Here is a 136,390-nt window from a genome sequence, read left to right on the forward strand (position 1 = left end):
CAGATACCGATAACAATCGTGCTGGCATGCTTCCCTTTGTTTTTGATGACTCCTTTGGGTAAGTTCAGTTCTTCTTATGTATTGCACGTATTATTGCTCCCATCTAATTTTGTGCTCATTTAACTTGGAAACTGTCCTAACCTCTCTTGCAGGAAAAGTAGTTTTTTTATATCTTTTAAAGTCAAATATTATCTCTTACTCTGCTTTGCTTTTTCCTTTTTTCTTTTGATACAGGTTTGAGCAATATGTTGATTACGCCCTTGATGTTCCAATGTATTTTGTTTATCGCAAAAAGAAGTATATTGATTGTGCTGGGATGTCATTCAGGGTTTTCATCTATCCTTAATAGTCTTTTAATTGAAGGCTTCTTATATAATCATTCTCTTTGATCCATTGTCCGGTTTATGTTGAACGTTTTTCTTCCCCTATAAGTTAATCTTGACCATGACATTGTATCTCACGCTATTAATTTTTGTACAAAAACTCTCGTCGTTTTTCAGGACTTCTTGGCTGGAAAACTTCCGTGCCTTCCTGGTGAATTGCCAACTCTTAATGATTGGGAAAATCATCTGACAACAATATTTCCCGAGGTCTGTTTTATGTGTTTTTGATCAATTTGCTGCAAATTTATGCTCACAATGCCTATGCCAACTTTGAGCCACATTTTAATCTTACATTCAGGTTAGGTTGAAGAGATACTTGGAGATGAGAGGCGCTGATGGAGGGCCTTGGAGGAGGTTATGTGCTTTGCCTGCATTTTGGGTAGTGGCATCCTTATTCTGTTTCTGTATAATCTCTATATTGTGCATGGTTTGGTGGTAGTCAGTTGGATAGCATGTTCTAGTAACGCTAGAGAATAAATATGCTTAAGAAAGAAGGATGGGGGAATTAAAAGGATATATTTTTGAACTTTTTGAATAATGATACATGATGTTACTAATCTCTGTGCATTTGATAGCCAATGGGGAACTCTTGGACACATGTCCCTGCTTCTTTATATGAAGTCTTAATGATAAAATAAACCTCCTCACAAAACTTTTTTTTATGTACATATCAATGGCCTCTAGCTTATAGTTTTGTGACGTTCTGTCAGAAATATCAGTTGCACGTTTCCCTCTTGTCACTTTTTGTCTAGCCCTTGCAGATTATGTAGCTTCTTGTTTTTTTCTTTTATGTATATTTTTAAAAAATAGAGGGGTGGCCAATGCCCAATTCAATTCTTTAGCCCCATACCTTCTCTAAGATTCGAACTTGGGTGGCCAGCCAAATAAAGCTGCTTAAAAACCACCCTGTCAGGCGCTTTGGGACATTACGGTAGACTAATTTAAGCAACATTTGCTCATTTATATTTTCTTGTAATTTCAGGTAGGTTTGTTATATGACGAGGACTCTCTCCAGAATGTTCTAGACATGACAGCAGATTGGACTACAGGTGAAAGACAAATGTTGAGGAATAAGGTAAAAGAAAGAGTCAACAGCTCAGGCTGGAAAAAAGCTATTCAAAATGTAGTTTGAATTACCACATTACTGGTTGATATCCATAGCACAAAACATTGAGGTACTGCCAACTTTTCATCTTTCTGTTATGGTCAAGCTAGCAAATCTAATCTTGATAATCTACTTATTAGGTCCCAAAGACTGGTCTAAAGACGCCATTTCGGGATGGTTTGCTAAGGCATGTTGCCCAAGATGTTTTAAAGTTGTCAAAGGTAACTTGGAGTTGTCTCTTCTACTGTCCTTTATCTTGTTGATATTGGAAGTAAACATCTATTCTTCTATAGGATGGTTTGGAACGGAGAGGCTTCAAAGAGACAGGGTTCTTGAATGAGGTGGCTGAGGTAGTCAGAACAGGTAAATAATTCTAGAGCTTATTTGTTCAATTATATATCTATGAAGTAGTTAAATTTCGATCTCTAAAACTTGTTGGAGCTTGTGAGGCATTAACACGGCTCTCTATCTTTTTTAATCTAAAGATTCATAATGAATAAAGAAAACATAAAGACTTAAACTTGGAAATTAAATATATTTGGACATATCAATGAATTCAATCTGCACGACCATTTTGTACAGGGGTGACACCGGCGGAAAAACTATTGGACATGTATCATGGGAAGTGGCGAGAGTCAGTAGATCCTGTTTTTGAGGAGCTACTTTATTAAGATGAGTTAAGATTATTTCGACACGCTTCTGTTTGCAATTGTTGCTTAAGGTTTTGGGGAGTAATCCTTTTGTTCGGTCCCTACTGTTTTTAATTTATGATCATTAGGAATAAAAGTATGATGTAAATTCTCAGCATGAGGATCCTCATGCAAGCAACTCTGATTGAATGTAACTGGATCTGAAACTTGGGGCAGCTCGACCAAGAATTGAGTAGGCCATGTGACTTGGGACGTAAATCATGTGCACGTCACATTGATCATTGAAGCCCCATCATAGCATAGCTTTAATATTACGATTTCAAGTTTGTTCAAATTATAGGTGTGTGCAGTTTGCTATAGAGGAGACATTTTAACATCATTGGTGGATTTAGATTGAGACTTCTGATCCTATCCTTCTCCCATTCCTCTCGGCGGTGGCCTAGAGTGTCATGAAAACAATGCTCGAGCTAACCACTTTGATGATTCACCTCATTTCATCGACATCCTACTCTCTTTTGTCTATTGATATCAAGTGGACTGGGAACATATAATTTAATACGTTTTGTTGTTTCCACAGCCGTTTGTGTATGCATGCTTGTGGACTCTGGTAGATTGATTGAGACTAAAATCATCCAAACGTAAAGCACTAAAGCATACTTGGGACATTGGATTCCAACAAGTAGCTGGCTGGAGGGGCCAAAACAATACTCAATGCTCGTATGGTCATGGAGGACAGACTGACACTCAATAATATGAATCTTCCTGCTGAGCCAACTAATCTGATTCATAAACTATACATGCAATCTTTTATTGATTTAGGTGCTGTAACCACCTGATCTGCATCGACATGTCCAAATTATCCTTTTAATGTCTTATTATCTAAATTGATCATGGTTTACTAACTTGTCCAAAGAAAGTATCAAATAACACGCAGCTTTTACTTATCTTAGGCATCATAAACTAATCGTATTGAACAATTACTGCTCGTTACATGGGAAACAATTAATCTTTATATTTTGTATTAAAAAAAATTAATCTTTATATTTTAACTTACATATCCCTTTAGTCTTTATAGTTTAAAAAAATACTTCAAAATATCATACAATTAAACATATGATATTTTACCTTTGTTTTTTGTTGCTTGTGCACTAATACCCTTATAACAATATTCTTAGTGACACTAATGAAAAAAAAAGTTAATTTATCAAACTAATACTAAAATTAAAAAATAAAGTAATTTTTTTATTATTTAACATTAAAATAAAAATAAAAATTCAAGTAATCTTTTATTATTATTTTACTTTTAGGCTTAATTATGTAAGTTAATTCTTTATTGATAATTACCAGCAAGACAGCACGGTATTAGATGTAGTTTTAAGTTGGCTGAAATTAATTTATTTAATTATTAGAAAGATTGTTGTAAGAGTACAAAAAATATTAGTCAATTTGTTAATTAACTTTTTTTGGATAATTTAATTAATGATGTCAAGATTGAGTAGATTATTATTATTGTAATGACAAATAAAAAAAAGAATAAAAGTGTCAAATATTTAATAGTATAGGTGTCTTGAGGTATTTTTTTAAAATATAAGGAATAAACCAGTACTTAATTCAAAATAAAAAGAAATAAGCAACAATTACGCGAAAAAGTTATAGTATGAGAGTGGGCGGTAAGTGGTAACGGAGAAAAAGTAGCGAGCATTTTTGGAGTGCCGATGACAGATGAGAAATCGCAATGTGGGGGAATTGTTGGTCTTTTAAGAAAGAATAAGGCCAAAGGAACTAAGGAAGTAGCATGCATCTCGCTGTCTCACTTGAAATCCAGCTCACAACTCTTATTGGAGTTTGACAAATCTTCCTTCCAGCAGAGAGACATGACATGCTTGTAGTATTATATACTCTATTATTCATATTTCTCACATCTGTAGCCAAAAAAGAAAAAAAAAAAAAAAGTATCACTGTCACAATCTTCAAATCCATCCCTCCAGCACCTACAAAAAGACCATCATATTTCGTCATCCTCGCTATCATCCCCTTCTATCACTATATCCCACTCTCCAATTTTTAATTAGTACCAGCCTCTTCTTGATTACCTCAAATCAAAATGAGAGAGATTCTCCACATTCAAGCTGGCCAATGTGGTAATCAAATTGGTGGCAAGTTCTGGGAAGTTGTATGTGATGAACATGGCATTGATCCCACTGGGAATTATGTCGGCAATTCTCAAGTTCAACTTGAGAGGGTTAACGTTTACTTCAATGAAGCAAGTGGTGGCCGTCATGTGCCTAGAGCTGTGTTAATGGATCTTGAGCCAGGCACCATGGACAGCCTGCGTACTGGTCCTTATGGCCAAATATTTCGTCCAGATAATTTTGTCTTTGGCCAAAATGGTGCTGGAAACAATTGGGCCAAGGGGCACTACACCGAAGGAGCTGAATTGATTGATTCAGTTCTTGATGTTGTTCGTAAAGAAGCTGAGAATTGTGACTGCCTACAAGGTAAGTACATATTAATTGTATATATGAGCGTGACGCTGTGTTCTGACATTTGATGTAAGAAACAACAATGTTAATCTGTTTGTGAAACTTCAGGCTTTCAGATTTGCCACTCACTTGGAGGGGGGACTGGATCAGGAATGGGAACTCTACTGATATCAAAGATTAGAGAAGAATATCCTGATCGTATGATGATGACCTTTTCGGTTTTCCCATCACCTAAAGTCTCTGACACAGTTGTTGAGCCTTACAACGCCACACTCTCTGTGCACCAGCTTGTTGAAAATGCCGATGAGTGTATGGTCCTTGACAATGAAGCTCTCTACGATATCTGCTTTCGAACTCTCAAGCTCACAAATCCCAGCTGTAAGTCCATAGAACTTCTTTTATCTTCATTAACCAATAAATTTAAAACGGTTATGACATGTATATATTGTTCATGTATGTGCGGTAGTTGGTGATCTGAACCATTTGATCTCAACAACAATGAGTGGAGTAACATGCTGCCTTCGTTTCCCCGGCCAACTCAACTCTGATCTTCGGAAATTAGCAGTAAACTTGATCCCATTCCCACGCCTGCACTTTTTCATGGTTGGTTTTGCGCCCTTAACAGCTCGCGGGTCACAGCAGTACCGCGCTCTGACAATTCCTGAGCTTACTCAACAAATGTGGGATTCTAAAAACATGATGTGCGCTGCTGATCCTCGCCATGGAAGGTATTTAACTGCCTCAGCAATGTTCCGAGGCAAAATGAGTACAAAGGAGGTTGACGAACAAATGATCAATGTACAAAACAAAAATTCTTCATACTTTGTTGAGTGGATTCCGCATAATGTTAAGTCAAGTGTTTGTGACATTCCCCCAACTGGGTTATCAATGTCGTCAACGTTTATGGGGAATTCTACGTCCATTCAAGAAATGTTCAGGCGTGTCTCAGAGCAATTCACAGTCATGTTTAAGAGAAAGGCATTTTTGCATTGGTATACGGGGGAGGGCATGGATGAGATGGAGTTTACAGAGGCCGAGAGTAACATGAATGATTTGGTATCAGAATATCAGCAATATCAGGAGGCTGCTGCAGAGGAAGAGGAGGAGTATGATGAAGAGGCCGACGAGAATTAAAGAGGAATTTTATTTAATTTCTTGGCTATGAACGTGACCTGCAGGTGAATTTGTTATTCGGGTTTCTTTTGTTTTTGTCTTGGGTGCTGAATAAGGATTCTGCCTTGAACCATTGTGGTGAACTTTTTGATGCATTTATGCTGTAAATTCAGAATTGTGTGTATGTATAAATTATGCATTTACTTGTTATAGCTGTTCTCTGGCCTTTTCTTTTTTTCCCCTGTTTTTCTAAATTTGATTTTCTCGTTGTTTTTCATCTTCATGGGACGCAATTGCATTGAGAAAGATTAAAGCTGCAACAAGCGTTTTGGTTCACAAAAGAAGATTAATTTTTAGTCTCACTTGTATACATGCCAATTTTATGTACATAAACTCTTAAGGATTTAGAGGAAAACTAGATTTGCACACATTACAACAAACAATCAAGCCAAAGAAGAGAAGTAACCAAATTAAATCCTGAAGAAACTTTCTTTATCCTGTTCTTTAATCATTTTTAGCCAAAGCAAGAGAGGAACTTCCTTGGTATAAACCCAGCTGCCCGGAACTTCCCTGCAGTCTCCTCCACTTTTAGAAAATCTTCACCTCGCTGTGCTTCAATTATTGCTCTCTTCTCTTCAGCTTTCATATTGATATCAGCTACTTTATTTTTAATTCTCTCTTCATATTCAGCCTTCTTCTTTTCCCATTTTTCCTATCCCAAATTTTAAGTAATTTTTCAGATCAAGAAATAAAGAAAGCAATATGAATGCAGCATTCATATATATATGATTGTTACCTCAAATTTCTTCAGTTGCAACTCTACTGCTGCTTTCTTGCTTTTCTCCCACGATCCAACGGCTGAGAGCCTTTTGTATGCCCTGTTCAGTGGTTAACACTTGGTTAAATTGATCAAATCCACTATGGAGGCTCATCACGCATGGAGAAGGAAAATGATATCACCATTGAATCGCATAATGATGATTGATCAAAGATCACGCACATCTATACGTTGTAAGTCTCAAGATACACTATCTCACCTGTTATCTGCTTTGGCCTTTTCGTTTTCTTCCCAAGCTTTAATTAAAGCCAACTTTTTCTCCTTCTCGAGCTGTTCAAGCGCAGCACCTGAAATCATAATATCAGAAATCAAGCTTATTCTATCAACCTCTCAAATAGTTTTATAAAATTCCAAAGAAAAAAAATTAGTAATTAATATCACCCTGAATATACAAACCTTTGTCAATAGAATCCCATGAACTTTTCTCAACAGAGGGATCTCGAACTTCTGCTACTTCAAAATTCGAAATTGTTAGTTTAGAAACAAATTTCTATTTTCTAATATGCTAGCTGCTTTAGCAAGTTATAAAAACACACACAGTACATGGAATAAACTAAAGCAATTCCTTTACAAACTCTGCTTGAAACTTGAAAGGATCGGCTTGGAGCCCATTTTGTTCTTTTTTTTTTTCAATTTATGCCCCTAGCTGAAATTATAAGTTAGCCATGCAATCATGAATTCCAACGTATGCTAGATAACGTTAGGTGTAAAAAAAATGAAACAAAGAAAAATTAGTTAAGCTAAAGCATCAATATAATATTCACATCCTAATTAATTTATCAATTGTTCGTAATCATAAATATAGACAAAAACAACATAAAACATAGATGATAAAAACTTATACGAGGAGGTTGGGCAAATGGGTTCAGAAATGTCCGCTGAGCATTGCCATTGGGAACTGATTCTTTATCTTCTTTAACAGGATCATCATGTTCCTCAATTGTTTTTGCCGTAGTTGATGGACCCGCAGGTTCGGGTTTCTTGGGATCCTCCTCTCCCATAAACGATGTCGGAATCTTGTTGCTTAGCCAGAAAAATAACACAAGATTATCAATTAATGTGTCACCAAATGTAGCAACAGTTACAAATGGAAGCTGAGGCTTAGCGAGAGAGAGAGAGAAATAAAGAAAGTCTTGTGTCGCAGGAAAAAAATTAAAATTAAACTCCTCTAATCTCTTGGCAAATGGCAATCAATGGTGGTAGGTAAAATTAAAAATAATCAAGAAAGTAACAGTTGGAGTTGGGTAAATGGTTGAGGTTCATACAATGTATGTATATATTATTAGTTTATATTTGTTTACTTTGGACTTTCCATATGAGATGAAAGTGACTGCTTTCCATTTTTCATTCTAATGCGTTGATCATGGAGTTGAATAAAGAAGAATGGTTATGTTTGCTCAAATCTTATCCAGAAAAATCATCAATGAAAGACTGGAAGACTGGTGAATGTGAAAATTTGATTTGAATTGTCAAGAGAATTCTTCATTATGGTTTTTATTATTTCGACCATTAAGCTGGTGCAAATTGATCACAGGACCATTGGTTATCTCTAAAATAAAAATAGGTTTGTGGGTATATAATATTGATCCCATCTTACTGTTTGTTAGTTTGGAAAGTGTATGTTTGCGCAGGCTCAGGAAATTTCCCCTCAGGAAAAGATTTGCCTGAAGCCAACCCAAAAAGGCACCGCCTTAAAGTACCAGGAATTGGGTGCTTTTGTTGTCCAATTTTCCAGTTTAATTAGTGGACTAATTACCATCGAGTTCACATTTCTCCCTTACAGTATGGTTGGGAGCATGAATATGTTGTGGGATTAGATTAGACTCTGAGATAAAACAATTGATTTCATTTTCTGTTATATTTACCTGTCAAGATTAGTAAATTAGTCTAAAATTACTGCAATTATTAATCCTTATTTTCATGTGGGTTTAAGCAAGATTAAACTGATAAGATTAAATGAAATGTTTTTGTCCTCTTTATCACTCTTTTTTTTTCATTTAAGTTAATATTTACTTTCAATTAAATAAAAAAAATTAATTTCATGATTTATTTACTTGGAATTTTATATTATATTCAGTATCAAAATTTTATTCAATAATATATTTTAAATTGTATTTAATTTAAGATTAAAAATCAAAATTTAATAATAATTTAGTTAAACTAGTGTTGAATATTGGACATAAAAGTTATTCAATTATTCGCTTGCAATAAAATTGAATGTTAAATATAATTATTAATAAGAAGCATGACATTCATTATTTGAGTCTTATATAAAATACCAATTTAAATATTATTTAAAGATATTTAAATTTAATTTAATATAATCCAATCTAATATTATAACAAACATGCATAACTCTGCCTAACCCAAGAGAATTTCATCCATGCGCCTTGAATTTTTATAATTTTTAATTTAATAATAGAGTTTTATTTTATTTTTAAATATGTTCTCAAATTATATATATATTTTCAATTAAAGTTAGAGACTTATAAAATAAATAAATTATATATTTATTGAAAAATTGAAATCAATAGGGACTAAAATGTTAGTATTGTTTTCAATTTTTTATATAAATTGAAATAATTTGACACACTATATATTGATGTAAAATAAATCATTTTCAAATGTTTAAAAAAAGCTAATTAAAGCCCTAATCTTTACGTTAGGTTAAAATAATTTTTCACCACTTGAGAGGTGGATAACGCCCAACTGTCACCTCACCTGTACCATCACAATGTGACTTGTCCTTGTTTGTTCTTCAATTTTTCTTTATATTTTGAACTTTTAATTTTTTTCTGGATAATTCGTGAAAGGGGGTGGGCAGAGGTTAGGTGTGGTACGGAATGGAATAGAACCGATTGCTATTGGTTTTTTATGAAAAAATTAAAACCGAAAAAAATAGTAGGTTTGATTTGGTTCGATTATGTTAGTTTTTGGGCCCATTGTGCTTTTTGAATTTCGAAACCCATTTCAACTTCATTTAATTTCTTTTTTCCTAATTTTAAACTTGTCACAGTGTCACCTGCTGAATTAAGATCAGGAAAGCATAGCAAATACATCACAAATACAATAATTAACCCAAAAAAATTTCAAATTCATCACTACCTAGTAGCTACTACCGCTATAACATTATATGAAAAATTAGGGATATAAATCCGAAATTCCCATGTCTCATCTATCTAAATAAATATAATGATGTAAAGAAAATAAGAGTAACACCATAATGCATGAACAAACATCATCAACATTCAACATTTGGACTTTGCCATATGCTCCTCATTCAACTGCCATTTTGCTCCTCAGCTTCTCGTTTTTGTTGAGCTAGCATTAGGCCTCAAAAATTATACAAGTAATTAAAATAATCATATCAAAATCAATGTTGAAAGTGAGCTTACCAAAAATAACACAACAAATAACATTATTACATGCGTCAATTAATTTATAGAATTCAATTTCCTCCTGACTTGGTTGTATTATGTGCTCTCTTACTAGAGTTGAGTAAAGTCAATTTTGAGTGTAAATGAAGGACTCAATTGTTTTATGAGTTAAAGAATTATTAAAGGAATGAAGAATACACTCTTGTGCTAAATGCTGACTCGGAAGCCACGGCAGACATTAGAATCACCAAAACATTTTTGACAATTTGAGATAAAATAGATACATAAACTCATTCAACTTCTACCAAAAGAGAGGAAATTAGGACAAACATGTTTTTATGTACAATTTTTTTTTTAATAGTTCTAGGTTTTCCATTTCCTACACAACAATTAGGATTTTTAATGCCTACTTGTGTGACGGAGGCTATTGAAGATGGCTACTGAAGATAGCAGAGAAGATTGCAACCTTCTTCTACTTCATCAAAAATTCAAGGTATGTTTATACCCCCTATGCATATATATCATAACTAAGAAAAGTTCATGGCTTTCGTTGTATGAAAAATTATTCTTTTTTAGGTTTGATTTCTAACATATGATTCATTGAACTTATGGTGTGTTTACTTCTTTGAATAAGGAAAGAGAATAGAGGAATGAGAATTACAGGTATGTTTACTTAACAAAATTGAATTTGGGAATGTGAATAAATTATGTGGGACCCATATAATTTGGGAATAAAGAATGAGAATCTCATTCCCATGGGGGGTTGGGAATGAAAATGTGGGAATGAGAATGAAACATAATTTTACTTTTCTATCCTTCTAATTTTTTCATATTTCCTAAATTACCCTTGTTCAAACCACAAATAATTTTATTATTTTAAATGTCATTAATAATAATAATTATTATTATTATTAAATTTTATTAACTTTATTATTTTAGTTATTATTAATTATTTTTATTTTTATTAATATTATCATTATTAACAATAAAAATAATGACAAAAATAATTCATTTATCATTATTAACAATATTATCATTATTATTGTTGTTGTTATTATTATTATTATTATTATTATTATATTATTATTATTATTATTAATAAAAATAAAAATAACAATAATTAATAATAACTAAAATAATGAAGTTAATAAAATTTAATAATAATAATGTAATTTTCATTATCTACATACATGTATAAATATTATTATAAAAATGATATTAATTAAAATCATAATAATAATAAAGAAGGTTAATAATGATAATATTAATAGTAATTAATAATAACTAAAATAATAAAGTTAATAAAATATAATACTAATAATAATAATAATAATAAATGTTAATAATGATAATATTAATAAAAAAATAATAACAATAATCAATAGTAAATAAAATAATAAAATAATAAAATAAATAAAATTTAATAATAATAATAATAAATGTTAATAATGATAATATTAATAAAAATAATAATAACAATAATTAATAATAACTAAAATAATAAAGTTAATAAAAATCAATAATAATAATAATAAATGTTAATAATGATAATATTAATAAAAATAATAATAACAATAATTAATAATAACTAAAATAATAAATTTCAATAAAATTTAATAATATTATTATTATTAAATTTTATTAACTTTAATATTTTAGTTATTATTAATTATTGTTAATATTATTTTTATTAATAACAACAACAACAACAACAACAACAATAATGATAATATTGTTAATAATGATAAATTAATTATTAATACTATGGACATTTTGATAAATTGATTCTCATTCTCGTTTATTTTGTCGAGTAAATACATCAATGACATTCCAGCACATTCTCATTCCCATTTATTTTTGCTAAGTAAACATTGAAATCTCATTCCTATTCCTCATTCTCATTCCAGCCCATTCTCATTTCCAGCTCATTCTCATTCCAGCCCATTCTCATTTCCAGCTCATTCTCATTCCACCCCATTCCCATTCACATGAAGTAAACGCACCATTAGATAAACACTTTTTAAATATTTGTATACATCTTAGATTCAGTAATAAAATTTCGGATGAATTTATAACATTGCAACTTGTCTTTTTCATTGTTTTATAATGTTGTCAAATAGTTTATATTGTTGTAAAAGTTATTAACAATATTTTTCAACTTGTCCCAAATTTTAAGTTCAAATATAAATTTTTTTAACATACATACATACATACATACATACATACATACATATGTATGATACATATGTGTGTGTGTGTTATAAATAAATTATTGCTTAAAACCATGTTCCACCATGATGGGTTGGCATTGGCAAGCCAATGTTGCCATGATTTTTTTTTCTAACCCCAATATTGGAATGGCATTTTAACATTAATTAAAGTTTATTGCCTTAATCTGTAACTCTTTTTTTTTTTTTTAACTTTACAAGTCTCCTTTAATATACATACATACATACATACATATATATATATATTCACTTTACTAGTCTCTTTTAATCTTACATTAAATGTTTGAGTATATATATATATATATATATATATATATATATATATATATTCACTTTACTAGTCTCTTTTAATCTTACATTAAATGTTTGACAGTAATAACTTACTAACTCAATATCTTATCCAAAAGTCTAACAATCAAGTAGTATCAAAGTATCTCAAAAAAAAAAAGAAAAAAAAATGAAAGTAGTATCAAAGTAACCGACCATTCAATTTGAGTGTTTGCTTTTGATATCACTCGTTGAGGTCATTGTTCATCATGTGCTCTAATATTAAGGTTAGATTTTAACGTGTTATGTGTCATGCATAATTCATTGAGCTATTATTATGTTTTTAGAAGATTAGGTAAAAAAAAAAGAAGCAATGCTGCTGTGCTTAGTTTATTGAATATTTAATTTGTATTTAACTGATGTGTAATTAATAAAATTTTATCATTTGAATGAAAAATGGTAAGAGTACTCAATAATTAATCATCACGTGAGTCAATCAAGTAATTTCACATCATTTATTATATTGAGATATAAATCGAGACTTAAAAGAACACGCACGATTAGCTATAATTTACACTTGTCTTAATGAAGGCTCGTTTGTCTTTACAAACATGCGTAATCTCTCTCTTGATATCTACGAGAAATTCTATAATACCTCTGATGTATTACAATTAATTAATGTATATATGACATGTGTAGTTGAGTTTAATATAATCACCGCTTATATGATGATTTTTCAAAATAAATACACACATATCTTATTATGTGATAGCAGCTCAAATGTATACTAAAATTTCTCGACATCCACGTACGTTACACAAGAGGCAAAGAGTCAAAAACTTTCCGGAAACCAATTTGTCTCTTGGTATTGATAACCCCATATACCCACAAAACGATTACAGCTTCTTGTTTGAAATAAAACATGGGACCAGCGCCCCTGGTATCCCATTTCTACTTACTCCTGATCATATAAATATATGTGTCATCATTACTAGAACTAGATGCTCAGCAGGCAGCGCTCATATTTTAGGCCAAGAGTAATATTTCGCTTCACTTTTCCATTCACCAAATCTAGCGCTCGCTTAGGTTAGCTGAGATTAGCTTCTCAATTAATTATTGCCACATTTTCTCTTCTCCCCTTGTATATATACGGGCATAGAAACAGTAATGGATGTGTTCATCCCAGAAGAGTATGTTGCACGGCGGAGAACTGAAAAGAAGGCGGCTGCAATGGCCAGAAAAGGGTCAAATACGGTGTCGGAATCAGGTAAGAGATCAATGGAGAAGTCCGGTCCCCCGCCGTTCCGGCGCCTAGACAACAATGAGTTCTTGGTCTCCGGAGGTCTCAGCGAAAATGTTGTATTTAGTTGCTTCTCAGCCTGATCTAAAAGGCTTTGGTATACTAATTTCATCTTAATTAGTAATGTGTTACTACAGTTATAAAAGTTAATATACGTAGAACTTCTGTCTTGAATACATAGTGCCTTTTCCTCATTAGAGGTGTCTACTGAGCTTGTGCGGCGATAAATCCTTTAATTAATTAATTAGCTTCATTTTCCATGTACTAGTTCAATTATATACTCTTCATATTGCCAATTTCGATGAGAATATTATAAATTTGTTTATTTGGTTAAAGTCATGGAAGGCTTGTCACGAAGCCGACATGCAGATGAAGAATGAGAAAAAGAAGTGAGAATGTATACGTATATGCAACATACACCAGCTGCAGCCGCGGGCCGGCGACCAGAGCTATATCTTAGACGTCATTATGAGAAAGAAGAGCAACATTACTCTCATTCACACTAATTTGGACTTGGATCTAAAGTGCTCTTGTTGTAGAAGAGGCTAATAGGTAGGTCCATATCATCGTCGTTGTACGCATATATATGCATTTGGCCTTCTCACGCAACATACACAGGTCTATGTATCTTTACTTCTGTGAATCTTTAAACATGCAATTTATTAATTACATTATCTTATTTTATTTATGGTGAGGTGTTTTGCATTCTAATCGGCATAATTTTCTACTCAAGACACTCCTTCGATAGTTTTTGAAAATAAAAATTTTACTCAACACACCCTCAAAGCATATATCAAAACAATCCTCAATTCTATCTATTTTCCGTTATGGATTTTGATTTTCTTTTTACACCCATAACAATATTTTCTTATTGGACAAGTGATTAATGATTATTAACTTTGCTCATATCAATGAATGATAGATTTGTAAAGATTTGTTTTCCTCATACCTCATTCTGTTATCGGAAGTCATTTTAGCTAACAATTTTTTTTTCTCAAAGAATATTCTACAATCATGAACTTAATGGCTTGTACAGTTGTACCGATTTATATATGATAGTTTTTATTTTTATTTTTTGGAAGTGCATGTACATTTGAGAATTAGTAAGCAAAGAGCATCAATAAAAAAATCTTCACACTCTAATCAAGAAATCATGTTAGATTAATTTAACGTTTATTGAAACCAAGAAAGTGGAATGAGGGAAAAAAAATTATTAGAGCTTGGATGTATCTCTTAGTCAAAAATTAATTGTAATATAAAAATTTAAAATCTAAATTTATAGTATGGATTAATTTCATATCATGAGAGGATTCTAATCCTAGAGAAAAAGGAGTTCACAAAATAACTTTTGAAAGATTTATTTGGTTTATAAATAGGATGTACTCCTCTACTCAATAGAATAATCTTTTAGGTTAGATATCTGAAATTTTTAAGTCTATTCCAACAATAACTGTACATGTTGATAACAAAAATAAATAAATAATTAAATAAAAGGCTTGAAATTAATCTTTAATCCATTAGAGTTAGATGTGGTATGTATCAATATCTTCTCCTCTATCTTCAAATGAATATTACTATATGTTAATTTTGCAAATAAAAATTTGTTGGGATCATCTTGTTTGGGGTTCAAAAGTTCAATGTTCAAAGACTTACTTGATGTGCAATAATTATTAAGTTTTGGACTTGTATGAAATTTACCATTAAAATAGGTTTTGAAAAGCGCATAATATAAGGAATAAAAGGAAGTGGCGGTGACATGAAGAAATAGCAGAAAAAGACGAGAGAGGGAGAAAAAGACAGTGGCGTGAAATTGTTTGGGGGTAAGGTTTCAATTTTTTATTGGACAATCGAATGATAAATTTAAATTTATCTTCTTTTTTTTTAATTTAAAGGATAAGTTTTTCGACATCGCATTCTAAAATTCTACTTGTTTTGATTTTTATTTTATTCTCTCGTTGTTTATTATTTGAAATATCACTTCTCTCGTTGATTATTATTTGAGATATCACTTGTTAGAGAAACATATATTAAACTCTTACTATAAGCCAAAATTGTTAAGATTTTTAATGTTGCTAATCTTTAATTTTTCTTTGAGAAGAATTTATCATGTAATCTCATTATTAATATAGTGAAAGGTTATACCGAACTACAATTCTATGATTTTTTCAATTTGAATTTTTTACTTAAAAATATATGTCTCTTTTGGTTGATTTATTATTTGAATTGTGCTGATTTTTTTTCTACTTATTTATTTATAGTACACATCTTATTTTAATCACAAAAAAAAATTATTTCCGCTTAATTTATAATTACTTGCGTAGCTTCCTTTCCCAACAAAATTTTGTTGCGTCAAATACGAAGAACATTGAGAAACAACTAGATTAAATATTTTTCTTGATATTAAGGCCGTGAAATAGATAAAATTGAGAAGTAACCACGTTGTTTTGAACAGAGATATTTATAATAAAACCGGGAAATAATAGCTAAATGCTTACGGTACTTATAGCTAGCTTCTGTTGCAGACCAGTGTACGTATGTAAGTACATATAATTAAAGGAAGAGAGCTTTGATTCAATAAATTTCTCCTGATCGTGATCCCATTGTACTTTCCATATCATCTAGGGTTAACTTGTCCAGCATCAGCGTTAAAATTATTACCAGACTCAGAAACCAAAGTTAGAAGAAAGTCAAAGATATCAGTAGCGATAACAGCAGATGCGACATCGTCTTTGAGTAGGGTCCTTCTCTTGCCTTGCATGGTCATCGTCCATGACCTTTTCGTTAGCTCTTCGATAAAAAGCTCACATGCTTTTGAGAACACAATCGGTGCCTCCCCAGATATCATCTTCACGTCGTCCCCGGATTTCTTCATTATCTTCTTGATCCTTGCCAACGGCAACGAGTGAGTCCCCGCTCGGCCCGACATTTTAGAGAGCAACCCCGAATATGTCCCCGCTTGCCTCATTTCTCATCAATCCTTAATTCTTAGGGCTGGTAAGTGAATTGAAGTACTTAGGGATATATATAGGTTACAATTGTGAATTTTTTTTTTTTAAAGACATATAAAGAGTAGTGGCCGGCCAGCCTGCCTGCTAACGTTAGGCCGGCTTAAACCTATTTTTTTAATCATTGACTTATTGTTAAACAGTAATGCATTTGCAGAATTGCACTCTGTTTCGAAAAATTGATACTTACTAATTGATTTGTGTTATCATTACGTTTTTTATGTTTTACAATTACATTCGGTTATATTGAAACTATTCTAAGATAGAATACGTTTTCATAATCATATAATTAAAGTTATATATATTTTTTATTATTTATTATTTTACGTGTGTGGTTGTGTATCATTTTACGTGTGTAGTTGTGATTTGTTTTCTACTTTAGAACAACAATTACGTTTACAATTTTGCTTTGTTTTTATAAAGAAAAAGAGATCCCTCGTGATTGTTGGTCAACGTGCTTCATTTTCGTATCGTCATCTTCATTTTCGTACAACAGTGTCCAACAGTCTTTATTGTTCATTGGAAGATCCCCATTAAGAAATAACTTCTTTTTGGCATACGTATTCAAGTAAACAAATGCAAACTAACTTAAATTCTTGTTTAATGGGCTGGTTTTAAATTAAAGGGTTGTTTTCTTTAGCTTCTAATACAGAAATTTAAACGTTCGGTTGAGATTTGGTCCAACCCTACGGCAATATAAATTTTGGCTAGATCAATTACAAATTATATTTTAAAGTCCACACTTGTCGCACAAACACTAACGGTCAACATTTTATGCAATTGGTTAGAAATAATATTCCGTATATTTGATTGGATGCTTTTACAAGCAATCTGATGAGCCGTCTACATTGTTTGTTGCATCAATGAATCAAAGGGAAAACATTGTGGAATCCCCTAAAATTAGAGACAACTTGAGGTGAAAGAAAAATAGTACACTGACTATTTTATTTTAAATTTAGGGGGGAAAAAAAGCATTTGGGGACATATATAAATGCTTTATTTGTCACCTTAAATGAACAATTGAGGAATAGTCAGCAGGTGATTAATAGTTGATGATAATGAGTGATAGAAAAATAAATATTTGACTATCGATTAATAGACATTTCACATGTTGATTGCTTATCTTACTCGAAAGATTACTTAGATCAATTTTTTTTTCAAAATACTTATTTTTGGAAATTGAAGCAATAAAAGTGGAAAGTGATTTTTCAAAAAACAGCAATAACAATAAATGAATTAAAGTTAATTTCAAAAAGATATAAAAAAATGAATTAAAGTTGGAGAATGCGCTGGTTTGATTGGCCCAAAAGATTGTTGGCTTGAGCCCAAGAAATCGGTCTTCTACCCCTTTTTTTCTTTGATCACGTGAGAGCAGTAGGCTTTACGGCTGTCCATGCATGTGAAATCTTGTTTCTTGTCATTTGCAGATACGAACACATCTTTGCATCTAGTTCTATTCTTCTATTCGTGCCTCAACTTTAGTAAGCTAAAGATGATCATGAGCTGCCTGGAAGGAAGAAAACAAGCAAATAAATAAATAAATAAAACAATTGATGGAGGCAAAACAAATCGTGGGGAGTGAAATCATGTGTTTGTAACTTGTGATATCAATGGGGTCGACCGGCTTTCACGTGAGCACCTTCTGTTGTCTCTCGTCTCTCCACATTTCTTCATCATTAAATTCCCCCTATGCTTTCTTCTTTTTTTATTTTTTGCTTTCCTTTCCTTTCCTTTCCTTTATTGAATAATCTGTAAATGCATTTATTTGTACATATATGTATCTTCTCTTATCTTCCCTGCTTTAATCTTTGTGATTTTTCAGCTACTGCTTAATCACACTCTCAACTTTGTTTGTCATGCGGTGTAATCATGTTGAAAAAAAGGTAAAGTTTTGAAAGATACAAGCAACCTATCTTCACGTGAATAAAAGATATATACATATTAAAGGATCGATTGGTCAAGTCTAGCCACCTAAATATCTGCATCCTAACAATATTTGGTCGCTCTTAAAATTTAAATTTGATATTTGTTGTGGTTACCATTTTTTTTTTAAATTTCCATAAATATGTTTTATTGAGCTGAAAAGATATAATGGCTCTTACTTTCCAACGTATGATGACATAATTATAAGCTCTAAAAGGCATTCCACTGTGGTTTGAGTGACATAAACGTACACAAATAAGGAAGTGATCACCCAATAAGAAAAATTTTATGTAAATTTTTGTTTATGGCGTAAAGCTTCACGAGGAATGAAATGATGTGGAAGTGGATTAAGGGTCCCTCTCAAAAGTGAGTACAAGTTGGAAGATCGATGATGCCAGAGAGGACCAATTCTTTGATCATCACCAACTCCTTTAACCTGCACACACCACACACAGTATCCCAAGCATATCAACATCTTTACAGTTCACACTTTTGCTTCTGTGAAGGAGGCTTGTCTCCAACTCTTAATTTCCATGATCGACAAGAATTTTCATGCCAATTACATAGTACATAACCCAATTTTTCATTTCATCATCACATATTGGAGAAAAGAAATCATAGTTTTTGTGCTTTTGATCAACGAATGCCCATTATTTCAGGCTAGACTACGAGACTGTTGATCAATCAAATGCCATTAAAAAAAGAACATCGAAATTAAATATCCTATTATGTTATCTATAATAATAGTAACAGTGATAGGGAATGTGAATGAAGCTGGAAATGGCAGAGTTATGGCCCTCACCATTGAAGGCGTTTATTGGCCCCCCTAAAAACACTCATATTTGTGGGACTTATTATGAGACAGAAACAGACATACACATATATATTAGCTGGTAATTAATGTAGCCGGTTGGACACCAATAGAGGCCCTGAGCACTCACATGATTTTGCTAGTATTTTACAAGCATGCATGTGCCATGGACCATTGTTCAGTCTGCTGTACTAAGGGAAAAATACATGGAAGAGAACAACTGAAGAAGACACAACTCAAAAAGAGAGTGATGTGGGCACGTGGCCACATTTTGCAAAGGATATTTATAGTTAGGTTGGCACGGCAGTTGTGAATTTTATTGTGACTTTGCAAATATGTATTAATTGCTGTGATTTTGAATTTTTGATGGTCCTACTGGCTTTGGCTTGCCAATTAAATACGTACATGAGAATGGTAATACAAAACTTGGTGGAATTGGTGGTGTGGTATGGTGATTGGTGAGTGTGGTCGCTGTGACTTGACTGCAGAAGCACGCCTTGACTATTTTGGACTCTTTATTGAATTGTGGTTAAGGCTCACTCTCACCTCACGCCCAGCATATGACCAGCTTTAAAGCCAAGTAAAGATCGAAGAAATAAAACATAAACACAAAGCAACCCCAGCTCTCTCTCTCTCTTTACTCGTTATTTATTTTCAAACACAATGTAATATTGAGGCTCCATCTCTTGACATGTCCACGTACCGCCCTCTTACCATACCAGCAGTATGCTTCAATCTTTGCCTAAACTTACGGCACCACCCCGCTTTAGTTAAACATCCTCACCAAACCTACATTACCAAACGGTAACGGCAGCTATATTTTTTTGGATAACACAAGTACAGATAAACTATACATTATATAACACGAAATCAAAGGGCAGGAAGCTTCTCATTTTCCTATAATTTTTTGGGAAGTCATGAGTGGGTCCTTTGGATTTAGAAAAAGACATTAATTAGATTATTATCATTAATAATGCTTATACACTATTTGTATAGTATTCTTAATATTTATATAAATAAAGCAAACATATTTTGACAAAAAGTTAGAGGCTAATGCGGAATTTTTATGGGTAAAACGTCATTTTCCGAAGATTATGACGATCAAGAAATTATTAATTAGTCGTAGCTAACCGTTGGCGTTCCCTAATTTGCTTCATCCTTTTTCTTAAGTTGTCGGCGTGAATATACTAATAAATGGTTAATAATTTTGTACCTGGCTAATCTGACCCTTCGTTATATCATATTACATGCCAAACCTGAAACCTATATAATCTGTGCGCAAATTTTATGTCAACTCACCGGATAAATGAAAACAAATAAAAATAGTGCCGAAGGAGAAATTGAAATACTTAGTAAATGCATTAATTGTTTCACCTTATCTTGTTATCGTCTCATTCGACGTGCTTCGGTAATTCAATCTTTTGAATTTCTGTGTGACAATGTACACATCGATTGCAACATTCCTCTTTGCACGAATTTGTTGAGAAGATACTGAATTCTTGTCGTTCACTTATTTTCATTTTGGATCCAATAATGCCAACTCTGGGTGAATGAAAATGCTCACAAAAATACATGTGTTCATGGGTCAATTATTTTTGATAATGACAACACAATGCCATTCTCAAAGAGCCTATTTTCTCAATGTTAAAAAATTATTAATCGCCATTTTCAGCCTTTTTGCTTTCATTATGGATTAAGAAATATCAAATGTGAGTCTGAAAAAAGTGGCAGAATTGGTACATTAACCACCCAATGACAACAATGTAAGCTTATTGCTCACCCATCAACAGCAGCAAGCGTAAGCAAAAATGAAAAAAAAAACAAAACAAAATCGTCGTTTTCTTCATGTAAAAAGGATCTAAAAGATGTTATTACCAATGTGTTTCTTTGAATCTATCTTTTATTGATCGGATTGTCGATTTTTGTTTTAACCTTAGTAAATAGTAATTAGCCGTTTCTCGGTAATGCAGCTTCAACAAAATCTTCATCCAATTTTGCCCTTAAATTAGCGGGACTACATGTGAAATTTGCTCCATGCCTCCATATAGAAATTATTTTTAATACTAAATTTTTAGAGTATAGTTTTTTTCTTAACAAATTATTTTAACTGGAACATGCAAGGGCATGTTTGTAAAATCAAAAGCCTGCATTCACTGTTCCCTTGACCTGAAACACTTTGGTTTTCACCAAATACAATTTCTTTAATTAAATTAATTAATCAGAAAAGAAGCTTCTCTTACAATTTTATATCTTTTTTTTAAAAGTAAAATAAATTTAAAAAATAAAAATAAAAACGTCACCTCCCTCTAAAAGTCTGTGTTACAAAAGAGAAGAGAAACACAAGAGCTTCTCTCTTTAGATCTGCTCGTCCGTTATATTCGCAATACTTAGTACAATTCCTGTCCTAAACTCGGCCTCTCAACTCACTGTGTCAAAAACCAAAAAAAGAAAAAAGATCGATTTTTTTTTTTTTCTCTTTTTCCTAATACATTGTAATTTTGGTATTGTGTGTATACTTGTTGTGTGATTGGTGAGCATTGGATCGAGTGATTCTGTAATGCTGGTTTTCCGGCGGGCGTTGCCGGAGCTCCGGTGAGTGTTCGTGTTTCAAGGTGGAGCTCCGGCGAAGATGTTTAAGTCGGCGAGATGGAGGTCCGACAAGAACAAGATCAAAGCTGTGTTCAAGTTGCAGTTTCATGCAACTCAGGTAGCTTACTTCTGCATGTGTGCGTTTTGATTAATTCGGTCTTGATAAAGAAGTGAATGGTATGTGCTTTTGGTGTTGGTTTTGGAGTTTGCTGAGGATGGGACTTATTTATTATTACTTTTCATATGATAATTGAGATCAGTTGAATAGGCAATTGGTGGTTCTGTTTGGTTTCTGAGACAATGTAGCTAAAGAACAAAATTACGGTGCTTGAAGTTCAGGTTTTTTAATCATTTGGGCATTGAAAAATCATGAAACTTAGCTCAATTGAGGAACCATTTGTCCTTTCTGTTGTTTAATCATTGGTTATCCTGGCAATTTAACAGAATGGTAATGGAGAATGTGAATAAGTGATCAAAAAAATGTGTTTCTGAATTTTCAGGTTGCACAGTTAGGGGAAAATGCATTGATGATATCGGTGGTTCCCCTGGATGTGGGAAAGCCAACAGTGAGATTAGAGAAGACTGCAATTGAAGATGGATGCTGTCGGTGGTTGAATTCAGTCTACGAGACTGTGAAATTTGTTAGAGAGCCAAAATCTGGGAAGATCAGTGAGAGAATATACAATTTCATTGTCTCTACTGTAAGAAACATTGCCAAACTTTTATGTTCCATTTTTCTATTTATTTTCATGTGGTTGTTTATGAGATTTGTGTTTGTTTGTTGATGTAGGGATTGTCAAAGGCTGGTTTTGTTGGTGAAGCTTCGATTGATTTTGCTGACTATGCTGAGGCGTCTAAAACTTCTACTGTTTCTCTCCCCTTAAAGTACTCACGCTCCAAAGCAGTTTTGCATGTTAGTGTTTTCTTGCTCTCTCTTTCCTATTTATATTTGTTAGACGAGATACCTCTTGAAACCTTCAAAAGTTCTCATGAGACCTCTGCCTGCCATTATGATTGAAACTTAAAAACTGCGACATTGAGTGAAGTGAAAAACTGAAATCCAGCTTTTGCTTTATGACAGGTTTCAATACAAAGGGTGCAGGAAAATGTTGATCAGAGGTAAAATGAATGAATTTCACTGTTACATTGCTAACTCATTGTAAGTTTCTGGAGTACTTTTTATAGATTATGACGGCAAATGTTATTCTTGCTTGAGAGTATTTTCAGAGAGAAAGAAGAAATTGAAGATGCGATTATTACAGCTCAAGATAGGAGCCTAAGGACTCAGTTAAGCAACAGTGATGTGGAGGAAAGCTACAAGGGCAATGGTGCTGAAGTAAGGTTTCATTCTGTCTTGCCAAAAAACACGATTTTGATTTCTTCTCTTGTTAGTTATTTTTCCACCAAGATTTTTTATTTATTAATGGAGAATGTCTAGGGCATCAGGTAGCTGTTTTGTTGCTGGGAAATTTTGGTTTTATTCTTAATGTTTTAGTAATTGAGGAAATTGAAGAGCTCTTGGATTTGGAATTTTCAACCCATGGGTAGTTTTGAAAATAGGAATTTGACCCTTCTTTTCTTGTTTGGTACTTTGTTATGCATATGATTGATCAGAGTATGTTTCTTTTATCTTTTTCGTGGTTTTACAGGAGAAACAACCAAGTCCAACTGTCAATGCAGAATTGAATGGTAATTGCAGGGCATCTAGTGGATCTGATACTACATTGTCAAGTTCTGAGAGCAGCTCTGGGCTCAACACTCCGCGAGAGCAGGACCCTAATAGCTTTGTGTCATCCCTGAGCCACACCTCAGTGCCCCATAAAACAACAGAAAATACCCCAACAACAATATATGAAGAGCATCCGAAATCACAATGGGAGTGGTCAGCAGGTTCTGATCAGGGAATAAGTACCGATGACTCAACTAATGGCTTTCAGGACACCTTTACAAGAGAAAGGTCCCAGCAGGCTTCTGATATTGAGATTGAAAAACTCAAGTCTGAGCTTGTTGCTTTGGCTAGGCAGGCGGATTTGTCAGAGTTGGAATTACAGACTCTGAGAAAGCAAATTGTAAAAGAAAGCAAAAGGGCGCAAGATCTCTCGAGAGAAGTCATTAGCTTAAAAGAGGAGAAAGATTTACTTAAGTTAGATTGTGAGAAACTCAAGACCTTTCAGAAGCGCATGGATGAGGCTAAAGTCAGAAACAAGTTGCACTTTCAGGGTGGCGATCCATGGGTTCTTCTTGAGGAGATCAGACAAGAACTGAGTTATGAGAAGGACCTAAATGCCAATCTTCGATTGCAGCTGCAGAAGACCCAGGAATCAAACGCTGAGTTGATTCTTGCTGTGCAAGACCTAGATGAAATGTTGGAGCAGAAGAATAGGGAGATATCCAATCATTCCAACAAATCAGGATCCTATGTCAATGCCAAAGAGTTGAGAAGAAACATTTCAAAAAGCCAAACAGACGATGACGAAGATCAAAAGGCACTGGAAGAGCTGGTTAAGGAGCACAGAGATGTCAAGGAGACATACCTGCTGGAACAAAAGATTATGGATCTCTACAGTGAAATAGAGATCTATAGAAGAGATAAAGATGAGCTAGAGACGCAGATGGAGCAGCTTGCACTTGACTATGAGATATTGAAGCAGGAAAATCATGACATCTCTTATAAATTAGAGCAAAGTCAGCTGCAAGAGCAACTGAAGATGCAGTATGAGTGCTCATCTATTGGTAATGGAAGTGAACCCGAAACCCAGGTTGAGAGTCTGGAGAATGAACTGAAGATTAAGTCAAAGGATCTCTCTGATTCTCTGGCCACCATAAATGAACTTGAAACCCACATTGAGGGGCTGGCGAGTGAACTCAAGAAGCAGTCAAGGGAATTCTCCAATTTTCAGGCCACCATAAAAGAACTTGAATCCCAGATTGAGGTTTTGGGGAATGAACTGAAGGAGCAGTCAAAGGGATACTCTGATTCTTTGGCCACCATAAAGGAACTTGAAGCCTACAGCAAGAATCTGGAGGAAGAGTTGGAGAAGCAGGCCCAGGTATATGAAGCTGATCTGGAAGTTGTAACGCGTGCAAAAGTTGAGCAGGAGCAAAGAGCGATCCAAGCCGAGGAAACCTTGCGAAAGACAAGGTTGAAAAATGCTAATACTGCTGAGAGGCTACAGGAGGAATTTAGACGGCTCTCTGTGCAAATGGCCTCTTCTTTTGATGCAAATGAGAAGGTGGCTATGAAAGCCCTGGCGGAAGCAAGTGAACTGCGTATGCAGAAAAGACATCTAGAAGAGATGATCAACAAAGCTAGTGAAGAAGCCCTGTCGCTTAGAGATGATTATGAGACAAAATTGTGCCAGCTTTCCAATCAATTAAATGTGAAAACAGATCAGATAGAACAGATGCTGAAGGAAATCAACAATCTGTCCAACCAGCTTGAAGAGCAGAAGAAGCATGATGAAGAAGATAGTGGGGCTCTTTCCTTGGAGCTCCAGCAACTGAAAGCTGATACTGAAAAGCTGATGATGGATAATAAATCTCTCTCTGAAGAAGCAGAACAGAAAGAAAGTTTGAGAGTTGAATTGGCACAAATGAAGACTACTGTCAAGGAATATGAGCTGCTGATTCAAAGAGCAAACAGGGAAAGAGATGAACTGGAGAGTACAATTGCTTTAGTGAAGAAGGAAGCAGAGAGCTCAGTGGAGGAAGTACAGAGAATACAGCGTATTGAGGATGAAAAGGAAGCTGCAGTTGAACTGTTAAAATCAGAGCTGGAGCTGCTTAAAGTTCAGTGTCATAACTTGAAACAGGCTTTAGTTGAGGATGAGTCAGAGAAAGAAAAACTCAGAAAGCAGGCATTCCAGTTAAAGGGTGACCTTAAGAAGAAGGAAGATGCACTCAACAGTCTTGAAAAGAAGCTGAAGGATATCAATAGACGAGCATCGGTTTCTGACGGGACAAGAACTACACTTAGAAACAATAAATCTGCTCCAGTTTCTCAAGGTTCTAAAGAGATTGCAAACCTCAGAGAGAGAATAAAACTGCTTGAGGTAAATGTTGAACTCGTATGTAACATTGAATCTGATGTAACTTTGTCTATTCACTTTATGTTATGGTTGTGGTGGAGATAATGAGCAAGAATTCATGGCATTGATAATTTCTTTATTTTGCAGGGACAAATTAAATCAAAGGAAATTGCTTTGGAAGCCTCTACGAATTCATTTGTAGAGAAGGAAAAGGATCTTAAGAACAAAATTGAGGAGTTAGAGTGCAGAGTGGAAGAACTCAATCAGAATAGCACAAGTTTATGTGAATTGTCATTTCAAAAGGTTGGCATCATTATAAACATCGTCTAATACTTCAGAAGCATGCACATTTTGGAGAACAGTCATTTTAGGGGCAGCCTAATTTTTGACCAGTCCAGTTTTCTTTTCATGGTTAAGAGGGGCTTGGGGGATACTCTTATTACCCATGCATAGATCAATTTCCTTTCTGACTACTAATGGCATAAGTTAAATAGAATTCTATACTGACTTAAAGGTTGAACTTTCTTTTGTTTATTAATTCCCTAAACGGCTCATCTTGGTGTACAGGTAGCTACAGATACCATTCACCTTACTTCAAATGGATGTGTGCTTGAAGAGGTGAGAAGCCCAGCTGAGTTTCTGAGCAGTTCTTCATGTCTATCCAAAGAAAATGGAAATATCGCGCCACTAGTCAAGAGGTATGAACTGAAGAATAGAATTCCTATATATATATATATATATATATATATATTACTTCTGTTTTGTTTTACCTTTGCCCCCTGCGGAACAGCTGACTTCTGTGGTAAAAAATTACTGATTACTTGTGGTACTTTCTTCTCCTTAGCGATGATGATATTTCAATAGAGAAAGATGTGAAACCATCCACCACAAACAATGAAGAGTGCAGCATTAATGATATGCTGATAGAACTAGATTCTCTCAAGGAAAAAAACCAATGCATGGAAAGCGAGCTAAAGGATATGCAAGAGAGATATTCAGAGATAAGTCTCAAGTTTGCAGAGGTAGAAGGTGAAAGACAAAAGCTTGTGATGACTCTACGCAACCTCAAGAATGCCAAGAAGAGTTGAGTTGATGACGATTTCAAAAATATATATAATTCAAAACCTATATACAATGTAAATATAGTTGCAGCAGCTGGATGCGCCCTCTCTAAAAAATCGATGTGGCAGTTCTGTTGGCGTGAATAATTAGATTGTACAAAGTTCATAGAATTTTACCTTTTAGTTTTCGAGTGTAGGGTAAAAGGTTCTTCACCGTCTGATTCATGTTCTTTCAGTAATCCTTATTTTTTTGGTTTAAACCTTTTCATGATGTATGTGAAGTTTCTCATCAATGTATTCATTCATTTTTCTTGGTAAATATGTAATCTAAACTATCTGTACTGCATATGGGGTATTATTGATAAATCCAACAGCAAATATTTATATGGCGTATTATTGATAAATCCAACAGCTAATATTTATATGGAGTATTATTGACAAATCCAACAGCTAATATTTTACAATGCTAACTAAAGCCAACTTAGGTTCGCTTTTTTAATTTTTAATTCTATTTTATTTTATTGCCTTTGGGTTATGACTAGAGTTGGCAAAATATGTTGTCAGCTTGTGTTTGTGTTGTATCAAATTTAAGTTAATTCAAACATGACATATTTAACAATTATGTCAAAATATTGAGATTGTAACTTGACATGGAAAACAAACGATTTACTTAATTATGCACTTAATGTTTATATATTTAATAAAATTTACATTAAATATTTGCACTTCATTATATATATACAAAAAATAATAATTATAAAACAGACATATCTACCAAAAATATTATATACTTATACTATTGAAGTTCTAATAAATAACATTATATATCAATAATATAAAATATACATGTCTACCAATATTTACACATTTATATTATTTAAGTTATAAATCTATTTAAAATTTGATAAATGGAACATCATGTATATATTTATCCTTCCGCTTCCCGGTCCCCCAACCCAAGAAGAAGAAGAAGAAGAGAGATGTCTAATATTTGAGTTTTAATGATGAGAACTTACAAATGAATTTAAAATAAAAAATATAATCGTATTATTAATCAGATAAATAGGTCAATAACTTTAATTGTAACCCGATATAAAAAAAAATTGTATTAATCTAGATCCGACCCAATTGTGTACAATTTGACAACCTATAACTATTTATTTATATTTATATTAGATAATCGAATCGCGTCAAATTTTACCAACCCTACTTATAAGAACATATATTCACTGAAAATTTTGGGGGGGGGGGGGGGAAGTATAATTTTCACTTTGGTCTGTTCTCTTGTATGTATTTGACTTTGGCCCAAGAAATCTTATCTTTCTTTCATTAGGGCCCTAGCTCGTAGATAAGGCTATGTTCCTCTCGGTTGTTTTCACTTTTCAGTTAGGCCAGTATTACCTAAATGTAGGAGTTGGAATTTGAAGATCAAAAGGAAGAAGATGAAGAAATGTCTTTCGTTTTATTATCACAAATCTCATTCAGAAATGAGCTCAGCTCAGTATTTATAGTAGAATCTAATACTTGCTAAGCACGCTAATTATAACTAAGCAATCTAACTACTAAATAACAAAGTCTAATGTAACTAATTTCAACACAATTGATAAGTGCTGATTTGTTAACTAATTGCTGCATAATCCAGCTGCATGGGAATCTCTTCATAACAGTTTTGCCATCTGGAACTTTCCAACTTCTCACGTGCACCTTTCACTTTTACTCCTAGACTAGCTACTGGATTTACAACTAGCTTGATTCCAGCTGGCACTCCAACGTGTGTTGCATCAGGTTTAGCTTCATCAGCTAATTCAATAGTAGGTGCATTCAAGAATTCGTTTCCTTGTTTGGTATTCCAAACCACCTAAAATGCAGGACACAACCATTTTTTTAACCCTAAAATTAACAGATAAAGATAATTTTGGAATTGCTTCTGATCAACAAGAGACGAAAATATTCAATTGATCATGAAACGAAACATAAAAAAAAGTCAAAAACAATCAGATAATTAATAAATTAGTAGTATTCTTTAATAAAGACATGTCACACGCTTTCTTTTTCGCCTCTACATGCCAAGTCCACCCTTTTCTCATGAAACTTCACTGTTAACAAATGCTAATTGATTTACTCATAACAAAAAAAAAAAGAAGTTGATTGATTACGAACAGTGTAACATCAATGTGAGATCTGGACATAATACAAAGTAAATCAACAGGTACAAATTAGTGGAATAAACTTCCACAAAGAACCAGAGATTTCGGTTTAATTTCTCTGGTTAATTACGTGATGGAGTCATTTGGAAGGCTGTTGTCTAGAGTAAGTGATTCATTAGTCCGTACACAGTCACAAGAGCCATAATGAAAGAGCGATCGACATGAGGCTGCACCGATAATGTTAACACATCGTCTCCTAATAATACTCCCGATCCCGAACGGGACTGCTTCCTCATTCCCTCGGCAACAACAACTCCTCTTCCACACTCTATTATCTTGAATAATGCTGCTGATTTAGTGCGACCCGTAGCCGAGGCTGCTTCTAACTTTAACTTATAGCAGCTGGCTTCATTGTTAGATAAAAGGGTAATTTCACCTTTCTTCGTTACTTCAAAACTTGGTTTCTCTTTATTCAAGTTTGAACCATTATTCTCGCCTTTGTATCCCCTCCATAATCTTCCGAAAACCCGTACTCTCCGAAGTATGGTGAACAAGACGTTGCCTCGGAGATCCATTAGGTAAACTTCATTGCCGCCTTTGTTGTCGTAATTTTCTATACGATAAACAATCTCACCATTTTCGTTGAAAACGGTGCATCCATTGCCTTGCATCACAAGGGATTTCATCCATACGGTGAATGATTCTCTTTTTGAAGCAGCTTCAACACTTATTGGGAGAGGACGAACCTTGGCCATTTGAGTGATCAATAGAGCCTTGAAGACCTGAATAATGAATTGAGTTAATTAATTACTTGTATGTGCAAGAGAGAGATCACCTTGCTGATGTTTAAATACTTCATGCCTTGTGTTACTTTCTGAAGGCCCCATAATTTAATTGGGAATAAAGGAACTTGAACTCTTTTATTGAAGTTTCTTGAGAACAGATTCCATCACGTTTATGGTATGCATTTAAAATATGGCTATATACATAGAATATGTATGTGCGAATTCAGAATAGTTTAGATATCATAAGTATTTATACATATTTAACATATTATTTTCTTTAATTTAAAATTTTTTGGAATACTGTACTTATCTTTCATTAATTAGATGATATTAATGACCAAGGGAATACAAACTTTCATTATTGTGTAGATTTGATTAAGTTACTTGATTATAATCCTTCAACCCGCCTATAAATTAATTATTATATATTATGGTAAAAAGGGTGAACTTCAATTTGTCCCAACTTAAACTTATAATCTTTAATTTATTATAAAAATATGAAAACGACCCCCATTTACTAATAAGAAAACAAAAAGAATTTCATCAACTTGTCCCCCATTTTTCCTTATCTTCTCAATGAAAATTGAGTTAATTAAAATTTTTAAATTTTGAAAAGTAAATTGAAGATTTTTATTGTATCTTGAAAATGAATTGAAATTTACCGTGTTGTAACTAAAATTATTACTTCAATTTCCACGCATTAAAATATTTTATTAATTTAATTATTTATAATTATTTTTTTGAATGATAATTTATAATAATGACTAGTGGCGAGAGTGATGATTTATCATAATGACTAGTGGCAAGTTCTGGATTGATCCAATTAAATTAACTTCTTGATCAATTGACAATATGAAAACTGAAGATATTTGCAGAGTCGTCCTCGTTCCTTTTGTAGGACTAGGATACTTGACTAATACTGATTTAGCTAATGTGTTGAATTGATTTGGCCACTGTGTTGACCAAACATTAAGATATGGGACTTTTATGCTTGTCTTAACTAAGGTGAGTTGTCTTGCCCAAGACGTGGAGACTTCGCAGTCGAATCTGACGCTCAACTTAATTTACCACTGACTATAAATATTATAATATAAATCAAAATTTTTATAATTTTATAATAAGGAAGTCCTTTATTTTAAATAAAATAAAGGATAAATTAAAAAAAAAACACACACATATATATATTATTATACAATGTCTTTTAATGTGTATTGACATGTGTGTATGTTTAGAGAGAGAGAGAGAGAGAGAGAGTTATTCTTTATTGAAAAAATCTTCACTTCATTATAGTAAGGATACTATTAAAATTTAAAAAAATACAGATTTAAATATGTTAGAAATTATATTTTAATTATTTACTAGTCTAATATTTTTTTTATTTTAATGGAATCGATCCACACAAAAATGCCCTTATTAGAAAAGTACTCAGTATATATATGTAAGTAATTGGCCTTTACTAGAATAACATTTGGCCCCTGGTTATTTATCCTTTTTTATTTTTTCAGTCCACGGTTAAGAAATGCTAATTGATTTAAAAAAAAAAAAAAAAAAGAACTTACAGATGTACTTGGTTGATCATGAACATTGTCAGATCAGTGTATGACAGTCACACTGGATTTGGATATAATACAAGTAAAAAATGAAATATAATTCCACGAAGTAAAGACCCCTAAGATTTTGGTTTAGTTTCCTAGTTAAATGGTGTTAAATGAAGGAAAAGAAAATCGCTTCTTGACCATGTTCATGGCCTTCATTTTGTGACAGAGTAGCTTATCGAAATTATAAATACGATCAACTATATTTCTTTGAATACAGTTCATGGTCCACTGCCTTGCGTCACAAGGGATTTCATTTCATCCATATGGGAGAGGATGAGCCTTCGCTAGTTTGAGTGAGTGATCAGGCGATGTTTGCTTTAAGAAGAAAGAGAGAGAGAGAGAGAGAGAGCTCTATTCGCCCTTGAAGACTTGTTTGAACCCAGATGTAAATATACTTGTTGCAACAGAGTTAGAGACCGTGGATATGTGTTTAAATTAGCTAATGATGCTTACTTAGTTTATATACATTGGGAACAACTTCTCAAGTACTCTTTGTGTATATTTTAAGTTATTTTTCAAAAATAAGATTCCATCGCGTTATTTATGGTATTCGTTCATTACATATAAAAGATTGCTTTCTAATTTTACATTTTCTTTTTCTTTTTCTTTCAATTCTGCAGGGTTTTGAAATCTTCTGGTCATCCTAAATCTGTGTTTGTACTGAAAAGTTAAGCTAGCTAACGAATTAAGAATTAACTTGAAATTACAATTACAAAAGCATTTGATATTTCATGAGCATTGTACTAATCGCATCGTTCTATGATTGCAATATATATCTATATATATAGATATATGTATTTAGATATAGATATATATAAGGAATATATGATCAGGTACAAATGGTTTCAGTCCCATAAAAAACCTCTGATTTTCGTATATATTCCTTTGTTAATTAGAAGGTGTTAGATTGGGGGGAAAAGGAAAAAAAAAAGAGAGAGAAAGAAAACAGATCATCATGCTTGAATATGTTCTTGGTCCTCACTTCAAGCTAGCGAGGCAGCTAGCCGAGCATCTATGGAGTCATTTCGAAGGCTGTTTACAATCTGTGACGCATCAACCCATACACAGTTACAAGAGCCATAATGAAAGAATGATCGACTTGGGGCTCTACCACTAAGGTTAACACATCATCTCCTAGTAATACTCCTGAATTAGATGATTGCTTTCTTCTTGCCTCTGCAACGACATCTCCCCTACTGCAGTCTACTATCTTGAATGCTGATTTGCCAGCTTCTAATTTATAGCAACTAGTTTCGGCATTACTAGACGAAGACAAAAGGGTAATCTGACCCTTCTTAGATACTTGAAATCTTGGCCTCTCTTTGTTCAATTTGTCGCCGTTATCCCCTCTATAACCCTTCCATCCTCCGAAAAGCCATACTTTGCGGAGAATTGTGAAGAGAACTTTGCCTCGAAGATCCATTAGATAAACTTCATTACTGCCTCTGTTATCATAATTATCTATTCGATAAGCAATCTCACCATTTTCATTGAAAACGGTGCATCCATTGCCTTGCATCACAAGGGATTTCATCCATATTGTGAATGATTCCCTTTTTGAAGTGACATATTCAGCAACTTCGACTATTGGGAGGGGATGAACCTTAGCCATTTGAATCGTTATAAGATGATTGCTTTGAGAGTAAAGAGAAAGCGACTATTAATATGAGAGTTGGTGGTGTAAGAGTGATCCCTGTTTAAATAGTTAATTTAATGACCATGTGTTTATACTTTAGTAAGGCCAGAAAACGGGAAGAAACTTCAAATCTTTGATACAACTTTGGTATTATAAAGATTCCACATCACGTTTTTCGTATGCGTATGTAGGGCTATGTACACGTATTTCTGCTTTACTTAGATAAGTATGCTGAGATCGATGCTTTTCTACATTTTTTTTTTGGGTTTCAATGAATCAAGTGCAAAATAAAACAAAGTATTGGGTAGTGAGGATATCGTTTGACGGCATCAATGACATATATAGCAACCTGCATTATTGTGTGGATTTGAATAATTGCTTAAATCATTAATCATGTATATTCTTCTACGCTTGAACTTCAACCAATACATTTTTAAATGGAACTTTACAAAACTTCGAGTTTCATGTTTTCAATAATTTAATCGAATGTTTATCGTTCATTTGAATGATACCCAATGGAAGGCCAATAACATAGCCGGTGGCCGTCCTTTGAATAGTGGGTTTGTTTATTAGTAATCTCTAGATATTGCATCACTTTGTGTAAGCTTCTTTTTTCTCCCTTAATTAATTTTGCAGAGTTAATTGGCTTATGTTGACCACAATCAAAAAGGTCAAAAGTGAAAACTCTTCAGCTGGTCGTGACCTAGACAACGTGGGGACTTTAATTTAAAATCTGACACCCAGCTTAGCTGCCATGGATTAAAGAATTATATCAAACTAGTCTTTGAAATATGAAAACGATCTCAATGTTATACACTTGCTTGTACTTGTCTCCTTTCTAATCGTAATATTTTTCTCGGTGAGATGCTCCAGGTGTGTATATATGCAATTTCGGTGCATTTAATCGGTTAAGGGATAATAATTTTAATCCGATCTCATTGATTAAGTAGAGAGCACCTCGTCACACTATTTTTAAGTTCTGATCTAACAATTCGTATTAATTCTTTAAAAGTATATTCAATGGTCAGGTTTTAAGATGAGAATTCTCACATGAGAGTGACAGACTTATAATTAAGAATACATATATGTAATGAAGATATAAAAATGAATAAATATTTTCTACTTTAATTATCAGACTAGCCATAAGGACTAAGGTTGTGGCTTGATTTTTTTTTTCCCATTTATCTGTAATAATCTTTTTTATGGAAAACCTCTTGCTAAAGCTGTACAAAATGCCAAATTGGCCCCAAACTCATGTACTGTATGTTGTGGCAATTTGGGCTGATGGAAGTCTGTTGTGTGGTGTACCATGGTTCTTGCTGCTAACGTGAATCTTGTCAATTAAGAGCTATAACACCCCAACCTTGAAACTACATTTTAATTTTGCAAATAAAAATGCAAACATTCTAACTTTTTTAATTCTTAAAAATTTATAAGTCAAAACATTAATTGTAGTTTCAGGATTGGTGTGGGATTTAAGGGGGATGTATATCATTATTCCACATACGATGCAATCTAGTTTTAAGTTTGTATCATGCATCCGAAACTTTGAATCAAATAAATCATATTCATTAGTAATTTTAAAGAGTAATTGAATACCAATACAAGATAATGGTAACAATGCTTTTGGATCGTTGATTAATTGAAAAAGTACTAAAGCAGGGATCTAGGTAACTAATATGGATAATTAGTCAAATAAAATGATATTTTTGTAAAATATTAGGGGCTTCTCCAAAGTTCCCCACAAGAAAGTAGGGGGAAAAAATCCACTAAGGAAAAAGGAAAATTTGACTGAAATTGGTTGGGTTTGTCAACATATTAATTATCACATGTATAATAAAAACATATGCAGGGTGCGGAAGAATATACATACATAAACTCATTAATTAACGAGTTGCTTAAGAGGTTCAAGTGTGTGAACCTGTGAACTATTCTTGTACTTTTTGACTTATTATCTATAATTTCTGATGTAAGATAAGTAGGTATATATGATCTTAGATGGGCATCATTTCCATTAGTTCAACACCGCTTAGTTTAATTTGTATTCCTTTAAATTAATAATGGTTTTTCTGTCAAGTAAGAAAGTAGCGTTGAATATATATATCTTATTCAAAACACCAAGATAATTTAATTTAATAATTAATTAATTTGAACTATTCTATTTTGTTAAGGTAATCAAGTGATCAATGATTCAAAACTATTTATACAAGCAAAATTTAGTTACCATCACTTATCTGAATAAAAATAAGACGAGTATAATTGTCTCATTATGTATTCTCGTAATAAACATTGATTATCTCCAGTCATATGCTTACGTAGGAAAATATTTTACACCATTTTTTAAGCAAAAAATTATTTTGGTTTCGCAATCAGAATTATGCAATATTTAGTTTTGGGAGGGGGAAGGATTAGTGAATCAAGGTGCACGTGGACCGACCAGGCTTGGTTTTTTCTTGTTTGGGAACCAACTAACATGTAAATGGGGAGGAACGATTTTCATGTGATGCACACATAATACATCTCCTGGAATATATGCTTCTATGGCGGACCAGATTTTGCACATCTCTAGAAGATAAAAGCAGCTTTTTTGGACTGACCATTCTTCATTCTTCAAGTTTGGTGAGCTTCCAGATTATCACACACACACATATATATTAGTAATTTTTTGGTATGAAATTTTAAAATCTGGAAAAATTCTAAAACTATGACAAATATCCCTTCCCATGCTTGTAGTTAGAGAATATGCTAACTTTTTTTTTTTGGAAAAAAATATTTTAGCATAAATCTTGCCTGTATTAAACTTAGCTTAAATTTCTGAGCCGGTACTGTTCTGGAACCCCCAAACTATGTTAAGCAGGTATTTATGCTGTTAATTATTAAGTAGATATTTTCCTATGAGCACTCAACTCTAATAATCAAGGGAAGAGTTTTCAGCGCCGGGCCAATGACCTAGGTTTAATGGCTACGTTTGTATAAAATACCATGAGAATATATGCCTGTGGTATATATTATATGAAGAATGCATGTGCAGAATTTGAGCATCTTCAGTTACTTTAATGAATCATCATCAACCTTCATTAGTTACTGCAAAAATTCATATTCTCAATATATACAAAATCACGAAAACATAAGTAGTAAGCTTAAGCACGCAAAAAATACCTGGTACGTTCTCTAAAGAATTATTCTGCTGCAGTTCAATTCAAGCTGTAGCCCGCAAAAAATGCGAAAGAATTGTAAGCACATGCTAGCGCGATTAATTCTTCTCAATTTATTTATTCTCTCTCTTTTTTTTTTTCTTTTTTTTTTATATACCTACTCTCCATTAGGGCTAAAAAAACTCACTGTAAGATACGAAGAGAAAATATTGCATATAATCAAAAGAAGCCCGAATCTTCCTAGAGAGAATATTATCATTTACAATCGACGGTTGATCAATCCGTAGACAGTCACAAGAGCTACGATGAACGAATGATCGACATGCGGTTCCACTCTCAAAGTCAATACATCTTCTCCGAAAGAAATTCCTGAAGATGATTGCTTTTGATTTACCTGCTTGAAGTTGTTCAAAATCATAAATGAATTAATTTCAATTAATATCAAATGAATTAATTACCCCAAAATGATAGAACATACAAGTTGTTAAACCCAAAGGCTTAATTATTAAATTAATATTACCTCTGCAATAATATCTCCATTGATATTGTTCATGACTATCCTGAATGCCGGTTTACGAGCTGATTTCTTCAGTATCCAATATCTATCACGCGCTACGGTGACTTGACAAGCTAAGTTTCCCATAAGAAACCTGCAACAGTATTTCTTTACTTGAAACCATGGCTTCTCCTTGTTTAAGCTACCAGTACTGCTCCATCTATACCCGTCCCACCTTCCAAATGCTAGTGCGCGTTTCTGCAACAATATTTAAAACAAAAAAAAAAATCAATAATAAATCATCACTGCACTAGATAGGGGAAAAAAAATGAAAGTATATACTGATGATGATCAATTTAATGAATTAATGATTACCCTTCTTCGTATGGTGAAGAGAACTTTGCCGCGGAGATCCATGAGATATACTTCTTTAGTGCACTTGTTGTCATAATTTTCGACGCGATAAACGATCTCACCATTCGAATTGAAGACAGTGCAACCATTTGAATGGCACACGAGAGATTTCATCCATACTGTGAATGTTTCTTGTTTTGAAGTCATATAACCAGGAGAACAGATGGGAACTTAATTTGTAATTAGGATAAATCTTATTCTTAGCCATTCAAAAGCTATGAACGAATTTAATGAATCTTAGTTTTGCGTATTGAATAGTCATCTGCGACAGCTGGTTTATGTTCCTACAGATATGGTGTACGACCAATTGAGTGATTAAAATATCATGCAATGTCAGCGTCATGCAGTCCAATATATATAAATAAACTAAATAAATTAATAAAGCTTCCGGAATATTAAGTTTGATTATAATAAAATCATCCGAATTTCACCTGGATGTTTATAATTGGGTTCATTTTGGGACCACCTTTATGTTGTGAGAAGACGCAGGGTCAACTGAAGAGGGAGTTTCATTAATATGTACACACACACACACACACACACATACAAGATTACATTATTTAAACGTGATTAAATTTTATTACATGTTAAGTGATAATAATGTGCAACTTTATTTTCAACCAAAAAAAAAAGAAAAGTGAATGTATTAATTAATAATTGGAGGGAGTTGATCATGTCATAAAGAGGGAAGGCTTTGCTAATTGTGTTGTCTACTTGTGTTTATCTGGTACTGCTTGTAATTTTACAGTAACAGTCATCGATATAATATATTTTTTCTAATTAATCTGATTATTGCATGCTTTATTACTCAGTTGCGTGCAGCCAAACTGATCTTAGCTAGCTAGGTTAAATTTAATTAATTAATTAAGTAAGAACGTAAGCAAATGTGTTAATTCGTAGGTTCCAAGTTTAGATATAAAGGCACAGAAACGTTAAACTTCAAAAATTATCGAAGCATGCATTTGTGATGTGAACTTTAATTTTTACTTTCATTTCATGCATTACGTGGCATATTATCTAGATTTTCCAAATTAATTTATTTCCATTCAAATGTTTTAAATATTTTTTGATATTATTCAAAACTGAATATTAAAATAATTTCAAAGAAAATAAAGAGAAATAAGAGGAGTCGTATAAAAACATTAAGACTCAGCCTGAATCTCCTGAACATCAATTTAATTTTGTTTATAAAATTAAAAATGTTCGTGTAGCTCGAAGAATTTGAATGGTATCGATACCTATTTACTTCAAACAATTGACTTCTTGGAAATAACTGTGAAGACCAATTGATAGAAATTATGATTAGAATAAAACAATTAGTCTGTGCATGATCTTGGTGCTTTAACCAAATATTGAGTAGAGATCACGTTTGATTAATATCCAAATTGAAACTAGCTAAGATAGTTATGGACCGTTTTGAGTCATTGGCTCGATATTTGGATTAATCAAGCAATTAGCTTGCTAAATTAATTAGTAGGTCAATCAAGAGGGTGTCAACATTGCCGTTCTACTCTATATATATATATAACTTTAAATCATCAAAATAAAACCATGCCATTCTGTTATATATATATAACATTAAATCATCAATCATGCGCTCATTGATGTGATGGCTAATATATTTAGCTCAAAAATTAGAGTATAAATTAGACTTTTATTAAATGCTCCCGTTAATAAAAATTCTTGTATTTTATTGAATCGTATTTGTCAGCAAAAATTTTATTTGAAACGACATTCTCCAGTAAAACTACATCCTGAACCTCTTTCACACAAGCATCTATTTGTCATTAAACACGACAATCAAACTGCTAAAAGCGCATTTGAAATTGAGTTTGGACAGCTATATATTAAAAGTTACAGTAGTAAAATATTTGGTAAATACTAACTATTGTAACTTGAAATGTATGTTGATATAATTTTTCACTTATATAATGGAAAATTTATTATATCTTAAATAATTTTATCAAAATTATTATTTAAAATTTATATTTACTATATATTACTAACTTTTGTTTCATAATTATATTTTTTTTCCCATAGCAGCTGTAGCTTAAAAGTTACAGCATCTCAATCCCAAACGCACCCTAAAAATCATCGAGATGAGAAAATCGAAGCCAAAAGTAATGAAATAATATTGCTTAATGGTCTTATGCTGAGGAGGAATCCTACTAATAACGTGGTGGTGCAAACATTACTTCAGCAGTATTCATATTAATTATACATGAACTTGATTTAATATTAATTCGCTACAAAATGACTTATGACTCATCTCCTTTTTCAATCACAAGGATAAGATAGATCAACATTGTCATCTCTTGCTCTTCTAATTTGCCCTAACTCTATATATTTTTAACTTGTTGGCAAACAGAAATTAAACCTAAACCTAATCTCGGTGTTTGCAACAGTAGGTTTCCTTCCACGAAATGACAAAGGTTGGCACTCCTTGTTGTTGGAAAATGATTATGAGTATTATTTATTCATCTTTTCTCCAATCCTAATGCAGGACTCCCTTAGTCTCTTTCAGAATCATTGGCTAAATTGTGGTCATTTAGATTAAAGTATGAATTTTTGTTACTCACACGCATTTAGATTAAAGATACAAATATATATTTGCAAAACTTGGAATATTAATTTTTCAGAGAGAATCATCTACAACCTCGTTAATTAGATGTGACAGGCTTATAAGTTTCCGGTTAGAAAATTTTAATTTTTTTAATTCCACTCAAAAGTGGTGAAGGCTTAGCTTCCAAATGGAGTTTTCAAAATGGTTTAAAGTGCTATTCGGTCCATGCATGCTGTCACATATCATCAAGGCACAACGCCCTCTTCCGAAAATGGGATGACAAGTAGTGATTTGCGTAATAATTAATGTGGCTTGCAACAGCAGATTTTGAAAGAATAAACCAGATGCATTATCGTGACCAAGTGCGATCCATGCATTCCTCCTCCAATCTTTAAACAAGCATGAAAGATGGTGCGGCCAGTAACGTTGACTATCACTGCTATAAATTGATCTCTGCTCACGAGCCAACAGGCAATAGGCAATGTATATACAGTAAACACTACTCTTCTTTAATCCCTTCGATCATTCATTTCCAGTTCCATATATCCTCAGTAAAATGGCTCGGGTAATAGAACGAAGTCCCTCACTCTCTCTCTCTCTCTTTCTCTTTTCCTTTCAACACACACACACACAATTCTTCTAAATATATTTCTTTTGTTGTCTTGTTTGATGATATGAATATTACACCGCTATTTTTGCAGGTGGTGGTGTTGAAGATGATGACAATGAATGATGAGAAGACAAAGCAGAAAGCCATTGAAGCTGCAGCTGACATTTATGGTACAACCGAACAGAGCCATTCATCGCGAGCTTCTTGTTACGCTATATTTTCTTATGATTTTGCTTTTACTAAATTCATTGCTTCTTGCGTAACAGGAGTAGATTCAATTACAGCTGATCTCAAAGAGCAGAAGCTGATTATTATAGGAGATATGGATGCGGTTGCTATTGCCAAAAAACTGAAGAAAATTGGAAAAATTGAAATAGTTTCGGTTGGCCCCGCAAAAGCAGATACGAAAGAAGAGGAAAAGAAAGATGATAAGAAATGATACAAGTGTTTCATTACAATATTGGACAAGCTTCATAATAACAAATGCTTTGTCAAGAAGCTGACTATTTCTTCAAAGTTTATGCCAAGCAAACAAGACCATCAGTGTTCAGCATTACTACTCTTCCACTTCATGTAAAATAATACGTAGACATCAATTAAATTTGTTCTCATGAATGATGCCTATCGAGAAAATAAGCCAGATTGAATAGACAAGATTGTTAACATTAATGTCTAAAATCAAGGTCACATCACATTATCCATGTCTATTTGACACCTAAAATTTCACTCAGATGCATGAACAATTTACTCAGACTTATAAGTCCCAAAAAGAGGGGAAGGAAAAAATCATTGCTATCTTCAATGTTAGATGGCCCTGGATAATAATACACATACCCCTCAACTAAGAACATTATGGGGCAAAGAAAAGGGGCCACAAAAAGGGAAGTTTGAAAGACACCTATCTCCTCAACCTTTGGTTCTCATAATTGTGATGCTGCCTTTTCCTCCTTCGGTGTGAATTTTAGTTTTACCAACAACAGGCTTCCCAGAAAAAGCTGAAGTAGGATAAGCTGAGGGATCATCAATATTTTGTTTTGTCTTTGAACCTGGAGAGTGGATCCGCTGGTTTATGTCATTCAAAGTAACATCTCCATGGATTCCACATGGCTTAATAAAGGCAAATGGATAGGCAACTGAAGAAGCTAATTTAGTCGGGGTTCTTAACAAAGACTTTCTACCTAAAGAGAACAGAAAAGTGAGTTAGACATAGTCTTTTGATGGTACTTTTTATTCAAAATCCATAGAAGAGAAACAGAGCAGATCAACAAAGAACAAAAAGAAGACAATCAGATCAACTACAGGAAGCTGCCATGTTAAAGCAATATAACAACTCTAAGGAGGAACGACGGCACGTATTTGTATTCAGAATATGACACACATCAAAGTGTAATTGGAATAGACAAATACCTTTAAAAACAACATTTCGAGGAGTTCTAGTAACCTGCTGTTGAACCACATTAGTATTACATGTGGGCAGTGAATTCGTTGAATTGCAGAACTCTACAATGTTGAACCACTTTTGTAAGCTTAACAATACAGAGAAGAGCGAGTGCATATGTTTGTTTGTGCACAAAATAACGAGAAATAGCACTAAATGTTCAAAGAGAAATACAATCTCTCATACCTGAAATATCAATTTGTATATCAGATGCCTCAGAGAAGTTCCTGTGCCTCACATGACCAAAGCAATCAGAATATAGTGGAATGGCAGTTAAACAAAAAAGCTATAGTCCAAAGAAGCATACATGTCATCAGGGGTGAAAGTCATCTCCGGATCATTAAGGCATTCAGCAATCCACCCTTCAAATGAATCTAGGCCATCGCAATTGGAGGCAGACAAGCCTATTAAAATATGTTGCATTATGATCAGAAAACACAAAGTAAGCATTCAAGATTATAACTGTACCATAATTGATCTTGCCAGATACGAACCTGATAACCCAGTAGTCCACTGTGACACTCCAGGAAAAACTTCTTCAACTGAGTCCTCCCTCTCCTAGAAAGAGAATGAAGAACAAAAATATTAGCAACATTGATGGTACAGGTAACGAGCTCCTTCCATACATGATCAGATAACTAAAGCCAATTCCATAAAATTAATGAACAGGGCATGATGCCAATGTAGAATATCAGAAAGGGAAGAGCAGTCCTTCATTTACATTTGATTTTTGGAATGCAGATGGCATCTCATCACAGCAGAGGGAAGAATCTAATACTTGAGGATCAAATTGCAACATCCGACGCCTCTTTGCTTGTGAATAAGTCTCCCTATGTTCTTTTGGGTCCTTGCTCATTTTACCTGAATCCAGTATACCATATCAATCAAACAATTTGCAACAACTCGGCCTTTCACCAAACCAAAAAACATGCGCAAAAACCAAAGAATGCTGGAAAAAAATCTACCGCTATGGGTGGCCTGGTATGCCAAATCCCCACATGACTTAACAGGAGTTGTTTCATCATCGAGCATATAGGAAAGATCTTCCTCATTCAGAATCACTTCATTGAATTGGGATCCCGACATATCTGCAAACCAAAACAAACAATTAAGTAAGAAGCCACATGCTCAGGCATGGACACTCTCTTTCTTATATTAATCATTCGAATCACCGAGAATGGGATGAACTCACCAAAATTGGAACCTTTCTGGAGACAAAATTCCTCTCCTTGCCAATTCCAAGACTTGCTATTACCAGTTCATGAAGTAAATTGATTAGAATTATTAATCACCAAACACATTACTAATGATAGATGATTAGTCTCTATGATTTTGCACTTTCTAAGATTTACCCGGCAAAGCTGCTATCAAAAGGCATTTAGGTTACAATTTAAAAGATGAATACAAGTTAAACTAAATGCAATAATAGATTCAAGTCATTCAGCAACGATAATTAGTTTGATACTGAAAAAAGACTCAGAGAAAAATTATTTCTCAAACCAGAATAAGAAAAAAAAAAAAATATATATATATATAATTAAAATTAGCGAAGAGCATAAAAAATAAAAATCAACACTTTAGGAGAATTTACATACCTGTCCCCCGGATTTGAGCTTAAAGTGCCGGAATAATCCATCGCCATATTGTCATCACCGTGACTATCAATTCTATTTGCAGACATTCTCATATATTTCTAACTTTTGTTTTCCGTTTCTCCCTCGTCTTCTCTTCCCACTCTAAAAGAAGCGCAAGCACTGACTGACCCACTTACCGACAACCAACGGCACTTTAAGCAGAAAAAAAATATAATTTTTTAGGGTTTTATCGTGCAACTTCCTTATTTTTTTACAGCTTCACAAAAACCCATATAGTTTCTTCATTTGTATTGAATATGTCCTTATTTATTCCCAACATTTTTGTTTTTTGGAATTTAAATTTTTAATCGCTAGGGATATACATTTGGTGGCAGGATAAATACGTGGGATTAGACTCTCTCTCTCTCTCTCTCTTTTTCCCCAATCTAATCTCATGTTCGGATCATTTTGAGATTGGGAATAAGAAAAGTATGTATCAAAATAAGCTAAAAATCTATCTCATAAGAGTCATAAGATAAGTAGTTTAGGGTAACTTAAACATTTTAATTATTAAAAAATTATAATAAGTGATGATATATAAATTCATACAAATTAATGCGACTTAAATTCATTAATTGGATGAAAATATAAAATATTAAAAATAAAATTATATTACATCAATCAATATGGCGATGGATTAAAAAATTGCATATTATAATTCATTAAAAAAATAATTAATAAAGTTTTTTAAATATAACAATTTCACAATTATAAAATAATTTTATTTTTTATTATTAACAATAAAATTGAATTTGTAATATAGTTCAATCCTATGTTACACAAAACAAAATATAATATAGTATTAAAAATTATATAATTCAATTTCATCTAAACTGTTGTTTTAGGCTTTCAATCACTTCCACAGGTCAAGGACCTATTAATTAGTGATAGAAAAAGTAGGTACTTATTTGAGAAATCGTGTAAGATTAGGAATCTGATACTAATTTCTCATTTTTCTTTTTCTTTTTTTTTTAAATTTTAAACATTTATCTAATCGTGTGCCTACTGTTGTTTTATTTACCCTGAGGTACGCGCATACTGCACTCGCGCCATTATAGTGTTCGGAAAACGCGGGGGTATGTTGGGTAATTTAGGGAGCAATATCCAATCTAAGGAGATATTTTTGCTGATGTGTCAGTTACAGTAGCGCGCGTTGTTGGCCCACCCTTACGCGCGAAACTGTAGGGTCAGTTTATAGGGGTCGAGGGAGTGGCGTTGACTGGGTTTTATAATGGATATGGTCTTTCGGGCGCTATATAAGGGAAAAATGTATATTTAGTGGGGTTTGATGGTTTGGTTTCATTTTCTATTTTTTTACGCGAAGGATCTGACGGCTAGCATTAAAGATGCAGAATCTAGAGTTTGCTCGTAACAGATTTGTTGTGTGCGGCAGATATCTGGCCCTTTATTATTTAGTCAATACTCAATAGGGTAAGCAGGGGCCCCGTGGAGCTCAGTTTGTTGGATCTAATTAAGATACAGTCGGCTATAGCTTACCTTTCCCATATGAAAAGTAACACAGCAGAAAGATCCACATAAGCTGCAACTTTACATTTTCTCAATTTGTTTGACAACAAATGATAAATATCCTCTCATCATTTGAGCTTTCGTGAGTTTTTAAAAATATTATATTATTTATTTTTAAATTATATTATATGAGTAATATTTAATTTTTTTATTTTTTTATTTATTAACTATCAATCATTCACTGATATTTTTACTCATGAAAAGATCAAATCATGAGAGAATCTTGATCCGATGACAAAACATATTTTTAAATATCAATAACAAGAGTTTTTCTTAGGCCCTTATTTATTAATTTATTTTTTAGGTAATCCCGATTTATCTTGTTAAGTCCTTTAAACTTATCTTGACTTTTCTTGAATCATGATTAATTTACAATACTTCCAACAGGGAAAATATTAGGATTAATCACAAAATATCAAATAAAATGAATTAGAAGCTTATCTCAATTTGACCTTATCAAGCCCGTGAAAGATTTCTTGGAACGTGGAGATTTGATTCATTTGAAGTTTGAATAACTTTTTTTTTCTTTTGTTTACCATATATTACTATTCATTAACGTTACAATCCTCGGAATCAAATTTTGCAGTTTTAAAATATACCATGATTTACTAAGTAGAGATTGAAAATTGACATTAAATAAAAATAAGATCTAATGCATATACGAGGCATGAATTCATTCCATCATGTCATGATGAAGAAAAAAATAAAATTTACCTAATGATTATAAGTGTTTATTTAATTATATAAATTCCTTTTAATTTTTTTTTAACGTTGTATAGTTATTTTTTGAGTGGAGCTTTTGAAGATTAAATAAATTATTTTAATTCTTATAACAAAAGTTCAAATTTTAGGATCTTGGAGTAGAGGTTGAAAATGTTTTTTTTTTAAATAGTAGAATGTTTAAAATATCTTTTATTTATTTGACAATATTATTTCATTAATTTTGTGACATAACTTTAAAAAATTTGTTTATTAAAGTAATTTTATAATTTTTAATAAAAGTTCTCATTAACAATTAAATAAATAATTTTTTATTTAAATAAAAACTCTATTTATGAAAACTCTACTATCAAAAAGTCTATTTAAATAATTTTAAAAAAAAACTTTACCAATCAGAACTAAGTGCCTAGAGAGATTAAAACTCAAATTATTTTCCAAACGCTAGCTTAAACCAGATGTAATAATTGAAAGTTGATGAAAAACCACAAACATGATCAAAATTAAGTTCTGTTTAAAGGAATTTACAAGAAATTTCAAGGCATTGAACTAATTGAAAGTTGTGAGCTTTTAGCTCAACTAACCAATTCTATGATTTATTTCATCTTTATTTGCTTTCCTCTTTCTCGTCATCTTTTCTATCCTCTTTCTTTTCTTTTTAAGCGCGCCACCAGACAAAATTTCACTTTTTCCTTTAATTTTTCAAATTTTTGCATCCATACTCCAATTGTTGGACAAAAAATAATGGGTCGAACTAAATCCCAAATAAATATAATTCTGACAAAGATTACGACAAGATTTGGCAAAAATTCTTAAGAGTTGTGATATTTTACTTCTTCATTTTATTTCACCAGCCTCTATTAATATTTTTTGTACTAATACTTATAAATTTACCCTTATATGAAATGATTAAAAGAATAAATAGCTTTTAAGTCCAACTACATGGTAATTTCTATTAATATCTGTTTTAACCAATCCAATTTCTTAAACCCTATTTTTTTTTTTAAATTATTATCTCTTCTCCAATATTGTATACTCTTCTTTTGTAATCATGTAAAATATTAATTTATATTACTCTATAAAGGATGGTGAAGAAGTATCAAATCTTTTTTTTTAAATAATTATGCCAACGATGGAACGTTTAAAAAGAAAGAGAGAGATTATAGTGATTTTAAGAAATTTTTTTAAAATAGATTTTAGAAGTTCTATACGGTGAGTGCTTGGAAAAAAATTAAAAATCATAATAAGGATAAATTTGAGATTAAGTGGAGTATGTTGAGAGATAAAGATTAGTTTAAATTTTTTAATGGGGCTAACTAAAAATTGGGGGTTGATGATATATAATAAATGGGTCAAATATCACCACTCAAATTCTTAGGAAAAACCTTCTAGGCTCCAAGGTTTCTAACCTCTTAAGGTTTTTAGGATAAATTATCAAGATTCCTAACCTCATGGGTTATGAGGTTTCCAACCTCTAAGGTTCTTAGGTTCCAAGGTAAAATCTCATAAATTCCAAAGTTTCTAACCTTCAAGGTTCTTAAGTTCCAAGATCTCTAGAATAAACCCTCTGAAAAAAGTTCTTATGTTTCAAGGTTTTTAGGACAAACCATTTCGGATAAATCCTCTTAGGTTCCGAGGTTCCTTACTCCAACGTTCTTAAGATAAACCTCTTAGGAAAAAGCTCCTAGTTCTAAGGTTCCTAAAACAAATCACTTAGGATAAAATGTCCTAAGTACTAAGGTTTTTAAAATCCTAAGCTCTAAGATTCCTAAGATCCTAGGATAAACCTCATAATATTTAAGATTCATATGATCCCAAGATCCTAGGACATATAACCTAAGATAAAATACTTCCTCCTTTAACCCTATAATAAGATTGCATGATATTGGTATTATACAATTATAGTCTGATCCAATAAAGAGGAAACTCAATCCTAAGAGTAAGAGGGCCATCTTTGGTTGAAATTACCACTTAAATAAGTTGAGATAAAATTTGTACCAATGCCAATAATAGTCAACTTCTACTTCTTTAGATCAGTTGCAATTGAATCATCTCCTATTACACAACAAGCCCCAAAATCAATTTACTAAAATAAATGACAAAGTGGCGAACACATATTATTCTTGCATGTAACTCATGAAGGAAAATAAATAATATAGGAATATCTTTTTTTATTTTGTTTTGGCTTTAAAAGAATAATTTCGCTTAATTAAAATGTGTAATACACAAAAACTATGATAGAAAATTAAAAAAATTATAAATGTCCTAGGACGAATATATAATTTATGGTTAAACCAATTTAATAAAACTTACTTCAATAGTTTTTAATGAAATTTTCTTGTTTTCATTTTATGAGTAATTTTTTATTTACTTAATTAAATTAAATGAATAAATTATTTTTTGTTTAATTAAAGTTTAATATTGATTTATAAGTTTTTTTTTTATTTTTACAAATATTTATTTTGTTTGTAATTTTAAAATATCAATTTATCACTCTTATATTAATCTACTTATTTGACCTTTCATTTACTAATGTTAAACATAATTTAGAAAATGTATGTTTGTCACAGTATTGATACTGTAATTTTAATTATGACATCACTAATTTTTTTTTAAAAATGATATAATTATTTTTGTAGGATCGTCATATTATTTCAATTCATGTGACACCAATTTAATTAATTGTTGACATTAATGAATGTTACTTTTGGGAATAACTTAACATCCATATAAAATAACTATTTCTAACCAGCGCACCACTATGTTGTCTTTGGTGTGGCTTTTACCTAACAAAAATTTTAATTTATACATTTGGTCACTCAAGTGTTCAGATAATTATACCAATTGGCCGAGTCTACCTAATCACGGGATGTTCAGCAACCTAAGAAATCCATATTGTATGTGGGTCAAATTTGAATATCTAATTTTGCATCATTGCAGATAACATTATCAAACTTAAAACTAATCAAACAAGGCATATATTAAATATGACAAAATATATGTTGTCACACACACACACACACACACAGAATACTCGTTGTACTTAGCGTATATTGTTGAATTAACAGGTTTCAATTTATTTTGCAGCATACCAAACTTGGTACGGAAATTTATATATCTAGTCATTTTCACAAAATCATTATCAAAATTAAATATATTACAAATATTATTTATCATACTAGCCACTTATACCTATTTTGAACTAGATTACCCTTTAAAAGAACTTGATTTGTTGTGGACGATGGCCGGTTGCAGTCAATGGAAGCCATCGCTCCTGTTGATTGCGAGCGACGACAGTCATTGCTTGTGTTGGTTCGTTTTCCATCACCTATGTTGGTTGCGACTGGCTGCCGACGATGGTGGCATTCCCCATGTTGGTTGCAGGTAGAGCTACCCCCCGTGTTGATTTCATGTTGGTTGCTTTAAAGGTCAATTAGTCCAAAATAGAGATATATAACTAATATGGTAAGAAATTTTGTAATATGGATAGTTTTGATAATAACTTTATGAAAATAACTAGATATGTAAGGGTGTGTTTGGTAACGTTTTTTGGATGAGTGTTTTTTGTTTTTCAAAAATGAAAACTACAAAACATGTTTGGTTAAACCATTTTGTAATAAATAGTAAAAAAAAATAGAGAACAAAATATTTTTGTTCCTCAAGTTTTGTAAAGAAAACTCAAGAACGTCAAATTGACGTTCCTGAGCTCGCTGGAGAACAAAATAAAAGAGGGGAGATAAAAAGTAATCCGGGTCCACAACTATGATTTATTATATTATTATTTATTTAAATTTATTTTTACTTTATCTCTCTTTTTAGAAAAGAGTGTCACTTTTATGATTTCCCTTATCTTTTTCTTCTTCTTAATTCATCAGAGCTTTCTTCTTTCCCCCTTTTTATGATTTACCTTATCTTCATCTTCTTCTTCTTCTTCTTTTTCTTTGACCATGAACAAAGCTTTCTTCTTCCTCCCCAATGTATAAGTGTAGTATGGTTTTTTATTTTGTTATGCTAATTATACAACATTTATTATTTTATTTTTTATTTTATTTTCTTAAAATTAATAAAATATAAGAGGGTTTCTAAAAATTATTATTGTTTTGTGAAATTTGATTTCACTTTGATTAAAATTATAATAATAAAAGATAAAATGAATAAATAAATTAAAGAAAATTTATTTTATAAGATATTCTATAAAAAAAATTATATTTTCAGACAAACAATCAAATACATTTTTACTGTTTTTCACATTTTCAAACAAACAACCAAACAAATTTTTATTGTTTTCATTTTCATATGCAGTTTTGAAAACACAATACCAAACAAATTTTCATTTTAAAAAACATCACATTAAAAACATCATTTTTTTTCTCTAAAATAAGAGTTGAAAACACTAGTTAAAAAACATTACCAAACGCACCCTAAATTTCCTAACTTTGATAATCAAAACCTAATTAAACTCAGTATGCTTCACCAATGGTGCGTAATTCTTATATATTACACAGAGATTTGGAATCCAAAATTGATATGTGTGGCTCTATTTAACTATTATTGGGGTTCTGTAACTTAAAAGTTATGCGTGGAAAAAAATATAATTAAAAAATAAAAATTAATAATGTGTAATAAAGATGGCTTTTAAATAATAATTTCAACCCAAATTATAAAGATATTAAGTTGTCCAGATCAAATCAATTTAACTTTTAAATCACATCACATAATATTCACTAAATGCTCTAGCGCTAAAAGCTACAGCTGCTCCGGCCGCGGTCCTCCAATGAAATGGCATTTTCATGCAACTCTTGTGCGGAATGACTTGTATAACAGGAATTGCCAGCGGTGGAGGGTTAAAGGCTTTTGTGGGAGAGTTTCTGGAACTTAGTTTTGTCGCATGCTTTGGTCCCCCCTCGTTCTACGGTTCTAGATTCCACTTCCATTATACAACAGCAAATAATATCAATTTAATTAAGAAAATTGACTTAAAGTCGTCACCCTGCATAACAGAAGGTGCATTGCAATTTCAACAATTTTGACATATATATATTATGACAGACAAAGACTAGACCCCAGCTATCAATTTCAAGGGCAGAAATAATGCCAAACAGCAGATTAATCATGCAGCAGTACTCATGCCTCCGGGACTTGTAAAAAAATGCTCATAATGCTTGCTAGCTGAGAGCTTGAGCTAGTTGATGAACCTTTTATCAAATCAATTAACCATGCAGCGATTTTGCAGTTCTGGACTTGTTAGACACTTTTCAGAGGTGCTAATTACATTATGGCGGTGGCGGCCCCGTGTCAAAAAGAATCTAGGAACCACCACAACACTGCTACTCTTTCTTCCACTCCTCATAGCTACTGCTTTCATTTCTTCCTTATGGAATTCTGATACTGTAAGCAATACCAACTTACAGCACTTGTTTTAATTTTTCCTGCACAGATATATTTCAATTGATTATGATCGAGTTATTTGCGTTTTCGATTATTTTGCAGTCTAATTTTTCTGTTCACAATATCTCAAGAAATAAAACGGTGATTATCGTATCCCGAAAGCCACAAAACCGGCCACCAAAAAGAATCACAACCCCACTCAATTGTGTCAAAAACCAAACCCAAACTTGCCCAACAAATTACCCCAAAACATCTCAAACACAAAAATCAATTTCAGATTACTCAATAACACCCACATCCACATGCCCAGATTACTTTCGGTGGATCCACGAAGATCTAAGCCCCTGGAAAGTCACAGGAATCACAAGGGACATGTTAGAAAGAGCCAATCAAACGGCTCATTTTCGTCTAGTACTCGTCAACAACAAAGTATATATCCATAAGTACAAACAATCAATACAAACTAGAGACGTTTTCACCATATGGGGCATCTTGCAACTCCTTAGAAAGTATCCCGGAAGATTACCGGACTTGGAGCTTATGTTTGACTGCGATGACCGCCCCGTCGTCCTATCACGCGACTACAGCGGGCCAAACAACAAGGGCCCACCTCCGTTGTTTCGGTACAGTGGTGATAGGTGGACGATGGATATAGTGTTTCCTGATTGGTCCTTCTGGGGATGGTAATGACTTCTTCTTCTTCTTCTTCATCTTGTTGTTGCTCTCTCTTTTGATTGCTGGTTGCGTGTTGCGTGTGTTTTTGTTTTCGTATGGAAATTGTAGAATGCATGCATGTGAGGGACTTAAATCGACTTGGACTCTAGCTACCATCGTAGGCCACGTAGGGTAGAAGCGCACTGTAATTAATTTTGTTTTCTGATAATCAAGGGGTCCTACGCTAATGACATGCGACCAAACACAGATTATTTCACCTGAATTTTAATGCTAATGCCCCGGGATGGCAAGACATAGTTTTTTAATTTTTAACTTTATTATAATAATAAATAAATATAAAATTTTTAATATAACATAATATTGATTTCTATTTTGTTTTATTTTTAATTATAATTGTTAATATAAATTAATGAACTAATAATTTATTATTCAATAATATTATATTATGTTTTTATTTCTTATTCTATTAAAAATATAGCAAAATAATGTATTATTTATATATTATAACAATTAATATATAAAAATTGATTATTATTTAATAAGTTCAATATTACTAATAATAAATACTTAAATAATATATAAAAATGACATAATATTATATTATTTAAATATATTACAGCAATTGATATATAAGAATTGATTATTATTTAACAGTTTAATATAACTAATAATAAATACTTAAATAATAATAAATTCGAATACTGTTAATTTTATACTATTAATTTAAAATTAATAGTAATATAAATAATGAAATAAAATATTCGTACATATAGTACATTTCGTAATATAATATAATATAATATAGTGTGCCAAATGCACCCAAGTTATAAATTATATTATATTTTTTACCTTGTGTTTTTTCCTTACTTTTACAATATATAATATCTTTACAATAATTTTGGAGAAATTAATGAAATGAATGAAAGAAAAACTAACCAATCTTTTATTTTATTTTATAACGAAACAAGTATATGATCGAAAGATTTGATTGTGGGTTCTCCTTCTCCACTGATGTTTGAAATTGTGCAAGTACGTACGTACATATGATTGTCAGTCGGCTAGGTTGACATTAATTTTCATCTAGCAATATAATTGTTTTGGGTTATTGGGTGTCAGATTTGAAATTTATGTTAGAATGCGCCTATGGAATTATTTTGGCAGGGCTGAGATAAATATAAATCCATGGGAAAGTTTGTTGAGGGAGCTAAAAGAAGGCAACAATAGGAGGAATTGGATAGACAGGGAACCCTATGCCTACTGGAAAGGAAACCCTTTTGTAGCTGAAACAAGAAGAGACCTCCTCACTTGTAATCTATCAGATAAACACGACTGGAATGCTCGACTCTATGTCCAAGTAATTTCTTTTATATATATTACTCATTTATGTTCTAAGATTCCTGGTTTTAATTTCTTTTTAATCTTTTTCAAAATGCTGGGCATGGACAGAAGTTAAATTAATTTTTAGCCCCTTAATTGCAGTCCCTAATATTTAAACTTGACTTGCTAGCCAAATAAAGCTGCTTAAAACCAATTAATTCGATCAAACCTTTGATTATATTTATTTATTGTGCATATATATATGTTTATTAATTAACTTCTGCAGGATTGGATCCTTGAATCTAAGCGAGGTTTTCAACAATCAAATCTGGCGAGCCAATGCGCCCACAGGTATAGCTAGTCTCAGACTTAACTGATGGGTACGTTCATGAAGTCAACTTTCAACATTGACTTTTCTTGTTCACTACTTATTCATTAGGTACAAAATCTACATCGAAGGATATGCATGGTCAGTTAGTGAGAAGTACATTCTAGCATGTGACTCTATGACACTCCTTGTAAAGCCCTATTTCCACGATTTCTTCATAAGATATTTACAACCTCTGCGACACTATTGGCCGATAAGAGATAAAGATAAGTGCAAATCTATTAAGTTTGCCGTAGACTGGGGTAACACCCACAAGCAAAAGGTAATTAGCTTTGTTGATTATATTATACCGATGTGATATTTTGTTAAGTAATGTGATACGCATGTCAATGGACTTTATTAGCAGGCACAGGAAATTGGGAGAGCGGCGAGCAACTTCATTCAAGAAGAACTGAAAATGGAATACGTGTATGATTACATGTTTCATTTGTTAAACGAGTATGCTAAGCTTTTGAAATTCAAGCCAGTGGCACCTGATGGAGCTGTGGAGGTATGCTCAGAGACTATGGCTTGTAACGCAAATGGGTCGCATAAAAAGTTCATGATGGAGTCATTAGTCAAAGGTCCTTCTATTACAAACCCGTGCACATTGCCTCCTCCGTATGAACCCAAAGTTCTTGGTGCTTTCTATCGGAGAAAACTTAATGCAATTCTACAAGTGCAGAAATGGGAGGATAGATACTGGGAAAGTTTGAAGAAGCAATAGTGCGAATAATATATGCATATTAATTTCTTAGGTTAGGCTTTTATTTATTCAATCATTTGATAAAGGGTCAAATCCTACGACTCAGCAAGCCCAATTTAATTAATTAAAGAAGGCATACAGCACTTATGTTTTGCACCAAACTGTACTTATAATTAAATCAATTGCTATGAGCCACGCATGCAGCATTTTGGACCACCGGAAAGTTGTGAATGACTCATCATCATCTCTTTGCCCACAAGTGTATTAATAACGAGCTTTATCACTGACGAATCACAGTATTTGTCTGAATTGGTCATGTGGATGAAAGGAATTGGTTTCTTTTGGGCGACAGAACAAATGAATGAAAATGATGATGATCAATCCAGTCTCCACCGTTGCTAATATTAATATGATTATGATTTCAGTGCCGCACACAGGAGCACCTTGCGACTACTGCTTAGTACTGTTACATGCATTCTTACAATCACGTGTGTCCATATAAATAAGTACTGAGAAAAAGCTCACAATATGATGATATTTTGCACGCAGCTGTTTTATTTTTATTTGTAGACCATCTGGTCTTCTAGTTATTAGGTTTCCTTTTCAAGTGGGGAGGAAACTTTGTCCGTGGCCATAGATTTATTGCAATCGTACGAATAAGTTTATATTTGTGTTTCCGTCCTTAAAGATTGAGACTGATAACACAGTAGGCCATACCCCTTAATTAACCTCACATTAATGCACACAGCAAATAACCTGTACAAGCCGTTTGGACGACTTGTCAGGACGACCCATTTTGGGATATACAATTGGAAATTAATTACTTGAACTAGCTATGGTGAAACTTATATATAAATGCCTAATTAAAGCCTGAACCATGAATGGTTTTGAGATAAAAAAATCTTTGTCAAGATACTTGGGCGATTAATTATGTGTTCATCTTAAATGTTGAACCAGCCTAACATGCACGAGACTCAACAGTCCACATAGAATGTTAGGTTGGCTTGGCTTCAACTCTTTGCTAGTTGTTGTGAAAAACCCAAAAAAAAGCAAAAAAGGGAAAAAAAATACAAATAAACTCTTTGTTAGTTGAGACGTTGAACGTTAAGTTCCTTTGCTAATACTCGCAATTATTGACGGTCGGTGGTGTAATCCACAAATTATGTTGATAAATATATGGATTTGCAAATACCTTGATTATATGTAATGCTTTTAAAAATTAATTAATCGTAGCTTAAATATATGACATCAATGGAGACGTAAGCAATACGGGGAGCTAAATTGTCGTGTTAGTTTCTGCCTCTAATAGGAAGCTTTGGCATTAAAGAATCAATTACATCAACGTTAAGTTAATTTATCAAATTATATTTGATGATTCTGGATTCATATTGATGGAACCTGCAACGGCAAGGCCACTTTAATTAGTAAGCCGGTTCCAATAAAATCATTCCAAATTTTGGAGGCATTTACTTTTGAGATGCTTCACCAAACATGAGATTTTTCTTGCTCTTGAATCCTCTTTGATGACGAATGTGACAGCTTATCCACTCCCCATATCGTTAATCATGAAATTAATGAAAAGTATAAAACCAAATGAACAGACATGATTAAGAATTTTAATAAGCCTGGTTATGCTCAATTTGGCTAAATTAAAGAAATGATTAAAAAAAAACCTATTTTCATCATTTTGTTTAGAAATCAAAGATAAATAAATAAATTGCAAATTAATGGCATAATAATAATAATAATAATGAGAAAGGTCAAAATAAAAAAAACATGAGAGTATCACTAAAAATACTCTTCTAATTTAACTATTTAAATATTTGTTTGTTTAATTATTTGACAAATAGAAAAGTTAAAAAAAATAGTCATATTTTAAAAAAAATAGTCAAAATTTTTTCTCCACAAAAATAATAACAATTACAACACATTTCTCCCTTTAAGAATGAGAAGATAAAAAATAATATAATAATAAGAGGCTCTCTAAATGAGATTTTTCATATGACTAAAGAAGAAAGAAGGATAACCTTATTTAAAAAATTTTATTTAAAAAGTTTTTTAGAATATTTTTCTCTTCAAATAATAAGTAAAGAAATTTTGAGTGACGTTCTAGGGAATTTTTTTTTTTTAAAAGGTTATGAGAATTTAATCAATTTATTGTTTAGTATTAACCAAAGACAAAGTGGGTCCAGATCAAAGTCGTCACGTGGAGAGTGTTCAAGGCCAATGTGAGGAAGACAGAGGGCGCTCTCTCACAAAAGGGACCGAAAACTGTCTCAGACGGCTCCACCAACTTCTCTTCTTTTGTTTGACTTTTCATTAGTCCAATTAGTTTGTGACACCTGTAAAGACTCATAGAAACCGAGCCTCTTCGAGTCACAGCAGAAAATAGAATTAGAAAATGACGTGGCTCACGCTCCGGCTCCCTTTAAAAATACTCAAAAAGTGTATTTGCTTGGAAGCATAGTCAGGAAGGAAGCTTCATGCTTAAACAATCTTTCATGTCTTGTGTCACCTCCCAAACCCAAATATACAAAAACATTACAAACCAAAAAGGCAACCTCATAATAATAATGATAATAATAATAATAATAATAATAACATCACAATACGTACATTAAATAACACTTGTGACATTCAACAAGTTGTCTCATTAATCATATGCATTTATATTAATATTATATTCCATACCTCACCTAAGCTTGAAAGACTATGCACATTTTTTTTTGTTAGATATTAATATCCAAAATGCACTCACTTTGATTATTAATTTAATGTTTAAAGATATGCATTTAGATGCATCACATGCTACTAACAAACTGATGTTCATGGGTAACAACTGTAAACATTGAACTTGAGAGGGAGAAAATTTGTTTACGAGCTTTATTCAAAAGAAGTGTGCTTTTGCTCTCAAAAGCCACTAAACGACATAGTAAAAGCATTCAAATTTCAAACGGTCGTGGCCTTGGCTTGCTCTTTGGTACAAAAGAAAATCAAGGGAACTAAAATTTGATGGGGACGGACAAATTGGCCAGCGACCCTTGATTTTAGCCACTTAATGACAGCTGTTAATCTAATTGCACTGGCTTAATAAAAGTAAAACGGGGGCAGATTATATCGCGATATTTTAACGATTCATAGAAATGATTGATTCAAATTAGGTTACGGCAATGTCACGTGATAACCGGCGCAAATACCGGAACGGCGATTGGCCCGCTCCCGGCTCCCTACTACGGCTGCTAACGTAAAATAAAATTGTTTCTCTTATTACGAGAGTTCTGAATTCATCTTTTTTACTATTACAAGAGTTTTTCATTGGCCAAATAATCTGACATTCTTAAATATAAATATAATTGTTGTTTATCATATCTACAATTACTTTTTCTTTTATTATAATAGACAATAATTTTAATATATCATTTTTGTGTTTTTTTTTATAAGTCACCCATTTAAAAAGAAAAAAAAGATACAAGATGTTGTTTAAAATCATTTCATATGGATATATTTTTATTTATAAATAATATAAAGCTTTTTTAAAAAATTAATCGTGTAAATTTAACATTAATGATTCATTGATAATGAACATAATTATAGAATGGTTCAAAATAATTTAATTACTTTTAAATATGCTGAACTCTTGTTTCATCATAATTTGAATTAAAATTTTTGTTATTTAATAATTAAAATGTATATATATTTGTTTCTTCGTTTAATTTGATGGATCATGGATCCACATTACTAATATGGGATAAAAATTCTCTCATAATATCAGTTCTTATAAGTTTTTATATTTTTACGAAATTAAATCACAAGAGAATCTTATTCTCCCGTTGGCACGGACTCTCACATTATCATAACACCCGAGATCTCGTTTTCTCGTCTCACGAGATTGACGCTATTGAAAAAAATAAAGCAACAGCCACCCTGTTTGTTAATGCAATCATTATTAGCAGAGAAAAAAAATCTAATAGAAGCATGTGTAGAGCTCCAAAAGCAAAAATAATCGTCCTACCATTTTAACTCAAACTTACAGAAAGCAGATCAACAAAACTCTTTGCATTTTCCATTTTGTACTTCAATTATCCATTATTTGATTTTTCTGTTCTACATTTTTTTTTTAATACCTGGAACAAGAAGATCTTTATCTTCTTTAGCTAGTAACTAAAACCTCTCTTTGAATCCAAGTTTCTCTCACATCTCCTTTTGTCCTTTAACTTGACATATCTGTCTTGTGTTTACTCTTTCAACGGATTTGCTTTCATGGGTAGTTGCAAAATCTTTGATTTAAACTCACAAAAACTGTACTAAAAACTTTATCTGGTTCTTGTTAACAAGGGCAGATTTGTAGTACATTATTGAACTTTAAGTCAGTTTCAGAGTTTTAGTGTACTGACATTTGTCTTCATAAACACTAGTATCCAAGTCATTTGATTTTTCTTTTTCTTTTTCCTCTTTTGAAGTTTCTTTAATGAGCTCTTGTTTTGAGTCTTGTGGTTTCTAGAAGACTATTGGGTGGTAAAAGTTAGAATCTTGAACTGAAAATGAGATCATACTCGTCACTTGAGCTTCTGTTTGTTCTCTCTGGAGTTCTTTTTGCAACCTGCAATGCCTTTGCTACAAATGAATGTAATGTTTCGTTTGTTTACTTTTTGTCTTGCCTCAGATCTCGAATCTTTTGATTGTGTTAATTGTTCTCTTTTTCCAACATTTTCTTAGTGATCAAATAGTCTATTAGCGCTGTTGAGGTCATGTGATCGTAATTTTACTAAATGGGAGTTGCGTATTTTCCTCAGTTTGGGCTCTTACAACATTCAAGGAAGCAATATATGAAGACCCCCATCTGTTTTTGTCCAACTGGAATGCCCTTGATGCAGATCCTTGTCATTGGACTGGCATTGCTTGTTCTGATGCTAGAGACCGTGTTCTAAAGATGTAAGAGATGATTTGTTACTCAGTTGTATTGTGGTACTTCTTTGACTGGACTTCAATAGATACGCATAGTTTGGTTAAATACATGTTTGGGAGAATCATGCCTTACCGATTTGTATGAGGATTTTGTTTTGTAGAAACATCTCTGGATCATCTTTAAAGGGATTTCTTGCGCCAGAGTTGGGTCTGCTGACGTACTTGCAAGAGCTGTAAGCTCTTATTTATTTTTGTCTTTTCCTACCGGCTGAAGTATTATACTTTTTTACGGTGATTGAGGTTTAATATCACACTTTCTTGTCTTGTAGAATTCTGCATGGGAACAATTTGATTGGGATAATACCTAAAGAATTGGGCTTGTTGAAACGTCTGAAGATCTTGGATTTGGGGACGAACCAATTAACAGGTCCAATTCCTCCAGAGATTGGGAACTTGACTGGTTTGGTGAAAATGTAAATGAAATTTATTGTTTGTTCCCAAAGAACTGGATTTTGTGCTTCGCACTCCTTGAATATTTTAACCGGTCAACGTACCTATGTTGCAGAAACCTTCAGTCTAATGGGTTGACTGGGAGACTGCCTGCCGAGCTCGGTAATTTGATTTCTCTTGAGGAACTTCATCTAGATAGAAATAGGCTTCAAGGCGCTGTTCCTGCTGGCAGCAATTCCGGCTACACAGCTAACATTCACGGAATGTAAGTAGATGATTCTTGCTTTCAAGGTAGTTAATTTGGTTCTGATAGACTGATCAAGGCAAAGCATGAGCATTATTGGCTTTTCAAACTCTTTAGATGTGCTTGTGTAGCATATTTGTGGGCAGAATCATGCCATATTTGACAATCTGAAATTAATTTCAAAAATGGGAAAGGTTGCCAAGTATATAATTCCGTGTTAATTATTTTCCTGGACTTAGTTAACTAGTCAGACGCTATTAGCTTCCTTTTCTTTTTTACTTCCTCAGTGTTACATATTTTGGCAGGATTCTAAGGATATTGATAATTTTTATTCATAAATGATAGCTTTACTTGTTGAATTAGTGGCAATGTACTGTACTAGTATGTGTAATACTTTTGTGGCTCATCCTTATTTGGAAAATTACGTCATTCTAAGCCTTATTGGATGGTTTTAGTTTCCTAATAAATTTTCTTGAAATTTATTTCTGGTGCAGGTATGCCTCAAGTGCAAACCTAACTGGCTTGTGTCACTTGTCTCAGTTAAAAGTTGCAGATTTCTCGTACAACTTCTTTGTTGGAAGCATACCTAAGTGCTTGGAGTATCTTCCAAGGTACCTGCACCTTTGTGATAGGGCTTTCTGTTTTTTTTTTTTTTTTTTCAGTTAGCTTATTTTTGCTCTACTTATATCTTGTAGTACAAGCTTTCAGGGGAACTGTCTACAGAACAAAGATCCCAAACAACGTGCAACTACTTTATGTGGTATGCTAGGCTTCATTTCACATTTGGGTTTAGTTGGGATGGAATTTAAGATGTCCTACTCTGCAGATAAAAATGCTGATTTCACTTCCGTAATGGAATATATTTTAAATTTTATGTATTTAATTTGAAATACAGTCACCTAGTTGTCTAGTTGAAGTCTCCAATACTTTTCTTTTCGATATGGCCTAACCATTCAATACCAATTAACAAAATTCCTCTTCTAGGTGGTGCTCCTCCTGCCAGAACCCGTGCTGGATTAAGCCCTAAGCACCAAGCAGCTGAAGATGTGTCCAAGCACCAGTCTGCATCAAGACCTGCCTGGCTTTTAACTCTTGAAATAGTGACTGGAACCATGGTGGGTGTTCTCTTTCTCGTTGCTGGTTTCACTGGACTTCAGAGATGCAAGAGCAAACCTTCCATAATAATCCCTTGGAAGAAATCGGCTAGTGAGAAGGATCACATATATATAGGTTAGGCACCTTACTTGGCAATTAATATGTCTGCTTCAGTGCTACTTCAGTAGTTTATTGCTCAAGCAAAAAAATTGGTTAAAATGGTGGGATTGTCGTACAGATTCTGAGATCTTGAAAGATGTGGTGAGATTCAGCAGACAAGAGCTGGAAGTAGCCTGTGAAGACTTCAGCAACATCATTGGCTCTTCACCAGACAGCTTGGTCTACAAGGGCACCATGAAGGGTGGGCCTGAGATTGCTGTAATATCCCTCTGCATTAAAGAAGAGCATTGGACAGGCTATCTTGAGCTCTATTTCCAGAGAGAGGTAATTACTCATCCTTAACTGCAGGAAATTTTACTGTAAAGCTTCCATGAGAGAGTACCAAACACCTAGCAAAAGTTATAACTTGGAACAATCAAGCTTTCGGTTGTATGGACTTTCAGGTGGCAGACTTGGCAAGAATAAATCATGAGAATACAGGAAAGCTGCTAGGCTATTGCAGAGAGAGCTCCCCATTTACAAGAATGTTGGTTTTCGATTATGCATCAAATGGAACTCTATATGAGCATCTCCATTGTAAGTCAAGTTCCTTGTACATAATTGGATTGTCTATGATGTTTCCTTAGATTAAACCTCAGCAACCAATGTGGATGCAGATGGTGAACGATGCCAAGTATCTTGGACACGGCGTATGAAAATTGTAATAGGTATTGCACGTGGACTCAAGTATCTCCATACAGAACTTGGCCCTCCTTTTACTATATCAGAGTTGAATTCTAGTGCTGTATATCTTACTGAAGACTTTTCTCCCAAGGTATCCCCTCTGTGTTTATCTTTTCTGTTAGTTTCAAGTATAATATGCTAGTATTTTCTACATAATTGAATGAATGTTTTAGCTGAAGTCACTTTTGGCTTGTTCATTACAAAAGAATCTACCAAATGCTAGAAACAACATTTCTTTAATTATATAAACATTGTTTTTAAGAACATCTTTTGACTTCTGCTGCAGTTGGTCGATTTTGATAGTTGGAAGACAATTCTTGCAAGATCGGAGAAGAACCCTGGCACTCTTGGCAGCCAAGGTGCTATCTGCATACTTCCAAGTTCTCTTGAGGCACGGCATTTGGATGTCCAAGGCAACATTTATGCATTTGGTGTGCTTCTGCTGGAAATAATCAGTGGGAGACCTCCATGCTGCAAGGACAAAGGGAACTTGGTAGATTGGGTATAATTCATGAAGCTTCTGAAATTGAATATTGTTTCTATTCATTCTCTAATTATTGCTTGAGTTGAAGCTAACACCAAAAACTTCTAATATTTGGCAGGCTAAGGATTATCTTGAATTGCCAGAAGTAATGTCATATGTGGTGGATCCTGAGTTGAAACATTTTAGTTATGATGACCTCAAAGTTATCTGCGAAGTGGTGAACTTGTGCGTCAATCCAGACATCACCAAGCGACCATCCATGCAGGAATTGTGCACAATGTTGGAGGGCAGAATTGACACTTCTATATCAGTTGAGCTTAAGGCATCATCTTTGGCATGGGCTGAGCTTGCACTTTCATCATGATTGAATTGATGCTAACACACCGTAGATTAGATATATACGATTGTATTACTCTCTATTCCTTTTTCTACCTGCGATTTCTCGTCGTCCTTGTAAATGTTGCTGAAAGAAACATAGAGCTTCGTGTGTGACAAAGTCTACTCACTGTATACCATTTGGATAATCAGTAAGAAAAGTTCTGAAATCACAATATAGTAAAAAATTAGGTCTTGCTCAAGGGCATTAACTTGGTCGCTCTGGTTATATATTTTCTCTAATCTTTTTATTTTGTACAGTTCACCGACTTGTGAATTCTCTCTAATGCAAGACAGCATTCACGATGATGGGTTGGTCAGAGTTTTCCTTCCACAACCCGGAATGGTGATTTGATTGTGCTTATGCTAAATTAACGAAAAATAAGCTTATTTTAGGATAAGGTAATCACGAATAATTATACCACTTTTTGTTAAAAAAGGCTGGGAGGACATTCTGCCTGATGGGACAAACATGTGATCCTCTGATACAATTTTAAGCCGAAAATTGGAGTTATGTAGATTGAGATTCCGGCCTTCAAATAACAATTGCTCTGATGATTCCTGGGCTAGCTACAATACAAGCACTTTCTTCCATTGGTTTGTTTTACCATCATAACAGTACTACCACATAGTAACCAAATCAAAATTGTACTATGCTGGCAGAAAATTTATATATATGGCTGACCTTTAGATCTCAGTTCAACAACTCTTGATGAATCAAGAAGTGCTAAGTACTGAAAATGTAACTATTAGATAACGCATTTTATCCCTGAAAATGAAAAACAAAACTGAAGTAGAAGAAACTAATGTTTAGGATGGGAGTAATGATTGTCATTTGGATTCCTCCTCCCACTGAAAACTGCCAATGCCTTTCTTATGGGAGGCTGCAGAGGAGCTCTTTTATCAGTATGATGTTTGAATATATCATCAGAAGTGAAGAAGTTGTCTCCCTGGATAATGAGTACAAATCAGCATCACACTAAATTTAACACAAACTAGCATTTACACAATTCAAAATTCAGGTACAACAAAACCAGAGGTGCTCAAACTGAAGGTAACTAGAACAAGGAAAAACCACTAACCTCCTTATTTACTTTCTTCTTGTTTCTAGGATAAAGGTACTTTTGTGGAAGTTGATCTTCACGTAAAATTAGATTCTTTGTAATGGCATCCCTTCCACCTTGGGGCATAGGTAGTGAAAACTGTAAACAGCCAAATGTCAAGCCACACAGTGGATAAAAGCTTGCAAAACTGCTCCAGTAAAAAGTATCAAACTGTACAATGGTTTCTAGGATTTTGATAACTAGGTCTCACAGGAACATTAAATTTGACAAACAATGTAAATGAAGCTTACGGACAATAAATCAATACACAACCAATTTACAGTTGAGAGTCTTGAGAAAAGAGTTTACTGCTTATCCCCTATAAAGATATACTTACTTTTGTTCCACGCAGCGTAATGCGAGGCCGACGAGATGCTAATACAATTCCATTTTCACCGACTGTAACAGCTACCTTGCGTAAAGTGCCACCATTTCCACACTTTGGGCAGAAAATCCTCCCAATTTCAGCAGTGATAGTGTAGCAGGCATGGCATTTCAGTATCCACCTGGATATACAGACATATCAAGATAAGCATAAACACCGGTGAGATACGTATTTCATGATTAGACTTTATACAAATCACCAAGGGGAATGGTGAAGAAAAAAGCTTTAAACATTTGTCAACTATATACCTATGTAGCTGGCGGATCTGCATTCCTCCGGGTGCCAGTAAGCGTAAACCCATCTGCAGAATAACATTTTGCATTGCGTAGTCACCAGTTATACAGGCAACAGTGGACTCAGACAAGGATCTCAACATCCAACTCTGTTCACTGCATTCATCATCCACGTATGATACATCAACAATTTCATTGTTCTTGCTTGAGATCTCCATTTGATCTACATTTTCATTGGTGGTATCAACTTCACCTCCTTCAACAGTTGAATTTCCATTGATATCAGAAGTTGCTTCCACCACGGGGGAAATATCAGAATCATGAGTAGTAGAACAAATGTCAACTTCATTGCCTTCCGGGAGAGCCTTCAATGAATCTTCTTCAAGCCTCATTTGCTTTAAAATTGAGGAAAGTTCTTCACTGCCGCTCGTCTCTGTTATCTCACTCTCCTCAGAAATCCCATTTGTATCACGAGCTTCTTCATCGCCCAGATGCAACTGCTGCTCTAGGTTACCAGATTCATCAACATTGTTGCTATCATCACCCATCTCCTTCTCTTGCTGACTATCTTTGTCAGTTAATGATTCATAATATTCACGCCTTGCTTTTCTTCTAACATACCTTCTATGAGTACTTCGGCTGACAGCAGGCATCCAATCACCAGCATCATCTTCAACTTGTCCTTGAGAAGCATCAATTCCAGCAGCCACCATCTTCTTCCCTTCGATATTCACCTCAATCTTCTTTGGCAAATATCTCCTAGGTCTCCTCAATCCATGTTCACCATCCTCTTGATTTTCAGAGTTACCCCCACCTTGAGACTCCACAGACCCATTTTCAGAATGGTAATCCCCAGCAATGACATTCAGATTCAGGTCTCTCAAGGGAAGGATTCTTGAATTGGTGTTTAACTTATCCGCATTGTCATTATCTAACGCTTCCCACTCTTCTAAATTGGCAACGTTAGACCCCCAACCAGGCAAATCCTTCTCCGGCAATCTCTTCACATTCACTGTATGAACAGGCGGAGGTGCATCCCTGAGGTGCTTAGTCCCATGCATCTGAGTCTCCAGTGTGCAAGTCAATGCAATAAGCTTAAGATCAACATCCGAAAGAGTCTGTAAATCACCCGTTGCCCTCGCAAACTTTATAACTGCAAGCCCCAACGAAGCGCTTTTTAATAAATTGAACAAAACAAATTAAAAAAATGAATTAATTACATTTTTTTTAAATTTCTCTAACTAAGCTCTAGTGGTGCAATCTCAGATTTTTTTTTTTAATATCTAACCAAATTGTTATGCAACAGTAAAATAAAAAATTAAAATAAATAAATGGATATTTGCCTTTATTGAGGGAATCAGGAGAAGGCTCCATGGAATCGATAGAGAACGGGATGAAGTTGAGGCGGTTGCGGGAAACGGGATCGCGAATTTCGGCTAAAACCTCCGGTACGGTAACGAACTTATCGGCGAAATTGGTGAGATTGTGAGCTCCTTGGATTATTGCATTGGCGTCGACCACAGCAACCGCTATTCCCTCTGTAGAGTTGCAGCTTTGAGCTAAGATTTCGGCGGCTGGCACCGTTTTGGTCTGGGTCGCGGCGCTTTGCGGCGGTTGTGTTTTGACTATGTTGCTCCAGCATGAGCTGGAGTTTGGGGTCGAATCCATACCTAGGGTTTCCGAGGGGGCGCGAGAGCGAAGAATGTAAGAGATGATGTTCTTAAAACCCTAGTTTGAATTTTTGAGGGAGTAGGGGAGGAGAAACAGGTGTTACGATGTCGTTTCTACTTCTTTTTAAGGAAGACAAATAAAACGACAAGTAAAATGGTGCTGTTTTAACTTGTATTATTGTCCGTCCTCATGTCGTTCTGTTATTTCCTCTTTGTAAGCTATGTCGTTCATTTTGGTTGGATGGCCCAATTTTCTTAAGGCCCATAATCAACAAAACCACGAACACAGTTATCAACGTACGTTGCAATATTCTATTATTATTGTTAGCGACTCGGTTCAGATAAGATCGCCAGGTTTTTTTTTTTTTTTTTAATTTATATTTATTCAGTTTTCATTTGTTAATTTCTCAAGGAATTGAATTCAAAAGATTGGAGGCGTTTGTGCTCATTTTGCAATAATTTTAAAATAATTAAGGAAAATCAGTGTACTAGAAAATGGAAGTCAATCAGTAATAACTGAAAATTGATTTTTGTTAGATGAATTTGTATTTTGTGAGCCTTCTTTCTTGAGAGTTCACAAGAATGTATTTCAAATAGCGTGCTTCCTTTATGTGGTCATTAAAATAATAAATTAAAAAAATGTACAAAATAATCACTCACACATGGCATTTTGTTTGGAATTTTTTTTTTTTTTTTTTTTTTTTGGGTTTATCACAGAATATGATTGATCATCTTTCACCGGCCGGAATGGACACCCTGCTGATGATTTTAAAGATTGAACTTACTATGTAACTGTTAATCATGAACCATATGTTACAAGAAAAAGAGAGCTGACAGCCCAAGTTAAAAGCAATGGCTAGCTACTTAAAGAAAGAGGATAAATAATCCCTACCGAGTACTGATCGAGTAGTGAACAATAATCAATCTTCTATTGAAATTGGAAACCGATCAGCGATGGATGGAGCCGTGCATAGCTCTTTTACACGAAGCAATTTTAAAAGCAATAAAGTTTCGAAGCTTTCAGAAGGAATGCATAACAAGATTAACGATGGCAACGTACAATTAAACAAATAAAATTGACAAAGAAAAGAGAAAGGCCCCCAAATTAGCTAGACACGAAATTAATGAAGAGAGAGAGATGTGTGGCAACTGGTTATTAGAGTGCTCGTGATTTAACAATGTCCAAGCTCATCTCGCTAGGATCAGTAGCTTGCAACTCGACTTGAACCCCATCCAATTCTCTTCTGAACCTATCTTTTGAACTAGCATACAACATTTTACTCCTGATCCTTGATGTATCTGGAGACCTGCAACAATCGGTATTACTTGATTAAATTAACCCGTATAATAAAATACTAAAATTGGTTTATTATAAACGTACCATGCAACGAAGAAAATCTTGCTCTTTTGGCAATTCTCATCAGTGGTGAAATCGAAATCATAGACGGCGTAGCGGCACTCATCAGCTGGCAAACTGGCAGTGAAATCCTCGTAGCTTTCATTAGGTTCTCCCAGTTTCTCGACGGTCACCTGTTGAATTTTTTCCTCTATTTTGAACACAATGAATCGGTAACTCCGCTTTGCTTTTAGTTCCAAGAACTTCAGCTTACACTCATCATGCACAGCCATCCCCGATGAGGAATTTGCCTGCATGTCCCCATAATATCCCGACCCACACGCACACACACATATATATAAAACAAAAAAATAATTAATTATATTTAATTTGTCAAGATATACATATAATGAAACCTAGCTAACCCATTTCATCAATATAGTTAATTAATTGTTTCTTTGAGAAATTTGGGAGTCGCATGTTACAAAGTCTGCGACATATGGGGTTGCTGCAACAACCAATACATATCTAACTTGGCAGATCAAATTGCCTGGCGTTAAATGCATGAAATCAAATTTGAAAAACAAAGAAGATATCGGCAACATGCACTGTGATTGAAATGTTCTTACAGAATCAGACAAATTCTTGATCATGCTACTGGCCATATTACTACCTAACCACATGCATGCGATTTTGTATCTACAGCAACAATTAATCAAGAAACCAAAAGATTGAAAAGATGAAACACATACCATTTTGCCACTAATGAGAGAAATCTGGATTTGAGAAATGTGAAAGGAAGAAGGAAATAGGGGCAAGAGAATCAAAGTGAAAATATGTTAGTAAAAAAGAGAAACGAGATCCTTCTTTTCTGGAGCTATGAGAGGTGCACATTTGAAGATGTCCGAAATAGATGGACGCAAGACAAATATTAAGGGAGGAATTGCTGTTTAGTTTTTCTGGGCAAATCATGTCCACAAATTCTATTTTACCTATTTTAATCCAAACTCATTTGGCCGAAGTGATTTATCCATCAAGCACATGAATGCCCCTGTGATATAAGGTCAATGGTAGCGGATATTTTACAACTTCAGCAAAACGTGCATGTAGAGGGGAGGAAAAAGTTTCATAAGATTAACTGCGATCTTGATTCTTGAAGGCGTCATCTCTTAGGGATATTAAGCAAAGAAAAAAAGTTAATTTATTAAATCACCCTTAAAAGTAAAATAAAAATTAAGAAATTTTGTATGTTATTATTTTATTTTTATGATTAATTTGATAAATTTTTTATAAAAAATTATTAATAAAATTATTATAAGGATATTAAACATTTCTTTAAGTTGGTTGATATTAATTTATCTATAAATAATTATTAGTAAGATTGTTGTCAGGTACAAAAAATACTAGTTCTATCATACTTATATCTATTAGTAATTTGCTAACAAATAATTATTTTTTAATTTACTAATTAATTTTTTTACATAAATTAATCAATATTAAGAAAATTTTTGCAGGAGTATTATTGTAAAAAAAACTAAACAGATAGTTAAATAAAAATAATATTAACTTGTGTTTAATCAAACCACCTCAATGTGTTTTACTCACATGAAAATTATATATCGGTGATACTTGCATCATCTTACATAAATTTTTTTATTGAAAAAGACAACTATCATGACCATTTAATCAAACAATATACACACAATTGCTAAACTCTCCCACAACTCGAAAAAAGTTGGAAGCTGGTCTTTAAGAATCCTATGATGGGTTCTTTTAAAATAATTATGAGAAGCAAAAACTGAAAGAAAAATGTTTCACGTATATGAAATAAGAGTAGGTGTTTTGAAATCCCTTAAATTTTCTCATTAAATCTATTTTTTTAATTGAAATTACCTTAGTAATTAAAGAATAAATTAATTTCTTATTTTGAATAGAAATTTAATTAAACACTTAAATAAATTATTCTTTTAATAAATTTGTTACATCCGTCTCATTTCATAGTTTATATTTTTGTATTTATAATTTATATTTTAATTAAAAATATGTTTTTTTTTAAAAAAATTGTAAGAGTTTTTTTTTTTTTTAATTTTGTACCCTTCTGATGTTGAATAGTGGATACAGTTTTTTGAGATTTTGGAGTAACTAATTGCAAAAGTCAGAGTTGTTCCCATAATTTTTTTTTGAAATTTTTTTTTTTTTGAGTTAGAGACCATTTTGATATGGATGATCAAATATGTTGACCCATCAATGTGATATCCAAATTTTTTAAGGTAAAAATAATAATAAGCTTTGTGAAGTTTCAGGAGCTTATTTTTTTGACTAGTGTCAACTGCTATCCATTCTGATAAGCTAAAATTATCGTTATGCCAAATTGAAGGATAGATGGTAGTCATCTTCTCATAAAATTATTACTTTTGTTTAATCAAACCATCCCAGTGCTTAGTCATGGGAATTTATTTATCTTTCGTTTTTGTTTTGTTCTTAATGATTATTGCATTTATTTAAAATGTTTGATAAACTTTACCATAACTAATTACTTGACAAGAAGTAAGCTTTCTTGCATGATCTTTAGGCACCTTATGAGGTGGATTTTACTGTGGCAAATGTAGATTTTAGTCATTACATTAATTTGTTAATTATTAAATAATTTGTTAATTATTACCTATTTGAGAAAATTAAAAATTACGTCTTATATACTATAAATATATTTTATAAATACAAAAATCAAAATAATTTTAGTATTATTTAATCAAAAATATTTTGTGATAACAAATTAATTATTTATGTTTTAGAAATAAAATTTTCATTTATAATCTGATCCAATAAACATCAAACACAAGACAATACTAATTATAATCTAATCCGAACCTATCCGAATGTATCAATTCGGCATTCTGAGAACACCTTAAAAGAACTCTACAATTAAAAAATAAATAAAAATCAGCCCAATCTGATTATTAGCTCAATTAAAAGGATGCCAGACACAGCTGCTCAAGCTCTCTTCATGAGGTGGCCAGAGTATATCTTTTCATGATAAAATGCTAAACTTCATTTTCACTACCATTTATATATAGGTGCCGGCAGTAATGGCAAATTTAGCCTAAAGTTGAGCTTTAAAAAGGTATGATAATCATTCATTCTTGAGTTTCTTATTTTTGTGAATACAGAAATGGAAACTAAGGAAACAAGAAGACATATTATGTTGGCTGTCAATTTACACAAGAATCTGGCATATGCTGTCAAACAGAAATTTGACTTCATAAAACTGTAAAAATCACTGTAAGGAAAAACATTTTCCATGTACGAGGCATGCAACGGTCACTTTCTAAATGAATCCCACAGCACACCTAAATCAACATTACCTCCTGAAAGTACAATTCCTATCTTTTTACTATCTTGCCAAGCAGGATTCTTTCTGAAACCGTCTGATAAAACAGCAGCGAGGCCTATGGCTCCACTAGGTTCTACTGCCACCTTCAGAATCTCATAACAGAGTTTCATGGCTTCTATTATCTCCTTATCCTCCACAGTAATTACGTCATCAACAAGATCTCGTACAATTGGCCTGCACCATAAGAGAGAAAGGCATATAATAGAAATTAATTCCATAAACTGGAATTGATTTATAGATGAAGGCAGGCTGGCGAAAGAGATGAAATAAAGTCATGAATTTCTTCACTCTCAAGACAAACGTAAGTATAAAAAGGACGAGCAGAATCAAACTTTACATTTCAGTGTGCAAGAGAAAATTTGTAACCTTCATGCATCAATTAATTATCAAGATTGTCTTTACCACGTAAGATCTCCAAGAAAAGCTCGGAGCCCATCAGCAACAGTGTTTGTTTCGAGCAATGTTATAATCCTGCCAGCTGCTTTAGATTGAGCTGCATCATTAGCTCCAATAGGTTCAGCAGCCAAAATTCGAATGGCAGGTTTGATGGACTTTGCAGCCAGTGCCACCCCTGATATTAAACCACCTCCTGCAATTGAAATTTTTTCAAACTATTATCATTTGGCTTCCAAAAAAACAATCACCGAAACCAAAAGTGACATGGGACCCCAAATATGAATTGAAACTAAAATGTTGTCGAACAAACCACTTATGGGAACTATTATTGTATCAAGTAGAGGGACTTGCTCCAGAAACTCCAGTGATATGGTACCCTGCCCACTGAGAAAACAATGCAACTCATCATAGCACATTCAAATCAATGCAAAAGTTCCAGGTTTTCCCCACACATGAATTTTGTGCAGACCATATGCATAAAGCTTGTGAATATCCACTAATACAGCATGGAGCTATATCATTTTATGAATAGAATTCAAATAAAAATGCAAATTACCATAACAGCAATATAGTACCTTATTATTCGCCCATCATTATATGGATGTACAAGAACTGCCCCAGTTTCCTCCAGCACCTTGGATGCGACACTCTCCCTTGAATGCATTGTGGCCTCACTCCAAATAACCTGACCACCGTAACGCACAACATTCTCAACTTTGCATTTTGGAGCATTCTTCGGTATAACTATATATGCTGGGATCCCCCGTAACTTTGCAGCCAAAGACAAAGCTGCAGCATGGTTACCACTAGTTTTGAAGTACAATATCAGGGGACACCTAAACACTCAAATTATCATTAACCACGGAAATGCTAGTAAGCTCAGTAAAAACCTGCTATGTGTTACAACCCCTTTAATTGCTTGATCTTCATCGAGCGAAAGAACTGCATTAGAGGCACCTCTGAATTTGAATGCTCCACTATCAGAGCAGAAAAGGAAAAGAACATCCTTAATTTTAATATTGGTGCAAGAGTAATTAATGAAATACTGTATCCACTATTTAGTGAAAAAAATTTGTTCTCACCCCTTCTGAAAACATTCACATTTGAAGAATAGGCTTCTTCCAGACATAGAATTTAGAGTTTCCGAGGACAAAACTGGAGTCTTATGAATGTACAGCGAGATGCGTTTTTGAGCTTCTTTTATGGATGAGAAATTAGCAGCATACTTCTCCCCGTTCGCTTCCATCTCCAACTTCACTGTTAAAAACTACTTGGGAGTTTTAATGCTTTTGTTATATGAAAATGGGCAACAAGTAAATTGTGACAAAATCGGATTTTTGTCATGCTGTCGCAAAAGAAACATCATCGAACAGCCATGAAATTGGACAATTTAATTGGCATTTCTAGTAGCAAAGTGAAGTGTGCTACAATCGTGCAAAATAGCTAAATTGAAGACCCGTCCGTTATTTCATTATCGCTATGCAATTGAGATTTTTTGGCAGATAACATTTGAAAAAATAACAACGTAAAAGAAATTCATAGTAGAAAAGGAGCTTAAAAAGACATAAAATAACTCACAGCAGCTTAGAAGTCTGAATCCCGAACACGACTTTGATGATTCTGCGCGCCCACCTTCACCTCTTCCATGTCTGTAATAATATATATAACGATGCCGTTTGGTTTGGAGGAAGGTATTTTTCACTGAAGTCCCTATTTTTTTATAAATTATAAAAAATTCCAAACTTTTTGACAACATCACATAAACGAATAGATCGTTTGATTAAGATGTTTTACAGATTACAACACCGGTGGGAATTACTTGGACATTTCTTAAACTGGAACGTTTGCATGTAATTGTTGATACGAACTCACGAAAAGCAGATTGAATTTCTGCGCTGAACGCAAAAGATTTCGGGAGGAGGACACAGAACAGAACAAGTGTTTGCATTGCAAAGAATCTGCCACTTCAACGCTTGCAGTTCAAATTTTCAACGCTGTGATATTCTCAGCAATTCAGGGAGTAAAAATAAGAGAACTTCACCGCATTGACAGTTTATTTTAGCTATAATTGGCTGTTGGCAATGGCAAACTGAGGTTCAAAACGAGCTACAAAAGAGAATGATGAATGCTCATTTACAGAATTCCTTCACCTATTGTTGCTCCTTCCCTCAGAATTACAGCGCATTGGACGTAAATGAAATGTAGAATAAAAACAAATTGCCAATTGGCACCGACCAAGCATAAGTTTCAATTGGGTTAGTCTTAAAAGAACTGTTGATCTCACCTCTTCACCATATTTAATTATTTATCGTCTGGATGTGACACAAGTACTGCATCGACTTCAGTAGGCGATATCTTCTCCCCAGCGAAAGGGAAATGATATTAAGCATATTCAAGACTCGAGAAATCACTCTTAATAATTCTCGTCACTGCTGAATTGATGATAATAACAAGTGTGCTTTTTGTAAAATATGAATGTTCAATATGGAACCCCCGCGAATACTAAGGTGATGTTTGGTTTGAAGAGACATGTGTTGTTATAGAATTATATACTAAAAAAAAAAGAAATATTTATTTTTTTATTTAGACAATTTTAGTCTTAAGTGAATAAATGTTAAACTTCCAATATTTATCATCAATACAATTCAAAAAATTAAACAGTGATTTTATTTTGTATACTTCTATAAATAACTAATAAAAATTATTTTAAATAACATATTATATTTATAATTAAATTTTATTTAAATTTTTTATTAGCATAATTTTATTTTATTATTAATTTAAGTAATTATAATTAACATCATTTGTTTCTAGATAGTTTCTAATATAATATAAATAATTTCTTAATCACTATATTATAATTTTAAATTTTCATTTAAGGAACCAAAAAAAGCAAAAGAAGCTGCCGTACTCGACTACCACAACACCATCTCGTACAAGCTGTTGAATGATATGAAAATTATCAAAAATTGATACTCTCTATAATGGATGAACTCATTTAATTTAAAATTTTGATATCATTTCAGATTTGTAGAAGTTAAAAAGTTTCTAAAAATTTTTTAATAGGGTTTCAACAACACACGTTGATTTTTTGACCTCAATGATAACATAATAATTTTGTTCGTCAAACGACAAGTTCAATGGGTACTAGCAGTGACACTTCACGTGCCTCTGGCGGCTATTTGACAACTATTAATTTATGTTTTTATATTTTCATATTAAATATATTTATTTATTTATTTTGATAAAAAATTTAAAAATCATTACTTGAATTTAATTAATAAAATATTTTTAAAAAAATATTAAATTGATAAAATAAAATTATAAATAATAACTATTTGATGATATTAAACAAGTTAAAAAGTTAAAGGGATAATTTTAAAAGCTTTGATTTCCAAAAGAAGATGAATTTGAATTCTTCAATTCTTGGTATAAAATTCAAATTCTACATTAGGATGAATAGTAAATTCTAATAAAATTTAAATTCTTATATATTTTTCCAACCAAACAATTAAAATAAAAGAAAAAAAATTTGAAATTACTTTCCTATTCTCTATCCTCACCTCCCAACCAAACACCATCTAAACTCCTTAATATGCCACCCACATATTCAAACACCTTTGAGAATCAAAGTATCCCAGATCTCCACTAAGGAACCACCCAAATTGAAAAGCAGTCTTATTAGCCTCAGGATTATTAATCCTTTGTACCATTGGGCCCTCTCTAATGCACATCTTCCCATTAACATTCGCCTTTTGGTCTACACCATTCTCGTCTGGAATCGCCATCTCCCGCCGGACCGGCTTCCCTACCGAACTAGCCTTATGCGGGCCGTTTTTAGGCAACAGTACGAACACGGTACATACAGATATGGCACTAGTCACAAAGCAACCAAACTCTAATCTCGGAGGCAGGTAAACTCGGCCCTTATAGAATAAGAATACATTGGTGTACGGCGTGATGGTTAGTTGGGCTGCTCCATGGATGGATAATGGGTTCATTGTCATTGAATGATGCAAGACTGGCCCAAAATCAAGAGTGATATAATAATTTTACATTATTTTTTTTTTGAATTACATACAACGTACATTATTTATGTATTTGGATAATAGTCATTATGAGATCTTTTAGATGAAAGTAATTGAAGTTCATAACTAACCAAGTCAAATTCATAATTTCGGTGAGCGCATGCGGCAGAAAATTATTATTACTCCTTGAACAGCTCCTGTAAAATATGGCTTAATATGGGCCATACTTGCCGACCAAGGCCTACTTGCTAAAATTATTAGCTTGGTTTTAATGACAGGATTATTTATTTAAGAGCGATGATACATTTATAAATTTTTGTACAAACTAATGTGTCATTAATTTATTGGTTGAATGAAAATATAAAATAATATAAATAAATCATGTGGGCCAAGAGATATTTAATTCAACCAATGAATTAACGCCACGTCAATTTATACAAAATAAATTTATACAAGAGTTTGTGGCTATATCATTATTATTTATTTAATCATACTAAAGGTTAATGTCGACATACAATATTTTGGAATTGTTATAACTTACAAGTGAGAATAAGTCAATTATAATTTACAAAGAAGCAAAAGGGATGTTTTATTTCGCGGGCCCATTTCGTAATTGATGGATTTTTCTAAAGGTAAAAAGCTAGGGACAAAGTCATTTTCGCACTATATTGATTATCACAAATATTTTAATGGTAATTGCCCGCTTGTTACGTGCAGGTTCAAACAAACGATGCTTCTGGACTTGGCGGGAATGTTGAAAAAAAATACTTGGGCCTTCGTTCTCAATCTAAGTAGAACTGATGTAAGGCCCAAACCGTTTTATTTTTAATAATTAGTAAATTATTAATTATTAAAAATTCTCATAAGTTAGAAAATAGAACCAAATTATTGATTATGAAATTATCAACATCAAACAGATTCAGCATGGGCATGGCATGTGACATGTATTTGGCTTGACGGTCGACGCTTACTTGCGCGCCAATATTAATTTGCAACTCTGTCTTTTCAGGTTCAGCAATATTTAACTCCGGTTTAATGCGATCCTTTTGTGGGAATTTTAATTCGTCATCGGTTAGTTTTCTTGATTCCTTTTTTTAATTAGCATCTTAGTTTGAACTTTGAACTGTTTCCAATCACAGACGAACAAGAAGAAGAATAATTAAAGGAAAGACTGTTTTTAACCAATTTTGATTGCATGGTATGTACTGATTTTCCGCTGAATAAAATTTAAAAAAAAAATTGTAATTAGTCATAATTGGATAAAATCATTTCAATTAATTATTTAAATGATAACCAGTTTTTTTTTCTTTTTCATAGGAATGATAGCCGGTTTTAAATATAGATTTAGGACAATATTTTGTTAACAATGTGAGGAAATTTTCCTGTGATTAGGGTTGGCAATCTGAGTCAGGATTCCTTTATTTGATTTGAATTGATTCAATGTGAATTAAATGAGTTTGAGTTTAAAAAAATTGATTGGTTTAATAAGTTGGTGAATTCGATTTGATTAGTTAATTAAATTAATCAAATCCCTGTTGAGGAATATTGATTCATTTATTCGTTTAGAATTCATTTAATATATGAGTTATAAACGAATTGAAAACGATTCATTTGTTTATTATTCTTTTCATTGAATTACTTATTTATCCTTAAATATATACGAAAATATTTTAAAGTTTGAAGGTCAATGTAGTAATTATAAATGATAATAAATTTTAAATTTGTGGTCTTTTTATATTTTATTTTACTTAATTTTTTTTATTATTAATTATATTTTTTGTAAATAAATTCATATTCAATTCGGTTCGTTACATCATAAATGAATAGGAAATAAATTCATATTTGATTCAATTCGTTTATTAATTCTACTAAACGAATTAAACAAATCGAATCATATATTCACTTAATAAACGAATCGAGTCGAAATCTTGAGATTTTAATTTGATTAATAAATGAATCGAATCCCAATTAGTAAAATTTTAACCCAATTTATTTGCGATTTGATTTGAATTCAACTCATTAATTCATTTTGCCACCCTACTCGTCATATGAGCCTAGACATGTGCGTCCTTTGAACGAACGTATATCCAGTCGAAAATATTGAGACTGACTTTGAAAGTCAGCAAACAAAGAACTTATTTTGAAAGAACGAACTTGGACGCAATTTTATTTTTCTTCCAAAAAGTTTCCATGAAAAACTAACACTGAATTTGGGAGCTTGCTATGTTACACTTTCTGCAAGTAACATAGCCAATGGGAGTCTTCCACAGGTGTTGGTGCTGATGCAACCTAGGCAAGGGAGCTGTTGATACAAGGTCAAAATGCCAAGGCTGTTATTTGTTGCAGCTTCTGCAACTTAGCCGTGTCCCTGAATTTGACTTTCTATGATGATCTGACTTTGTGCCCAACATAAGACAAGGATGTGCTTTATTAGTTGTTGTAGATAATAAGACATAAATATACAATATACACAATTTTTTTTTTAACTAGTTTAGCAAGGCACGCTGTAACTCAATTTCCCTCCAATGTGTGACTACAGCTCATATTAGCATAATCCATCGGAAAATGATAAACAAACTAAAAGAAGACTAAAGGACGATAGAAACGCAGTATGGGCTTGCCGTTTCACGTGCTTCCTTAGTCTTCCTTTAGTTTTACATAGGCCCACAATAAATAATAAAATAAAAAATTTAGAAATAGAAAGCATGTCAAATTTCAACTTTTTATCTTTTCCTTATACGTTATCTCCTCCCTCTCCAGTCACTCTTTTTTTTTTTTTGTTGCTAAAATCAAGCGGTTGGAAATGCAGAAATTACCTGTGTGATAAGCGAGATGCAGAGAGATAGAGAGGACAGGGAACTGATTTTTCATTATTAAATGCAGATGGCTCACGTTAAATGAGAGGTGAGAGATGGAGATAGAGAGGACAATAAGAAAAATTGATTGTAAAAAAGTGCTGTTATTGTTAAATGCTATATTCACTAACGTGCCATGTTTAATTTAATTTTTTAAAATGATTGTGGCCCCTGGTTTTAATTCAGTTTTCTTTTATTAATACAAATGCAGATCGAGTTGAGTTTATCTGGTTTGGCCTCTTCGTCGGGTTTGAGTGATAATGACGATTTTAATTTTTTGTCAACTTTTTTATTTTGTCATCTCCTTTTCGTTACTTTTGGTTTCCTTTTTATTATTTTAATCTTTTCTTTTGATTGTTTTATTTTTTAAATAAAAAAAACAACCGACAAAGGATAATGAAGTAACATACAAAGGGACACACGAAAACGACAATGGGCGCTGCCGTTTCTGTCATCCCTTTGTCGTCCGTTAGTTCAAATAGCAGGACTCTAATCCATATTCTTGGACAGAAACAATCAACTATTTGCAACTATTGAAGCTCTGACAGTCTGACTTACTGTGGAATTTTTTTTTTTGGAAATTTTCTTTTTTTGTGACATCACTTCTATAATTTGTCTTGATGGTTATTGCACAGGACCAACAAACCCAGATCCAGATTCTAAAAGATTCTAGAGTACCTAGGGTATATATAACTCTAGTGCCGTAGTTGTAATTAAAATATTCTGTATAAAAACAACAGGTGGAGTGATCAAACATACATCACAAGAAGAAGTACTTGTGCTTACTAATAATATATACTAGGTTTTTGCCAAATCAATTATTTTAATACAATAATATTTTAGTCCATACATTTGATGATGGCTCTGATGATCAAGCAAAGATAATAATTCTTTTTTTTAAAAAAAAACCCCACAAGCATAAGCAAAGCGACACTGTTTTGCATTAATTGTTTGACTATTCTAGGTGGTTCGAGTTTACTATAAATATGGGGTTTCTTTTGGGCATAAACTGCGTGTTACAAAAGAAAGATTTGATCTCTTTCTTTGACTATTTTTTTTTAATAGTTTAGCAAGGGGCGCTGCAACTCAATTTCCCTCCACCGTGTAACTACAACTCATATCAGCATAATCCATATTCTTGGACAGAAACAATCAACTATTTGCAACTATTGAAGCTCTGACTTACTGTGGAATTTTTTTTTTAATTTGGAAACTTTCTTTTCTGTGACATCACTTCTATAATTTGTCTTGATGGTTATTACACAGTGACCAACAAACCCAGATCCAGATTCTTAAAGATTCTAGAGTACCTAGGGTATATATAACTCTAGTGCCGTCATTATAATTAAAATATTCTGTATAAAAACAACAGGTGGAGTGATCAAACATACATCACAAGAAGGGACTCAGCTAAGTTGCAGATTCTGTAACTAACAGCTGAGTCAACATTGGCCTTGCATCAGCTGAGTTTGGGTTGCTTTTCCTCACTCCTGCAACCCGTGGAAGCGTCCCATTTGCTGTGTTACACACGGAGTCGGTACCGTAGCAAGCTCCCACAAGAGGAAGTACTTGTGCTTACTAATAATATACACTAGGCTTTTGCCAAGTCAATGATTTTAATACAATAATATTTTATTCCATACGTTTGATGATGGCTCTGATGATCAAGCAAAGATAATAATTCTTTAAGGAAAAAAAAAAAAAAACCCACAAGCAAGAGCGAAGCGACACTGTTTTGCATTAATTGTTTGATTATTTCAGGCGGTTTGAGTTTACTATAAATATGGGGTTTCTTTTGTGCATAAACTGCGTGTTACAAAAGAAAGGTTTGATCTCTTTCGAGCCAAGATTTGATCTCTTTCAAGCCAAGGCTCTCTCTTTATCTCTACCTATCGGCGATCGTAAGTTTCTTCTTCTTCTCTAATTTTGTTAATTATTATTTTATTGTCTAACTTTTGCAAAATTTCGTACTTGATCTCTTGAGTTGCATATGTTGAGAACATATGTCAATTTATGTCTCATTTTCATCATATTCTCAAGAAACTGCTATGAAAGATATGGTTAGCTAGCTTTTAGTCTTAAATTCAATTTCTACGGTAATGCATTCTTACGTCTACACATATCAAAATTGCTTATTGTTTACTCGTGTTTACAGTACTAGCAAGTAAGGGTGGACGAACTCAATCCGACCTCAGTGCAATCTAATTCAATCCAATCCAATCAAACTTAAATGAGTTGATTGAGTTAATTTTTTTCAATCTAATTAATGATTGAGTTAGATTAGATCCCTGTTAATGGACCCATGTAACCCAATCCAATCCGATAATAATAAAAACCATATAAAAATAATGTCAATTGTTAATTGTTTATCTCTAAACGGTTAAAAATAATTTTGAACTCTTTTTATGCTTTTATAAAGGAGACTCTTTTTTAATTTCTCTCTATTAAACCTGACATTAATTGAATTTTCTAAATACAAAATTCATAAATCAACTTTGAATTTCCACTAAAAGTAAGCTGATAAGTATTTAAACATAACAAAATATTGTCTATTGATAGATGTTGGGTGTAACAAACAATATTTAATGTTATAATGGAGAATTATTTTTTTTTACTATTTTAATTTGATTTTAAATATCGAATAACTTTTTTTTTAACTTCCACGTTTGAATTTTTAATTTTAATCAACCTGATCAACCCAACCCAATACAATGATTTAAAGGTTAAATTGAGTGCCCAGATTTTTAGGTTTCATAATGCTTTTATGGAGACTTAAATTTTTGTTATCATACATGGTGAATACAACTATACAAGGGCTCACCCACTAGACCAAATACCCATTGGTAAGGTGCATCTAGCTTTAAAAGGATAAATTAAATGGAGTGAGCTGCATCTAATTTTTCAAAGGATAAATTAATCCATAAAAGGGTTGAAACTTTGTAACGCCAATAATATCAAAATTTATGAAAAATTTTCAAATTAGATCACTTATCGTGGATATGGGAATTGCAATACTTATCCTTTTCCAAAGGATATGGTTATCTCATAACAAGCACTTCAAAATTAAAGCTTTCGCCTTCCTCATCATTTCAGACTGCAAAATCTTTCTTTCTTACGTTTTATTTGATATTACAAAATTACAATAGAGATTGAGCGCAAGATAGTACTTATATGTGTGTGTATATCACCTAATTCAATCTTCAACTATTTAAGGGGAGTTTGAACACCAAGCTTCTTCTTTTCAAAAAAGATATTTTTACCATCTTTACATATATAGATGCTATTAATGCTACCCAAAAAAAAAAGAAATTTAGAAAAAAATCGACTGTCAATTCTATTTTATTTTAAAAAAAATTAAATTTTTTTTGATATGATGAACTTAGTCGTAATTATATATTAAGATCTGTGTGTGTGTTTTTTTTTTAATATTTTAGTAACACTCTCACTTTATCAAAGTAAAAATGTCCTTATTAAAAGACAACTATATATAAACAACTGCTAAATTACATATAATGTAACTTATAGAAACACAAAAAAAATTACTCAAAACAAAAAATAATAACATGTAAAACAAATAGTAGGTCATAAGTAACTACTTTTAAGTTTGTTGCAAGTTCATATGATGTAACTTAACAACACCTCTATATATATATATATGTGTGTATGTATATATATAATTATCATCTAATAAAGACATTTTTGATTTAATAAAATAAGAATATTATGAAAATAAAAAAGAATATTGATTTTTATATTAAAATTTATATTTTTTAATCTATTAGTGTGTTAAAAGTAAGATGCCATTATTAGTGTATTAAAAGTAAGATGCCATCACTATAAAATGATATTATATACATTCATTTTATCTGGTCATACATAATTACTCTTCCATAACTTTTGACCGTAAGATTCTTCGACTTTCTTTATAGGAGCAATAAAATTATTATTATTATTATATTTACACGTGTCGCAATCTGTATAAGTTACGTTTATTTTGTTCTATATGTTATAGTGGCGGTGATCTTTTTTTTTTTGAACAGAGGCGCTGATCTTAAACGCACAGGTAGAGGGAGAAGTTGTTAACGCTGTTTAATACAAAAAGTGATCATTAGCCTTCTTTCTTTTGTGTGCGCGCGCGCGCATGTATATTTTGTATGTCAAATACCAAAATACATCCAATTAGTTCCACAGATGAAGCCACTCATTCACATTTTGCAACTTTAAAAGCAGAAACCAATTAAATTTAAACCCCATAGGATATATATTTTGCAGACGACGTTGGAAGGTGGTTGAAAATATATACTAATGGCGACCAAGTTGTTGGCACTAGCGTGCATAAGAAACGAGAGTTATGGGAACTTGTCGCCGAGGCCACACTACCCGTCGATGCCAAAGTACCCGAAAGGCGTGTCGGCTGAAGAGACAGCGAACGTGGAGAGCTCGATGTCAAAGGCAAAGGCTGTGTATGCTGTGATGGGTATGACCTGCTCCGCCTGCGCTGGATCCGTCGAGAAAGCCATCAAACGACTTCCCGGAATACACGACGCCGTCGTCGATGTCTTGAATAATAGAGCTCTTGTCTTGTTCTACCCGTCCTTTGTTAACGTAAGTTCTTACGTTACTCTTTTTATTTTTTATTAATATACAGCGTAGCAAGCGTTTAATATTTAATATATAATTCCAATTTTCTTTTGTTTATTTGTTATATAATTAATTACAAACTATATACATACAGTATAATGATTCAACGTCTTGTTAAACCCGGATAGGTATCAGAATTCTTTTATTTGATTACTAAGCTGGCAGTTGCTTCTTTTTTTGGGTTTGTATTCTTCTGCTTGTGCCATGAACAAATGTTTTAAACAACTTGTTTGGTGTAATTTGTTTCTGTAATACGGATTTTTCTTTTAATGAAAAAGATAGACTCATTGTAAATTCTATTTCTTATGAATTTTCCAGAACTGGTCCTGAATTCCTTTGCTTTTGAGTCACTGGTTAGCGATTTAGCACCAGCTTGCTTTTTCTTCCTTTTCGTCCAATTTGGTGCTTTACTTTGCCTTCGCAGTTAGTTGCGGACAATTGAGAGATACGATATGTCTGCCATCATCATTATCAGAATATCACCATCTGTGCCCTTGATCATGACATACATATAATATATTTTATACAATAGTCAATGGGTGGATTTGGGCTTGTAGATGTTAAATCATCATTGACTATGGGCCTCGGGCTATATATGCTTGCTACCCCCTGAATATTGAACTTGTAATTTGCCATTGACATCAATAACGTGTGGTTAGTTGCATCTTTACGTTCTCTTCACAGGAGGAGACAATTCGTGAGACCATTGAGGATGTTGGATTTCAAGCAACATTAATCCAAGATGAAACATCTGATAAATCAACTCAACTATGTCGTATTGGAATCAATGGAATGACATGCACTACTTGCTCCACAACTGTTGAGAAAGCTTTGCAAGCAATTCCTGGTGTCCAAAATGTCCGAGTGGCCTTAGCTACTGAAGCAGCAGAAGTACACTATGATCCGAAAATTCTAAACTACAATCAGATTTTGGCAGCTATTGAGGATACTGGATTTGAAGCCACACTAATCAGCACAGGAGAAGATATGAGTAAAATTCATCTTCAGGTTGATGGCATAAGGACTGATCATTCCATGAGAATGATTGAAAATTCACTCCAGGCACTTCCTGGAGTTCACGGCATTGGAGTGGATTCTGGAGTACATAAGATTGCCATTTCTTACAAGCCAGATATGACAGGACCCAGAAACTTTATGAAAGTCATAGAATCAACTGGTTCCGGCCGTTTTAAGGCCAGGATCTTTCCTGAAGGTGGAGGGGGAAGAGAAAATCTGAAACAGGAAGAAATTAAGCAATATTATAGATCCTTCCTTTGGAGTTTGGTTTTTACAATTCCTGTTTTTTTAACCTCCATGGTCTTCATGTATATCCCAGGAATCAAGCATGGCCTGGATACCAAAATAGTCAATATGCTTACCATTGGAGAGATTATAAGGTGGGTGCTATCAACTCCTGTGCAATTCATTATAGGCAGAAGATTCTACACCGGTTCTTACAAAGCATTGCGCCATGGTTCTGCGAATATGGATGTTTTGATTGCCCTGGGAACTAATACAGCTTACTTCTATTCAGTGTACTCTGTATTAAGAGCTGCTACTTCTCCGCACTTTGAAGGTACAGATTTTTTTGAGACTAGTTCAATGCTTATATCCTTTATTCTGCTTGGAAAATATCTGGAGGTTCTCGCCAAGGGAAAGACATCTGAGGCAATTGCGAAGCTCATGGACTTAGCACCTGAAACAGCAACTTTGCTGACTTTAGACGAGGAAGGCAATGTGATAAGCGAAGAAGAAATAGATAGTAGGTTGATACAGAGGAATGATGTAATTAAAATTATTCCTGGTGCAAAAGTAGCTTCAGATGGTTACGTTTTGTGGGGACAGAGCCATGTAAATGAGAGTATGATAACTGGAGAGGCAAGGCCAGTGGCTAAGAGGAAGGGTGATACAGTAATTGGTGGCACTGTGAATGAGAATGGGGTGCTACATATTAAGGCAACAAGGGTTGGATCAGAGAGTGCTCTTGCTCAAATTGTTCGACTAGTGGAATCAGCTCAGATGGCTAAGGCTCCAGTTCAGAAGTTCGCTGATCGTATTTCAAAATACTTTGTGCCTCTGGTAACTGTAGAATATGATTCATTATGTTCTGCATTTGTTCTATAGATACTTTTAAGTAGAGTCTTATGAAAATGTATGCTTTCTTGTTAATAAAACAGTTCTTTTTTTTCCCCTTTTCTTTTAGGTCATCATCCTGTCATTTTCGACATGGCTTGCTTGGTTTTTAGCTGGAAAGTTCCATGGCTACCCGGAATCCTGGATACCATCTTCGATGGATAGCTTTCAGCTTGCACTACAGTTTGGAATCTCCGTTATGGTCATAGCGTGTCCATGTGCGCTAGGCCTAGCGACTCCAACTGCCGTAATGGTTGGAACTGGAGTTGGGGCATCTCAAGGAGTACTGATTAAAGGGGGTCAGGCCTTGGAAAGTGCACATAAGGTTAGCATATGCTGTCATGTTGCTCTTTGCTACATGCTACACGTACAATGACTGGAATCGGTTTCTTATGGTTGTGTGCGACAATCTTGTAGGTGAATTGCATTGTGTTTGACAAAACTGGAACTCTGACAGTTGGAAAGCCGGTAGTTGTCAACACAAAGCTTTTGAAAAATATGGTGCTGAGAGACTTCTATGAACTTATTGCTGCAACTGAGGTATGCTTTATTTTCCGTGGAAATCTTACCCTTTAAGAGAGTCCGTCAAGGTTGTAGTTGCTTATAATATAACCAATGATAATATCTGTTGCTGTCTATCTACCAGGCTAACAGTGAGCACCCATTGGGGAAGGCTATTGTTGAATATGCTAAGAAGTTTAGAGAAGATGAAGACAATCCTCTCTGGCCAGAAGCACATGATTTTATCTCCATCACTGGCCATGGAGTTAAAGCCACGGTGCATAACAAGGAAATAATGGTGGGAAACAAGAGCTTGATGTTGGATAATAACATTGACATACCACCTGATGCTGAAGAAATGCTAGCAGAAACAGAGGGAATGGCTCAAACCGGGATCTTAGTATCTATTGATGGAGAATTGACTGGAGTTTTAGCCATATCCGATCCACTGAAACCGGGTGCTCATGAAGTCATTTCCATTCTAAAGTCGATGCAAGTGAGAAGCATCGTGGTGACAGGCGACAACTGGGGAACTGCCAAATCCATTGCCCATGAAGTTGGAATTGAAGATGTTATAGCTGAAGCCAAACCTGAACAGAAAGCAGAGAAAGTGAAGGAATTACAGGTACAATGCAAATTATCTGCATCTCATATATGCATGTTTCGCACTTGTACGTATCGATTACATACAAGATTCATTATCTTGTTGACAGGCTTCAGGATATACCGTGGCAATGGTGGGAGATGGCATCAATGACTCGCCAGCACTTGTAGCAGCAGATGTTGGAATGGCAATTGGTGCAGGCACGGACATTGCAATAGAGGCAGCTGATATTGTCCTGATGAAGAGTAATTTGGAGGATGTCATAACTGCTATAGACTTGTCGAGGAAAACTTTTTCGCGTATTCGTCTGAACTACATTTGGGCTCTGGGTTATAACCTTTTAGGCATACCAATTGCTGCGGGAGCCCTTTTCCCGACTACCGGATTCCGTTTACCTCCATGGATTGCTGGAGCTGCAATGGCAGCCTCTTCAGTAAGTGTTGTTTGCTGCTCTCTGTTGCTGAAATATTACAAGAGGCCTAAGAAGCTGAATAATCTTGAGATTCGTGGAATTATGATAGAGTGATTGATGATGATGGTTCTTGATTTAGTGCCCTGTAATGTACATATATGTTAAGGTGAGAAACACCCTTGAAATAAGTTAGCCATCTTGTTTGTAATGACGATCTTGGCTAGAGTGGCAGTTTATGTACAGTCATTCGGTTTGTTTGCGTAGGACTGTTTAATGCTAAATGAATTTGTGGTTGGTATACTCAAGTTGTAGTTTCTTTCGTAATCGTCTCTTTTGATCCTCTCTTTTGATTCTCTCTTTCTCATTGCAAGACTGTTGGCTGCTTCGGCCCAATTTCCGAAGACGAAACAGGCTTGATATGGTAGATTTCAATTTTAAGAAGGATAAGGATTCTTTTCAAAAAAAAAAAAAGAAGGATAAGGATTAAATATATAAAGTAAGTTGTGGGGCAAATTCAGTTGCAGTTAAAAGTTACAATAGCAATAAATTCTCTTCATTTTAATGCTTTTATTCCCCCACACTTGTAAAAAAAAAATATGGGGAATATTGCCAAAAAAAAGAGTAATTGATTAATTTTAAAGTTATGAAACCAATTTAATTTTTAAATTATAATAACAAATATTTATTAAATATTTTAATATTATAATTTTAAATTACAGCTGTCTAACTTTAACATCAAACCGAATCTACAGCATAGCATACTAGGAATATAACATTATTGTGGGGAAAAAAAAAAGATGAAAGAGAGAATGAGAGATAGTAAAAAAGGTTGAACTATCATGACGCATCAAAATTGGCGATCATGTTGGACTTTCAAATCAACACTCCGTCGTCGAATCATCATGAGCTTTCATTCCTTGTGCCCTACGCCAAATTCTAATTTACAAAGGAAAGAAAAGGGTATTCGTAAACCAATGATACGATGGACCCCGCTACCCAGCCCCATAAGATTAAAAATAATGACTTTTTTTTTTAAACGAACTACGACAATCAAGATTATAACTCATATTATATGATACTATTATTGATATTTATAATTAAACTATCACTTATATATGATACTATTATTGATATTTATAATTAAACTATCACTCATATTTACATGAGATTATTATTAGGATTGATTTTTATATATTCCTACAAAGCAGTGTCCATATTTTTTATCCTTTCTAATATTTGAGGAATGTCTACTCCACTCATATTAATAAGAAAAAAAATCGACTTTCAATCAATTATAAGTTATAATTGGTGAGGGCAGCAGCCCAGCCACTCGGCTAAAGGCTAAGTGACCCAATGGCTTTCTTGTTAAGCCTCAGTGCCTAACAAATTTTCATTTTCGAATTTATCCCATCATCAATTTATGAGTGGAGCTTGCAATGCCCTCAAGAAATTTTATTTTTTATTTTTATATTATTTTTTATCAAATAAAAAAATATAAGATTAAAATAAAATCTTAATTTAATTTTACTGTTATTTAGAATTTATTTAGAATGAATTTAATTAAATTATAAAAATATTTTTCTGAATAGAATTATTATTATTATTATTAAGTAATTTACTTCTTTATTATTTCAAAATTATTTTGATTTTATCTATAAATTAATTATATCATATATGAGGATTAAAAAATATTTAAGGGTTCATAATTTCTAAATATATCTCAGTTCAGTTAAATTCATATTTTTCCTTTTATGTAAAGTGTCATTTTTATTTTAAATAGATGCTATTTAGATAAAGTCGTAAACATTGGTAGAAAAGTGATAAAATCAATGCCAACCTAATCTTTATCGGTAAGGTGAGTTTTTTTATTTCTAAGGGTTGGCGTCACAAAGCAAAATGGCATGGTTGCATTTGGAGGATGATGGGTAGAGATGACAAAAATTCCCATGGAGATGGAGGCTTTGAGATATTTTTCTCATTTGAAGAGGGTATATGAACAATTTTATATTTAATTTCTTATTTAGAGAAAGGACGAAAATTATTTAATATCCAATATCTTATTTATGGAGGAAATTTATATTTCTATTATTTTATTTATATTTCTGCTAAAATTTTATAAATACATTTAAAATTTAATTTGTAACAGTGTAAATAACAACAATAATAATAACATCTAATATAAACACTTAAAGATTGTCGAAGATAACTTTGCTGATACTTTATACAGTGTGACTTTTATGGATTTGTTTAACATTGAAATTCTACTTTTGTTTAATTTCATAGATTGTATTGTAATTTTGATGGTATGAACTTAGTTTGATGGAAATAATTTTAATTTCTTTAATTTATTTTTATGCTTTTGTGTTGATAGTACGATTTTATACTTTTACAAAATAATATAATTAAATTAAGTTTATAAAATAAAATTTCAATTATTCGGAGATTGAGTATTCTCGATAATCCCCTCTTGTCCCCTCAAATAATTTTAAAGAGGACGGAAAGGTAAGAGGATATGAGTAGAGTATTATGAATGGGGTACGAGGAAGTGGATCCCTAATGATGTGTATTATATAGTGGAAAAGATAAGAGAATAATTAAGATATTAAATAGAGTAGTGCTAGAGAGAGATAAGCACGAGAGAAAGACGAGAAAATTTTTTTTTCTCTCTCTCTACCCACTCATTCTCTCTCTACTATTTTCTTTATTATTTCTCTCGTCTTTCCTTCATACTTCTCTACACCAAGTATTTTCGTATTATATATGTAAAATTCAATCATAAACTTAAAAGAAGGTCGTTTATATTTTTTAAAATGGAGCCATCATCACTCATGCATATTATAAATATATTTTGTCTCGGGTTTGGTGGAGATGATATAATAAAGTTTAGAAGCAATATGCTAGCTTTTTCTTTCAGCATAAACAGCGAGCGTTTAGTAAACTTAGTATATTAAAATTTAAAGTTTCAGTCTGTACCTTAATTACATTTATACTTAAAAGAAGAGTATGGTGGTGGATCGATCGAACCTAGAGAAGTTTATTAATTCCACAAAAATTAAAGTACAATCAGACTCTCCACGTACTGTTTGGCGAGATTGAGTTATTTATTTTAGTTTAAGAATTTGCTTGTGTTAGTGTGTTACAGCGCTACATGTCACAAAACACACAGTCTCTCCCAATATTAATAAACTTTTTATAATTTTAAAAGCAGACAGCAAACGATACGTCTTTGTTATATATGCAAGGAGAAGAAAAGAAAAGAAAGAAATTAAGCAAGTTACAAGTGATATATCATGTAATATTAATAGGTGCGGTTTGATCGATCGGTTCCGATTAATGGCGACCAGCAAGTTGCTGGCATTGGCTTGTATACGAAACGAGAGTAGTAGTTATAGGGACTTGTTGACATCGACACTCAAGTACCCGAAAGTTGTGTCGGGTCCGGTAAAGTCCTGCAGCAGAGCAATATTATTATCGGTGAAGGGAATGACTTGCTCGGCCTGTGCAGTGTCCATCGAGAAAGCCATCAAACGCCTTCCTGGAATACACGACGCCGTCGTTGATGTCTTGAATAACAGGGCTCAAGTCTTGTTCTACCCCTTTTTCGTTAACGTAAGTAATTTATAATTATAGTTAACATAACTAATGTTACTTTTAATGATCTTTTTCTTTTTTGCATTTGCATCTCTCTTTTACATGTAGCTTGTTTTGTTAGCTCTGCTGACAGCTGCTCCTGAATTTCTTAATCTTTGCTTCCGAATTACTCTTATTAGTTGAATACATATATATATATAGGACAAACTTCTTATTTTTTCAGGGCGTTTAGTTCCTCTCCAACTCCATCCCATCACTGTCGTATTTTCTGGCTTTGAGATTTGCGTTTTTGCTTTCATTTTGTCCATTTCTTGCTTCTAATTTAGGATTGCAGTTTGTGAGGTCATTTGGCAGCTGCTATACGTTTGCTATCGCATTCATCATATAATTACATACCGTATAATAATAATTCTAAACCATACTCAGTACTCACTTCAAGAGTGGTTCGTTCTTTATTATTATTATTATTATTATTTTTACTCCTTATCCGAGATAATAAGTGCAGCCACGGTTCGAATGAATTTGGCTGGGACTGCATAAGATTGAAGTAAGGACCTCAGGTTTATTCTTGATATGAGCCCTAAACCTCGGACGCTTTAGCCCTTGTTTGACTGAAAAAACTCACTCATTTTTACAATCCATACTGACTGATACTAACGTAATTTACTCCACAAATATACTTTTTCTAGCGAAACAAGAAAACGTTACCATATCATATTCAATTAATGTGTAAGTTTTTTTTTTAATATCGTCAAGGAGGAGACAATTCTTGAGGCAATTGAGGGTGTTGGATTTAAAGCAACGCTCGTCCCTGGGGAAACAATTGAGAAATCTACTCAAGTATGTCGAATACGCATTAAGAAACTAACATGCACTTCATGCTCCTCGACTGTTGAAAAAACTTTTCAAGCAATTCAGGGTGTACAGAATGCCCATGTCACCTTAGCTACTGAAGAAGCAGAAGTTCACTACGATCCGAGAATTCTGAGCTGCAATCAGCTTTTGAAAGCTATTGAAGATACTGGATTTGAAGCCATACCAATCAGCACAGGAGAAGACATCGTAAGCAAGATCCATCTTCACCTTGATGGCCTATATACTGATCATTCAGTGACAATGATTGAAAGTTCTCTTCAAGCGCTCCCCGGCGTTCTTGACATTGACTTGGATCCTAGCATACATAAAATTTCCATTTCTTACAAGCCAGCCATGACAGGACCCAGAAACTTTATAAAAATGATAGAATCAACTGCTTCTGGGCATTTTAAGGCCAGAATATTTCCTGAAGGTGAAGGAAGAGAAGCGCAGAAACAGGCAGAGATTAAGAAATACTACAGATCATTTCTATGGAGTTTGGCTTTTACAATTCCTGTTTTTTTAACCTCCATGGTCTTCATGTATATCCCAGGAATCAAGAATGTACTGGATACCAAAATAGTTAATATGCTTACCATTGGAGAGATTATAAGGTGGGTGCTATCAACTCCTGTGCAGTTCATTGTAGGCAGAAGATTCTACACCGGTTCTTACAAAGCTTTGCGCATTGGTTCTCCTAATATGGATGTTTTGATTGCCCTGGGAACTAATGCAGCTTACTTTTATTCGGTTTACTCAGTGTTGAGAGCAGCTCTTTCTCCATATTTTATAGGTAAAGATTTTTTCGAGACTAGTTCAATGCTTATATCCTTTATTCTGCTTGGAAAATACCTAGAAGTTCTGGCCAAGGGAAAGACATCTGAGGCTATTGCCAAGCTTTTGGACTTGGCACCCGAAGCAGCGACACTGCTGACTATGGATGAGGAAGGCAATGTGATAAGCGAAGAAGAAATTGATAGTCGATTGATACAAAGGAATGATGTAATTAAAATTATTCCTGGTGCAAAAGTAGCTTCAGATGGTTATGTTTTGTGGGGAAAAAGCTATGTGAATGAGAGTATGATAACCGGAGAAGCGTGGCCAGTGGCCAAGAGGGAGGGTGATACAGTGACCGGTGGCACTTTGAATGAGAATGGGGTGTTACATATTAAGGCAACAAGGGTTGGATCAGAGAGTGCTCTTGCTCAAATTGTTCGACTTGTCGAATCAGCTCAGATGGCTAAGGCTCCAGTTCAAAAGTTCGCTGATCGCGCTTCCAAATACTTTGTGCCTCTGGTAATTTTACAACATAATTGTTCTAGGTTCTGCAATTTTCTATGAATACTTTGAGGAATCTAAAGTAAATTTCCAGTTTTTTATTAATAAATATCTCTGTTCTTTCTGAGGTCATCATCTTGTCATTTTCAACATGGCTTGCTTGGTATTTGGCTGGAAATTTCCATAGCTACCCAGAATCCTGGATACCATCTTCAATGGATAGCTTTGAGCTTGCACTACAGTTTGGAATCTCTGTCATGGTCATAGCGTGTCCATGTGCTCTGGGCCTAGCAACTCCGACTGCTGTAATGGTTGGTACTGGAGTTGGTGCATCTCAGGGAGTACTGATTAAAGGGGGACAAGCACTTGAAAGTACCCATAAGGTTAGCAATGCCCTTAATGTTGCTGTTTAATACTAGTTTATTCTTATTTATTTATTTTTTCACAAAGACTTGAATTGATAACCAACTGCTCTGTTAAAAATAATGTAGGTGAATTGCATTGTGTTTGACAAAACCGGAACTATGACAATTGGAAAGCCGGTCGTTGTTAATACAAAACTTTTGAAAAATATGGTACTAAGAGACTTCTATGAACTTGTTGCCGCAACTGAGGTATTTTTTTTTTTCGGTTTTTTTGGTCTGTTGGAGATATTGTTCTTTTAAGAGAGCTGGTCATAGTCATTATTGCTTATAATGAATTGACTATTGATACCATTTGTTGCAATTCATCTTCTAGGCTCACAGTGAGCATCCATTAGCCAAGGCTATCATTGAATATGCTAATAAGTTTAGAGAAGATGAAGAGAATCCTATGTGGCCAGAAGCTCAAGATTTTGTCTCCATTACTGGCCATGGAGTGAAAGCCATCGTGCGAAACAAGGAGATAATGATCGGAAATAAGAGCTTGATGTTGGATAATAACATTGACATACCACATGATACTGAAGAAATGCTAACCGAAACTGAAGGAATGGCTCAAACTGAGATCCTAGTATCTGTAGACGGGGAATTGACTGGAGTTTTATCCATATCTGATCCATTGAAACCAGGTGCTCATGAGGTCATTTCCATTCTAAAGTCAATGCAAATAAGGAGCATCTTGGTGACAGGTGACAATTGGGGAACTGCCAAATCTATTGCAAGCGAAGTTGGAATTGAAACTGTTATAGCTGAAGCCAAACCTGAACAGAAAGCGGAGAAAGTGGAGGAGTTACAGGTATAATGCAAATTACTCCGTTTCATTTATGTACGTTTTATGTTTGTTCCATTACATTGAAGAATCATTATCCTGTTGACAGGCTTCAGGATATACCGTGGCAATGGTGGGAGATGGCATCAATGACTCACCAGCACTTGTAGCAGCAGATGTCGGAATGGCAATTGGTGCTGGCACAGACATTGCCATAGAGGCGGCTGATATTGTCCTAATGAAGAGTAACTTGGAGGACGTGATTACTGCCATTGACTTGTCGAGGAAAACCTTTTCGCGTATTCGCATCAACTACATTTGGGCTTTGGGTTATAACCTTCTTGGCATACCAATTGCTGCAGGAGCCTTTTTCCCGACTACTAGATTCCGCTTACCACCATGGATCGCTGGAGCTGCAATGGCAACCTCTTCAGTTAGTGTGGTTTGCAGTTCTCTATTGTTGAAGAATTACAAGAAGCCTAAAAGGCTGAACAACCTTGAGATCCATGAGATTTTGACCGAGTGATGATGGCTCTGGATTTAGTGTTCTGTACAGATACGTCCAGGAGAGAATTTATCCTAGAATAAGTAATCTTGAGAATAAAGACGATATTGGCTACACTGATTGTTGATGTGCATACAATCAGTTCTTTGATGATATGCAAATGTCGGATTGTTTTAGTGCTATGAAGATCCATTTAGGAGTTATGTATTCGTCAAAATAAACAAAGGAAGGGATTTCGTTCAATTAATTTTGTGGTATACATATATATACATACATACATTAACCTGTTCATCGATCGCTCTATTATTAGTGTCATAGTGCGGCTTTCCGGTCGTCAGAATCTACAATGTCTACCATTGAGATTTCATACCCCAAAACCCAAAAGAACACAATAAATATGGTACGTGTGCCAGGCTCAGTCTCATTCTTCAATCCAGTTTAGGCAGCCTCTACAAAACTAGCTTTAAACCAAGCTTCTTCAAAGAAAAGAAAGGGTTTGCAAATCATTCAACATTCTTCGCTGAAGAATTTCTCACATTTTTTAATGCAATGTTGTGTTAGAGCTAGATGAAGATCCGCTGCTAGCTCCCAATGATTGCTGCTTTTGCAGATTCTCTTTGACTTTGAAGAGGACTTCGTGCACCTCATCAAAGTGTGGTCTCGTTGCATTTTTTGTGCTCTCAATCCACTGTTGCACTTTCTTGTGTGGGCCCATTAATCCAATTCGATCTTCCTCATCCAAAAGCTAAATCCAAAAAAATACATTCCATTGCAAGATCTCATATAACCCATACCATATGTTAAAGACTTCAAGTAAATAGAATTTTGAAAATGTTTGTCTTTAAGCCGTGTTCATAACATAATAAGCATTCAGTCAATCCATACCTCCAGCTGCATTGTTTCACACACTAGGCTGAGATCTGCTATGGATGGTTGATTGCTACCCACCAAGAACCGTCCACTCCCCTTGAGCCAAAAAGACTCGATCTTTGAGAGAGAGGAGGACAAAATTTTCTTACCTTTGGCAGCTGCTTCTGGATTCAGTGGAAGGCCAACCACAGGTGCTAGTTTATGATTAAAAACATATTTGACTGAACAGAAAAACACATAATAAAAATCATTAGAAAATGGAAAACTTGAAAAAGTACACTCTTCAGGACATCATTGGTCATTAATGAAGACTGTGATAGCGGCATCCACTGTTGAATCAATCCCTATCAAGTATCTGAAATGCTCTTTGCATTTCATGCTTATCATATATCTACTGCCTATTTGATCCATGAACATATTTTCTTGTATTAAGAGCTTCCATGTTGGGCACCATCTTGATGTCATAGTTGTAAATGTTTGATGAACTTGAAATTTGGCAAGTTTAAATAGTGTAAGAAAGACAAAATCCAATGGTGGGTTTTTAAAAAATGCTTATTTTATAAAAAATATATTAAAGGATGTAGTTCATATAAAAGAAAAACATCATTGTAAGAAGAAATATATTTTTTGCATGATGGTTACAGCTTACAAGGTACCTGTACCCAAACGTAAATTAGAATGATGCCAATCCAGGACTGAATGAATCTTGGCTCTCTTCAAAAGATCATTGGGATACCTTAAAACATGAAACAATTGTTGGAAATAGGTGGTGGAACATATAAAATGGAACTGAAGATGGAATACAATAGATAATTTTGATATTATTAGTATTTTTCACAATGAGAACACAAAACGTAAAGTTAACAATGTAAGTTCATGCAGTATGCATCAAGTTAAAAGACATATATTTAGTGTGGTTATGCATCAAGTTAACAGCAAAGCAGGTAACAAACATGGGATGCTGTTGGTATTGCCCATCGCCATCATCTCTACCTTAAAGTTAAGCATCCATGCAGGAAGTCATGTCTTAATCTAACATTGAAATTATACCAGTAAAGTGGTCAGTAAAAGTATTGTTTATTCTTTGCCCGGACAAATTTCTAATACCTTACCATGACCAACTCCACATCATACCTCGTGTTTAAGAAACTCAAGCAAGGAATGAAACTGAGATATTTAGTTGTTTACCTCAAACTGGTGAGCAAGTACTTACCAATGATCTGCCACTCCAGGAAATGCACAGGAGAGATAAGTAAGAATGGCATGACTGCAAAGAAATAAATAGATACATCAGTCAGTGTAACATAAAATTTTGGTTATGACCTATTCCACCATCAAAAAAGGGGCACACAAGAGTCCTTTGAATAGACTAAAGTATTAACAAGATTTCTGAAAGACACCAAAAAAAAAAAAAAATCTCAAATTGCATAACATCATCTCTCACTCTCTCTTTTTTCTTTTTTTCTTTTTTGGGTTGGCTTTTGGCGAAGAAATGCATAACATAAGCTCTAATTTCTTAGAATTCATCAAAAGTAAGACCTTAACCTAGAGATTTGAAACGCTATTAAACATATTACCTCTCAAACAGCTTCAATCTGCCATCAACAATAGCTGGTACTTTCGCCATAGGGTTTATGTCTGTCAAAACAGCAACAAAGCAAAGGTTACAAACTGAATTTTTTTTTTTTCTTTCCAATGTGCTATTGCTATCTCTGTGAAAACACAGCACTGGCAATTCAGTTTTTATCACCCAAAAGTTAAAGTAATCCGAAACCCCCATCACTTCCAAAGGCCTAGAAACTTTGTAAGCTTTTATACCCTTGATTTTAGTCAATAAAATAAGCAATTCCAAAATCTTATAGATGTATCAGTCACCAGTGTTCCTACACTAGTTGAGTTGGTATATATCATGTTCTCAATTCAACAGCTAAACACACAATACAGTAACCGTCAGTATGCCCACAATTCTCATATTTTTCTAATACGATTGTCTCCTTCAGTACAAATTTACCATGGGTTTCAATTTTCATCAGCCAAAAAAAAAAAAAATTAATAATAATAATAATTCAAATTAACCCATTAAAATATTCAACAAATAATCATGATCTTGATCTGTATCAGAATTTAAATTGATATTTGATACAACAAGGCTGGTCAAATGAATGATCATTAAAAGACCAGACCAGAAAGTTTTACCTTTGAACTCGGGAGAGTGTTGCTCACGGTTGGCTAACTTGACTTCAATCTCTTCAAAATCTATTCCATTGACCCTGAATACAAATAAGTGAGATGATATTAGCATATCTTAAAAGAACAGTAAAAAAGAACTTAGAAGTTTATCAAATGGCAGTGAATATAGGACTACTTGCAGAAGATAATAACAGCCCGAGATGGCTGTGACAGTCGATCCGCGTATACTTTCAGCTTCATTTTGCTTTCTTTCGCTCGCTGACACTAACTACTGGCGATGTTATGAAATTGTGTTCTGTTGGTTTCAATCCTCGACTCATGCTTATCGGGGCAAACCGGGATGATTATTTTATAATTATCATATTATTTCTTCAACAGCGGAGCCACTGACACGGAGACGCGTGCAGTTACAATTTCACTGTCTGCGCTAGTACAAATATTTTGTATGATTTTCTTCCCTCCATTATACAAACATCGTCGTGCCATGTCGTTGGATTGGATTTGATTTGGAACGATTAATTGGACGTCCCTTGCAAAGCGACAACATTTGGACATGTCGCCTTTGCCCCGTCCGTCTTCTAGACTCTAATTTAACTGCAGTAGCCCTGTCCGCAATATTAAGGTGACCGCGACCGCGAGGAGGCTTCGCAGCTCACTTGTGGGTCCACACCATATGACTGTAAATCCGTCGCATTGCTTCTCTCAGTGAAATGATAAATAAAAATGGTGACCACTCTTAAGTCTCTTATCTCATCTCTCCGGAATCCGAATCCTCTCATAGCCCATAGGAAAGATGTAAGACGATAATTCAAACAAAAAAATAAATTCATTTTCAAAATGCGACCGTCACCAAACTTTCCCGTGAACGACAACGAGTTATCGTTAGGAGGTGGAAGTCTGAGCTGATGACCATGCTGCAATGTAAATATGTAATGTCAAATTTATTTCTTGATATATTTACCAACTTCAGAAACCAATATATAACTAATAATCGAAGGCCGCTTGTGAATTGTGATTTGTATTAGCGAATTGTTACTAGTAATTCCCTTTTGGTTTAGGTAGGATCCCATATTATTATTATTATTATTATTATTGCATTCCCTTTTAACAATTCGTTGGTACGAGAATCCCCGTACAATCTGAACTTTTTAAGAAGGCTCCATTATATTTAAACATATCTGTGCCAGCTTCAAGTATCATCATTATTCAATCTCTACAACTACAACGCTGTAGCCTTAAGCCAAGCTTCTTCGAAGAAAAGAAATGTTCTGCAAATATTTTCTCAGATTTTTGAATGCAGGCTAGTTTTATGGCTAGTCGCAGTTCCGCTGCTAGCCCCGGTTCCCAATAATTGCCGCTTTTGCAGATTCTCTTTGACTTTGAAGAGGACTTTATGCACTTCATCAAAGTGCGGCCTCGTTGCTCTTCTCGTGCTCTCAATCCACTCTTGCACTTTCTTGTGTGGGCCTAGCAATCGAGTTCGGTCTTCCTCGTCCAAAAGCTAAATCCAAAAAATACATTTTATTACAAGATCTCATTCGGTATAGACAGGACCCAAACCATATTAAGAGAAGAAGTAAACAGAATTCTAAACATATTTATAGTGTTCTTTAAGCTGTGATGACAACATAGTAAGCATTCAGTCAATCCATACCTCCAGCTCCATTATTTCACACACTAGGCTTATGTCTGCTATCGATGGTTGATTGCTACCCACCAAGAACCGTCCACTCCCCTTGAGCCAAAAGGACTCTATTTTTGAGAGAGATGAGGACAAAATTTTCTCAGCTTCAGCAGCTGCTTCTGGATTCAGCGGAAGGCCAAGTGCAGGTGCTAGTTTTTTATTTAAAACAAATTTGGCTGAACAGACAAAGATCATGTTGTACAACATCAGGACATGAAAACTTGAAAAAGGTCATTGATATAACTGGAACATATGCACAAACAAAATGGCATGTTCAGTCCTAATAGCAATGACTAAAGCTAAAGAAGACAAGTATGCTCAAAGATAAAATCTGACGGGTGCTACCCAAAAATCCACTCTGCATTGGGTGACTGTGTCATTTAATCAATCCAACTATAATAGCAGCAGTTGTTGAATCAAATGCATATCAAGTTATGCAAAGCAAATTTCATGCTCATCAGATATCTCTACCTATACGATCCATGAATATATTTTTCTTGTACACTAAATCTTCCATTTTGGGCACCATCATGATGTCTTAGTTCGAAATATTTGATGATCTTGAATCCGCAAGTGTAAATAGTGTGTGAAAGACAAAATCCCATAGTAAGTTTTCCGAAATGCTTATTTTATAAAAAATTATTAAAAGGGTATAATTCATATAAACTAAAACACTAATCTAAGTTGAAATATATATATTTGCAAGTTGGTTGCAAAGTACCTGCACCAAAGCGTAAATTAGAGTGATGCCAATCCAACACTGAGTGAATCCTGGCTCTCTTCGAAAGGTCATTGGGATACCTTAAAATATGAAGCAGTTGTTAGAAGTTAGAACTAGGAAGCTGAACATGTAAATTGGAACCAGGTAGCAGATCATTTTGATAACATTAAAATATGTTTTAAATGAAAATACGGAACATATAGGCAACATTGAAACCTATGCGTTAAGTTAAAAGAAACATGTTTAGTTTGGTCATGCACCATGTTAATAGATACATAAAAACAGAAAAACTGATAGCAAATATGGCTCTCGATTGATGTTTTCTAATTGTCTTCATTTCTGCCCTATAGTGAAGCATCCATGTACCAAGCCAATAGCCATTCCCCGGTCTAAAATTGAAAATATATCAGTAAAATGGCCAGAGAAATCTGTTTTGCTTTAGATTTTCAGATACTATGCAAGGACCAACTCCATATTCATACCCCTTGCTTATGGAGCTAATGTAAAATGGAATACAGGAGAAATATAACTAAAACTGAGAAGTAATTACTTACCAATGATCTGCTACTCCAGGAAATGCACAAGCAAGATAGATAAGAATTGCATGACTGCAAAGAAATATATAACTACATTAGCCAAGAAATCATAAAACTTTGATTACAACATATTCGATCTTTAAAGAAAGTGGTGGCAAAGAAAGAAGGGCGTGGGGTGTGTGGTGGGGGAGGGAGAGGAAGTGGGGTTGCCGACCAGAGAGCCCTTTTAAACAGGCTAAAGTATAAACCAGACCTTACAGAGGCGAAAAATATATTACCAAGCACTTCAAATTGCAAGACATCAGCTATAACTGCTTATAGTAAGAACTTAACCTAGAGATTCAAAACTCCATTAAACATATTACCTCTCAAACAGCTTCAATCTCCCATCAATAATAGCAGGCACTTTTGCCATAGGGTTTATTTCTGTCAAAACAGCATAAAAAATTATAAACTGAACTTCTCTCTTTGTATCCACCTAAAAGCAGACCAGCATAGTTCAATTTTTATTCCCCAAAATTTTCAGTAATCCAAAAACCCATGATTCTAATCACTTAAACTAAAATTGACCTAGTGATTTTCAAGCAAATTTATTTGGCTGGCCACCTAAGTTCGAATCTTGGGGAGATGGGGGTTAAAAAATTAATTCAAGCTTTATCCACCCTCTACCTTTAAAAAGAAGATATGAAAAAAAAATGATTCCAAACTTTTAGATTTATGACTCATCAAAGCTTTCATGCTTTCAGTTCAACAGCTAATAACATGACACAGTAGCCGTTAATCTACCCACAATTACAAATTTCTCATTTTATATAATACGATTATTTGTCTAGTTTAAATTCAACATGCATTCAGCTGACCTGACCAGCTCCATTTTGTTAACATCAAACGCAGAACTTCGATTTAACACATTAAAAATAACAAGATCCATGGGTACGAGTAATCTATCGATGGATAAAATTCAACGAATATAATCATGATCCATATCAGAATCTAAAATGAAATAACAGGCACCTGCACAGCACGTCTCAAAAGGCTATGATTATTCACAAAGCAGTAAATTGTACCTTTGAATTCAGGAGAGTATTGTTCACGCTTTGCTAACCTAACTTCAATCTCCTCAAAGTCTAATCCATTTACCCTGAACATAGGAGACATGATATTAAAATTTTCTCAAAAGAAAACTGAAATTCGTACAGCGTAGATGGATATGGGATTACTTGCAAAAGATTATGACAGCGCGAGATGGCTGTGACATCCGATCGGCATATACTTTCAGCTTCATTTTCCTTTCTTTAGCCCAACCACTCTCAGTGCCTGCTTCTGCTTGCTGGTGAGCGTTTGCGACACTCGGTTTCAATCGTCAGCTCAGAACTTATCCAGTTATACAAAAATACACAGCTTTTTTTTTTTTTTTTTTTTCCCTTCCTCATTATTCTTTTATTATTGATTGTTGACATGCCGTATTTGATTGGACGGACTAATTGGACTGTGGGCTCGTGGGCCTTTACGCCAATAATTCTGGAAGGGTAATTTTTAAAAAGCTCCCTGAGGTTCGAGGCTGTTGCAAGTAGATAGCTAAAATCGTTTTATTTGTAAAAGACTCCCTACGTTTTTGTTCCGTTTGGTTGCCGTTTGGCTAGTTAGGGGCGTTATTGACATTTTGCAATGTTATCAGAGACTTCTCGTTTTATTGCCTTTAACACAGTGACTTGTCATTTTGAATGGGTCAAGTTCCTTTTTGATCTCGTTTTATTTATTCTCTCTCCTAAGTTTAAGTTCTTTCCCTTTGTCTAGACCCCCAAACTCTCTCAATGGCTGGTGTTCTGAACTACACTAGTGAAAATAGTTGCTCCTGCTACCTCGACCAACTTCATGGGGATGAAGCCACAGTTGCTTGTGGAAGCATCGAAGGCTACTGGCTCTGTTCAGTTCTACGAGACAGCGTTTGGTGCTGTGGAGATCAGCCGCAACATGGAAACTAAACGAAAGGCTGAACAGGAGCTCAACTCGAGATTGCCGGCTCCACATTTCATGTCTCTGCCTTTTCCGATGATTTTGTTCTCACTGTTCAAATGAAAAATAATATGTTTGGCCGTGCTTACTCTGTCTATTGTTTCTGGTGCGGTGCTATTGGTATGGAAATGCAAGTCACTATGCTATAAGAATCCCAGCCTATAAGAATTTCAAAATGTTTATGAATCCCCATTGTTGTTTTAAAAAGTTGCCAAGATGTATGTGTCTGTTCACGCGTGGTATGTTGGTTCCCTGTATTTCGTTACAGAGAGGGAGAAATGCTTCGCAAAAGACTGTGCAAACTCATTTACTAGTTCATCTTTAATTCTTGAGGAAAGGATTCTGTAAAATGCCTGAAGACAAAAGAATCTCAGTGCCCGAGAGAATTCAAAATAACTGAGGTTGCTGAATCAACAAAACAGTTATAGAAAGAGAGATGGGTACATGATCTTTGTCCAACTGCTGCGCTCATCTGCAAGGTATTGAAAGTTGGGACTGATCTTGCAATGTAAAAGTAGATGAGAGATTCAGTATCATTAGTTTCAATACAATTTTTCTTTTTCTTTTTCTTGTTATGCAAACTTGAACAATTATCAGTTGCTAATTCGAAGTATGCTGCATGTTTCTTATGAATGTACAATGATTGGTAATTGATACGGTACAAGAGCTCGCATTTTTCTGCCTCGCCCTCAGGTTCAACATTGATGTTCCACATTCAGGAATCACTTATAGCCTGTTCATTTTTTATCACTTTCTATGCTAATGAGTGAGCAATAGGTGTTTGGTTACAAAGTCATTCCTGACCTCGCTAGTTATAACAAGTCACTGTGCTAAAGGCAATAAAAAAACAAGTCTCTGATAACATTACAAAATGTCAATAACGCCCTTAATTAGCCAAACGGCAACCAAACAGAACAAAAACGTAAGGGGTCTTTTATAAATAAAATGATTTTGGCCATCTACTTGCAACAGTCTTGAACCTCAGGGGAGTTTTTTAAAAATTACCCAATTCTGGAATAGGCATTTTGGATCTATTTAAATTCCTCATGAAATCTGTCTTTAAATGAAATTAGTTAAATAATAGAGATAAATTAATTAATTTTTTCAAAAATTCAATCTAATATTTAAATATTTTATTCTTTTAACAAAAGATTTATACCCAATCTACTAATCTATGCTTATGTCTTCATTTTTAATTGAAAAAAATATTTTTTGTTAAATTTATAAAATTTATAGAGCGGGTGCGTATTGGATTTGGGATTTACTACCCATTTTCTATGCTCGCATCGTCGCACATGCCGTGCCCTTGCAAAGCGACAACGTTTGGACTTTTTGTCGTGGCCCGTTTAAATTTTGGTCAGCTTCAGTCCTTCCAGAAGCTCTGACTGCAATATTAGATGCCTCGAAATCGATCCAGGAGGAATCGTCACAGTTCAGAACTGGGTCCCCGTGGCGTGACTTGAACCCTTGGTAAGGAGATGGACTTCTAACACCCTTCATTATCTTTTTAAAATCCTTTTTACAATTATACTCTTTTTGGTATGAAAAATACTCTTCCTCTCTGATTTAACTATTTTTTTTTATTATAATCATTAATTTTTAACAATTTTCTCACTTAAAAAATTCTTTTACAGTAGATGGCAAAAAAAAAAAAAAAAAAAAAACTCCTTTTACAATCTTCTTACATCACGTTTCACATAAATAATTTTAACCTCACCTTTCACATAAATAATTTTATAGGTGATAAACAATTTTGTTATCTCTATTCTTCTCTTCAGACTTTTTTTTTTGTCTATAAAACCAAAAAAATAAAAAAAAACACTAGCTTACCAAGAATAAATACAATTAACCTAAAAAATAAAGAAAAAGAGAAATGAGTTATTTAAAATTTTTGTAGACTAATTGTACAAATGAGAGTCATAAATTGAAAAAAAATTTAAAAAAAAAAATTGACGATAAATTTGAAAAGTTTGCAGGAAAAGAAAACATGCGTGTGCGAGTAAAAGAAAACAAAGTGAAAGAAAATATAAATGACGTTATCTTGTTTGTGCTGTCTTTTAATGTAATTTCATTTCAATGAAGGAGGAATTTTATTAAAATAGTGAAGTTCGAAGGGGTGTTAAAAGCACCACTCCTTCATAAAATCCCTTACTTTGTTTCAGTCAAAAATTTATCTGAAAAACGGTGACCACTCTCGTCTCTCCTTTCCAAAATCTAAATCTTCATAGCGATGATAATAATTTATGACAAAAGCAAACAATCAAAACAATTTATATATATATATATATATATTAGTTTCAGAACCAAACTTTCCCATGAATGACGATGGAGACTTGGCCCCCGCTTCCAACAAATTCATTGCGTGTTTTAGTTTTCATTGAGGGGTGAAGACCATGCTGCAACGTATTCTGTAATGTTTAAATGTGTCGCAATATGCATTTGTTATTTTGACAAACCAGTATATAATTTTTTTTTTTTTAAAAAAAATGAATGAATTCTATGACATGTCGCATGTCCCACCGAATTGCCCATGTAAGTTAATTATAGTTACAAAATTAATTAGGTTGCCATTTGAAGAAGCAAAGTAAATCCAAAAGCTGGCGGAAAATGGAAGAATGAGAAGAAGAAGAAAATCTATATACGTTAAGAAAAAAGGCTCAATCACATCCTATGTTTACTCTCTCATAAGAAAGCGAAAGCCAAAGTGAATCAGCGCTGAAAACGACGTGATTCTTTCTGGGTATCGTTATCCAGACAAGAGAAGAGTAGTAGTAGAATTAGAAACACCGAAGGTATTCTTGTCTTGTTATAGAACCAAAAAAAAAAAAAAAAAAAAAACAAACAAACAAACAAACGAAACCGTTTTCTGAAAGAAATCTCTCTGTATCTTCTATTATCTCGCTTGTCGCGAGCTAAACAAGAGCAACGCTGTTATTATAAGTGTTAAATTTGTGACAGGTGATTTTCTCTTCTCGTTCCTCGTGCCCAGTCTTAGCTTACCAGCCATTACTCATTCATTAGCCTCAATATTACTCATTATGCCATCTCTCTCTCTCTCTCTCCCCCTCTTCGTTAAATGCTCTACTTAATTTGTTTGCAGGTGCAGGTTCGGAAAGCTCTCTTCAATGGTCTCCTAGAAGGACTGCAATCCGAACATTGTTTGCTAGAGAAAGGTAAAAGTCTTGGTGCTGTTTTCCTGCTTGCTGCTTTCATTCTGTGTTGTTCATTTTATGGAAGTTTTTGCTTTTCAAATTTGTTAAAGCAGCTGCATTTCAGTCTACTGTGGCCACACCTCTGCTGAGAAAAAAATCAACGAGGATTAGCGTTTTCGTTACTATTTATTTTTTCTTGGCAGCCAAACAGATTCTGATAAGATTAATGCGGTGGATTTTTCTTTTTCTTTTTTCCGTATTTCTTGTTAAAATTTTTAATATAACCCATCCCAATGAAGACAAGTTTTGGATCTTCGTGTTCGTAGCTCGGTAGTAGCGTAAATTCTGTAGAATCATCTGTGTCTGTGAGAAGCTCACGTGCCTGAAGCGTGCTTTAAGGATCTTTCGCTTAAAGCGTGGAGCTTCCATATGCTTAATTATTATAATTTTGTACTTCGTATTTGTTGTTTTAGATCTTTTTACGAGGGACTCCGGCACATGGTTTTGATAAAAAAAAAGTGTCCACTCCTTTGCCTTCTCAAATGATTAATTTTTTTTTTTTAAAAAAAAAAAACCTGTTAAGGATCGCCTTTTGCCAGTTTTATGTTTAGTTCTCAACTGCCATTTGAAAAAAAAAAAAATCTTTGCAACAGATAAAGATGAAGAAAAGATAAGTGAAGATCTTCTGTAGCGTTATAATATTTTTGATAGGTGATTGTTTAAAAACTTCATTATCTGTCTTTTATGTGATGCATGGTATGAGCTAACATATCAGATTGCTCTGGCATCTTTGATTTATCTTCTTCAATACTGTAACTTATATTTTAAGTCTTACAACTGTGAGTATTTGGAGCATCAATTCACTAATACCGTAATGTTTGAGTAAGATGAGCTGATTTGTTTTCATATTGTTTATTTATTTTCTTTGGAACGGTTTTGATTCTTGTAAGATAAGGGCGTTGGTCTGATGTTTGAGGCTTTATTCATATTTCATGCATAGGAGATATCAGGGCGATGACTCCACTCAGTGCTTGAAAGATATTTCTCTGTAGCATTTGACTGTCATTCAAAGCATTTTCTTGATTTAAACAGTATTGCTTGTTTTGACATCTTGTGGGATAGCAATTGCATACTTTTGTGCTTTGCGTTGAATTTGCTAAATTCTTTTTAGCCAGAAACCAAAAATATAAATCGTGAAATTGAATTGGAACAATTTGCCATAACTTTCCAATTCATTTAAGTCTGTTCTTTAACTGGAGTTCGAGGTCTTATTGGATTGGGAATGCGTTAAATCCATTGATCAATTCTCTCTGTCATCAATTTATTTATTCTATCAAGTACTTTTTGCCAATTGCATGTAATATCCATTTCTCTCTCACAGGTTGTTACTGTTACGTGTAGTAGTAATATTGTTTCCATCCCTGCTTTTCAGGTACCTATAGCACTTTTCGTCTTTTCCATCTCTCCAGGATTTCACCAGTCCTTCAACAAGCTTACCTGCATAACATTTATGATGAGAAACCTTAAGCTTGGAGTACAAGTGGTCGGTGCTCACAATCTTTTACCTAAAGATGGGAAAGGTTCATCCAGTGCCTTTGTGGAGCTCTACTTCGACGGCCAGAGGTTTCGTACCACTATCAAAGAAAATGATCTGAACCCTGTTTGGAATGAGAGCTTTTACTTCAACATCTCTGATGCTTCCAAACTCCATTATCTCACTCTTGAAGCCTACATCTATAATAATATTGGAGATACCAACTCCAGATCATTTCTTGGGAAGGTTTGCCTCACTGGAAATTCCTTTGTTCCCCTTTCTGATTCTGTTGTTTTGCACTATCCTCTAGAAAAGCGTGGCATCTTCTCGCATGTAAGAGGAGAGCTTGGCCTGAAAGTCTATATCACTGATGACCCTTCCATAAAATCTTCTACTCCACTCCCAGCAGCTGAAACCTTCTCAACTAAGGATCCCAGCATTACTCATACACATGCCCAACCAGTAGCAAATCCAGTCACTGGTGACACAGTTGAGTCAAGACACACCTTTCACCATCTCCCAAACCCAAATCACCATCAACATCACCATCAACATCATCCTTCCACTACAGTAGTTAACCGTCATGTGCCAAAGTATGAGGCTGATGAGATGAAATCTGAACCACAGCCTCCAAAGCTAGTTCACATGTACTCAGCAGCATCATCACAATCTGCTGACTATGCACTTAAAGAGACGAGCCCTTACCTTGGCGGTGGAAAGGTTGTTGGGGGTCGTGTTATACATGCAGACAAGACTGCAAGCACTTACGATCTCGTTGAACGGATGTACTTTCTCTACGTAAGAGTTGTTAAGGCTCGTGAACTTCCTGCCATGGATCTTACTGGGAGTATTGATCCATTTGTGGAGGTGAAAATTGGAAACTACAAAGGAATCACAAAACATTATGAGAAAAACCAAAATCCGCAGTGGCACCAGGTTTTTGCCTTTTCCAGGGACCGAATGCAGGCTTCTGTCCTAGAAGTTGTAATTAAGGACAAGGATCTAGTAAAGGATGACTTTGTGGGCATTGTGAGATTTGACATCAATGAGGTGCCATTGCGAGTCCCACCAGATAGCCCTCTAGCTCCAGAGTGGTACCGACTTGAGGATAAGAAGGGAGAGAAGATAAAGGGTGAGCTAATGCTCGCAGTTTGGATTGGGACTCAAGCAGATGAGGCCTTTTCCGATGCGTGGCATTCTGATGCAGCAACTCCTGTTGACAGCACACCAGCTATCACTGCAGTGATACGTTCAAAAGTCTATCATTCACCAAGGTTGTGGTATGTGCGTGTTAATGTTGTCGAGGCACAAGATCTGGTCCCAACAGAGAAGAACCATTACCCAGATGTCTATGTTAAGGCTCAAATAGGAAACCAGGTTCAGAAAACAAAGATATGTCAGGCTCGGACACTGAGTGCTGTTTGGAATGAGGATCTACTGTTTGTTGCTGCTGAACCTTTTGAAGATCATTTAGTTCTAACAGTAGAGGATCGTGTGGGTCCTGGAAAGGATGAAATAATTGGAAGGGTCATCATACCATTGAGTGCAATAGAGAAGCGAGCTGATGAGCGAATAATCCATTCCCGTTGGTTCAACTTGGAAAAGCCAGTTGCTGTGGATGTGGATCAGTTGAAAAAGGAAAAGTTCTCTAGCAGGATCCATCTGAGAGTATGTCTAGATGGTGGTTATCATGTTCTGGATGAATCTACTCACTACAGCAGTGATCTCCGTCCGACTGCAAAACAGTTATGGAGGCCATCCATTGGGATATTAGAACTTGGCATTCTAAATGCGGTGGGGCTTCACCCCATGAAAACACGAGATGGGAGGGGCACATCAGATACATACTGTGTTGCAAAATATGGTCACAAATGGGTCAGGACACGCACCCTCGTTGACAACCTGAGTCCAAAATATAATGAGCAGTACACATGGGAGGTTTTTGATCCTGCTACAGTTCTCACTGTGGGTGTATTTGACAACAGCCAGCTTGGGGAGAAGTCGAATGGGAACAAGGACCTAAAGATTGGCAAGGTTCGGATTCGCATTTCCACACTTGAAACTGGCCGCATTTATACACACTCTTATCCTTTGCTGGTTCTTCATCCTACTGGAGTTAAAAAGATGGGAGAATTGCATTTGGCAATACGATTTTCATGCACATCCTTTGCAAACATGCTTTATTTGTACTCACGACCACTTTTGCCAAAAATGCATTACGTGAGGCCCTTTAGTATCATGCAGTTAGACATGTTACGCCATCAAGCTGTTAACATTGTGGCAGCAAGGTTAGGCCGAGCAGAACCTCCACTTCGGAAGGAGGTGGTGGAGTACATGTCTGATGTGGATTCACACCTCTGGAGTATGCGCCGAAGCAAGGCAAATTTCTTCAGGCTTATGACTGTGTTCTCGGGATTGTTTGCTGTTGGGAAATGGTTTGCAGATATTTGCATGTGGAAAAACCCTATAACGACAGTGCTGGTTCATGTGCTCTATCTTATGCTTGCCTGCTTTCCAGAGTTGATTCTGCCCACAGTGTTCCTTTACATGTTTTTAATAGGGATATGGAACTACCGATATCGACCAAGGTACCCTCCCCACATGAATATAAAAATCTCACAAGCTGAAGCAGTGCACCCTGATGAGCTTGATGAGGAATTTGACACATTTCCCACAAGCCGAAGCCCTGAGCTGGTGAGAATGAGGTATGATCGACTGAGGAGTGTGGCTGGTAGAATTCAAACCGTAGTTGGTGACGTGGCAACCCAGGGGGAGAGGCTTCAGGCACTGATAAGCTGGCGAGACCCACGTGCCACTGCCATCTTTATTACATTTTGCCTTGTAGCTGCATTGGTGTTGTTTCTGACACCATTTCAGGTGATAGCAGCTCTGGCGGGGTTCTGGGTGATGAGGCATCCAAGATTTCGCCGTAGGCTGCCGTCCGTGCCAATCAACTTCTTCCGCCGATTACCAGCAAGGACAGATAGTATGTTGTAAATCGAATAACTGATGGATGCCCTGGCTGGCGTAATACTCGTAAGTGCTCCTCAGCATTTCGTGCTTGATATGATGTCCCGATCATCACGGCTGTGACTAACATGGATTATTAATAATTTTAATCTTGGGCTATTTTGGCTGCAGACAATTACAATAAACAGCTGTTAAGCAATTACATTTTATAATTTATAGCTGATGGATGAATTAAACAAGATGTTTTGTTCCATAACAGATTCTGTATTTTGCCGATGTTTCATTTTGTAGGAGTTTTCAAGACGTCAAGATTTTCGCTCCCAGGGGAATAGTGAATAAACTTTTCAGAGTATATTGCTATATTTCATTGAAAGCTTTTGTCGATATTCTTTATTCCCTGCATGTGTATTACTTTTTGTGCACGTATTATTGTTGTTACTCAATAAAATCCTCATTTTTTTATTTGTTTTCCAAGACTAACCCTATAAAATTCTTTCGGTGACTCATAATTAGCCAAACAAATGTTGTTTTTTGGGATGAAAATACCCCCTCATTTCACTATCCAAATCGCCCTTAACAAACCGACTCCTCATTTCTTCATTATCAGGAAATGGAACACCTTCACTATTTTAGTGGTCTTTGACTGTCCTGAAAATTTCCAGAGGTTATTACGATAGCCCAAATTTCCTGTATACAAGGTTGAGTAATTGAAAGAATTAACAAAGCCATTGGAACTTGCATCATCATTGCCCAAATGAGTTTGCTGTCTGGTTTCCTTTTTAATTTAATTCATTTTCTAAAAATAAAAAAATAAAATGAAGAAATGCATAAACAATGAAATTTATAGCAACAAATATTTACAAAAAAAAAATTTATAGCAACAAATATTAAGAAAAGGGTGTTTTGGGGGGGGGGGGGGGGGTGTGGCGTCGCACTTGCACCACCGATCGCACATAAAATAGCAGCCATTTCATGTGCGATAATTGTGCCTATTGCACGTAAACACTTACAACACAATATAATTACCCACATTCAAGTCCCAATAGCATTGCTCACATCATCCCTAGATATCCATTCAAGCAAAAATGATAGCAAAATTAAGCCTAAACAACAAAATATATTCTTTGAGGTATTTCAACAAACAATTATAGTGTCATATTTAATCAGCTACAGTTTCATGAATATTTTGTCAATTTTCATTCCTAATTTAATTGTATTGTTAAGAAATCCACAGTTTAAACAAGATGTAATCTAATAATCATCTACAATTAATACTAAAACATCAAACTCATTCAAGAATTTAGACCTAAACTCACTAAATTAATTCAAAATCAAACGCGCCGCCACTGCTTCACTCGCTGTTGTCGTGGTGGGAACTGGGAAGTAGCTGTTTCTGTCACCGTGTCGGTTGCCGTTCTAGTAACATCTAATTTTATTTTTTAATTTTTAACCCCTCACATATGACATTGTCTAATTTGTTTATAATGTCGATTTTTATTTTGTCTAGTATTTTATTTTAGGCCAATCACTAATTTCAAATCATTTTACTGCTACCTTTCTTGAATATTTTTTTTTTCTTTCTGGCTTTATTTTTTATTGAATAAAAATCAACTTTAAGTGTCACATTGACATCGCACATACGCATTAACTACTAATCTTCTGAACCAAATATACTTATAAAGAAACTTTACAGTGTGGCACTCTTAAAGGAAAAATAAATAAATAAATAACACAAATATGGTTCGACGATATTATGTTGACTAGACAAAAAAATCATATTGGAAATTCCATTACATGCTTCCTAGTTCCTTGTCAGCTTCTATCACGACCCACTAAAGGAGGGGGGGGGGGGGGGGGGGAACATCAAATTAAACTAAATGTATAATTATTAATTTATTGACTTTTGAGTTTATAATAAAATAGGAAAAAAATTACAAAAGAAATGAATAATGACGTACCACGTATGTTTCCACAAATGTTGATGTCCGTCAACATTAGCCGTTAAGAATTTGGGCAAGTTAAAAGCCATTAATTGTAGCCATACATGCACTATGTATAGACGAACGTGCTCTCAAATTAGTGAGCAAGCATAACCATTAACGTGCAAGCATGTTCCAAAGCTTAACTAAAAGTAGAAAGCTGCAATCTCTTCCATTAGAAAAAGCTGAGGCCTAAGTATTGTGAATACATACAACAGCCACAAACAAGAAAATGACAATTTCTATTGCCAAAAAGAAATCAAAATCAACAAAGAAAGTAGAATCAAATCAATCCTGTGAATCTCTTTTCTTCAAAGTTTTTCACCGAATCCCTATTGTGATCTTCGTTTTGACTTTGCTTTTCATATGGTCTTCCTCGACCACCGTCATCACACGCAACGTTGTTCGTGTGTGCGTCTCCTCTCGAAAGCTCACCAATCTCTGTCTCTCCGCGGGCACTCATCCCAATATTGAATTTCCAGCTCCGGATGTCAATCCCAGTAGCCGAGACAGTGTCAGCGTTTCCAATGATGGAGACAATTCCAGTGCTAGTCCTATGGAAGGTTTTGTCGATGCTGTTCGAGAAGAACATCCGGGTGCAATCATTAGAGCAAATATTGGCAACGACAGGGTTGATGGAGAGATTGAGAATGCAAAGAAAGTTGTTGAAGAGTACGTACAAATGCAGCGATCCTGGACATCGGAGTACAGGGGTCAAGCAGCTTGCGACGGGAAGGGGATTTACGTTTATGATTTGCCATCTAAATTCAATAAGGATTTAGTCGGTCAATGTGGAGATATGATGCCGTGGTCCAACAATTTCTGTTCATATTTTGATAACGAGGCTTTGGGTGAAGCCATGCCGGAGGTTGGTAAAGGATGGTATCGTACTCATCAATATTCTCTGGAGATCATTTTTCATACAAGAGTTTTGAAGCATCCATGCAGAGTTTACAATGAAGATGAAGCCAAGCTCTTTTATGTTCCTTTTTACGGTGGCTTAGACATACTGAGATGGCATTTCAAAAATGTGTCTAATGATGTCAAAGATTCATTGTCAGTAGAGTTGATGAAATGGCTTGAGTCTAGGAAGCCATGGGTTAAAAACTCCGGCAAGGATCATGTGTTTGTCTTGGGAAAAATTTCATGGGATTTTAGGAGGGCAAATGGTTCGTGGGGAACAAGATTGTTGGACTTTGAGCAAATGCAAAACCCAATCAAGCTCTTGATTGAAAGGCAACCGTGGCACCTTAACGACATTGGAATCCCTCATCCCACATATTTTCACCCGCGTTCCGACGATGACCTTCTGAATTGGCAACTCAAGATGATCAGATCGCGTCGCAAGAGCCTAGTGAGTTTTGCCGGGGCAGCTCGTCCGGACCAACCCGAGAACATAAGGTCAATATTGATCAATCAGTGCAGCTCTCACTCAGATAGTGGAACGTGCACGTTTCAGAATTGTAGTTCAGGTGGGTGCGATCATCCCAAGTCAGTTATTGATTTGTTTTCGGAGTCTGAATTCTGCTTACAGCCTCCTGGAGACAGTCCAACAAGGAAATCGGTGTTCGATTCACTGGTTTCGGGTTGCATTCCGGTACTGTTTGATCCTTTCACGGCTTACTATCAATATCCCTGGCACTTACCTGAAGATCACACTAAATTTTCAGTGTTTATAGACCAAGACGAGGTGAGGCAAATGAAAGTGAATGTGATAGAAAAGTTGATGAATATTTCAAGAAAGGAAAGAGAGAATACGAGGAGGTACATTGTGTATGAATTACTGCCAGAGTTGGTATTCGCCGATCCAAATTCTCAGCTTGACAAGTTTCGGGATGCTTTTTCCGTAACCATCAACAATTTGTTCGAGAGGGTGAGCAAATTGGATTAAGTTGTAAGAGACCTTTTTTTTTTTTCCCTCCATACATTTTTCTTGACTTTGTTTTTGCACATACAAATTTTGGTTAAAAAAAGAAAAAGAAAAAGACGCCTCCGTTAGGGGAGGCAGTTTTACGATGATTGTACATTAATGTAACTTTCAAGTACATATAGCAGTCTTTCTCTTTCATGTCAGTTGCGAAAATTGGGAGTTTCTCATTGACTTATTTTGTCCTTCCGAGAGAGAATTCTGATGATCATCGTGTATGTAAATAAATTATTTTTTCAAGTTCTAATCCTAATTTAATATAGCAGACCTTCGTTGAATAAACTCTATGAGTAGACATAGCAATTCTTTGCTGTTATTTATTTATTTATTTTATTCTTCTTGTCTTCTTCTCTAAAAATTTTAGAATATCTCTAATGTGTTACAATCAATTGATATACGTATGATATATGTAATTAAATTTAATATAATCACTACTTGCATGATGATTTTTAAAAATAAATACAAACATATCATAAGATTATTTATTTATTATATGACTAACATAAGACCTCTAATGTATTCTAAAATTTCTCATTCTTCTCAAAAATTGTAATTACGAGCATTCACGTATATACGCTACTTATTGAAATGCTGAGTTTAGCATAAAATAGTCAAGTCAATTCCCAACTTACAAGAATTAAAACGCTTATAATCCCAGCATACACGCTGTCCATACCAAGATTAATTTTCAGTGACTCTGCTGTGGACTCAGAGTAAGATCACAATTCAGAAAATGGCTACCCCGACCAAATATGGGATCCATCTATGATTTAATTGTTAAGGTTAGTCTCGTGGCTTGGGTCAAGCTCAAAGTTGGAGCCTATTGGCATCAAATTCATATTGATGCACTGTGTTAAATCTAATTATGATTCTTTTCTTCTATTTTGGGATATTTCATGATTAATTTCATATAAGGGAAATGATGTCAATTAAGAGTCCTCTATAACCCATTCAAAATATAAAAATAACCCATTCTATTTATAAAAAAAAAAATGTGCCTAATCTCGTGGAAATATTAGTAACAGGACTAGTCATGCACCTTAGACAATAAAAAGAAACAACTCCAAATTAACTTGATCCCAGAGACAAATGGGTGAACCGTACCACAGCCTTTTTCTTCTATAGTGACTCACGAGTTAGTTCCTCTCTATCTCTTTTGCTATGGAACTTGTGTAAATGGCATCGATTTTTGCTATGATAATATAAAAAATTGAGTAATCCCAATAAAATTTCTCGTTGAAAAAATAAATTCCAAATATTTTAAAAGATGAAGAAAGGGGTTGATGTAAAATAGGTGATAATGTTTCTAGAAACAAAAATTGCTGCGAATTGTGAACGCTCAAATGCCTTGAAGCCGTAGAGTCATTTTCATTGTTCCATAGAGAAGATTCGAGAGAAAACAAAAACTGAAGAAAACGCGCACAAAAAACGGAATTGGAACGTCGACGGGACAAAAGTTTGTTCGCGGTTTCGCACAACAAAATCAACTAGAAAACGACAATTACGTATTCGCTGATGCAAATGAAACAAATCTCCACCGTCCATGTACAGGTCTAGATTTGACACATCTTAGTAGCTCTACTCCACGTGTAACTGAAGTTGCCATCCACGTGTAAGCCACAATCTATATCACACACGAGCGGGGCTCCGGACGCCAAACTCTATAAAATCCTGCTCAATGCTCCGCTGTTACCTCCTTAAACGAAATCTCGGAATCGCAACTTCCCATATTTTGACAAGACATTTCACTTCGAATTATAAGCAAACCCTTCTGAGACCTTCGAAAAGTAATCCAATTTCTTTGGTTTCAAGGCCTTGTTTTTTCGCTTCGAGATCGGATCATACAATGGCAAGCCAATCGAAAACTTCAGTTCACGATTTCACTGTTAAGGTCGGCTTTATTACTATTATTATTATTATTATTGGGTTCTTGCTGGTCATTTTCCTTCCCTCCTTTTGATTTTTAATTCAATTTGGGATTTGACAAATATATCTGTTTTATTTTTATGAAATTTATCATATGTGCAGGACGCCAAGGGACAGGATGTTGATCTTAGCATCTACAAGGGAAAGCTTCTTTTGATTGTCAATGTTGCATCACAGTGGTATGCCTCTTCTCCTTTCATTTTTTACTTTTTTTTGAAAAAACTAATGATTCATTGATTATCGTTGATGCTTCCATTTAATTAACGCTATTACTCAGAAGCATGCATGCTTTCAATACAAATAAGCATTTATAAGAGATGATTTCACCCAGAGACTCTTTAATTCTTGCGCAGTGCCGGCGGCAATTTATTTTTTATTTTTTATTTTTTATTTTTTCCTTTATCCGTTTTATTCATTTACCTGATTTTGAACGCAGTGGCTTGACCAATTCAAACTACACTGAGCTGAGTCAGTTGTACGACAAGTACAAGAATCAAGGTTTATTTCGTACCTCCTTTTCTTAGTATGTTGATGATTTTGCACATTAATAAGACTTATGTAGTTTCAAGTTCTCTATTCTTTCTTGCATAGTCAATGGAAGAAAATATTTCTTAACATCTTACTAATATATTTGTACCCTTGCTTTGCTGTTTTCTTTTTTCTTTTCTGTGTTAGTTCAGGCTTGGAGATTCTGGCCTTTCCTTGTAATCAGTTTGGAGCTCAAGAGCCAGGAGACAATGAACAGATTCAAGAATTTGCATGCACTCGCTTTAAGGCTGAGTTTCCCATATTTGATAAGGTACTCGCTCTGCAACTTTACAAATTTTATAAACAGAAAATACACTCTCATGGTTTTGCCTCTGCATGTAGCATTCCTACTCTAGCTTCTCACACACAGCGAGCTATATGCTTCTGGATAAGATATAGAATAGCTGGAGTTGGTCACCATTTCTTTATTTGATTACATATTTTATATAAATCATTCATTTGATATGCAGTAAATCATCTAGATATGATGCTCCATTAAAGTACCTCGATTTGATCATTTCTTAAAATTATTAATGCCTGAAGCATTTCACTGATTGCTTTGGGAATTAGGATGAAACGAGAGGAATCTGGACTTAAAACATTCTTTTTCTTCTAGAATTTAACTTTGGCTGCCCCAGGAACTTGAGTGTCTCTTTTATTAATATATTCTGATGATAATATTGCTCTTAGGTTTGTTTACATTATTGTGTGAACTTTTGGGTGAACCTTGATGAGTCCATTACCTTGATGTGAGAAGTCACTTGTTAGGAGTGCCTTTGAGATATTGCTGGAAGAACCAAATGTTTATATGTATTTCATGAGTTTCTAATCATATTTGGAGATATTTGGCAACAAACTTAATATTGTTTTTTTGATACAGGTTGATGTTAATGGTGATAATGCTGCTCCTTTATACAAGCATCTGAAATCCAGCAAAGGTGGACTTTTTGGAGACAGCATCAAGTGGAACTTTTCCAAGTTCTTGGTGGATAAGGAGGGGAATGTTGTTGAGCGTTATGCCCCCACCACTAGCCCTCTGAGCATTGAGGTAGTATTAGAGTGCTTGTGCTGTTAGTGGCTGTTGCGCTTCCAAATTTAATGATAATCTGGACAGTGGTGTCATTTTATTAACTAATAAACTTATTTGTTAATGTTTGTTACCCCCTTGCAGAAGGATATAAAGAAACTTCTGGAGACTGCTTAACCGCTGCTACAGCTTGCATGATCAGCTTCTTGCTAATAAAACTAGAGTATCATGCTGTATAAGCACTCTGGTGGAAATATATGTTTAGCTTTGTCTCAATATCTGTTTACATATAATGAAGTTTCCTAATGTCGAAGTAAATTCAGTTGATAAGTGCCTGGTTTGTATGTAATGAATGTCCCCAGTTTTTGTAATTCAAAATAAAAGGTGCTTGGTGAGACTCTACAGATGTCGTCGTGCCATTGCTATATCTTTTAAATTGCGTTTGGTATTAAGGTTGGTTAGCTATATCTTTTAAGTTGCTGCAGCATTAAGGTGTTTTAAGTTACAACATTAAAGTATTTAGTAAACATTGCTATAACTTAAAAGTTATGTTGATATAATATTTTACTTGTATAGTAGAAAATTTATTATATGTTTAATAATTTTATCAAAATTATTATTTAAAATTTATGTTTATTACATATTATTAATTTTTATTTTATTTATAATTATAATTTTTTTTCCGTAATAATTATAGTTTAAAAATTACAGTAACTCAATTCAAAACAAAATCTTATTCAACGAATGCAGCCACTTGGGAAATGTATAAATCTTTCTCTATAGATTTGCAGTAGTTTACTTTTGAATCCAGGACTTCATTGCGAGGCTACAACTGCAATGATTGAAAGATGTTACGGCCAAAGTAAAATTCATTGATGCTTATGTTATGTTTAGTTGCATTATTCGATAAAATTTTAAACTCCTACCAACACCCTCTAGAAAGTGCCTTTGGTAACCCGGATAACATTGTATGAAAAATACTGTTTTGTCCACTAGTCTAGCATTGACTGTATAGATCATGTTTACTCTCCAGACTGAAATTACTAACTTTTAACTATATATTTGTTTATAGTTTTAGCGCTTTAATATTCTCTGATCATAAGTTCTACTGTGTGTGATATTGCCTCATCGGTATTTATGTGGAAAATGATAAATTTGTAAAAATATGAATGAAAAATACCAGGGACACAGATCATTATAAATCTATGATAAGTTAATTAAAATAATTGATTTGTCTTTACACATTTTTTATTGCTCATTTTTTGGTCACGGCGAATGAGCTACCGAGTAATGGCTGAAAACTACTGGCTCCTCTCTTATGGCCGAGGTTATATTAAGTTCATAAATAATGCTTTGTGTCTTGACAAAATGAAACATACAAGTACAGTGTATCGATATAATAAATACTATATATAGCTTCTTTTTTTTGGTTATTTTTCGAATAATTCTTAATTAAATAACAAATAAGGAAAACAAATGTTCATATAATTTGATAGGATTTATTATTGTTATTATTATTATTATCCTTCGTTGGTAGTTGCAATACACAAGAAATTGAATATTTCCAATCACAGCAGGTTTCAGGCCAGTAATTTTTTTTTTTTTTTTTTGTATTTTGTAAATTCTTAATTTGAACAAATTTGTTGTAATGGTACTCTTTTTTTTTTTTTTTTTTTATCTAAAGAACTTTTGGTATCTTATTCTATAAAAATGTTATTTTTAAATAATCAGCTTTTGAAATGGGTTGGACCGAGCCCAAACATTTCAGTTATAGTTTTCCCTGCGACGGTCCGGGAATAAACGTTTTAACCCATTGAAGCTAGGTCGTTTGATTTGAGTTTGGGTTAGATCGTGGGTTGTGAGTTTTCTTACCCATCCCTGGTTACAGAGTCCTCATCCCCTACCACTCCAAATCTTGAAACCGTACGGAGACACGTTTTGTTTTGTTTTTCCTTTTGTGTAGAAAAAGTTTTTGAGTTCAATTAATTATTAGTCCTGATTTAGTTTGAATCATACATACTACTCTCTGATCAGTAAACTTGTAGGCATATATAGTATCGTTAACCGTTCTGTTCACTGCGAATACATAGAGGTCAAGAAAGTTTAGTTCTTCTTTCCATGGGTTAATTCTGGCTTTACCAACCATTTTTTGAATCCAATTGGACAACTTTCAAGCAAAAAGCTTGGCTGATCCGCTTCAAAATCCAAACAATCATTTTGGACTCAGTGCAGTGGATCCTTGTCCTTGACTCCTTGGACAACGGACGTCGGTAGCTGTAGTAGTAGTGTATTGCCAACAACTTAATTACTTAAATCAAATAAAAGGAAACAAGAAATGGGTTACAACATAATCTAGACACCTTAAAAATTAAAGCACTAAAGAAAATGCTAAAATTTAAGACAACAGACTGACTATTTTCTCCCAAAATCTTTTCAACTCCAACCTGCTAACCGAAAAAAAAAATGTTTGACTAATTCCCACATTTGTTTGAGAACCTCGAGATGACTCTGTTATAGACTAAGTTAGCACATACCCCGCGCCCCTAGTGGGCAAACAAGGTGGAATCTCAGATGTTTATGGTTTTCACAGACAGTACATTTACAACAACACATATGTACAAAACACCATGTGTTTGTCGCAGCAAATCATCATCCACGAGTCAGGTCAATATCTGGGTGGGGGTTTCTCAGATCAGCTGTTCGAAAACCGGACCAGGCATTCATTGCGGAGGGGGGAAAATTTTGGGAGGCAGGTGGATAAATTTGGGTAGCTGATTTATTACTCGGTGGCGGCGTAGAATTCTTGTCATTTTCAGGGGCAGCAACTTGCTTGCTCTTGATCTTAGAACCACCATATACAAAACTGCATACCACCACCTGCAGTAGGCAATGTTTATCATTTATTACTCTTCAGATCACAGACTAGAAATCACCTTTTAACTCCACATACATGCTCACAGACTAACTCATACCTAATTAACGCATGCCTTCAATACAAGCAACATTGAAGACAGTGAGTAGGGATACAAATAGATCAGGTGATGCAATTTGGAGCAATCAGTAGCGTACCTGAACTGGGCTTGCTGCGATAAGCACAGCAACTCCACCACCGAATACGTGACCATCAGGACTTGAAAGGGAAGCACTTACACCACCAGTTCGATCACGAGGACTGCCATCTTCAGCAAGTAAGAATGAACCAGACAGGCATAATATCTCGAAACGGCCCTACACAAGCTAAATAAATCAAATCAGTTCCTCCATTCCATTCAAAATGCTGTCACGGGGAACAAAAACACAAATGTAAAAGGGTAGAAAGAAATGTATGAAGACTGAAGAGTTTAGAGTTGTTTAAAATTCAACAATAAAATTAGTAACCAAATCATTGGGCCAACTATTCCTTTAAGAAAAGGGAATGACATTTGAGTGGCCAAATAATGGATTCTGCAGATACCTTAACTCAACCCTAATCCAAGGTTGCGTCCTAAAAAAAAACGTTTCTTTCTAGGATAAGATAGGTTCAAAGTATAAAATGTTGGCAATTCTTATAATACAGATTGTCAAGAATTAGAGAAGGCCAAACAATCCAATTTGTCACCATTTGTCCTATGTAATGCACTTTTCATTGAGAGATGGACAGGGTAGGACATTAAACGATTGACACCTCGTTCTCAAAACAAGTCTTATTTTTACAATAATGAGAGTGCAAGTGTCCCTAATTGGGAACAGGAACTAGAGAGTCTCTGATCCTGTATAGGGAAGTACTGAGAGAAGATTCAGGTCACCCTGCCTCATTCCTATCATTTATAGGCACTACCCTTATATACTAGGGCTTCTAGTTCTACAAACCATAAAGCAATGGATAAACTCAACCTAGACTTTATCTGGAAAAAGGTATCTGATAAACATGAAATTGGACAGCTTAGCTGCATAGGATTTTTCACATCAGCCAAAAGTATAATCCCAGAAAATTAAACAGCATTTAACCAATGAGAAAGATGAAGCCTCAATAGCATCGCATCTCTATCTTTAGGAATGTCATTTTGCTATTTTCCAGCATTGTATAGGTTAGGCTGATTTACCAATGCCCTGGAAACAAGCTACTAAATTAATCCAGATTACATCTAGAATGATAACATAAACCAATACATCTTGATTCAGCTGCTATCATCTATAATCAACCCACTCAAATTGCATCTGCTGTGGCAATGCCAACATAACCACATCTGTTACACATAACTCGACCTACAAGAATATACATAGGTTGATGCTTCTGGCTAGTATATATCTAAAAAAGACACCAGTAATTGACTGATAAGGTTCATGTCACCTCAATTGCATCTAAGCCATCACAACACTGGCTACTCTCAAACCAACTAGCAAACACCATCAGATCCTTACCACTGTTAATATTCTAGCACCACTAGTTAGTCAAGATCTTAGTGTCCTCAACATATCTTCGTCATCCAATCCTTGCCCAATAATTTACAGATGTTCTTAATTTTACTCCAGCATACACGCATATTCACAGAAAAAGCCTACTGCAGCCTTTTTCTCTGAAGCAGAAATCATAACATTACATTCACTGCTATCCTTTTATTTTTGATGGGCTCTACCCTTTTAGTTGGATACCCAGAAATCCCTTGGTTACAATTTATCAATGGTCACTTTCTCAATGCCCTTCTGTTAAATTCCACAATTAGATTCACTTAACAGAGCTAAAGAAATTTCCATCACATTAATAAGACATTACAATCCATAAGGGTAAACTATATTTGCTTGAAAAGTCACTGATCAAAAACAAAGCATGCAATGCCTTCATATTCCACATTATGAACCAAAACTATCATGGAACTAGCAAAAGGCAAAGAAATGGTAAAGTACAAAAATGAAAATTTTTTTGGTGAATTTTTTTTTTCCAAAAAAGAAAAAGATACAAACAGAGTGCTTCAACCTCATAGGTGACGGTGGGCACTGAAGTTGCAGGCTGACGGAGTGTTACTGAAGAAACTGTACCACGGCCTGACAAGATGCACACAACCCTTGGCCTCTGTTGTGAAAATGACAACATTTTAGCCACAATGTCCTACAAAGGATAAAACTGTCAGCTCCTAATGTGGTTTTTTTTTTTTTTTTTGGGGGGGGGGGGGGGGGGGGAGAAGAGGTCAAGTTAACAAAACAATAAGCAAAAGTTCCAAAATACTGACATCATGAATTCACATATACACATGTGAAATGTAAATTACTCCAATTTATGTTTCATTGATGTTAAGTACCATTAATATAGCTAATAAAGCATAAACTAATAGTTGTATCCAGGAAGCTTTTACTTCCAAGAGAATTGGATGAGCCAATGGATACTAAATGAAATCTATATTAAATGACAGCCACCTATTAGATTTCTAGGAAGTAATCACCATACTGGTTGGCAAAGCAACTTTTCATTGCCATCTTTAAAAGCAACCACACCACATCATATAGGCATGTTTCTAAAATCATACGATTTAAACACGAATAGGAAGTCAATAAATGCAAAGTGCAATAACATCAAAAACATAAATAAAACAGAAACTGGAATGAGTGTAGCATACCTCTCCAACTCCAATGGAGATCACATGCGGTGCAAAAGCAATTCCAGCTGAACTATTCATCCATTCACCTACATAAAAGTAGTTAAACAGTTTGAGAAGCCCCAACATGAATTTTAGCATGCAAACAGAAATAAAGATATCAAAGTGCAAGGCATAATTAATCACACTATCATTAAAATTCATGACCTCTTTTCATATAAATATTTCACAGAAAACATGAATGCAAGGACTGTTTCAGAAATTAGAGGTCCAAACATAAAACACGTTCATCTGTAGAAATTCTGGCTTCTGTTTCCAAAAATAATCACCAAATTCTAATAGTGTTTTGCAGTCACTAGTATCTACAATTGCTAAAATTAGGTGGATCTCAAAAAGTAAAATAAGATGGTCTAAATAATGGATAATTGATTCAAAGATACAAGCAATACACTAAATTCAATTTAAAAAGATGAAAACAGATGACTATTATTGCATGTCTTTAATAACTGACCATAGAAGAAAATATACTCTAAAACGAGTTAAAAAAAAATGCTGTCTCCTTAATTAAACACAAAAAATGCTACAATATTATAAGGTACATTATGACTTATGATCACTATCTAGATAAAATGCATCACAAACTGAATAATCCTGTAAGCTACAATATAGTTGAGACATCAAAACCATATCAAAAGTAAAAGACTTGCCAAGAGTAGCCAACTGCTGCTTCCTGCCTGTCCCAGGAGGCCGCCCTCTACTCCGTTTCAAGGCCTGCGAATCAGATGCCGGAGAACGCTTTGGCCTGGCTGGCAATGGCGAAAGCCCCAAGGAAACCTGCCCATCAGGGGCATATTTGCGGGGTCTACCTCTCTTCTTCTTCACTGGATCACTTAGTGGCACCCCGGATGGCACACTCATGTTATGGCCAAAATTGACATGTTTGGGCTCAACTGCAAATGTCGATCCCACATTTGGTTGAGTTGGAATGTTAAGATTTGACGAGGATCTAAACCCAGGTGGGGTTTGCATTAAACCAGATTGTGTTGCTGAATGAGAACCACTGAATGCTCCTCTATGTTGTTGAATGTAATAGGGACCAGAGACACCCCCTGATGCAACCATAGCTTCTCTTCCGTCCATGCATTTACTAAGTAGAAAATGAATTTTTTTTCTTTTTGGGTAGCTAGAAAATGAGTCTATTAAGCCACTTAAGCTAAAATCTTAAACTAAATACACACAAGATCCTGATCTCCCTAACACCACATCAATTACGGACTCCAAAGGAGATTTTACAAATTACAGGGAAAATCTTATAACAAACACAGATTTGTATATGTCTAAAGAAAAGGTTTGGGAAAATGAATTAAAAAAAACTCCCCTTCACCCTAAATCATGAATTTGAGAGTGTAATCTCAAAACAAAACAAGGGTTTTACGGGGGTTTCTCTTAGAAATGAAGAAAATTTATAACCCAGACAAAAGAAAAAAGAAGAACATAAGACACCAATTAAGCTGCAAGATACAGTTAAAGTTTATACATTTCAGTCAAGCAAAGCCATTGAGGAACTAATCAGAGAAAAACGAAAATGTAGAAAATAAATCGCAGTTAAAAGTGCAACACAGAGAATCTCAACTAGAGATCAGCTGACGGACCACGCTTTTGAGTACATGAAAAAACAAACAAAACCCTAGATTTGAAATCTAGGGTTTTGAAAAGAAGTGCAGGAGGTGGAGAAAAGGAGAGGAAAAGAAAGAAAAGACAGAGAGAAAGAGAGAGAGAGGTTGAGACTTTGAGTGTGAGAGAGAGAGGGGAGGAATTAGGGGAAAAAAATAAAGATGAATTGAAAAATAAAGAGCTTTTGAATTAAAGTATGAAGTTGAATGAAGACCTCTTTTTTGTTTCTTTATTGTTAAGTTGTCACTACTCATAAGTAGTAGTAGTAGTAGACTAGTAGTAGTACTGGTCAGGTAAAGGGCTGGCTGGGGTGTGGCCCTGACTGAGAAATGCGTCAAATTAAATTTCTGACTAAAATATACATTTATTTGTTCATTGTTTCTCAATTCTCATACAGGTACATTGATTGATGCTCTTGTTTATCAAGTATAAATATTTAATATATTGGGTTTGGGGAGTAGTTGAAAAGTGGGATGGTAAAATTCTGATCCGAATTTGGATATAATTACATCTGAATTGATATTTTTGATGTTTGAATTTGTATTCGGATCTGCAAAAATGTATGTGGATTCGGATGCCAATAATACTTGTGGTTAATATTAGGCAAAATCCCTCATCTCAGTAAGTTCCAATTTAACTTACTTATAGTTGACTTGTTTGGAGACAAATGAATCTTATTCACCAGCCATACTTGAATTCTTAAAAATAAAAACTTGAGACGTACTCGAGAAGAATTGCCCATCTCAAAATCTCCTTTATTGTTGTATGCTTTAATTCATGCTATTTCACCACTCCATCAAGAATTTTTTATACTCTTTCAGCTTGATAAACAAATTGATCTCTATAAACCCTAGGAAAAGGGAAGTGAATCGTCATCTTCTTAAACCAAGGATTTAAGATATTCTTATAACCACCACTCCATGGATAACTTCCCAACATTTCTCGTACTTGACATCATATTTTTGGCCATTTGCCTAATCCCTGTATTGGGTAACTTCTCCCATGAATTTATTCACAGTATAATCTCACAAATTTTAGGAAAAAAATAAGTTAGAAATGGAATGTCAAGATCCAAAAGCAATTTTTGTAACATACAAAACTAATCTCAATGAGCACACAAGACCTTTGTCAAATCCCACTTCGACTCATTGGGCAAACATTTGTAATGTTTGTCAATTTGACTTAACTAACCAAATGCATATTTATACAACAAAGCAATAGCGAGCATTAGGTGAGTTGAATTCCATCGAGTTTTACAATCAATAACCAAATTGTTGATGTTTACAATACCTATTTTGCACACTATAGCCTCAAAATTTCAACTCTTCCATATCTAGTAGTCAAATAATTGACTTTATCTCTTATATTTTCAACACCTTTATCCATCACAGACATCTTATCCCTCACAATCAAATTCAAACACGAGTATAACAACAGATGAGAAAATTTTCCCACATAAACTCAATGAATTTGGTAAAGATTTATCCAATAATACATCAATCATTATATCATTAGCCACACATTATCCATAGTCACAGTTGACACATTCTTATCAATATTTTAATCCATCAAACAATCATACAGAACATTACATTTTACTTCACCTCTATGTGGGGCTAACACATATAAAACCTAATAATGCAAAAAAAAAAAATTGTAATAATGTAATTAAAATACATTAATATTGAAATAAGCAAAATATACATATTAAAAGCGTTACCTCAAAATGTGATACTATTAGGAGCATTTGCCTAATGTTCTCGAAATTCTTTCTTAAACAACTAATAAATGATTTTTTAAGTGCGTAGTCCCACTAGAATAATATGCTGATACTTCTCATCCGTGTCTATGTACCTCTTGATATTATTGCATATATATGAAGTTAGGCTACTGCCACTATATTTGTGCCCGACCCTTCATCAACATTGTCATTACCATGGCCATCGGTACATTCTACAAGTATTGAATCCAATTCAACTTGAACAACATTGTCATCTTTAGGTTTGCGGACATCTTCCAGTCTAACTTCCACATTATTATCACTATATTGCACAGAATGTAAAATAATCTACAATACGATCAATTTTATATGAAAAAGTATGCCAAATAATATTCTATTGAAGTTCAAAATTAAAAGGTAAATGATATATGAAGTTTAACAATGCTTTTTACTTTTATTTTTATTTATTTTTTTTTTTTGCAGCAACCAGTTGATGACGATTGAGCAATGAGGCAATGGTGTGCGCTTAGTGAGATAGATAGTGTTTGACATGGATACAAATTGGGGGTTAGGGAATTGAGGGTTTTGGATTTACAAGTAGGTTAGATTCTTTGGATTTATTTTTTAAATTTAAGTCATTTAACTTATATATTTTTAATTGAATTTTAGTTCAATAAATATTCAAATTAAAAAATAATATGGATTCGAATGTCTGATTTTTCAGATGCACTTTTTTATCTGCACTGATCTTTATTGTTAACATTTGAATTCGCGTTTTAAATATGTAAATCCTAATTTTTTTGGATTCAAATCTTTTAGATTTTTATAGATGCAAGACCTAAATTTTTATGTATCACTAATGAAAGGGTTTGACTATGTTAAAGCTGCTACAAATAAAATTTTCTTCATAACTAAATGATTAAAGTTATAACGTACTTTTTATTATTTATTATTTTACGTACATACATATAATTTATGCCAAGGTAACCGTGGCCCTAATGAAAACCCAACAATAGGCTACAGTGATATTAGAAATACCCTTTTTTGACTAATGAAAACCCAACAATATGCTACAGTGATATTAGTACTTTAGTAGTACCCTTTTTTGACGACCTTATCAGGATTGCTACTTCTTTCATCCATGGGCAGGCAGGCCACAGTTTTGTTTTCTATACAAGAAAAGAGCCAAACAGTGGAATCCGACGGGGCTGCAAGCCTGCAACTGACCCCACGATGGCATAGCGATTCAAGGTGTCGTAAGTAGCTGGAGTATTTTACAAATTAAAACCATTTACTTTTCACGCCCTTTAATTCCTTTAAAACACCCAAATTTTCTAACCGCAAATCACATAAAAAGAAAAACTATTATGACTTCTTTACAAATGATTAACCCCTACCATCTTTAAATCTTAATATATGATATAATTGATTTTTTTTTATATAAAATAAAATAGTTTTGAATCAATAAAGAAATAAGTCACTTACCAATAAGTATTTTTTTGGGGAAAAAGTACGTTCATAATTCAATTAATTTATTCTAAATGATAACCAAATTAACTGAAACTCTATTATAAATCTTTTCCTTTTTGATAATTTTCATTAAAGAAAGAACTAAAAAGATAAAAAATAAAATTTCATAGGAATGTTGGAACCTCATCTCTTAATTGACTTAAAATCTCCGTACCCAACATTTACAAGCATTTTGATAGTTTCTAAGTTACATTATCTGCACCTAATCAATTGCATTATCCGTACCTAATCAATCGGCTACTTGCTCTCTTTGGCCTATGCAGTACAATCAGTTGGCCAATCCTGCTCCCAGGTCATGACCTTTTTAGAGTATTGGCCAATCCTATCCTTTTCTTATTTGTTAGAACCTATTCCGCACAAAATTCTCCGTATGACATTTCTCTCCTCCAGTTGAAACCCGTCAGAAAGGAAAAAAATTTGCTTCTCTGGGGCCAGGAAGAGAGCAGAAAAAACAGGTCAAAATAAAGACTCTTAAATGAACCCTGGCACCCACCTCACGGTAGAGGCAAAGGGAAAATGGAAGAAGAAAAAAAAAAATGGAGAATTGGACTAAGAACACTGAGAGCTTACGCCAAAAGAATAAATTGAATGAATGATCACTATCTAAACTCTGATCTTCTTCACTGTTGTGTGTAAATAAATGGACAGAGACTATCCAGCACTGTGCGTTTTTTAGCTGCTCTTCTGAAAGGCTTCCTATTATGCCACCATAAGTTATCAATTCCACTAGAACAGTCAAATACACTGCTGTTATTTGCGATTGCTAGCATCTTCTGCGCTAGGCCTGGCTCAGCCTTCCTCAGTTTCTTTCTCGAGTTTGTGTGTTTAGGAGAAGGTGTTTTGGGCTCTAGAAATTCAGCGTTTGTTCTGTCAAAGTCATACAAGAAAAAACAGTCATTTAACTGTATTTTTTCACTAAATTACATCCCGTGGGCAGGGGCGTGGGGGGGACAAAAACAAGCACCACCTGAAAAACATTGAGGAAACACGAAGAACAGAACATGCTCACACAGTGACAATATCCATGGATGAGCATCATTCTTACCTCCCACCATCCACATTTTGTGGAGTAGAAGACTCTTCTGCTTGAGGCTTACATGCTGCACAGATGTAAATCTCTGGGGCAGAAAGTAATTTTACACAATCAATATGATACCACTCATCACACTGATAACAAGCGATCATTGCTTTCTCATCATAGGGCTTCCGACAGATGCAGTATAGCATACTTCGAGCTCTTAGTGACTGCATCAATCAAGAAAAATAAATAATTGATGAAAATGTGAAGCATTCGGCTTTACAGCAACCAAATAAGTTACCTTAAGTTCCTTCTCCAAGTAAACAGGCAAATTTTCTCCCTCTGCAATAAGTTCAAAGACTTTATCTAAGCTTAGAGCCCCAGAATCCAGTACTACCTGTAAAAGAAAACAAAAATTGTAATAATAATCATATAAATAATACCAAATCAACAAGAAAGAACATTTAAGTGGTACAGTTGAGGGAGATTTCACTTAACTGCAAACACAACCCCCAAAAAAAAAAAATAAATAAATAATAAAATTTAAGCACCTTTTTGGCAACATCTGCCCACTGCGAGCCAATGCGATTCAGTTCCATCAGCTTTTGCCTGTAGTGATCTTTGGGTGATATGTTCATTAACAGTCCCTACAAAGTATTTGTAACTGCAATTAGCACCTATAGAACATTCATATAAAAAGTTCCATTGCTAACATTTATATTGTAATGTGCATGTTGCCAAACAGAGCAAGAAAAGTCTGCACAGATTATCCATCTTAGGAGAAGTTATAAATAAAAAGCAAAAAATTCCCTGCAAAACAGAAAATTTGAAATAGAGAAAATAATAATGGTGGGTAATAAATACACAATTTCTTACAATGATATCTACATCCAATCAGATTAAATGCACAAACAGAAAAACACACTACAATTTTTTTAGCGGGAAAATATCATTGGGTTGTCACCATACTTAAAATGGCTAATAATCTTTTTTGATAAAAAATGATATACGTCTATTACTATCAAAAAGTAAGCTGGACTAGAGGTCCAGTGCAGACAGAGAGGCTAATAATCAAATTAGTAAAAGGAAAACCATAACGAATATAGACCATAAAACATGTCATCCATCTCCAAGGTACCAGATGCTATTTGACAACAATAATTCAACATTGGCTAGAGAAATATGCAAAAATCACAAATTCAGGCAGAAATTGAAACACAAATTCCAAATACAAACACCTCACCACCAGCAAAAACATGAAGGATGGTGAGGGTTTGACTTCTCACCGACCTAAAACCTCAAGGATCACCAACACAGTTCCATGCACAATTTCATATTCATTCATGCTAGTGTTCATGGCACAACCATATTTGCTCCCATTAAAATCTAAGAGATTAGATATTTGTGATTATAATACCATTTTCCTAGTGCTTTTCAAAATATAAAGTACTAAATTACCCTGAGTATATTTATTTACTATTGCTTTGGGTACACACACACACACACACATCACTACACTATCAGCTGATGTTTTCACACTGTCATCCCAATTTCACAATTAAAACACCAGTAACAAACCACAAGAAGATTATTCTAGGTCAACAAAATTTCATCATGATATGTACAATGTTCTGAGAAGCCAGGGGCAACATACCTCTTTCAAATAATTTTGTATCTGTCCAATTGTAGGCTTTGTTAAACCCTCTAATAACTTACTAACTCTAACTCTCCACAAGTTTCTCGCTAATGCAAAGTCAAGTGCGCTATTACTTTGACGATCGAAAACTCCAGCTGCTTCCCTGGCCTGTGCAGCAGAACCACCTCTAATCAGGATAATCAAGCCAGTCAGTAATTATGCTATTTTCATTTTTATGGTGGCTAGTGCCGTCTCTAATGACTGGAAGATGACCATCACAAATTGGGATAGAGAGAGAAATATGCTGAATCTATGACTAAACACAAAAAACCAAAAGAAAAAGAAAAACCCTCTGCGGAATACAGGGCAGAGATAGAAAGATTGAAATAAGTGCCTTCAAAGTGATAGTTAATTTATTGGAGATGACGTGGAGATCTTTATCCAAATAACAGGATTCAAACTTCACTATATCAGTCAAGCAGGTCTTGCATTCAAGAGCTACATCCACAACTTCTTGCAGTACATCTTTTGCTTCAATCCTGTAAAAAGCAACAGCACTTGTCCAAATAAATGTATGTTTTGAACTTTCAAGAAAGGATCACCAAAAACAAAAAAAAAAAATAATAATAAGATAAGCATTTTCAATCTTCAGATATCATAGGAACAGGGGGAGGGGGGGGGGGGACGCTCAAAGCAAAACTCATATCATTTTTACTTTCAAGTTAAGCAAACTGTTGTCATTCTCATATTATTCCCAATCTGGAGCTGAACAAACATGTTATCAACACTCCCAACTAGTTTGCAGAATGCAAAACATAATTAAGGTTTGAATTGACTTATAGAGGGACAAGAAAACTAAGAAGACTAGCATGCATCATATTTCATAAATGCTAATTGTAATTAAAGGTTTAAAAAGATGCTACAAAAAAAAAAAAAGAATTATATGGTTCCCTAATCCCCAAGTTTCTTAAAACTTTCATGTATTTTCCTTTTAAAAAATACTCCACAAACTTTTCATAGAAGAAGTAACAGGATGCGGCAAGTGAAAGATGAAAAAAATTCTTAAAGATCAACTATTGATTTGATACAGGATGCTTTTAACATGATAAGCATACACATAGCAGCTTACCCTCTGCAAAAAAATTCAGAATCTGAGAGAAGCTCAATCAACATTCTCAAATCAGAGCGCTTCCCTCCAAATCTCTGTTCACGAGAAGAAATAAAATCAGATTCTGCTATGAATTACTCCAAAAGATAATTGGCGTAACAGATGGAAATTGTCACACCAGAGGGCTGCCTCCGAACTGAGATACTGATTCACTCTCAAAATATTGGCAATAAGGACATATGTAGGCTTCTGCATGATTTCTATCAACTTCTGTTGGTCTTAAGCACTGCAAATGATAGCTGTTTCATATGGAAGAAATCAAAATCATGCATTTGCCAGATCAGATGAATTTAGAAGAACATGCAGCAACACAACCAGAAATCATGATAACTAGATATGCATGTCATAGAGAAACTGATGAGTGAATCACAAACCAATTACAACTACTTCAAAGATCACTAACAGATATCTCTTAAGGTCAGAGGAATTTACATTTTAGATATTGGGTTGCTGCTCAAAGTTTCCACAATATTCTTACATGAAAAGGAGCCTAAATAGTAGAACCCCTGACTATTAGCCTACCACAGAGACAAAAATCAAATATGAAATTGAACATAGCAACAAATACCTTACCAGTCTTTGCATGCAGAGCAAATTAAGAATTCAAGCTCCTTGGAATCACTCTCACAGCACATACACAGAGTCATCGATACTGAACCATGTGGCTTGTTATATATGTACAGTGATCTATGTACAGACTGTTTGATCTGCACAATATTAAAAAGGATTCTCAGTTTACATGATAAATATCTAAACGACCATCATCTAAGCTGTAGGAAATAAAAACAATCATCTGATAAAGACCTTCTGCAAAAGACCAAGCAAAGAATTCTTATCTCCTACAGAAGTCCCTACAATTTCCTTGCAGCGTTGCTTCCAGTTTTCAACCTTATCAACTTTGGATAGAACCTTCTCTAGCTCTGGACAATCAAAAGCAGCAGCTTCTCCTAGTTCCTGTTTATGATAAAATTTTCAAGCAAGCAACACTAATAAACATAGTGCTTGAGATTCTCAAAGAGGATTTATGCAAAAGGGGTAAGAAAAGGAATAAATAAGCATAACGCATTCATGTGTAATCACAGTTTATCAAGCACACAGACAGCATACCTTGAGCTGTAACATCAGAGACCAAGATTGTTGCGCACACTTGAGATTAAAGAATTGATGAACTTGTTCTTGCCACAACCTGTATTACAGTTAAAACCAACAGAGCAATAAACTATGCAAAAAGTTGCTAATAATCAATAGAGACAAACCATAATGGGAAGGTATATGTCTCCATATGCTTCATGTTAGTGAGTTTGTCCTCATAATAATCATTTATTTACAGTGCTCAACATTAGATCAAAATCCCAATGGACCTGTCTAAGAAAGATTCCCAAGTCTGACATATAACATCACCATGCATTACATGTAGTATAAACGACATGTATTGAATACATTTGTTAGAGCATCATTCAAAGAGACCCAATAACCACAATGCATCTACATGTCAAATTTTAGGTTAGAAAAAGAAATAATGAAAAGAAAAAACATATAGAATAATCATAAAACTCACTTGTGTTTCTGAATAGCACTCGTAAGTTCACCAATCACAACTGGAAAGGAGAAGTTAATTCCCTGCAAGCAGAAAAACCAAGTGTAAGTTCGGCATAGCACTGATTCCTTGACAAGACCAAATACAATATCTTCAGAATCAAAGTTGAAGCTGCATATTCTTGAGGACCCAAAGGCACTACAGAGAACTAACATGTATAATTCTAATACCTTACATCCAGCAAGAACTTCTTCAACATCACTCAGCTTACATCTTTTAAACTTACACGGAGCAAAAATGACTTCCAATGCTCTTTTAAGCCATTTAACCCCATGAATCAAAGAGTTCCACAACATACTTGAAAAACATCTGGTAGAAAGGCCTTCTGCAACAGCCATCAAGCTCTCCACATCCTACAGGTAAGACAGAGTAAACTTCATAATATGCCAATGTGTAAGAATAGGTATTGTTTAGAACAATCAATTTGTAAAGCTGTTCTGGTAAGTTTCAAGTATCAGATGAGAAAGGAAAAGCCACCTAAAAAGAAAGGAAGAAACAAGAAGAACGGATATAAATTATATGCACAAATTTAGGGCAATTTTATACAAATTCCCATAAAGAAGCATGGCTCTTCTACAGATTAGACTTTTAATAGAAGGAAAAAACCACAAGATCGTCTAACACAAAAATCAGGATAAAATAAGGTCATGCAAATAATTGAAAAACAAATGATCACCTCCAAAGAAGGAGAAACAGAGAGGAAAGAAAGAGCCTTCTTGCACCAATGCAGGGTAGAACATGCATTTTGAAGTTCTGAAATCTCATGGAAGTCAAAACCAAGAGACAAACCACAATTCGCAGCGGATTCCATTGATGTAATTAGCTGTTCAATTTTTGAAACAAGACTGTTGCTCAGACCATCACCAATGTCATCTTTATCAAGTAAGCATCTAGCATCTTGTAGAAGAGAAGAGGCATGATTTTGCCATCTCTCACAATTATTTATAACTTTTTCAAGCTCTGTTTGTTCTTTCAACGAAATCTTAAGAAACTTTGACTGAGAAACCAAGTCCTGCAACATTTAGATCGACTTGTCATACTTTGTGCTCCACCCAGTTTTTGAACACCATGCAGGAGACGACATGAAAAAAGAAGAGTCTATTAACATAAAAAGAACCTTCAAACTCTCAAGCCTCAGCAAAGAACAGGAGGCAGGTGCTACAGCAAACGCAGAAGCTAAAAATAGCTCAGAATTCTTTAACCATGATTTAGCTGTTGATACTTCATTTTGGACTTCATCTAGCGAAGGTAGAACCACAAATATGTCTTGTGAAGCTCTAAAAGATTTGAATTCAATCATAATAAGACAAATGGAAGTTAGCTAAGGAACTCAAACCGTAAAAAGAAATAAAGAAGCATTACAAAACAAAAAAATAAGAAAATAAGATAAGAAATGCCCAAACCTGATAATATCCTCAAATTCGCACATCTGAGCCTTGCGTATAAGAATATCTGCTGCTCTTTCCTCCCAACGCATAGCAGCGGCCAGTACTCCAGACAAATCAATGAATAATTTTTCTCTCTCAATCTGTAGTCTGGTAAACAGATATGCCTCGTAAAACTTACATAAGATATCATGTACAAAAAAGTGAAAAACCTTCCACACACTCAATTTTTGAGATTGTATTCAGGCAAGAGAGCATACATGACAGCCTCCGCCGTCACCTGCCGAATGAAGTCCAGAGGCATTTTAGTATCACATGCCTGTAAGGAAGTTCCAAACATTTTATTAAATCAAATAATAAGCATCCACTAAAAGCTTGAAGCCTAAACAAATTAGCATTGCATCAGACTCAATGAATGAAAACCAGTCACTTTTTGGGTCATCTGAGGCTTTCAAAACGAACAAAGACCAGAGAGAAAGGAGCACAAGAAGATCCATTGTTATAACATAAACACCAACAAACAGAAGTGTGAGAGGAAACAGAACAAGGAATTACCTTCAGAGCTTTCTCTCTGCAATGAGCCTTCTTCAGCTCAACCTCAACAAGAGGCAAGTCATCAACTGACCTCGAAGAAATAAAATAGAACCAGCATTAAGGAGACATAAAATGGAAACAAAAAATGGGCAAAGATGGGACTGTAACAAGGAAATTGCATATCAAAAGTAAGAAACCTTGAATTCTCAAAGATGCTCCTTCTTTCAAAATGCAATTTAATTCATCAATTACATTGTGCTGATCCTTCCTTCCATTAATGTTCACCAAAATATCATTTAAGCGGGCGATCCAAAAAATGGCATCACTGTGGTATTGCTTTAGAAGCTCCAATTCAGGCATATTAACAGTAAAATCGCCCAGTTCTTGAAGAAGCAGTTCAACAGTCTGAAAAGTCAAGATTTTGAAAACTTACAACTTAACCAAAGAAAAACTCGATGAATGCATAGAAGAGAAAGAGACAGAAACAAAAGAGATCAACTAGGCTAACCTTTAGACTCATAGAACCCCTCAATGCTTCACTGCATCGAGCCCTACATGATTCGGCTTGCCCTATCATTTTCAAAAGCATATCTGTCTGTGGAACTTCGATTTTCAGATCCAATGCCTGTTCAACATAACATGAAATATTAGAGCCAATACTTTAGAAAATGTCAAACCATACAGAAGCACAGACTAAGAAATTGAGGTTACCTCTGACTCTAACTTGTAAAGAACATCAATCTCGATTGCTGCAGGACATTTGTTCGAGATGCATTTTCTCACACTGTCTCTCCAGACCTAAAGAACATCAACAGTAAAATGACAGCAGCATTATTCACTATAGTCACACCACCGACCACAATCAAATTTAAAGCATGCATTAAATGAATGTTAAATAACCACAGCCCCCAAGAAAGAAACACACACAAAAGACAAAACAAAGGATTATCAAGAACAAAAAGAAAGAACTTGAATTAATGCACAAACACGAATAATAACTAAATTTGACAATTCAATATACCTTTGCAGAAGAAATTCTCTGAGATAGCTTCTCACTTTCTACTATATAAATTGGTAAGCCAGAAGCTCTGGAATACAATAGCTCCAACTCAGAAATCTGGAGAGACAATGACGAAAAATAAACAATAGTTAATAAAAACCAATCAATTCAGCCAGAGCACACTTTCTATCAACTTTAATACAATACTACTAATTGGAATCAGTCATAAGAGAGCAGACGCATACCTTTGAACAAGCTGAGAGGGCAGCATTAATTTCCTGAATCAGTGACCTAGCCTCTTCTGCATAATTCTGATTAGGAATAAAAATAAAAATAGTAGAGATTTCAATAGGCAGATCAAGTGGAAATTTCAATTGGCAGATTAAGTGGAGAAGATGCAAGAAAAAGCTACATAAAGAATTTTGAAATTCATAGCCATAAATAAGCTGCATAAACAATTTTGAAACAAGGTTCATAGCTATAAGTAAATGTCTTGATGATAGAAGAAATGATAACGTTTCCTTGCAAATTCCTGATCATACATCTGTGAGGCAACACTTATAAAGTACAGCTTTCTGTAAAGTATTACAACCTTCAGGATAAGATGTCCAGGCTCATTACACGGCAAAGGATCAAAACCAAGCAACTCATTAACACAAT

At 34.2% G+C, this 136,390-nt stretch overlaps 23 protein-coding genes and 1 long non-coding RNA gene across 36 annotated transcripts in view; 12 read left to right on the forward strand and 12 right to left on the reverse strand.

Moving 5' to 3' along the window:
- LOC102610891 (glutamate--cysteine ligase, chloroplastic) overlaps positions 1-3,082 on the forward strand; it is a 6,380-nt gene extending 3,298 nt beyond the window's left edge. Inside the window, exons 9-17 of one of the 2 annotated variants that reach the window (XM_006476515.4) lie at positions 1-58; positions 235-328; positions 501-590; positions 682-762; positions 1,366-1,458; positions 1,629-1,709; positions 1,782-1,851; positions 2,071-2,164; positions 2,716-3,082. The exon at positions 1-58 is cut by the window's left edge and continues 11 nt beyond it. In XM_006476515.4, the coding sequence (XP_006476578.2) occupies positions 1-58; positions 235-328; positions 501-590; positions 682-762; positions 1,366-1,458; positions 1,629-1,709; positions 1,782-1,851; positions 2,071-2,159 (656 nt within the window). In that variant the 3' untranslated portion in view covers positions 2,160-2,164; positions 2,716-3,082. Of the gene's footprint in view, positions 59-234; positions 329-500; positions 591-681; positions 763-1,365; positions 1,559-1,628; positions 1,710-1,781; positions 1,852-2,070; positions 2,165-2,715 lie in introns of those variants that run through there. The other variant, XR_003065441.2, reaches the window with a different exon arrangement.
- Positions 3,083-3,781: 699 nt separating this feature from the next.
- LOC102612058 (tubulin beta chain-like) lies at positions 3,782-5,946 on the forward strand. Its single transcript, XM_006476519.4, has 3 exons — positions 3,782-4,636; positions 4,730-4,999; positions 5,088-5,946. Exons 1-3 carry the CDS (start codon positions 4,243-4,245, stop codon positions 5,753-5,755), a joined length of 1,332 nt encoding a protein of 443 aa, XP_006476582.2. The 5' UTR covers positions 3,782-4,242; the 3' UTR covers positions 5,756-5,946.
- A 96-nt stretch (positions 5,947-6,042) lies between these two features.
- Positions 6,043-8,116, reverse strand: LOC102611382 (remorin-like). Of its 2 annotated transcripts, none has more exons than XM_052438406.1 (5): positions 7,417-8,116; positions 6,969-7,025; positions 6,772-6,859; positions 6,531-6,612; positions 6,043-6,446 (listed from the first exon to the last, which is right to left on the reverse strand). In XM_052438406.1, exons 1-5 carry the CDS (start codon positions 7,571-7,573, stop codon positions 6,249-6,251), a joined length of 582 nt encoding a protein of 193 aa, XP_052294366.1. In that variant the 5' UTR covers positions 7,574-8,116; the 3' UTR covers positions 6,043-6,248. The 2 variants fall into 2 exon arrangements, with proteins under 2 accessions (XP_052294366.1, XP_052294367.1); XM_052438407.1 differs by having other exon boundaries at positions 6,969-7,019; positions 7,417-8,114.
- A 5,311-nt stretch (positions 8,117-13,427) lies between these two features.
- LOC112498361 (uncharacterized) lies at positions 13,428-16,494 on the forward strand. Its single transcript, XR_008053479.1, has 3 exons — positions 13,428-14,296; positions 15,454-15,564; positions 16,367-16,494. It is a non-coding gene; the product is annotated as an uncharacterized LOC112498361 (long non-coding RNA).
- Positions 16,495-21,787: 5,293 nt separating this feature from the next.
- LOC102612357 (uncharacterized) lies at positions 21,788-27,480 on the forward strand. The gene is made up of 9 exons (XM_006476520.4): positions 21,788-22,190; positions 22,573-22,773; positions 22,863-22,985; positions 23,154-23,191; positions 23,300-23,408; positions 23,722-26,124; positions 26,248-26,403; positions 26,668-26,798; positions 26,945-27,480. Exons 1-9 carry the CDS (start codon positions 22,113-22,115, stop codon positions 27,186-27,188), a joined length of 3,483 nt encoding a protein of 1,160 aa, XP_006476583.2. The 5' UTR covers positions 21,788-22,112; the 3' UTR covers positions 27,189-27,480.
- Positions 27,481-29,222: 1,742 nt separating this feature from the next.
- On the reverse strand, positions 29,223-30,110 carry LOC102621866 (protein LURP-one-related 4). The gene has a single exon (XM_006477456.3). The coding sequence runs from the start codon at positions 30,061-30,063 to the stop codon at positions 29,467-29,469; it is 597 nt and encodes a 198-aa protein (XP_006477519.2). The 5' UTR covers positions 30,064-30,110; the 3' UTR covers positions 29,223-29,466.
- A 2,331-nt stretch (positions 30,111-32,441) lies between these two features.
- Positions 32,442-33,348, reverse strand: LOC102622155 (protein LURP-one-related 4-like). The gene has a single exon (XM_006477457.4). The coding sequence runs from the start codon at positions 33,301-33,303 to the stop codon at positions 32,728-32,730; it is 576 nt and encodes a 191-aa protein (XP_006477520.2). The 5' UTR covers positions 33,304-33,348; the 3' UTR covers positions 32,442-32,727.
- A 2,796-nt stretch (positions 33,349-36,144) lies between these two features.
- On the reverse strand, positions 36,145-37,684 carry LOC102612663 (protein LURP-one-related 4-like). Its single transcript, XM_006476521.4, has 3 exons — positions 37,354-37,684; positions 37,003-37,236; positions 36,145-36,876 (listed from the first exon to the last, which is right to left on the reverse strand). Exons 1-3 carry the CDS (start codon positions 37,537-37,539, stop codon positions 36,742-36,744), a joined length of 555 nt encoding a protein of 184 aa, XP_006476584.2. The 5' UTR covers positions 37,540-37,684; the 3' UTR covers positions 36,145-36,741.
- A 2,757-nt stretch (positions 37,685-40,441) lies between these two features.
- On the forward strand, positions 40,442-41,099 carry LOC112498127 (heavy metal-associated isoprenylated plant protein 39-like). Of its 2 annotated transcripts, XM_025098074.2 has the most exons (3): positions 40,442-40,520; positions 40,657-40,735; positions 40,832-41,099. In XM_025098074.2, the coding sequence occupies exons 1-3, from the start codon at positions 40,512-40,514 to the stop codon at positions 41,002-41,004; spliced, it is 261 nt and encodes an 86-aa protein (XP_024953842.2). In that variant the 5' UTR covers positions 40,442-40,511; the 3' UTR covers positions 41,005-41,099. The 2 variants fall into 2 exon arrangements, with proteins under 2 accessions (XP_024953842.2, XP_024953841.2); XM_025098073.2 differs by lacking the exon at positions 40,442-40,520 and having other exon boundaries at positions 40,561-40,735.
- A 108-nt stretch (positions 41,100-41,207) lies between these two features.
- On the reverse strand, positions 41,208-43,766 carry LOC102612966 (protein XRI1-like). The gene is made up of 9 exons (XM_006476522.4): positions 43,599-43,766; positions 43,196-43,251; positions 42,969-43,091; positions 42,725-42,864; positions 42,498-42,561; positions 42,311-42,407; positions 42,190-42,230; positions 41,973-42,065; positions 41,208-41,743 (listed from the first exon to the last, which is right to left on the reverse strand). Exons 1-9 carry the CDS (start codon positions 43,688-43,690, stop codon positions 41,472-41,474), a joined length of 978 nt encoding a protein of 325 aa, XP_006476585.2. The 5' UTR covers positions 43,691-43,766; the 3' UTR covers positions 41,208-41,471.
- A 7,304-nt stretch (positions 43,767-51,070) lies between these two features.
- Positions 51,071-54,550, forward strand: LOC102613267 (uncharacterized). Of its 2 annotated transcripts, none has more exons than XM_006476523.4 (6): positions 51,071-51,271; positions 51,372-51,952; positions 53,106-53,298; positions 53,548-53,612; positions 53,701-53,911; positions 53,993-54,550. In XM_006476523.4, the coding sequence occupies exons 1-6, from the start codon at positions 51,071-51,073 to the stop codon at positions 54,353-54,355; spliced, it is 1,614 nt and encodes a 537-aa protein (XP_006476586.2). In that variant the 3' UTR covers positions 54,356-54,550. The 2 variants fall into 2 exon arrangements, with proteins under 2 accessions (XP_006476586.2, XP_006476587.2); XM_006476524.4 differs by having other exon boundaries at positions 53,996-54,550.
- Positions 54,551-58,309: 3,759 nt separating this feature from the next.
- LOC102613740 (probable LRR receptor-like serine/threonine-protein kinase At1g63430) lies at positions 58,310-62,942 on the forward strand. Its single transcript, XM_006476525.4, has 13 exons — positions 58,310-58,960; positions 59,128-59,266; positions 59,401-59,472; positions 59,569-59,712; positions 59,805-59,954; positions 60,428-60,544; positions 60,629-60,693; positions 60,918-61,163; positions 61,267-61,472; positions 61,592-61,724; positions 61,805-61,962; positions 62,158-62,373; positions 62,474-62,942. The coding sequence occupies exons 1-13, from the start codon at positions 58,876-58,878 to the stop codon at positions 62,717-62,719; spliced, it is 1,977 nt and encodes a 658-aa protein (XP_006476588.2). The 5' UTR covers positions 58,310-58,875; the 3' UTR covers positions 62,720-62,942.
- Positions 62,943-63,376: 434 nt separating this feature from the next.
- On the reverse strand, positions 63,377-66,239 carry LOC102614044 (RNA-binding NOB1-like protein). Its single transcript, XM_006476526.4, has 5 exons — positions 65,795-66,239; positions 64,467-65,604; positions 64,171-64,339; positions 63,813-63,932; positions 63,377-63,680 (listed from the first exon to the last, which is right to left on the reverse strand). The coding sequence occupies exons 1-5, from the start codon at positions 66,117-66,119 to the stop codon at positions 63,534-63,536; spliced, it is 1,899 nt and encodes a 632-aa protein (XP_006476589.2). The 5' UTR covers positions 66,120-66,239; the 3' UTR covers positions 63,377-63,533.
- Positions 66,240-66,829: 590 nt separating this feature from the next.
- LOC102614337 (actin-depolymerizing factor 1) lies at positions 66,830-68,341 on the reverse strand. Of its 2 annotated transcripts, XM_052438441.1 has the most exons (3): positions 68,210-68,341; positions 67,503-67,768; positions 66,830-67,428 (listed from the first exon to the last, which is right to left on the reverse strand). In XM_052438441.1, the coding sequence occupies exons 1-3, from the start codon at positions 68,210-68,212 to the stop codon at positions 67,278-67,280; spliced, it is 420 nt and encodes a 139-aa protein (XP_052294401.1). In that variant the 5' UTR covers positions 68,213-68,341; the 3' UTR covers positions 66,830-67,277. The 2 variants fall into 2 exon arrangements, with proteins under 2 accessions (XP_052294401.1, XP_024955098.2); XM_025099330.2 differs by lacking the exon at positions 68,210-68,341 and having other exon boundaries at positions 67,503-67,790.
- A 2,222-nt stretch (positions 68,342-70,563) lies between these two features.
- On the reverse strand, positions 70,564-72,935 carry LOC102614630 (serine racemase). Of its 2 annotated transcripts, none has more exons than XM_006476528.4 (7): positions 72,823-72,935; positions 72,327-72,511; positions 72,135-72,221; positions 71,820-72,050; positions 71,555-71,628; positions 71,251-71,437; positions 70,564-71,022 (listed from the first exon to the last, which is right to left on the reverse strand). In XM_006476528.4, the coding sequence occupies exons 2-7, from the start codon at positions 72,488-72,490 to the stop codon at positions 70,776-70,778; spliced, it is 990 nt and encodes a 329-aa protein (XP_006476591.2). In that variant the 5' UTR covers positions 72,491-72,511; positions 72,823-72,935; the 3' UTR covers positions 70,564-70,775. The 2 variants fall into 2 exon arrangements, with proteins under 2 accessions (XP_006476591.2, XP_006476592.2); XM_006476529.4 differs by having other exon boundaries at positions 72,327-72,501; positions 72,823-72,896.
- Positions 72,936-82,186: 9,251 nt separating this feature from the next.
- LOC102615719 (probable copper-transporting ATPase HMA5) lies at positions 82,187-86,742 on the forward strand. Its single transcript, XM_006476532.3, has 6 exons — positions 82,187-82,732; positions 83,453-84,847; positions 84,972-85,226; positions 85,319-85,441; positions 85,548-86,027; positions 86,116-86,742. Exons 1-6 carry the CDS (start codon positions 82,433-82,435, stop codon positions 86,530-86,532), a joined length of 2,970 nt encoding a protein of 989 aa, XP_006476595.2. The 5' UTR covers positions 82,187-82,432; the 3' UTR covers positions 86,533-86,742.
- A 2,838-nt stretch (positions 86,743-89,580) lies between these two features.
- LOC102622460 (probable copper-transporting ATPase HMA5) lies at positions 89,581-93,859 on the forward strand. The gene is made up of 6 exons (XM_052436618.1): positions 89,581-90,027; positions 90,766-92,160; positions 92,271-92,525; positions 92,634-92,756; positions 92,881-93,360; positions 93,443-93,859. Exons 1-6 carry the CDS (start codon positions 89,752-89,754, stop codon positions 93,857-93,859), a joined length of 2,946 nt encoding a protein of 981 aa, XP_052292578.1. The 5' UTR covers positions 89,581-89,751.
- Positions 93,860-94,057: 198 nt separating this feature from the next.
- LOC102615141 (glutathione S-transferase T1-like) lies at positions 94,058-97,698 on the reverse strand. Its single transcript, XM_006476530.4, has 7 exons — positions 97,074-97,698; positions 96,905-96,978; positions 96,286-96,346; positions 95,922-95,975; positions 95,365-95,444; positions 94,724-94,929; positions 94,058-94,583 (listed from the first exon to the last, which is right to left on the reverse strand). Exons 1-7 carry the CDS (start codon positions 97,136-97,138, stop codon positions 94,380-94,382), a joined length of 744 nt encoding a protein of 247 aa, XP_006476593.1. The 5' UTR covers positions 97,139-97,698; the 3' UTR covers positions 94,058-94,379.
- A 336-nt stretch (positions 97,699-98,034) lies between these two features.
- Positions 98,035-101,246, reverse strand: LOC102616012 (glutathione S-transferase T1-like). The gene is made up of 7 exons (XM_006476533.4): positions 101,060-101,246; positions 100,907-100,980; positions 100,205-100,265; positions 99,858-99,911; positions 99,304-99,383; positions 98,553-98,758; positions 98,035-98,399 (listed from the first exon to the last, which is right to left on the reverse strand). Exons 1-7 carry the CDS (start codon positions 101,122-101,124, stop codon positions 98,181-98,183), a joined length of 759 nt encoding a protein of 252 aa, XP_006476596.2. The 5' UTR covers positions 101,125-101,246; the 3' UTR covers positions 98,035-98,180.
- Positions 101,247-104,490: 3,244 nt separating this feature from the next.
- Positions 104,491-109,958, forward strand: LOC102616289 (FT-interacting protein 3). Of its 4 annotated transcripts, none has more exons than XM_052435640.1 (4): positions 104,491-104,813; positions 104,956-105,028; positions 106,440-109,577; positions 109,803-109,958. In XM_052435640.1, the coding sequence occupies exon 3, from the start codon at positions 106,518-106,520 to the stop codon at positions 109,536-109,538; it is 3,021 nt and encodes a 1,006-aa protein (XP_052291600.1). In that variant the 5' UTR covers positions 104,491-104,813; positions 104,956-105,028; positions 106,440-106,517; the 3' UTR covers positions 109,539-109,577; positions 109,803-109,958. The 4 variants fall into 4 exon arrangements, with proteins under 4 accessions (XP_052291600.1, XP_052291601.1, XP_024954016.2 ...); XM_052435641.1 differs by lacking the exon at positions 109,803-109,958 and adding an exon at positions 105,121-105,238 and having other exon boundaries at positions 106,440-109,710; XM_025098248.2 differs by lacking the exon at positions 109,803-109,958 and having other exon boundaries at positions 106,440-109,710.
- A 1,673-nt stretch (positions 109,959-111,631) lies between these two features.
- On the forward strand, positions 111,632-113,381 carry LOC102622756 (xyloglucan-specific galacturonosyltransferase 1). Its single transcript, XM_006477458.2, has one exon. It carries the CDS (start codon positions 111,723-111,725, stop codon positions 113,379-113,381), a length of 1,659 nt encoding a protein of 552 aa, XP_006477521.2. The 5' UTR covers positions 111,632-111,722.
- A 1,713-nt stretch (positions 113,382-115,094) lies between these two features.
- On the forward strand, positions 115,095-117,304 carry LOC102616580 (probable phospholipid hydroperoxide glutathione peroxidase). The gene is made up of 6 exons (XM_006476535.3): positions 115,095-115,308; positions 115,446-115,522; positions 115,780-115,841; positions 116,024-116,142; positions 116,752-116,919; positions 117,043-117,304. Exons 1-6 carry the CDS (start codon positions 115,096-115,098, stop codon positions 117,073-117,075), a joined length of 672 nt encoding a protein of 223 aa, XP_006476598.2. The 5' UTR covers position 115,095; the 3' UTR covers positions 117,076-117,304.
- Positions 117,305-119,188: 1,884 nt separating this feature from the next.
- Positions 119,189-124,351, reverse strand: LOC102616881 (AT-hook motif nuclear-localized protein 5). Of its 2 annotated transcripts, none has more exons than XM_006476537.4 (5): positions 123,176-124,351; positions 122,490-122,557; positions 121,853-121,948; positions 119,968-120,126; positions 119,189-119,775 (listed from the first exon to the last, which is right to left on the reverse strand). In XM_006476537.4, the coding sequence occupies exons 1-5, from the start codon at positions 123,606-123,608 to the stop codon at positions 119,548-119,550; spliced, it is 984 nt and encodes a 327-aa protein (XP_006476600.2). In that variant the 5' UTR covers positions 123,609-124,351; the 3' UTR covers positions 119,189-119,547. The 2 variants fall into 2 exon arrangements, with proteins under 2 accessions (XP_006476600.2, XP_006476599.2); XM_006476536.4 differs by having other exon boundaries at positions 121,853-121,984; positions 123,176-124,348.
- A 3,143-nt stretch (positions 124,352-127,494) lies between these two features.
- The window catches only part of LOC102617380 (lysine-specific demethylase JMJ17), a 16,028-nt gene continuing 7,132 nt past the window's right edge, over positions 127,495-136,390 (reverse strand). For 2 of the 3 annotated variants that reach the window (XM_006476538.4, XM_006476539.4), the window contains exons 10-33: positions 136,323-136,390; positions 135,976-136,041; positions 135,752-135,847; positions 135,442-135,528; positions 135,239-135,355; positions 134,928-135,135; positions 134,752-134,816; positions 134,457-134,515; positions 134,215-134,346; positions 133,929-134,088; positions 133,488-133,823; positions 132,982-133,164; positions 132,773-132,834; positions 132,322-132,400; positions 132,019-132,168; positions 131,788-131,921; positions 131,333-131,453; positions 131,176-131,249; positions 130,441-130,585; positions 130,065-130,214; positions 128,962-129,057; positions 128,712-128,807; positions 128,438-128,637; positions 127,495-128,259 (exon numbers count right to left, since the gene is read on the reverse strand). The exon at positions 136,323-136,390 is cut by the window's right edge and continues 124 nt beyond it. In XM_006476538.4, the coding sequence (XP_006476601.2) occupies positions 128,013-128,259; positions 128,438-128,637; positions 128,712-128,807; positions 128,962-129,057; positions 130,065-130,214; positions 130,441-130,585; positions 131,176-131,249; positions 131,333-131,453; positions 131,788-131,921; positions 132,019-132,168; positions 132,322-132,400; positions 132,773-132,834; positions 132,982-133,164; positions 133,488-133,823; positions 133,929-134,088; positions 134,215-134,346; positions 134,457-134,515; positions 134,752-134,816; positions 134,928-135,135; positions 135,239-135,355; positions 135,442-135,528; positions 135,752-135,847; positions 135,976-136,041; positions 136,323-136,390 (3,131 nt within the window). In that variant the 3' untranslated portion in view covers positions 127,495-128,012. The remainder of the gene's footprint in view (positions 128,260-128,437; positions 128,638-128,711; positions 128,808-128,961; positions 129,058-130,064; positions 130,215-130,440; positions 130,586-131,175; positions 131,250-131,332; positions 131,454-131,787; positions 131,922-132,018; positions 132,169-132,321; positions 132,401-132,772; positions 132,835-132,981; positions 133,165-133,487; positions 133,824-133,928; positions 134,089-134,214; positions 134,347-134,456; positions 134,516-134,751; positions 134,817-134,927; positions 135,136-135,238; positions 135,356-135,441; positions 135,529-135,751; positions 135,848-135,975; positions 136,042-136,322) is intronic. The other variant, XR_370466.4, reaches the window with a different exon arrangement.

This window comes from Citrus sinensis, chromosome 3 (genome assembly GCF_022201045.2).
Source record: "Citrus sinensis cultivar Valencia sweet orange chromosome 3, DVS_A1.0, whole genome shotgun sequence".
NCBI classification, from domain to species: Eukaryota; Viridiplantae; Streptophyta; class Magnoliopsida; order Sapindales; family Rutaceae; genus Citrus; species Citrus sinensis.

Excerpts from the sequence above, each read along its gene's own strand:
- LOC102612357 (XM_006476520.4), top strand. The coding sequence starts at position 22,113 with ATGTTTAAGTCGGCGAGATGGAGGTCCGACAAGAACAAGATCAAAGCT. Across the intron at positions 26,125-26,247 it reads AGAGAATAAAACTGCTTGAG|GGACAAATTAAATCAAAGGA; the intron begins GTAAATGTTGAA and ends TTTATTTTGCAG. Across the intron at positions 26,799-26,944 it reads ATCGCGCCACTAGTCAAGAG|CGATGATGATATTTCAATAG; the intron begins GTATGAACTGAA and ends TCTTCTCCTTAG.
- LOC102611382 (XM_052438406.1), bottom strand. The coding sequence starts at position 7,573 with ATGGGAGAGGAGGATCCCAAGAAACCCGAACCTGCGGGTCCATCAACT. Across the intron at positions 7,026-7,416 it reads CCCATTTGCCCAACCTCCTC|TAGCAGAAGTTCGAGATCCC; the intron begins GTATAAGTTTTT and ends CGAATTTTGAAG. Across the intron at positions 6,447-6,530 it reads TGCAACTGAAGAAATTTGAG|GAAAAATGGGAAAAGAAGAA; the intron begins GTAACAATCATA and ends AATTTGGGATAG.
- LOC102616580 (XM_006476535.3), top strand. The coding sequence starts at position 115,096 with ATGCTCCGCTGTTACCTCCTTAAACGAAATCTCGGAATCGCAACTTCC. Across the intron at positions 115,842-116,023 it reads CGACAAGTACAAGAATCAAG|GCTTGGAGATTCTGGCCTTT; the intron begins GTTTATTTCGTA and ends GTGTTAGTTCAG. Across the intron at positions 116,920-117,042 it reads CTAGCCCTCTGAGCATTGAG|AAGGATATAAAGAAACTTCT; the intron begins GTAGTATTAGAG and ends ACCCCCTTGCAG.
- LOC102614044 (XM_006476526.4), bottom strand. The coding sequence starts at position 66,119 with ATGGATTCGACCCCAAACTCCAGCTCATGCTGGAGCAACATAGTCAAA. Across the intron at positions 63,933-64,170 it reads TTACGCTGCGTGGAACAAAA|TTTTCACTACCTATGCCCCA; the intron begins GTAAGTATATCT and ends GGCTGTTTACAG. Across the intron at positions 63,681-63,812 it reads AGAAGAAAGTAAATAAGGAG|GGAGACAACTTCTTCACTTC; the intron begins GTTAGTGGTTTT and ends CTCATTATCCAG.
- LOC102616289 (XM_052435640.1), top strand. The coding sequence starts at position 106,518 with ATGATGAGAAACCTTAAGCTTGGAGTACAAGTGGTCGGTGCTCACAAT.
- LOC102622756 (XM_006477458.2), top strand. The coding sequence starts at position 111,723 with ATGACAATTTCTATTGCCAAAAAGAAATCAAAATCAACAAAGAAAGTA.
- LOC102612663 (XM_006476521.4), bottom strand. The coding sequence starts at position 37,539 with ATGACTTCAAAACAAGAAACATTCACAGTATGGATGAAATCTCTCGTG. Across the intron at positions 37,237-37,353 it reads TCTTCACCATACGAAGAAGG|AAACGCGCACTAGCATTTGG; the intron begins GTAATCATTAAT and ends ATATTGTTGCAG. Across the intron at positions 36,877-37,002 it reads ATGGAGATATTATTGCAGAG|GTAAATCAAAAGCAATCATC; the intron begins GTAATATTAATT and ends AACTTCAAGCAG.
- LOC112498127 (XM_025098073.2), top strand. The coding sequence starts at position 40,630 with ATGAATATTACACCGCTATTTTTGCAGGTGGTGGTGTTGAAGATGATG. Across the intron at positions 40,736-40,831 it reads AGCTGCAGCTGACATTTATG|GAGTAGATTCAATTACAGCT; the intron begins GTACAACCGAAC and ends CTTGCGTAACAG.
- LOC102612966 (XM_006476522.4), bottom strand. The coding sequence starts at position 43,690 with ATGAGAATGTCTGCAAATAGAATTGATAGTCACGGTGATGACAATATG. Across the intron at positions 43,092-43,195 it reads CCAGAAAGGTTCCAATTTTG|ATATGTCGGGATCCCAATTC; the intron begins GTGAGTTCATCC and ends TTTGGTTTGCAG. Across the intron at positions 42,231-42,310 it reads ACTTTCACCCCTGATGACAT|GAACTTCTCTGAGGCATCTG; the intron begins GTATGCTTCTTT and ends TGTGAGGCACAG.
- LOC102622155 (XM_006477457.4), bottom strand. The coding sequence starts at position 33,303 with ATGGCTAAGGTTCATCCCCTCCCAATAGTCGAAGTTGCTGAATATGTC.
- LOC102616881 (XM_006476536.4), bottom strand. The coding sequence starts at position 123,608 with ATGGACGGAAGAGAAGCTATGGTTGCATCAGGGGGTGTCTCTGGTCCC. Across the intron at positions 122,558-123,175 it reads GCAGCAGTTGGCTACTCTTG|GTGAATGGATGAATAGTTCA; the intron begins GCAAGTCTTTTA and ends ACTTTTATGTAG. Across the intron at positions 120,127-121,852 it reads TGCCCACCGTCACCTATGAG|GGCCGTTTCGAGATATTATG; the intron begins GTTGAAGCACTC and ends TAGCTTGTGTAG.
- LOC102612058 (XM_006476519.4), top strand. The coding sequence starts at position 4,243 with ATGAGAGAGATTCTCCACATTCAAGCTGGCCAATGTGGTAATCAAATT. Across the intron at positions 4,637-4,729 it reads GAATTGTGACTGCCTACAAG|GCTTTCAGATTTGCCACTCA; the intron begins GTAAGTACATAT and ends GTGAAACTTCAG. Across the intron at positions 5,000-5,087 it reads CAAGCTCACAAATCCCAGCT|TTGGTGATCTGAACCATTTG; the intron begins GTAAGTCCATAG and ends TATGTGCGGTAG.
- LOC102613740 (XM_006476525.4), top strand. The coding sequence starts at position 58,876 with ATGAGATCATACTCGTCACTTGAGCTTCTGTTTGTTCTCTCTGGAGTT. Across the intron at positions 59,713-59,804 it reads TTGACTGGTTTGGTGAAAAT|AAACCTTCAGTCTAATGGGT; the intron begins GTAAATGAAATT and ends CCTATGTTGCAG. Across the intron at positions 61,725-61,804 it reads TCTATATGAGCATCTCCATT|ATGGTGAACGATGCCAAGTA; the intron begins GTAAGTCAAGTT and ends ATGTGGATGCAG.
- LOC102622460 (XM_052436618.1), top strand. The coding sequence starts at position 89,752 with ATGGCGACCAGCAAGTTGCTGGCATTGGCTTGTATACGAAACGAGAGT. Across the intron at positions 92,526-92,633 it reads CACTTGAAAGTACCCATAAG|GTGAATTGCATTGTGTTTGA; the intron begins GTTAGCAATGCC and ends AAAATAATGTAG. Across the intron at positions 92,757-92,880 it reads AACTTGTTGCCGCAACTGAG|GCTCACAGTGAGCATCCATT; the intron begins GTATTTTTTTTT and ends TTCATCTTCTAG.
- LOC102613267 (XM_006476523.4), top strand. The coding sequence starts at position 51,071 with ATGAACCTTTTATCAAATCAATTAACCATGCAGCGATTTTGCAGTTCT. Across the intron at positions 51,272-51,371 it reads CCTTATGGAATTCTGATACT|TCTAATTTTTCTGTTCACAA; the intron begins GTAAGCAATACC and ends ATTATTTTGCAG. Across the intron at positions 53,613-53,700 it reads GCGAGCCAATGCGCCCACAG|GTACAAAATCTACATCGAAG; the intron begins GTATAGCTAGTC and ends CTTATTCATTAG.
- LOC102615141 (XM_006476530.4), bottom strand. The coding sequence starts at position 97,138 with ATGAAGCTGAAAGTATACGCGGATCGACTGTCACAGCCATCTCGGGCT. Across the intron at positions 96,347-96,904 it reads ACACTCTCCCGAGTTCAAAG|ACATAAACCCTATGGCGAAA; the intron begins GTAAAACTTTCT and ends CTGTTTTGACAG. Across the intron at positions 95,445-95,921 it reads CCTGGAGTGGCAGATCATTG|GTATCCCAATGATCTTTTGA; the intron begins GTAAGTACTTGC and ends TCATGTTTTAAG.
- LOC102621866 (XM_006477456.3), bottom strand. The coding sequence starts at position 30,063 with ATGGCCAAGGTTCGTCCTCTCCCAATAAGTGTTGAAGCTGCTTCAAAA.
- LOC102614337 (XM_025099330.2), bottom strand. The coding sequence starts at position 67,774 with ATGCAGGCAAATTCCTCATCGGGGATGGCTGTGCATGATGAGTGTAAG. Across the intron at positions 67,429-67,502 it reads AAGATTTTCTTCGTTGCATG|GTCTCCAGATACATCAAGGA; the intron begins GTACGTTTATAA and ends CGATTGTTGCAG.
- LOC102616012 (XM_006476533.4), bottom strand. The coding sequence starts at position 101,124 with ATGAAGCTGAAAGTATATGCCGATCGGATGTCACAGCCATCTCGCGCT. Across the intron at positions 100,981-101,059 it reads GCTGTCATAATCTTTTGCAA|GGTAAATGGATTAGACTTTG; the intron begins GTAATCCCATAT and ends TCCTATGTTCAG. Across the intron at positions 99,384-99,857 it reads CCTGGAGTAGCAGATCATTG|GTATCCCAATGACCTTTCGA; the intron begins GTAAGTAATTAC and ends TCATATTTTAAG.
- LOC102615719 (XM_006476532.3), top strand. The coding sequence starts at position 82,433 with ATGGCGACCAAGTTGTTGGCACTAGCGTGCATAAGAAACGAGAGTTAT. Across the intron at positions 82,733-83,452 it reads TCTACCCGTCCTTTGTTAAC|GAGGAGACAATTCGTGAGAC; the intron begins GTAAGTTCTTAC and ends TTCTCTTCACAG. Across the intron at positions 84,848-84,971 it reads CAAAATACTTTGTGCCTCTG|GTCATCATCCTGTCATTTTC; the intron begins GTAACTGTAGAA and ends CTTTTCTTTTAG.
- LOC102614630 (XM_006476528.4), bottom strand. The coding sequence starts at position 72,490 with ATGGAAGCGAACGGGGAGAAGTATGCTGCTAATTTCTCATCCATAAAA. Across the intron at positions 72,222-72,326 it reads TGTGAATGTTTTCAGAAGGG|TGGAGCATTCAAATTCAGAG; the intron begins GTGAGAACAAAT and ends CTGCTCTGATAG. Across the intron at positions 71,023-71,250 it reads TTTCTTGGAGATCTTACGTG|GCCAATTGTACGAGATCTTG; the intron begins GTAAAGACAATC and ends CTTATGGTGCAG.